The sequence below is a fragment of the Prunus avium genome, chromosome 8 (genome assembly GCF_965620075.1).
Source record: "Prunus avium chromosome 8, drPruAviu1.hap1.1, whole genome shotgun sequence".
In the NCBI taxonomy this organism is placed as follows: Eukaryota; Viridiplantae; Streptophyta; class Magnoliopsida; order Rosales; family Rosaceae; genus Prunus; species Prunus avium.
The window spans coordinates 14,692,339-14,836,517 of record NC_142291.1 but is presented as its reverse complement, the minus strand read 5'-3'; the positions used below and the strand labels follow the sequence as shown (position 1 = coordinate 14,836,517).

General features: G+C 40.8%; 1 long non-coding RNA gene across 1 annotated transcript; it reads right to left on the bottom strand.

Annotated features, from left to right (window-relative positions):
• Positions 1-31,346: 31,346 nt before the first annotated feature.
• LOC148292286 (uncharacterized) lies at positions 31,347-32,028 on the bottom strand. The gene is made up of 2 exons (XR_015826098.1): positions 31,979-32,028; positions 31,347-31,637 (listed from the first exon to the last, which is right to left on the bottom strand). It is a non-coding gene; the product is annotated as an uncharacterized LOC148292286 (long non-coding RNA).
• Between the last annotated feature and the right edge of the window lie 112,151 nt (positions 32,029-144,179).

The following is a 144,179-nucleotide window of genomic DNA, read 5'->3' as shown; positions in this document are numbered from 1 at the left end:
AAGTTCAACGGCAGTTCGTTCCTAATTGGAGTGGTTGGTGTATTGCATACTTCTAGCGATTGGATTTCACTCAAAACTCACCAAATGACTCCTCCCACCATATTATGATGTTGCCCAAGTTTTGGGCACGATCCGAAATCAATAGGTGTTCGAAATTGGACTATTCAAGTTCAACGGCAGTTCGTTCCTAATTGGAGTGGTTGGTGTATTCCATACTTCTAGCGATTGGATTTCACCCAAAACTCACCAAATGACTCCTCCCACCATATTATGTTGTTGCCCAAGTTTTGGGCTCGATCCGAAATCAGTAGGTGTTCGAAATTGTACAATTCAATTTCAACGGAAGTTTTTTCCTAATTGGAGTGGTTGGTGTATTCCATACTTCTAGCGATTGGATTTCACTCAAAACTCACCAAATGACTCCCCCCACCATATTATGATGTTGCCCAAGTTGTAAGTTCGATCCGAAATCAATAGGTGTGAGAAATTGAACAATTGTCCAGTTCCTTCCTACTTGGAGTGGTTGGTGTATTCCATACTTCTAGCGATTGGATTTCACTCAAAACTCACCAAATGACGCCTCCCACCATATTATGACGTTGCCCAAATTTTGGGCTCGATCCGAAATCAATAGGTGTTCCAAATTGGACAATTCAAGTTCAACGGCAGTTCGTTCCTAACTGGAGTGGTTGGTGTATTCCATACTTCTAGCGATTGGATTTCACTCAAAACTCACCAAATGACTCCTCCCACCATATTATGATGTTGCCCAAATTTTGGGCTCGATCCGAAATCAATAGGTGTTCCAAACTGGACAATTCAAGTTCAACGGCAGTTCGTTCCTAATTGGAGTGGTTGGTGTATTCCGTACTTCTAGCGATTGGATTTCACTCAAAACTCACCAAATGACTCCTCCCACTGTATTATGATGTTGCCCAAGTTTGGGGCTCGATCTGAAATCAATAGGTGTGAGAAATTGGACAATTTAAGTTCAACGGCAGTTTGTTCAGACTTGGTGTGGTTGGTGTATTCCATACTTCTAGCGATTGGATTTCACTCAAAACTCACCAAATGACTCCTCCCACCATATTATGATGTTGCCCAAGTTTTGGGGTCGATCCGAAATGAATAGGTGTGAGAAACTGGACAATTCAAGTTCAACGGCCGTTCGTTCCTAATTGGAGTGGTTGGTGTATTCCATACTTCTAGCGACTGGATTTCACTCAAAACTCACCAAATGACTCCTCCCACCATATTATGATATTGCCCAAGTTTTGGGCACGATCCGAAATCTATAGGTGTTCGAAATTGGACAATTCAAGTTCAACGGCAGTTCGTTCCTAATTGGAGTGGTTGGTGTATTCCATACTTCTAGCGATTGGATTTCACTCAAAACTCACCAAATGACTCCTCCCACCATATTATGATGTTGCCCAAGTTTTGGGCTCGATCCAAAATCAGTACGTGTGAGAAATTGGACAATTGAAGTTCAACGGAAGTTCGTTCCTAATTGGAGTGGTTGGTGTATTCCGTACTTCTAGCGATTGGATTTCACTCAAAACCCTCCAAATGACTCCTATCACGATATTATGATGTTGCCCAAGTTTTGGGCTCGATCCGAAATCATTAGGTGTTCGAAATTGGACAATTCAATTTCAGTGGCAGTTCGTTCCTAATTGGAGTGGTTGGTGTATTCCATACTTCTAGCGATTGGATTTCACTCAAAACTCACCAAATGACTCCTCCCACCATATTATGATGTTGCCCAAGTTGTAAGTTCGATCCGAAATCAATAGGTGTGAGAAATTGAACAATTCAAGTTCAAAGGCAGTTCCTTCCTACTTGGAGTGGTTGGTGTATTCCATACTTCTAGCGATTGGATTTCACTCAAAACTCACCAAATGACGCCTCCCACCATTTTATGACGTTGCCCAAATTTTGGGCTCGATCCGAAATCAATAGGTGTTCCAAATTGGACAATTCAAGTTCAACGGCAGTTCGTTCCTAACTGGAGTGGTTGGTGTATTCCATACTTCTAGCGATTGGATTTCACTCAAAACTCACCAAATGACTCCTCCCACCATATTATGATGTTGCCCAAATTTTGGGCTCGATCCGAAATCAATAGGTGTTCCAAATTGGACAATTCAAGTTCAACGGCAGTTCGTTCCTAACTGGAGTGGTTGGTGTATTCCATACTTCTAGCGATTGGATTTCACTCAAAACTCACCAAATGACTCCTCCCACCATATTATGATGTTGCCCAAATTTTGGGCTCGATCCGAAATCAATAGGTGTTCCAAACTGGACAATTCAAGTTCTACGGCAGTTCGTTCCTAATTGGAGTGGTTGGTGTATTCCGTACTTCTAGCTATTGGATTTCACTCAAAACTCACCAAATGACTCCTCCCACTGTATTATGATGTTGCCCAAGTTTGGGGCTCGATCTGAAATCAATAGGTGTGAGAAATTGGACAATTTAAGTTCAACGGCAGTTTGTTCAGACTTGGTGTGGTTGGTGTATTCCATACTTCTAGCGATTGGATTTCACTCAAAACTCACCAAATGACTCCTCCCACCATATTATGATGTTGCCCAAGTTTTGGGGTCGATCCGAAATGAATAGGTGTGAGAAACTGGACAATTCAAGTTCAACGGCCGTTCGTTCCTAATTGGAGTGGTTGGTGTATTCCATACTTCTAGAGATTGGATTTCACTCAAAACTCACCAAATGACTCCTCCCACCATATTATGATGTTGCCCAAGTTTTCGGCTCGATCCGAAGTCAATAGGTGTTCCAAATTGGACAATTCAAGTTCAACGGCAATTCGTTCCTAATTGGAGTGGTTGGTGTATTCCATACTTCTAGCGATTGGATTTCACTCAAAACTCACCAAATGACTCCTCCCACCATATTATGATGTTGCCCAAGTTTTGGGCTCGATACGAAATCAATAGGTGTGAGAAATTGGACAATTCAAGTTCAACGGCAGTTCGTTCCAAATTGGAGTGGTTGGTGTATTACATACTTCTAGCAATTGGATTTCACTCAAAACTCACCAAATGACTCCTCCCACCATATTATGATGTTGCCCAAGTTGTAAGTTCGATCCGAAATCAATAGGTGTGAGAAATTGAACAATTCAAGTTCAAAGGCAGTTCCTTCCTACTTGGAGTGGTTGGTGTATTCCATACTTCTAGCGAATTGATTTCACTCAAAACTCACCAAATGACTCCACCCACCATATTATGATGTTGCCCAAGTTTGGGGCTCGGTCCGAAATCAATAGGTGTGAGAAATTGGACAGTTGAAGTTCAAGGGAAGTTCGTCCCTAATTGGAGTGGTTGGTGTATTCTATACTTCTAGCGATTGGATTTCACGCAAAACTCACCAAATGACTCCTCCCACCATATTATGATGTTGCCCAAGTTTGGGCTCGATCCGAAATCAATAGGTGTGAGAAATTGGACAATTTAAGTTCAACGGCAGTTTGTTCAGACTTGGAGTGGTTGGTGTATTCCATACTTCTAGCGATTGGATTTCACTCAAAACTCACCAAATGACTCCTCCCACCATATTATGATGTTGCCCAAGTTTTGGGCTCGATCCGAAATCAATAGGTGTTCCAAATTGGACAATTCAAGTTCAACGGCAGTTCGTTCCTAATTGGAGTGGTTGGTGTATTCCATACTTCTAGCGATTGGATTTCACTCAAAACTCACCAAATGACTCCTCCCGCCATATTATGATGTTTCCCAAGTTTGGGGCTCGATCCGAAATCAATAGATGTGAGAAATTGGACAAGTCAAGTTCAACGGCAGTTCGTTCCTAGTTGGAGTGGTTGGTGTATTCCATACTTCTAGCGATTCGATTTCACTCAAAACTCACCAAATGACTCCTCCCATCATATTATGATGTTGCCCAAGTTTTGTGCTCGATCCGAAATCAATAGGTGTGAGAAATTGGACAATTCAAGTTCAACGGCAGTTCGTTCCTAATTGGAGTGGTTGGTGTATTCCATACTTCTAGCGATTGGATTTCACTCAAAACTCACCAAATGACTCCTCCCACCATATTAGGATGTTGCCGAAGTTTTGGGCTCGATCCGAACTCAATAGGTGTGAGAAATGATAAGTTCATAATTTCACACATTTGCATGCCTTCGTTACTTAGTAATTTTGTTTAGTTTCTCTTTATTTCAAGTCGCTTACCTATGTTTGTGTGTTCTATAGGTTGAAGGCAGCAAGAGATTGCTTTTGAAGCAAAATGGTGCAAAACGTGCAAAAACTGGATATTGAGTTAGAAGTTCATTTCGGACTTATCTTCTTCATCCGAGCTTGGATTGGGCCAATACTTGTGTGGTTGGATCAGAGACATTCTGAACTTCAAAATGGATATCTTAAAGTCATATTTGGATTCAGCCAAACCCAATCCGTGAGCCCATCAAAATACACATCATGCTGACATGAGGATGAGCTGATGGATGCTTGGTCATGGTGAGCTAGGCATGAGCTATTGGTTTCTGGATGGATGCTTGATCATGCTGACATGAAGATGACCTATGGCTGCTGGTGGGATTTATTAGTGCAGCAACCAATTCTGATTATCTAAATACAAGTGTTGTATGCATTAGTCATATTCAATTCAGAATTCCCCTTTCCTTCTCCCTATAAATACCACTTCCATTCCACATCCCAGACACAATTCACTTCATCCATTACTTCCATACACACATTCAGATTCACCACAAAGAGAGAGAGAGAGCTAGCTGCAAAGGAGGGAGAGCTGGGAGCTGTCCTGGAAACTACCTTGCTGCCACCAGCTAGTTCTTCTATTCTCTTTATTCTACCTATGTATTTCTTATCTTCTGTATTCATAATTATGTTTAACTAATCCATTTTGTTAGGGCTTAGGATGAAGCCCTAGTCATGAATATTCAATGTTATGGATGATTTCATAGTTAATTGATTTCCTTGCTTTCATTATCAAGTTGTTAATCTCCAGCTTATTATGTGCTTGATGTATGTTTTCTTGGAGTAGCTAACTAGGATTTTATGCATCTAGCACAGGTTGGGAAGGGGTTTAGATTCACCAATTCTACTCTCCTTTCACAAGCAACACATGAATGGCCTAAGAATCATTCAAGGGGTTAATAACCATAGGTTGACTAGGACAGATACCATGTTCTAGGACTTGTGTGATTATCATATTCTCAAGGAACTTAATGACTCTTATATGCTTTATTCTAAGTAGATACCATGCTTAGGTTGCATATTAGAGATCACGTGTTGTGTAGATACCATGCACAATTACATGCCTTAGGAGAATCATGCATCCTGCACCTAGATACCATAGGCTTGTATGCGATAATCTATTGTTAATGAAGCTTGAGTCAATTTCTATGCATTCATAACTTGGATAGGAAGACTAGTGGTAGATTCCAAGGCTCTAACACTTCTCAATCATTGTTTCACAACTTGTTCATTGCTGCCATTGTTTACTTCCAGCACTTCCATTTCATTCTCTTGTTTTCATTTAAACAACAAAAACCCCCCATTCGAGTGCGTGTGTGGTGCTAGGATTCTGTCCTAGACCTTGCCAATTGTTAGTTAGTTTGTTTCTTTGTTTTCAGTTTTTCCATCATTCTAAGTAGTTTAACTTGCAACCAAGTTACCATTCTCCGTGGGATCGACCTCGTATTTCATAAGCTATACTATAAATGGTTCGTGCACTTGCGAGAATTGAAGTTTCTATTTTTAATAACTCATTTTAGTTGTTAGGAATAGGCTCAACAGTGTATTACATACTTCTAGCGATTGGATTTCATTCAAAACTCACCAAATGACTCCTCCCACCATATTATGATGTTGCCCAAGTTTTGGGTTCGATCCGAAATCGATAGGTGTGAGAAATTGGACAATTCAAGTTCAACGGCAGTTCGTTCCTAATTGGAGTGGTTGGTGTATTCCATACTTCTAGCGATTGTATTTCACTCAAAACTCACCAAATGACTCCTCCCACCATATTACGATGTTGCCCAAGTTTTGGGCTCGATCCGAAATCAATAGGTGTTCCAAATTGGACAATTCAAGTTCAACGGCAGTTCGTTCCTAATTGGAGTGGTTGGTGTATTCCATACTTCTCGCGATTGGATTTCACTTAAAACTCACCAAATGACTCCTCCCACCATATTATGATGTTGCCCAAGTTTTGGGCTTGATCCGAAATCAATAGGTGTTCCAAATTGGACAATTCAAGTTCAACGGCAGTTCGTTCCTAGTTGGAGTGGTTGGTGTATTACATACTTCTAGCGATTGGATTTCACTCAAAACTCACCAAATGACTCCTCCCACCATATTATGATGTTGCCCATGTTTTGGGCTCGATCCGAAATCAATAGGTGTGAGAAATTGGACAATTCAAGTTCAACGGCAGTTCGTTCCTAATTGGAGTGGTTGGTGTATTCCATACTTCTAGCGATTGGATTTCACTCAAAACTCACCAAATGACTCCTCCCACCATATTATGATGTTGCCCAAGTTTTCGGCTCGATCCGAAATCAACAGGTGTGAGAAATTGGACAATTTAAGTTCAACGGCGGTTCGTTCCTAATTGTAGTGGTTGGTGTATTCCATACTTCTAGCGATTGGATTTCACTCAAAACTCACGAAATGACTCCTCCCATCATATTATGATGTTGCACAAGTTTGGGGTTCCATACGAAATCAATAGGTGTGAGGAATTGGACAATTCAGGTTCAACGGCAGTTCGTTCCTAATTGGAGTGGTTGGTGTATTCCATACTTCTAGCGATTGGATTTCACTCAAAACTCACCAAATGACTCCTCCCACCATATTATGATGTTGCCCAAGTTTTGGGCTCGATCCGAAATCAATAGGTGTTCCAAATTGGACAATTCAAGTTCAACGGCAGTTCGTTCCTAATTGGAGTGGTTGGTGTATTCCATACTTCTAGCAATTGGATTTCACTCAAAACTCACCAAATGACTCCTCCCACCATATTATGATGTTGCCCAAGTTTTGGGCTCGATCCGAAATCAATAGGTGTTCCAAATTGGACAATTCAAGTTCAACGGCAGTTCGTTCCTAATTGGAGTGGTTGGTGTATTCCATACTTCTAGCGATTGTATTTCACTCAAAACTCACCAAATGACTCCTCCCACCATATTACGATGTTCCCCAAGTTTTGGGCTCGATCCGAAATCAATAGGTGTTCCAAATTGGACAATTCAAGTTCAACGGCAGTTCGTTCCTAATTGGAGTGGTTGGTGTATTCCATACTTCTCGCGATTGGATTTCACTTAAAACTCACCAAATGACTCCTCCCACCATATTATGATGTTGCCCAAGTTTTGGGCTTGATCCGAAATCAATAGGTGTTCCAAATTGGACAATTCAAGTTCAACGGCAGTTCGTTCCTAGTTGGAGTGGTTGGTGTATTACATACTTCTAGCGATTGGATTTCACTCAAAACTCACCAAATGACTCCTCCCACCATATTATGATGTTGCCCATGTTTTGGGCTCGATCCGAAATCAATAGGTGTGAGAAATTGGACAATTCAAGTTCAACGGCAGTTCGTTCCTAATTGGAGTGGTTGGTGTATTCCATACTTCTAGCGATTGGATTTCACTCAAAACTCACCAAATGACTCCTCCCACCATATTATGATGTTGCCCAAGTTTTCGGCTCGATCCGAAATCAACAGGTGTGAGAAATTGGACAATTTAAGTTCAACGGCGGTTCGTTCCTAATTGTAGTGGTTGGTGTATTCCATACTTCTAGCGATTGGATTTCACTCAAAACTCACGAAATGACTCCTCCCATCATATTATGATGTTGCACAAGTTTGGGGTTCCATACGAAATCAATAGGTGTGAGGAATTGGACAATTCAGGTTCAACGGCAGTTCGTTCCTAATTGGAGTGGTTGGTGTATTCCATACTTCTAGCGATTGGATTTCACTCAAAACTCACCAAATGACTCCTCCCACCATATTATGATGTTGCCCAAGTTTTGGGCTCGATCCGAAATCAATAGGTGTTCCAAATTGGACAATTCAAGTTCAACGGCAGTTCGTTCCTAATTGGAGTGGTTGGTGTATTCCATACTTCTAGCAATTGGATTTCACTCAAAACTCACCAAATGACTCCTCCCACCATATTATGATGTTGCCCAAGTTTTGGGCTCGATCCGAAATCAATAGGTGTTCCAAATTGGACAATTCAAGTTCAACGGCAGTTCGTTCCTAATTGGAGTGGTTGGTGTATTCCATACTTCTAGCGATTGGATTTCACTCAAAACTCACCAAATGACTCCTCCCACCATATTATGATGTTGCCCAAGTTTTGGGCTCGATCCGAAATCAATAGGTGTGACAAATTGGACAATTCAAGTTCAACGGCAGTTCGTTCCTAATTGGAGTGGTTGGTGTATTCCATACTTCTAGCGATTGGATTTCACTCAAAACTCACCAAATGACTCCTCCCACCATATTATGATGTTGCCCAAGTTTTGGGCTCGATCCGAAATCAATAGGTGTGAGAAGTTGGACAATTCAAGTTCAACGGCAGTTCGTTCCTAATTGGAGTGGTTGGTGTATTCCATACTTCTAGCGATTGGATTTCACTCAAAACACACTGCATGACTCCTCCCACCATATTATGATGTTCCCCAAGTTTTGGTCTCGATCCGAAATCAATAGGTGTTCCAAATTAGACAATTCAAGTTCAACGGCAGTTCGTTCCTAATTGGAGTGGTTGGTGTATTCCATACTTCTAGCGATTGGATTTCACTCAAAACTCACTAAATGACTCCTCCCATCATATTATGATGTTGCCCAAGTTTTGGTCTCGATCCGAAATCAATAGATGTTCCAAATTGGACAATTCAAGTTCAACGGCAGTTTGTTCCTAATTGGAATGGTTGGTATATTCCATACTTCTACCGATTGGATTTCACTCAAAACTCACCGAATGACTCCTCCCACCATAATATGGTGTTGCAAAAGTTTGGGGTTCGATCCGAAATCAATAGGTGTGAGAAATTGGACAATTCAAGTTCAACGGCAGTTCGTTCCTAATTGGGATGGTCGATATAGTCCATACTTCTACCGATTGGGTTTCACTCAAACCTCACCAAATGACTACTCCCACAATATTATGATGTTGCCCAAGTTTGGGGCTCGATCCGAAATCAATAGGTGTTCCAAATTGGACAATTCAAGTTCAACGGCAGTTCATTCCTAATTGGAGTGGTTGGTGTATTCCATACTTCTAGCGATTGGATTTCACTCAAAACTCACTAAATGACTCCTCCCACCATATTATGATGTTGCCCAAGTTTTGGTCTCGATCCGAAATCAATAGGTGTTCCAAATTGGACAATTCAAGTTCAACGGCAGTTCGTTCCTAATTGGAGTGGTTGGTGTATTCCATACGTCTAGCGATTGGATTTCACTCAAAACTCACCAAATGACTCCGCCCACCATACTATGACGTTGCCCAAGTTTTGGGCTCGATCTGAAATCAATAGGTGTGAGAAATTGGACAATTCAAGTTCAACGGCAGTTCGTTCCTAATTGGGATGGTTGGTATAGTCCATACTTCTACCGATTGGGTTTCACTCAAACCTCACCAAATGACTACTCCCACAATATTATGATGTTGCCCAAGTTTTGGGCTCGATCTGAAATCAATAGGTGTGAGAAATTGGACAATTCAAGTTCAACGGCAGTTCGTTCCTAATTGGAGTGGTTGGTGTATTCCATACTTCTAGCGATTGGATTTCACTCAAAACTCACCAAATGACTCCTCCCACCATATTATGATGTTGCCCAAGTTTTCGGCTCGATCCGAAATCAACAGGTGTGAGAAATTGGACAATTTAAGTTCAACGGCGGTTCGTTCCTAATTGTAGTGGTTGGTGTATTCCATACTTCTAGCGATTGGATTTCACTCAAAACTCACGAAATGACTCCTCCCATCATATTATGATGTTGCACAAGTTTGGGGTTCCATACGAAATCAATAGGTGTGAGGAATTGGACAATTCAGGTTCAACGGCAGTTCGTTCCTAATTGGAGTGGTTGGTGTATTCCATACTTCTAGCGATTGGATTTCACTCAAAACTCACCAAATGACTCCTCCCACCATATTATGATGTTCCCCAAGTTTTGGGCTCGATCCGAAATCAATAGGTGTGAGAAATTGGACAATTCCAGTTCAACGGCAGTTCGTTCCTAATTGGAGTGGTTGGTGTATTCCATACTTCTAGCGATTGGATTTCACTCAAAACTCACCAAATGTCTCCTCCCACCATATTATGTTGTTGCCCAAGTTTTGGGCTCGATCCGAAATCAATAGGTGTGAGAAATTGGGCAATTCAATTTCAACGGCAGTTCGTTCCAAAATGGAGTGGTTGGTGTATTCCATTCTTCTAGTGATTGGATTTCACTCAAAACTCACCAAATGACTCCTCCCACCATATTATGATGTTGCCCAAGTTTTCGGCTCGATCCGAAATCAACAGGTGTGAGAAATTGGACAATTTAAGTTCAACGGCGGTTCGTTCCTAATTGTAGTGGTTGCTGTATTCCATACTTCTAGCGATTGGATTTCACTCAAAACTCACCAAATGACTCCTACCAACATATTATGATGTTGCCCAAGTTTTGGGCTCGATCTGAAATCAATAGGTGCGAGAAATTGGACAATTCAAGTTCAACGGCAGTTCGTTCCAAATTGGAGTGGTTGGTGTATTCCATACTTCTAGCAATTGGATTTCACTCAAAACTCACCAAATGACTCCTCCCACCATATTATGATGTTGCCCAAGTTTTGGGCTCGATCCGAAATCAATAGGTGTTCCAAATTGGACAATTCAAGTTCAACGGCAGTTCGTTCCTAATTGGAGTGGTTGGTGTATTCCATACTTCTAGCGATTGGATTTCACTCAAAACTCACCAAATGACTCCTCCCACCATATTATGATGTTGCCCAAGTTTTGGGCTCGATCCGAAATCAATAGGTGTGACAAATTGGACAATTCAAGTTCAACGGCAGTTCGTTCCTAATTGGAGTGGTTGGTGTATTCCATACTTCTAGCGATTGGATTTCACTCAAAACTCACCAAATGACTCCTCCCACCATATTATGATGTTGCCCAAGTTTTGGGCTCGATCCGAAATCAATAGGTGTGAGAAGTTGGACAATTCAAGTTCAACGGCAGTTCGTTCCTAATTGGAGTGGTTGGTGTATTCCATACTTCTAGCGATTGGATTTCACTCAAAACACACTGCATGACTCCTCCCACCATATTATGATGTTCCCCAAGTTTTGGTCTCGATCCGAAATCAATAGGTGTTCCAAATTAGACAATTCAAGTTCAACGGCAGTTCGTTCCTAATTGGAGTGGTTGGTGTATTCCATACTTCTAGCGATTGGATTTCACTCAAAACTCACTAAATGACTCCTCCCATCATATTATGATGTTGCCCAAGTTTTGGTCTCGATCCGAAATCAATAGATGTTCCAAATTGGACAATTCAAGTTCAACGGCAGTTTGTTCCTAATTGGAATGGTTGGTATATTCCATACTTCTACCGATTGGATTTCACTCAAAACTCACCGAATGACTCCTCCCACCATAATATGGTGTTGCAAAAGTTTGGGGTTCGATCCGAAATCAATAGGTGTGAGAAATTGGACAATTCAAGTTCAACGGCAGTTCGTTCCTAATTGGGATGGTCGATATAGTCCATACTTCTACCGATTGGGTTTCACTCAAACCTCACCAAATGACTACTCCCACAATATTATGATGTTGCCCAAGTTTGGGGCTCGATCCGAAATCAATAGGTGTTCCAAATTGGACAATTCAAGTTCAACGGCAGTTCATTCCTAATTGGAGTGGTTGGTGTATTCCATACTTCTAGCGATTGGATTTCACTCAAAACTCACTAAATGACTCCTCCCACCATATTATGATGTTGCCCAAGTTTTGGTCTCGATCCGAAATCAATAGGTGTTCGAAATTGGACAATTCAAGTTCAACGGCAGTTCGTTCCTAATTGGAGTGGTTGGTGTATTCCATACGTCTAGCGATTGGATTTCACTCAAAACTCACCAAATGACTCCGCCCACCATACTATGACGTTGCCCAAGTTTTGGGCTCGATCTGAAATCAATAGGTGTGAGAAATTGGACAATTCAAGTTCAACGGCAGTTCGTTCCTAATTGGGATGGTTGGTATAGTCCATACTTCTACCGATTGGGTTTCACTCAAACCTCACCAAATGACTACTCCCACAATATTATGATGTTGCCCAAGTTTTGGGCTCGATCTGAAATCAATAGGTGCGAGAAATTGGACAATTCAAGTTCAACGGCAGTTCGTTCCAAATTGGAGTGGTTGGTGTATTCCATACTTCTAGCGATTGGATTTCACTCAAAACTCACCAAATGACTCCTCCCACTATATTACGATGTTGCCCAAGTTTTGGGCTCGATCCGAAATCAATAGGTGTTCCAAATTGGACAATTCAAGTTCAACGGCAGTTCGTTCCTAATTGGAGTGGTTGGTGTATTCCATACTTCTAGCGATTGGATTTCACTCAAAACTCACCAAATGACTCCTCCCACCATATTATGATGTTGCCCAAGTTAGGGGCTCGATACGAAATCAATAGGTGTGAGAAATTGCACAATTCAAGTTCAACGGCAGTTCGTTCCTAATTGGAGTGGTTGGTGTATTCCATACTTCTAGCGATTGGATTTCACTCATAACTCACGAAATGACTCCTCCCATCATATTATGATGTTGCACAAGTTTGGGGTTCCATACGAAATCAATAGGTGTTCCAAATTGGACAATTCAGGTTCAACGGCAGTTCGTTCCTAATTGGAGTGGTTGATGTATTCCATACTTCTAGCGATTGGATTTCACTCAAAACTCACCAAATGACTCCTCCCACCATATTATGATGTTGCCCAAGTTAGGGGCTCGATCCGAAATCAATAGGTGTGAGAAATTGGACAATTCAAAATCAACGGCAGTTCGTTCCTATTTGGAGTGGTTGGTGTATTCCATACTTCTAGCGATTGGATTTCACTCAAAACTCACTAAATGACTCCTCCCACCATATTATGTTGTTGCCCAAGTTTTGGTCTCGATCCGAAATCAATAGGTGTTCCAAATTGGATAATTCAAGTTCAACGGCAGTTCGTTCCTAATTGGAGTGGTTGGTGTATTCCATACTTCTAGCGATTGGATTTCACTCAAAACTCACCAAATGACTCCTCCCACCATATTATGATGTTGCCCAAGTTAGGGGCTCGATCCGAAATCAATAGGTGTGAGAAATTGGACAATTCAAAATCAACGGCAGTTCGTTCCTAATTGGAGTGGTTGGTGTATTCCATACTTCTAGCGATTGGATTTCTCTCAAAACTCACTAAATGACTCCTCCCACCATATTATGATGTTGCCCAAGTTTTGGGCTCGATCCGAAATCAATAGGTGTTCCAAATTGGACAATTCAAGTTCAACGGCAGTTCGTTCCTAATTGGAGTGGTTGGTGTATTCCATACTTCTCGCGATTGGATTTCACTCAAAACCCACCAAATGACTCCTCCCAACATATTACGATGTTGCCCAAGTTTTGGGCTCGATCCGAAATCAATAGGTGTGAGAAATTGAACAATTCAAGTTCAACGGCAGTTCGTTCCCAATTGTAGTGGTTGGTGTATTCCATACTTCTAGCGATTTGATTTCACTCAAAACTCACCAAATGACTCCTCCCACCATATTACGATGTTGCCCAAGTTTTGGGCTCGATCCGAAATCAATAGGTGTTCCAAATTAGACAATTCAAGTTCAACGGCAGTTCGTTCCTAATTGGAGTGGTTGGTGTATTCCATACTTCTAGCGATTGGATTTCACTCAAAACTCACGAAATGACTCCTCCCATCATATTATGATGTTGCACAAGTTTGGGGTTCCATACGAAATCAATAGGTGTGAGAAATTGGACAATTCAGGTTCAACGGCAGTTCGTTCCTAATTGGAGTGGTTGGCGTATTCCATACTTCAAGCGATTGGATTTCACTCAAAACTCACCAAATGACTCCTCCCACCATATTATGATGTTGCCCAAGTTAGGGGCTCGATCCGAAATCAATAGGTGTGAGAAATTGGACAATTCAAAATCAACGGCAGTTCGTTCCTAATTGGAGTGGTTGGTGTATTCCATACTTCTAGCGATTGGATTTCACTCAAAACTCACTAAATGTCTCCTCCCACCATATTATGATGTTGCCCAAGTTTTGGTCTCGATCCGAAATCAATAGGTGTGAGAAATTGGACAATTCAAGTTCAACGGCAGTTTGTTCCTAATTGGAGTGGTTGGTGTATTCCATATTTCTAGCGATTGGATTTCACTCAAAACTCACCAAATGACTCCTCCCACCATATTACGATGTTGCCCAAGTTTTGGGCTCGATCCGAAACCAATAGGTGTTCCAAATTGGACAATTCAAGTTCAACGGCAGTTCGTTCCTAATTGGAGTGGTTGGTGTATTCCATACTTCTCGCGATTGGATTTCACTCAAAACTCACCAAATGACTCCTCCCCACATATTACGATGTTACCCAAGTTTTGGGCTCGATCCGAAATCAATAGGTGTGAGAAATTGAACAATTCAAGTTCAACGGCAGTTCGTTCCTAATTGTAGTGGTTGGTGTATTACATACTTCTAGCGATTGGATTTCACTCAAAACTCACCAAATGACTCCTCCCACCATATTACGATGTTGCCCAAGTTTTGGGCTCGATCCGAAATCAATAGTTGTTCCAAATTGTACAATTCAAGTTCAACGGCAGTTCGTTCCTAATTGGAGTGGTTGGTGTATTCCATACCTCTAGCGATTGGATTTCACTCAAAACTCACGAAATGACTCCTCCCACCATATTATGATGTTGCCCAAGTTAGGGGCTCGATCCGAAATCAATAGGTGTGAGAAATTGGACAATTCAAAATCAACGGCAGTTCGTTCCTAATTGGAGTGGTTGGTGTATTCCATACTTCTAGCGATTGGATTTCACTCAAAACTCACTAAATGTCTCCTCCCACCATATTATGATGTTGCCCAAGTTTTGGTCTCGATCCGAAATCAATAGGTGTGAGAAATTGGGCAATTCAATTTCAACGGCAGTTCGTTCCAAAATGGAGTGGTTGGTGTATTCCATTCTTCTAGCGATTGGATTTCACTCAAAACTAACCAAATGACTCCTCCCACCATATTATGATGTTGCCCAAGTTTTGGGCTCGATCCGAAATCAATAGGTGTTCCAAATTGCACAATTCAAGTTCAACGGCAGTTCGTTCCTAATTGGAGTGGTTGGTGTATTCCATACTTCTAGCGATTGGATTTCACTCAAAACTCACCAAATGACTCCTCCCACCATATTATGATATTGCCCAAGTTTGGGGCTCGATCCGAAATCAATAAGTGTGAGAAATTGGACAATTCAAGTTCAACGGCAGTTCGTTCCTAATTGGAGTGGTTGGTGTATTCCATACTTCTAGCGATTGGATTTCACTCAAAACTCACCAAATGTCTCCTCCCACCATATTATGTTGTTGCCCAAGTTTTGGGCTCGATCCGAAATCAATAGGTGTGAGAAATTGGACAATTCAAGTTCAACGGCAGTTTGTTCCTCATTGGAGTGGTTGGTGTATTTCATACTTCTAGCGATTGGATTTCACTCAAAACTCACCAAATGACTCCTCCCACCATATTACGATGTGGCCCAAGTTTTGGGCTCGATCCGAAATCAATAGGTGTGAGAAATTGGACAATTCAAGTTCAACGGCACTTCGTTCCTAATTGGAGTGGTTGGTGTATTCCGTACTTCTAGCGATTGGATTTCACTCAAAACTCACCAAATGACTCCTCCCACCATATTATGATGTTGCCCAAGTTTGGGGCTCGATCCAAAGTCAATAGGTGTGAGAAATTGGACAATTCAAGTTCAACGGCAGTTCGTTCCTAATTGGAGTGGTTGGTGTATTCCATACTTCTAGCGATTGGATTTCACTCAAAACTCACCAAATGACTCCTCCCACCATAATATGATGTTGCACAAGTTTGGGGTTCGATCCGAAATCAATAGGTGTGAGAAATTGGACAATTCAAGTTCAACGGCAGTTCGTTCCTAATGGGAGTGGTTGGTGTATTCCATACTTCTAGCGATTGGATTTCAGTCAAAACACACCAAATGACTCCTCCCACCATATTATGATGTTGCCCAAGTTTTGGGCTCGATCCGAAATCAATAGGTGTAAGACATTGGAAAATTCAAGTTCAACGGCAGTTCGTTCCTAAATGGAGTGGTTGGTGTATTCCATACTTCTGGCGATTGGATTTCACTCAAAACTCACCAAATGACTCCGCCCACCATATTATGGTGTTGCCCAAGTTTTGGGGTCGATCCGAAATCAATAGGTGTTCCAAATTCGACAATTCAAGTTCAACGGCAGTTCGTTCCTAATTGGAGTGGTTGGTGTATTCCATACTTCTAGCGATTGGATTTCACTCAAAACTCACCAAATGACTCCTCCCACCATATTATGATGTTGCCCAAGTTTGGGGCTCGGTCCGAAATCAATAGGCTTGAGAAATTGGACAATTCAAGTTCAACGGCAGTTCGTTCCTAATTGGAGTGGTTGGTGTATTCCATACTTCTAGCGATTGGATTTCACTCAAAACTCACCAAATGACTCCTCCCACCATATTATGATGTTGCCCAAGTTTTGGGCTCGGTCCGAAATCAATAGGTGTTCGAAATTGGACAATTCAAGTTCAACGGCAGTTCGTTCCTAATTGAAGTGGTTGGTGTATTCCATACTTCTAGCGATTGGATTCCACTCAAAACTCACCAAATGACTCCTCCCACCATATTATGATGTTGCCCAAGTTTTGGGCTCGATCCGAAATCAATAGGTGTTTCAAATTGGACAATTAAAGTTCAACGGCAGTTTGTTCCAAATTGGAGTGGTTGGTGTATTCCACACTTCTAGCGATTGGATTTCACTCAAAACTCACCAAATGACTCCTCCCACCATATTATGATGTCGCCCAAGTTTTGGGCTCGATCCGAAATCAATAGGTGTTCCAAATTGGACAATTCAAGTTCAACGGCAGTTCGTTCCTAATTGGAGTGGTTGGTGTATTCCATACTTCTAGAGGTTGGATTTCACTCAAAACTCACCAAATGACTCCTCCCACCATATTATGATGTTGCCCAAGTTTTGGGCTCGATCCGAACTCAGTAGGTGTGAGAAATTGGACAATTTAAGTTCAATGGCAGTTCGTTCCTAATTGGAGTTGTCGGTGTATTCCATACTTCTAGCGATTGGATTTCACTCAAAACTCACCAAATGACTCCACCCACCATATTATGATGTTGCACAACTTTGGGGTTCCATCCGAAATCAATAGGTGTGAGAAATTGGACAATTCAAGTTGAACGGCAGTTCGTTCCTAATTTGAGTGGTTGGTGTATTCCATACTTCTAGCGAATGGATTTCACTCAAAACGCACCAAATGACTCCTCCCACCATATTATGATGTTGCCCAAGTTTTGGGCTCGATCTGTAATCAATAGGTGTGAGTAATTGGACAATTCAAGTTCAACGACAGTTCGTTCCTAATTCGAGTGGTTGGTGTATTCCATACTTCTAGCGATTGGATTTCACTCAAAACTCACCAAATGACTCCTCCCACCATATTATGATGTTGCCCAAGTTTTGGGTTCGATCCGAAATCAATAAGTGTGAGAAATTGGACAATTCAAGTTCAACGGCAGTTCGTTCCTAATTGGAGTGGTTGTTGTATTCCGTACTTCTAGCGATTGGATTACACTCAAATCCCACCAAATGACTCCTCCCACCATATTATGATGTTGCCCAAGTTTTGGGCTCGATCCGAAATCAATAGGTGTTCCAAATTGGACAATTCAAGTTCAACGGCAGTTCGTTCCTAATTGGAGTCGTTGGTGTGTTCCATACTTCTAGCGATTGGATTTCACTCAAAACTCACCAAATGACTCCTCCCACCATATTATGGTGTTGCCCAAATTGTGGGCTCGATCCGAAATCTATAGGTGTCCGAAATTGGACAATTCAAGTTCAACGGCAGTTCGTTCCTAATTGGAGTGGTTGGTGTATTCCATACTTCTAGCGATTGGATTTCACTCAAAACTTACTAAATGACTCCACCCATCATATTATGATGTTGCCCAAGTTTTGGTCTCGAACCGAAATCAATAGGTGTTCCAAATTGGATAATTCAAGTTCAACGGCAGTTCGTTCCTAATTGGAGTGGTTGGTGTAGTCCATACTTCTAGCGATTGGATTTCACTCAAAGCTCACCAAATGACTCCTCCCACCATATTATGATGTTGCCCAAGTTCTGGGCTCGATCCGAAATCAATAGGTGTCAGAAATTGGACAATTCATGTTCAACGGCAGTTCTTTCCTAATTGGAGTGGTTGGTGTATTCCATGCTTCTAGGGATTGGATTTCACTCAAAACTCACTAAATGACTCCTCCCACCATATGATGTTGTTGCCCAAGTTTTGGTCTCGATCCGAAATCAATAGGTGTTCCAAATTGGACAATTCAAGTTCAACGGCAGTTCGTTCCTAATTGGAGTGGTTGGTGTATTCCATACTTCTAGCGATTGGATTTCAGTCAAAATTCACCAAGTGACTCCTCCGACCATATTATGATGTTGCCCAAGTTTGGGGATCGATCCGAAATCAATAGGGGTGAGAAATTGGACAATTCATGTTCAACGGCAGTTCGTTCCTAATTGGAGTGGTTGGTGTATTCCGTACTTCTAGCGATTGGATTTCACTCAAAACCCACCAAATGACTCCTCCCACCATATTATGATGTCGCCCAAGTTTTGGGCTCGATCCGAAATCAATAGGTGTTCCAAATTGGACAATTCAAGTTCAACGGCAGTTCGTTCCTAATTGGAGTGGTTGGTGTATTCCATACTTCTAGAGGTTGGATTTCACTCAAAACTCACCAAATGACTCCTCCCACCATATTATGATGTTGCCCAAGTTTGGGGCTCGATCTGAAATCAATAGGTGTGAGAAATTGGACAATTCAAGTTCAACGGCAGTTCGTTCCTAATTGGAGTGGTTGTTGTATTCCGTACTTCTAGCGATTGGATTACACTCAAAACTCACCAAATGACTCCTCCCACCATATTGTGTTGTTTCCCAAGTTTTGGGTTCGATCCGAAATCAATAGGTGTTCCAAATTGGACAATTCAAGTTCAACGGCGGTTCGTTCCAAATTGGAGTGGTTGGTGTATTCCATACTTCTAGCAATTGGATTTCACTCAAAACTCACCAAATGACTCCTCCCGCCATATTATGATGTTGCCCAAGTTTTGGGCTCGATCCGAAATCAATAGTTGTTCCAAACTGGACAATTCAATTTCAACTGCAGTTCGTTCCTAATTGGAGTGGTTGGTGTATTCCACACTTCTAGCAATTGGATTTCACTCAAAACTCACCAAATGACTCCTCCCACCATATTATGATGTTGCCCAAGTTTTGGGCTCGATCCGAAATCAATAGGTGTTCCAAATTGGACAATCCAAGTTCAACGGCAGTTTGTTCCAAATTGGAGTGGTTGGTGTATTCCACACTTCTAGCAATTGGATTTCACTCAAAACTCACCAAATGACTCCTCCACCATATTATGATGTCGCCCAAGTTTTGGGCTCGATCCGAAATCAATAGGTGTTCCAAATTGGACAATCCAAGTTCAACGGCAGTTTGTTCCAAATTGGAGTGGTTGGTGTATTCCACACTTCTAGCAATTGGATTTCACTCAAAACTCACCAAATGACTCCTCCACCAAATTATGATGTCGCCCAAGTTTTGAGCTCGATCCGAAATCAATAGGTGTTCCAAATTGGACAATTCAAGTTCAACGGCAGTTCGTTCCTAATTGGAGTGGTTGGTGTATTCCATACTTCTAGAGGTTGGATTTCACTCAAAACTCACCAAATGACTCCTCCCACCATATTATGATGTTGCCCAAGTTTTGGGCTCGATCCGAACTCAGTAGGTGTGAGAAATTGGACAATTTAAGTTCAATGGCAGTTCGTTCCTAATTGGAGTTGTCGGTGTATTCCAGACTTCTAGCGATTGGATTTCACTCAAAACTCACCAAATGACTCCTCCCACCATGTTGGGATGTTGCCCAAGTTTTGGGTTCGATCCGAAATCAATAGGTGTGAGAAATTGGACAATTCAAGTTCAACGGCAGTTCGTTCCTAATTGGAGTGGTTGGTGTATTCCATACTTCTAGCGATTGGATTTCACTCAAAACTCACCAAATGACTCCTCCCATCATATTATGATGTTGCCCAAGTTTGGGCTCGATCCGAAATCAAAAGGAGTTCCAAATTGGACAATTCAAGTTCAACGGCAGTTCGTTCCAAATTGGAGTGGTTGGTGTATTCCATATTTCTAGCGATTGGATTTCACTCAAAACTCACCAAATGACTCCTCCCACCATATTATGATGTTGCCCAAGTTCTGGGCTCGATCCGAAATCAATAGGTGTGAGAAATTGGACAATTCAAGTTCAACGGCAGTTCGTTCCTAATTGGAGTGGTTGGTGTATTCCATACTTCTAGCGATTGGATTTCACTCAAAACTCACCAAATGACTCCTCAAACCATGTTATGATGTTGCCCAAGTTTTGGGCTAGATCCGAAGTCAATAAGTGTTCCAAATTGGACAATTCAAGTTCAACGGCAGTTCGTTCGTAATTGGAGTGGTTGGTGTATTCCATACTTCTAGCGATTGGATTTCACTCAAAACTCACCAAATGACTCCTCCCACCATATTATGTTGTTGCCCAAGTTTTGGGCTCGATCCGAAGTCAATAGGTGTTCCAAATTGGACAATTCAAGTTCAACGGCAGTTAGTTCCTAATTGGAGTGGTTTGTGTATTCCATACTTCTAGCGTTTGGTGTTCACTCAAAACTCACCAAATGTCTCCTCCCACCATATTATCATGTTGCCCAAATTTTGGGCTCGATCCGAAGTCAATAGGTCCTCCAAATTGGACAATCCAAATTCAACGGCAGTTCATTCCTAATTGGAGTGGTTGGTGTATTCCATACTTCTAGCGATTGGATTTCACCCAAAACTCACCAAATGACTCCTCCCACCATATTATGATGTTGCCCAAGTTTTGGGCTCGATCCGAAGTCAATAGGTGTGAGAATTTGGACAATTCAAGTTCAACGGCAGTTCGTTCCTAATTGGAGGGGTTGGTTTATTCCATACTTCTAGCGATTGGATTTCACTCAAAACTCACCAAATGACTCCTCCCACCATATTATGATGTTGCACACGTTTGGGGTTCGATCCGAAATCAATAGGTGTGAGAAATTGCACAATTCAAGTTCAACGGCAGTTCGTTCCTAATTGGAGTGGTTGGTGTATTCCATATTTCTAGCGATTGGATTTCACTCAAAACTCACCAAATGACTCCTCCCACCATATAATGATGTTGCCCAAGTTTTGGGCTCGATCCGAAATCAATAGGTGAACCAAATTGGACAATTCAAGTTCAACGGCACTTCGTTCCTAATTGGAGAGGTTGGTGTATTCCATACCTCTAGCGATTGGATTTCCCTCAAAACTCACCAAATGAGTCCTCCCACCATATTATTATGTTGCCCAAGTTTTGGGCTCGATCCGAAATCAATAGGTGTGAGAAATTGGACAATTCAAGTTCAACGGCAGTTCGTTCCTAATTGGAGTGGTTGGTGTATTCCATACTTCTAGCGATTGGATTTCACTCAAAACTCACCAAATGACTCCTCACACCATATTATGATGTTTCCCAAGTCTTGGGCTCAATCCGAAATCAATAGGTGTGAGAAATTGGACAATTCAAGTTCAACGGCAGTTCGTTCCTAATGGGAGTGGTTGGTGTATTCCATACCTCTAGCGATTGGATTTCCCTCAAAACTCACCAAATGAGTCCTCCCACCATATTATGATGTTGCCCAAGTTTGGGCTCGATCCGAAATCAATAGGTGTTCCAAATTGGACAATTCAAGTTCAACGGCAGTTCGTTCCTAATTGGAGTGCTTGGTGTATTCCATACTTCTAGCGATTGGATTTCACTCAAAACTCACCAAATGACTCCTCCCACCATATTATGGTGTTGCACAAGTTTGGGGTTCGATCCGAAATCAATCGGTGTGAGAAATTGCACAATTCAAGTTCAACGGCAGTTGGTTCCTAATGGGAGTGGTTAGTGTATTCCATACTTCTAGCGATTGGATTTCACTCAAAACTCACCAAATGACTCCTCCCACCATATTATGATGTTGCCCAAGTTTTGGGCTCGATCCGAAATCAATAGGTGTTCCAAATTGGACAATTCCAGTTCAACGGCCGTTCGTTCCTAATTGGATTGGTTGGTGTATTCCATACCTCTAGCGTTTCGATTTCTCTCAAAACTCACCAAATGACTCCTCCCACCATATTATCATGTTGCCCAAGTTTTGGGCTCGATCCGAAATCAATAGGTCTTCCAAATTGGACAATTCAAGTTCAACGGCAGTTCGTTCCTAATTGGAGTGGTTTGTGTATTCCATACTTCTAGCGATTGGATTTTACTCAAAACTCACCAAATGACTCCTCCCACCATATTATGATGTTCCCCAAGTTTTGGGCTCGATCCGAAATCAATAGGCGTTCGAAATTGGACAATTCAAGTTCAACGGCAGTTCGTTCCTAATTGGAGTGGTTGGTGTATTCCATACTTCTAGCGATTGGATGTCACTCAAAACTCTCCAAACGACTTCTCCCACCATATTATGATGTTGCCCAAGTTTTGGGCTCGATCCGAAATCAATAGGTTTGAGAAATTGGACAATTCAATTTCAACGGCACTTCGTTCCTAATTGGAGTGGTTGGTGTATTCCATACTTCTAGCGATTGGATTTCACTCAAAACTCACCCAATGACTCCTCCCACCATATTATGCTGTTGCCCAAGTTTTGGGCTCGATCCGAAATCAATAGGTGTTCCAAATTGGACAATTCAAGTTCAACGGCAGTTCGTTCCTAATTGGAGTGGTTGGTGTATTCCACACTTCCAGCGATTGGATTTCACTCAAAGCTCACCAAATGACTCCTCCCACCATATTATGATGTTGCCCAAGTTTTGGGCTCGATCCGAAATCAATAGGTGTTCCAAATTGGACAATTCAAGTTCAACGGCAGTTCGTTCCTAACTGGAGTGGTTGGTGTATTCCATACTTCTAGCGATTGGATTTCACTCAAAACTGACACAATGACTCCTCCAACCGTATTATGATGTTGCCCAAGTTTTGGGCTCGATCCGAAATCAATAGGTGTGAGAAATTGGACAATTCAAGTTCGACGGCAGTTCGTTCCTAATTGGTGTGGTTGGTGTGGCGATTGGATTTCACTCAAAACTCACCAAATGACTCCTCCCACCATATTTTGATGTTGCCCATGTTTTGGGCTCGATCCGAAATCAATAGGTGTTCCAAATTGGACAATTCAAGTTCAACGACAGTTCGTTCCTAATTGGTGTGGTTGGTGTATTCCATACCTCTAGCGATTGGATTTCACTCAAAACTCACCAAATGACTCCTCCCACCATATTATGATGTTGCCCAAGTTTTGGGCTCGATCCGAAATCAATAGGTGTGAGAAATTGGACAATTCAAGTTCAACGGCAGTTCGTTCCTAATTGGAGTGGTTGGTGTATTCCATACTTCTAGCGATTGGATTTCACTAAAAACTCACCAAATGACTCCTCCCACCAGATTATGATGTTGCCCAAGTTTTGGGCTCGATCCGAAATTAATAGGTGTTCGAAATTGGACAATTCAAGTTCAACGACAGTTCGTTCCTAATTGGAGTGGTTGGTGTATTCCATACTTCCAGCGATTGGATTTCACTCAAAACTCACCAAAGGACTCCACCCACCATGTTATGATGTTGCCCAAGTTTTGGGCTCGATCCGAACTCAATAGGTGTTCGAAATTGGACAATACAAGTTCAACGGCGGTTCGTTCCTAATTGGAGTGGTTGGTGTATTCCATATTTCTAGCGATTGGATTTCACTCAAAACTCACCAATGACTCCTCCCACCATATTATGATGTTGCCCAAGTCTTGGGCTCGATCCGAAATCAATAGGTGAGAGAAATTGGACAATTCAAGTTCAACGGCAGTTCGTTCCTAATTGGAGTGGTTGGTGTATTCCATACTTCTAGCGATTGGATTTCACTCAAAACTCACCAAATGACTCCTCCCACCATATTATGATGTTACCCAAGTTTTGGGCTCGATCCGAAATCCATAGGTGTTCCAAATTGGACAATTCAAGTTCAACGGCAGTTCGTTCCTAATTGGAGTGGTTGGTGTATTCCATACTTCTAGCGATTGGATTTCACTCAAAACCCACCAAATGACTCCTCCCACCATATTATGATGTTGCACAAGTTTGGGGTTCGATCCGAAATCAATAGGTGTGAGAAATTGCACAATTCAAGTTCAACGGCAGTTGGTTCCTAATGGGAGTGGTTAGTGTATTCCATACTTCTAGCGATTGGATTTCACTCAAAACTTACCAAATGACTCCTCCCACCATATTATGATGTTTCCCAAGTTTTGGGCTCGATCCGAAATCAATAGGTGTTCCAAATTGGACAATTCAAGTTCAACGGCAGTTCGTTCCTAGTTGGAGTGGTTTGTGTATTCCATACTTCTAGCGATTGGATTACACTGAAAACTCACCAAATGACTCCTCCCAACGTATTATGATGTTGCCCAAGTTTTGGGCTCGATCCGAAATCAATAGGTGTGAGAAATTGAACAATTCAAGTTCTACGGCAGTTCGTTCCCAATTGGAGTGGTTGGTGTATTCCATACTCCTAGCAATTGGATTTCACTCAAAACTCACCAAATGACTCCTCCCACCATATTATGATGTTGCCCAAGTTTTGGGCTCGATCCGAACTCAATAGGTGTGAGAAATTGGACAATTTAAGTTCAACGGCAGTTCGTTCCTAATTGGAGTGGTTGGTGTATTCCATACTTCTAGCGATTGGATTTCACTGAAAACTCACCAAATGACTCCTCCCAACATATTATGATGTTGCCCAAGTTTTGGGCTCGATCCGAAATCAATAGGTGTGAGAAATTGAACAATTCAAGTTCTACGGCAGTTCGTTCCCAATTGGAGTGGTTGGTGTATTCCATACTCCTAGCAATTGGATTTCACTCAAAACTCACCAAATGACTCCTCCCACCATATTATGATGTTGCACAAGTGTGGGGTTCCATCCGAAATCAATAGGTGTGAGAAATTGGACAATTCAAGTTCAACGGCAGTTCGTTCCTAATTGGAGTGGTTGGTGTATTCCATACTTCTAGCGATTGGATTTCACTCAAAACTGACCAAGTGACACCTCCCACCATATTATGATGTTGCCCAAGTTTTGGGCCCGATCCGAACTCAATAGGTGTGAGAAATTGGACAATTTAAGTTCAACGGCAGTTCGTTCCTAATTGGAGGGTTTGGTGTATTCCATACTTCAAGCGATTGGATTTCACTCAAAACTCACCAAATGAATCCTCCCCCCATATTATGATGTTCCACATGTTTGGGGTTCGATTCGAAATCAATAGGTGTGAGAAATTGGACAATTCAAGTTCAACGGCAGTTCGTTCCTAATTGGAGTTGTTGGTGTATTCCATACTTCTAGCGATTGGATTTCACTCAAAACTCACCAAATGACTCCTCCCACCATATTATGATGTTGCCCAAGTTTGGGGCTCGATCCGAAATCAATTGGTGTGAGAAATTGGACAATTCAAGTTCAACGACAGTTCGTTCCTAATTGGAGTGGTTGGTGTATTCCATACTTCTAGCGATTGGATTTCACTCAAAACTCACCAAATGACTCCTTCCATCATATTATGATGTTGCCCAAGTTTTGGGCTCGATCCGATATCAATAGGTGTTCCAAATTGGACAATTCAAGTTCAACGGAAGTTCGTTCCTAATTGGAGTGGTTGGTGTATTCCATACTTCTAGCGATTGGATTTCACTCAAAACTCACCAAAAGACTCCTGCCACCATATTATGATGTTGCACAAGTTTGGGGATCCATCCGAAATCAATAGGTGTTCCAAATTGGACAATTCAAGTTCAACGGCAGTTCGTTCCTAATTGGAGTGGTTGGTGTATTCCATACTTCTAGCGATTGGATTTCACTCAAACCTCACTAAATGACTCCTCCCACCATATTATGATGTTGCAGAAGTTTGGGGTTCCATCCGAACTCAATAGGTGTGAGAAATTGGACAATTTAACTTCACCGGCAGTTCGTTCCTAATTGGTGTGGTTGGTGTATTCCATACTTCTAGATCTTGGATTTCACTCAAAACTCACCAAATGACTCCTCCCACCATATTATGATGTTGCACAAGTGTGGGGTACCATCCGAAATCAATAGGTGTGAGAAATTGAACAATTCAAGTTTAACGGCAGTTCGTTCCTAATTGGAGTGGTTGGTGTATTCCATACTTCTAGCGATTGGATTTCACTCAAAACTCACCAAATGACTCCTCCCACCATATTATGATGTTGCACAAGTTTGGGGTTCCATCCGAACTCAATAGGTGTGAGAAATTGGACAATTTAAGTTCACCGGCAGTTCGTTCCTAATTGGTGTGGTTGGTGTATTCCATACTTCTAGATCTTGGATTTCACTCAAAACTCATCAAATGACTCCTCCCACCATATTATGACGTTGCACAAGTTTGGGGTTCCATCCGAAATCAATAGGTGTGAGAAATTGGACAATTCAAGTTCAACGGCAGTTCGTTCCTAAATGGAGTGGTTGGTGTATTCCGTACTTCTATCGATTGCATTTCACTCAAAACTCACCAAATGACTCCTCCCGCCATATTATGATGTTGCCCAAATTTTGGGTTCGATCCGAACTCAGTAGGTGTGAGAAATTGGACAATTTAAGTTAAATGGCAGTTCGTTCCTAATTGGAGTGGTTGGTGTATTCCGTACTTCTATCGATTGCATTTCACTCAAAACTCACCAAATGACTCCTCCCACCATATTATGATGTTGTCCAAGTTTTGGGCTCGATCCGAAATCAATAGGTGTTCGAAATTGGACAATTCAAGTTCAACGGCAGTTCGTTTCTAATTGGAGTGGTTGGAGTATTCCATACTTCTAGCGATTGGATTTCACTCAAAACTCACCAAATGACCCTCCCACCATATTATGATGTTGCCCAAGTTTTGGGCTCGATCCGAAATCAATAGGTGTGAGAAATTGGACAATTCAAGTTCAACGGCAGTTCGTTCCTAATTGGAGTGGTCGTCGTATTCCATACTTCTAGCGATTGGATTTCACTCAAAACTCACCAAATGACCCTCCCACCATATTATGATGTTGCCCAAGATTTGGGCTCGATCCGAAATCAATAGCTGTGAGAAATTGGACAATTCAATTTCAACGGCAGTTCGTTCCTAATTGGAGTGGTTGGTGTATTCCATACTTCTAGCGATTGGATTTCACTCAAAACTCACCAAATGACTCCTCCCACCATATTATGATGTTGCCCAAGTTTTCGGCTCGATCCGAAATCAATCGGTGTTCCAAATTGGTCAATTCAAGTTCAACGGCAGTTCGTTCCTAATTGGAGTGGTTGGTGTATTCCATACTTCTAGAGATTGGATTTCACTCAAAACGTACCAAATGACTCCCCCCACCATATTACGATGTTGCCCAAGTTTGGGGCTCGATCCGAAATCAATAGGTGTGAGAAATTGGACAATTCAAGTTCAACAGCAGTTCGTTCCTAATTGGAGTGGTTGGTGTATTCCATACTTCTAGCGATTGTATTTCACTAAAAACTCACCAAATGACTCCTCCCACCATATTATGATGTTGCCCAAGTTTTGGGCTCGATCCGAAATCAATAGGTATTCAAAATTGGACATTTCAAGTTCAACGGCAGTTCGTTCCTAATTGGAGTGGTTGGTGTATTCCGTACTTCTAGCGATTGGATTTCACTCAAAACTAACCAAATGACTCCTCCCACCATATTATGATGTTGCTCAAGTTTTGGGCTCGATCCGAAATCAATAGGTGTGAGAAATTGGACAATTCAAGTTCAACGGCAGTTCGTTCCTAATTCGAGTGGTTGGTGTATTCCATACTTCGATCGATTGGATTTTACTGAAAACTCACCAAATGACTCCTCCCATGATATTATGATGTTGCCCAAGTTTTGGGCTCGATCCGAAATCAATAGGTGTTCCAAATTGCACAATTCAAGTTCAACGGCAGTTCGTTCCTAATTGGAGTGGTTGGTGTATTCCATACTTCTAGCGATTTGATTTCACTCAAAACTCACCAAATGACTCCTCCCACCATATTATGATGTTGCCCAAGTTTTGGGCTCGATCCAAAATCAATAGGTGTGAGAAATTGGACAATTCAAGATCAACGGCAGTTCGTTCCTAATTGGAGTGGTTGGTGTATTCCATACTTCTAGCGATTGTATTTCACTAAAAACTCACCAAATGACTCCTCCCACCATATTATGATGTTGCCCAAGTTTTGGGCTCGATCCGAAATCAATAGGTGTGAGAAATTGGACATTTCAAGTTCAACGGCAGTTCGTTCCTAATTGGAGTGGTTGGTGTATTCCATACTTCTAGCGATTGGATTTCACTCAAAACGCACCAAATGACTCCTCCCACCATATTATGTTGTTGCCCATTTTTGGGGCTCGATCCGAAATCAATAGGTGTGAGAAATTGGACAATTCAAGTTCAACGGCAGTTCGTTCCTAATTCGAGTGGTTGGTGTATTCCATACTTCGAGCGATTGGATTTTACTGAAAACTCACCAAATGACTCCTCCCATGATATTATGATGTTGCCCAAGTTTTGGGCTCGATCCAAAATCAATAGGTGTTCCAAATTGGACAATTCAAGTTCAACGACAGTTCGTTCCTAATTGGAGTGGTTGGTGTATTCCATACTTCTAGCGATTTGATTTCACTCAAAACTCACCAAATGACTCCTCCCACCATATTATGATGTTGCCCAAGTTTGGGGCTCGATCCGAAATCACTAGGTGTGAGAAATTGGACAATTCAAGTTCAACGGCAGTTCGTTCCTAATTGGAGTGGTTGGTGTATTCCATACTTCTAGCGATTGGATTTCACTCAAAACTCACCAAATGACTCCTCCCACCATATTATGATGTTGCCCAAAATTTGGGCTCGATCCGTAATCAATAGGTGTGAGAAATTGGACAATTCAATTTCAAAGGCAGTTCGTTCCTAATTGGAGTGGTTGGTGTATTCCATACTTCTAGCGATTGGATTTCACTCAAAACTCACCCAATGACTCCTCCCACCATATTATAATGTTGCCCATGTTTTGGGCTCGATCCGAAATCAATTGGTGTGAGAAATTGGACAATTCAAGTTCAACGGCAGTTCGTTAGTAATTGGAGTGGTTGGTGTATACTTCTTGCGATTGGATTTCACTCAAAACTCACCAAATGACTCCTCCCACCATATTATGATGTTGCCCAAGTTTTGGGCTCGATCCGAAATCAATAGGTGTTCCAAATTGGACAATTCAAGTTCAACGGCAGTTCGTTCCTAATTGGAGTGGTTGGTGTATTCCATACTTCTAGCGATTGGATTTCACTCAAAACTCACCAAATGACTCCTCCCACCATATTATGATGTTGCCCAAGTTTTGGGCGCTCGATCCGAAATTAATAGGTGTTCCAAATTGGACAATTGAAGTTCAACGGCAGTTCGTTCCTAATTGGAGTGGTTGGTGTATTCCATACTTCTAGCGATTGGATTTCAATCAAAACTTACCAAATGACTACTGCCACCATATTATGATGTTGCCCAAGTTTTGGGCTCGATCCAAAATCAATAGGTGTTCGAAATTGGACAATTCAAGTTCAACGGCAGTTCGTTCCTAATTGGAGTGGTTGGTGTATTCCATACTTCTAGCGATTGGATTTCACTCAAAACTCACCAAATGACTCCTCCCACCATATTATGATGTTGCACAAGTTTTGGGCTCGATCCGAAATCAATAGGTGTTCGAAATTGAACAATTCAAGTTCAACGGCAGTTCATTCCTAATTGGAGTGGTTGGTGTATTCCATACTTCTAACGATTGGATTTCACTCAAAACTCACCAAATGACTCCTCCCACCATATTATGATGTTGCCCAAGTTTTGGGCTCGATCCGAAATCAATAGGTGTGAGAAATTGGACAATTCAAGTTCAATGGCAGTTTGTTCCTAATTGGAGTGGTTGGTGTATTCCATACTTCTAGCGATTGGATTTCACTCAAAACTCACCAAATGACTCCTCCCACCATATTATGATGTTGCCCAAGTTTGGGGCTCGGTCCGAAATCAATAGGTGTGAGAAATTGGACAATTCAAGTTCAACCGCAGTTCGCTCGTAATTGGAGTGGTTGGTGTACTCCATACTTCTAGGGATTGGATTTCACTCAAAACACTACAAAACAGAACCCCTTTAGCGAGGGCTTTTTTTTGTCGTAAAAAGCCTTTTGCTGTCGGAAATACCCTTTTACGACGGCAAAAGTCCGTCGGAAGTCGTCGGTAAAACGCTGGTTGGAAATACTTCTTTTTCGACCATTCCGTCGAAAATAATGTATTTTCGACGCCCATGTTTCGTAGCTGCTGCTTAAATTTCTATCGGAAATGAATTTTTAAAACGACCATGCATATTTATTTCCGACCCGTACATGTAGTCGCAATTACTTAAAAGATTGTCGGAAACAATTTTTTTTATCAAGATTTCGCGAATTCATATTTTCGACCAATGAGTGTTGTCGAAAATACATTTTCCAACAATAATATATTATTTGCAAGGGCTAAATTTCATCGCAATTATCATTACTGACCAAAAGAGTTTGTGGAAAATATATAATATCTCATCGGAAATATATATTTTCAACCACATTTAGTCATCGCAAAGTTTGTTGCAAATAGATTAATCTTGTCGACAAATATTTTCGATGAACAAGTGGTCGAAAACATTATATTCAACCAACAAATTTATTTCTAACAATGTCAATTCATTGTAAAAAAATCTTGTTAAATGGTATATAAAAGCAAAACAATTGAAAACACTAAATATCATCATAAATAAATAAAAATTCATTGTGCAATACATAGCCGTGATAAAACAAGGCTCCCTAAATATAGTAGCGTCTCATTTATTCTCATATAACAATAATGTACATGCTTTATGGCAAACTAACACAACTAATCTTGTCGTTCAGTCATCTTCAACTAATAATGTTCAAGCTTTATGCCCTTTGTAACCCCAAGGTTTGTACTCATCATCTCTAACACCTGTGGAATAGCGATCCAAACAGCTTGACAATCTTATCGTAACTAGCTGAAGCAACCACACCTGTAACAGGTGACATAGCCAAAGAAGTAACACATCCTTTATGTACAAAGTTATCAATATTATATGTGTGAAAACAATTGGCTAGAAGATCAGACATAAATTATGAAAATTGAACACCTCCTCCAACTATCAAATTAAAAAGACCTATGCAAATCTGTAAAACCATATTACTGTCAAATTAAAAAGATCAACTATGTTGTGACCCAGAAATTAAATAAAACCTATACAACCCAGAAAATCCACAAAACTCAGATAATCAATATAACCCAGAAAATCCAGACAGATTCAACCCCAAACACCAAAAGAAAATAAAACTCAAATAAAAAATAAAATATTCTTACCAAAGTGTGGAGCAGTCAGTGGTCATGGGGTGGTGGCGTTGATCCTTAGTTGCAGAGGAAGAGGAATTTAAAAAAATCAAAAAGGGAAAAAATTCAGATTCATAATTAAAACCGAGAGATGGATTCGACCAACAAAAAACAGAGAGATTCATAACTACAACTAGCCGCTCCTCTTTCTTGACTTTGCTAGCCACAGAAAATAGCCGCACATGCCCACCGAATTGCACTCCAATTGCTTTAGGTGTAGATCACTCAAGTGTTGGCTCCCACTTCATCTCTTTGTCTCCAGCTTTGAAACAAAGATGGCATGTGCCATCATTTCCTCATTTCAAAACCCACGGCATGACAAGGAAGAAAGCTAGCAAACATCAATAAAGTGGCCCTTACACACTTAATTAATCAATACAATTTGGGCCAATTCCAACAGCAATACCAGAAAAGAAACATGATTAAATTTGAGGCAATCTTTAGTTAATCCATAAAAAGAAACAAGATTAAAAATATTTGGATTACCGACTGCAATAGCAAAGAGAAGCCAAAAGGGTCGTATGGGTGTCAAGTGTGTTCATCGACTGCAATGGCAGACAAGATTTCTTAACAGCAAAAAGAAACCAAGAGTTCATCCACATATAATTGAACTAACTAAGCATGTCTTCGATTAAAAGCAGAAATTTATAAATAAAAAATTAATTGAATACCTACAAATAATGCCCCAATCGCCCACAAAAGATTAAATTGAAAAAATATAAATAATAACAATACCTAATATCACCCATATTTAGCCCCAAATTACACTCGAATGAAAAATCTTAAAACCAATACCTAGAAGCTCTGTCATGGAGGAGAACACACAAGTTCAGCAACCAGATCTGCCATGGAGAGAGAGAGAGAGAGAGAGAGAGAGAGAGAGAGAGAGAGAGAGAGAGAGAGAGAGAGAGAGATGGCTGGGATGGAGCAAAAGAGGTAGGGATATTGGATTTTTCCCTAGGTTTAGCAGTGTGAGAGTGATGGGCAAAAGAAAGAGGGGCCGTGAAATGTTATTCAGAAAAGAGGGGTTTTAGAAAACTTTCAAATGTTTTAACATTTTGAGAGAGAGGGAGTTCTCCCGCATAAATTTTGGGTATATTTCCTTTTAAAAAAAGAGCGCCAGCGAAAAAAAAATGGGGAAGAGAAATCAATGTTTATGAGCGCATGACATGTTGTAGAAATCAACGTCCAAGACTCAGCCACGTGTCAATCTATTATATTTCATATTATTTCTCTATAATTTAGAAATTCATAATAAATAAATTAAAAATCAGAAAAATACACCAAAAATTCCTATGAACACCTTGTGATATTCTCTTCTCCTTAAAGCTAAAAAATTCTAATTCTAAATTATAAAAATACAAATCAATAATAAAAACTCAACTTTATTCATAGATAAATCAAAACATTCTATCACATACACTCTTGTTTATTTGATCCAATGATTCCCATTAATTTAAACAAATGAAATCATCATGATTTTAGATCTCCATAATCGAAGGCTATGTCGTAAGAAATTTTTATCATTTTTTGGTGTATATTTATGATTTTTATATAATTTTTAAGAATTGTTTAAGATAAAACACAATAAATTACAAAAAAAACATTACACATGTTACCATCTTATAAGGCCACACATGAGAAATGCTGACATGCGCAAATCAACTTTGTTCATAGACAAATCAAAACATTCTATCACATGTTACCATCTTACCATCTTAATGACGTTCTAATATATTAATGTTGTGTTTGAGTTTGAGTTTGACCAAACCACAAACAATAATGGAGCACGAAAACACAACTTTGTTCATATACAAATCAAAACATTCTATCTCATAACACTCTTGTTTATTAGATCCAATGATTCTCATGAACTCAAACATGTGGAATCATGATTTTAGATCTTCATAATCAAAGGCTAATTTATAAAGAGTTTGTAGCAATTTTCGGTGCATTTTTATGCTTTTTATTTAATTTTAATGAATTGTTTAAGATAAAAGCAATAAATAGTAAGAAAATGACATGTGTCGCCATATTATAGGCCTCCTGTCAGAAACGCTGACGGAGTGCCTTTAAGAGAATGACATGTGTCAATCCATTCTATTTCATATTATTTCTTTTAGATTTAACTTCTATAATTCATAATAAATAAATTTAAAATAAGAAAAATACACCGAAAATTCCTAGGAACTCCTTGTGACATTCTCTTCACCTTAAAGTTCAAAAAATCCAATTTTGAATTATAAAATACAAAGTAATAATAAAAACTCAATTTTGTTCATAGACAAATCCGATGGAAATGAGAAGCCCCTCAAAAATAGTCAAACAATTCCGACGGAATGAGAAGCTCCTCAGAAATAGTCAAACAATTCCGAGGGAAAGAGAAGCTCCTCGGAAATAGTCAAACAATTTCGACGGAATGAGTAGCCCCTCGGAAATAATCATCTTATTTCCGACTAAAATATTTTTTGTCGTTAATAAAGTTGGCGCAAAGTTTTCCCGCCAAATAAATTACATTTTCTACGAATTTAGAGACTTTTTCCGAGGGTAGTTCCTTTGTCGGAAATAAATTTCATCCTTGTGAAGTATTTCCAACGGACAACATTTTTTGGTCGGAAATATCACTTTTACCGATGAAATTTCGAGGTCCTCGGAAAAAGTTCGTCGGTAATGACCCTTTTTTTTGTAGTGAAACTCACTAAATGACTCCGCCCCCCATATTATGATGTTGCACAAGTTTGGGGTTCGATCCGAAATCAATAGGTGTGAAAAATTGGACAATTCAAGTTCAACGGCAGTTCGTTCCTAATGGGAGAGGTTGGTGTATTCCATACTTCTAGCGATTGGATTTCACTCAAAACTCACCAAATGACTCCTCCCACCATATTATGATGTTGCCCAAGTTTTGGGCTCCATCCGAAATCAATAGGTGTGAGAAATTGGACAATTCAAGTTCAACGGCAGTTCGATCCTAATTGGAGTGGTTGGTGTATTCCATACTTCTAGCAATTGGATTTCACTCAAAACTCACCAAATGACTCCTCCCACCATATTATGATGTTGCCCAAGTTTTGGGCGCTCGATCCGAAATTAATAGGTGTTCCAAATTGGACAATTCAAGTTCAACGGCAGTTCGTTCCTAATTGGAGTGGTTGGTGTATTCCATACTTCTAGCGATTGGATTTCAATCAAAACTCACCAAATGACTACTCCCACCATATTATGATGTTGCCCAAGTTTTGGGCTCGATCCGAAATCAATAGGTGTTCGAAATTGGACAATTCAAGTTCAACGGCAGTTCGTTCCTAATTGGAGTGGTTGGTGTATTCCATACTTCTAGCGATTAGATTTCACTCAAAACTCACCAAATGACTCCTCCCACCATATTATGATGTTGCACAAGTTGTGGGCTCGATCCGAAATCAATAGGTGTTCGAAATTGAACAATTCAAGTTCAACGGCCGTTCATTCCTAATTGGAGTGGTTGGTGTATTCCATACTTCTAATGATTGGATTTCACTCAAAACTCACCAAATGACTCCTCCCACCATATTATGATGTTGCCCAAGTTTTGGGCTCGATCCGAAATCAATAGGTGTGAGAAATTGGACAATTCAAGTTCAATGGCAGTTTGTTCCTAATTGGAGTGGTTGGTGTATTCCGTACTTCTAGCGATTGGATTTCACTCAAAACTCACCAAATGACTCCTCCCACCATATTATGATGTTGCCCAAGTTTGGGGCTCGATCCGAAATCAATAGGTGTGAGAAATTGGACAGTTCAAGTTCAACGGCAGTTCGTTCCTAATTGGAGTGGTCGGTGTATTCCATACTTCTAGCGATTGGATTTCACTCAAAACTCACCAAATGACTCCTCCCACCATATTATGATGTTGCCCAAGTTTTGGGCTCGATCCGAAATCAATAGGTGTGAGAAATTGGACAATTCACGTTCAATGGCAGTTTGTTCCTAATTGGTGTGGTTGGTGTATTCCATACTTCTAGCGATTGGATTTCACTCAAAACTCACCAAATGACTCCTCCGACCATATTATGATGTTGCCCAAGTTTTGGGCGCTCGATCCGAAATTAGTAGGTGTTCCAAATTGGACAATTCAAGTTCAACGGCAGTTCGTTCCTAATTGGAGTGGTTGGTGTATTCCATACTTCTAGCGATTGGATTTCAATCAAAACTCACCAAATGACTACTCCCACCATATTATGATGTTGCCCAAGTTTTGGGCTCGATCCGAAATCAATAGGTGTGTGAAATTGGACAATTCAAGTTCATTGCCAGTTCGTTCCTAATTGGAGTGGTTGGTGTATTCCATACTTCTAGCGATTGGATTTCACTCAAAACTCACCAAATGACTCCTCCCACCATATTATGATGTTGCCCAAGTTTGGGGCTCGGTCCGAAATCAATAGGTGTGAGAAATTGGACAATTCAAGTTCAACGGCAGTTCGTTCCAAATTGGAGTGGTTGGTGTATTCCGTACTTCTAGCGATTGGTTTTCACTCAAAACTCACCAAATAACTCCTCCCACAATATTATGATGTTCCCCAAATTTTGGGCTTGATCCGAAATCAATAGGTGCGCGAAATTGGACAATTCAAGTTCAACGGCAATTCGTTCCTAATTGGAGTGGTTGGTGTATTCCGTACTTCTAGCGATTGGTTTTCACTCGAAACTCACCAAATGACTCCTCCCACCATATTATGATGTTGCACAAGTTTTGGGCTCGATCCGAAATCAATAGGTGTTCGAAATTGAACAATTCAAGTTCAACGGCAGTTCATTCCTAATTGGAGTGGTTGGTGTATTTCATACTTCTAATGATTGGATTTCACTCAAAACTCACCAAATGACTCCTCCCACCATATTATGATGTTGGCCAAGTTTTGGGCTCGATCCGAAATCAATAGGTGAGAGAAATTGGACAATTCAAGTTCAATGGCAGTTTGTTCCTAATTGGAGTGGTTGGTGTATTCCATACTTCTAGCGACTGGATTTCACTCAAAACTCACCAAATGACTCCTCCCACCATATTATGATGTTGCCCAAGTTTTGGGCGCTCGATCCGGAATTAATAGGTGTTCCAAATTGGACAATTCAAGTTCAACGGCAGTTCGTTCCTAATTGGAGTGGTTGGTGTATTCCATACTTCTAATGATTGGATTTCACTCAAAACTCCCCAAATGACTCCTCCCACCAAATTATGATGTTGCCCAAGTTTTGGGCTCGATCCGAAATCAATAGGTGTGAGAAATTGGACAATTCAAGTTCAATGGCAGTTTGTTCCTAATTGGAGTGGTTGGTGTATTCCGTACTTCTAGCGATTGGATTTCACTCAAAACTCACCAAATGACTCCTCCTACCATATTATGATGTTGCCCAACTTTGGGGCTTGATCCGAAATCAAAAGGTGTAAAAAATTAGACAATTCAAGTTCAACGGTAGTTCGTTCCTAATTTGAGTGGTTGGTGTATTCCATACTTCTAGCGATTGGATTTCACTCAAAACCCACTGAATGACTCCTCCCACCATATTATGATGTTGCCCAAGTTTTGGGCTCGATTCGAAATCAATACGTGTCAGAAATTGGACAATTTAAGTTCAACGGCAGTTCGTTCCCAATTGGAGTGGTTGGTGTATTCCATACTTCTAGCGATTGGATTTCACTCAAAACTCACCAAATGACTCCCACCATATTATGATGTTGCCCAAGTTTTGGGCTCGATCCGAAATCAATACGTGTGAGAAATTGGACAATTCAAGTTCAACTGCAGTTCGTTCCTAATTGGAGTGGTTGGTGTATTCCATACTTCTAGCGATTGGATTTCACTCAAAACTCACAAATGACTACTCCCACCATATTATGATGTTGCCCAAGTTTTGGTCTCGATCCGAAATCAATAGGTGTTCCAAATTGGACAATTCAAGTTCAACGGCAGTTCGTTCCTCATTGGAGTGGTTTGTGTATTCCACACTTCTAGCTATTGGATTTCACTCAAAACTCACCAAATGACTCCTCCCACCATATTATGATGTTGCCCCAGGTTTGGGCTCGATCCGAAGTCAATAGGTGTGGGAAATTGGACAATTCAAGTTCAACGGCAGTTCGTTCCTAATTTGAGTGGTTGGTGTATTCCATACTTCTACTGATTGGATTTCACTCAAAACTCACCAAATGACTCCTCCCACCATATTATGATGTTGCCCAAGTTTTGGGTTCGATCCGAAATCAATAGGTGTGAGAAATTGGACAATTCAAGTTCAACGGCAGTTCGTTCCTAATCGGAGTGGTTGGTGTATTCCATACTTCTAGCAATTGGATTTCACTCAAAACTTACCAAATGACTCCTCCCAACATATTATGTTGTTGCCCAAGTTTTGGGCTCGATCCGAAATCAATAGGTGTGCGAAATAGGACAATTCAAGTTCAACGGCAGTTCGTTCCTAATTGGAGTGGTTGGTGTATTCCATACTTCTAGCGATTGGATTTCACTCAAAACTCACCAAATGACTCCTCCCACCATATTATGATGTTGCCCAAGTTTTGGGCTCGATCCGAAATGAATAGGTGTTCGAAATTGGAGAATTCAAGTTCAACGGCAGTTCGTTCCTAATTGGAGTGGTTGGTGTATTCCATACTTCTAGCAATTGGATTTCACTCAAAACTCACTAAATGACTCCTCCCACCATACTATGATGTTGCCCAAGTTTTGGTCTCGATCCGAAATCAATAGGTGTTCCAAATTGGACAATTCAAGTTCAACGGCAGTTCGTTCCTCATTGGAGTGGTTTGTGTATTCCACACTTCTAGCGATTGGATTTCACTCAAAACTCACCAAATGACTCCGCCCACCATATTATGATGTTGCCCCAGTTTTGGGCTCGATCCGAAATCAATAGGTGTGAGAAATTGGACAATTCAAGTTCAACGGCAGTTCGTTCCTAATTTGAGTGGTTGGTGTATTCCATACTTCTAGCGATTGGATTTCCCTCAAAACTCACCAAATGACTCCTCCCACCATATTTTGATGTTGCCCAAGTTTTGGGCTCGATCCGAAATCAATAGGTGTGAGAAATTGGACAATTCAAGTTCAACGGCAGTTCGTTCCTAATTGGGGTGGTTGGTGTATTCCATACTTCTAGCGATTGGATTTCACTCAAAACTCACCAAATGAGTCCTCCCACCATATTATGACGTTGCCCAAGTTTTGGGCACGATCCGAAATCAATAGGTGTGAGAAATTGGACAATTCAAGTTCAACGGCAGTTCGTTCCTAATTGGATTGGTTGGTGTATTCCATACTTCTATCGATTGGATTTCACTCAAAACTCACCAAATGACTCCTCCCACCATATTATGACGTTGCCCAAGTTTTGGGCTCGATCCGAAATCAATAGGTGTGAGAAGTTGGACAATTCAAGTTCAACGGCAGTTCGTTCCTAATTGGAGTGGTTGGTGTATTCCATACTTCTAGCGATTGGATTTCACTCAAAACTCACCAAATGACTCCTCCCACCATATTATGATGTTCCCCAGGTTTTGGGCTCGATCCGAAATCAATTGGTGTTCCAAATTGGACAATTCATGTTCAACGGCAGTTCGTTCCTAATTGGAGTGGTTGGTGTATTCCATACTTCTAGCGATTGGATTTCATTCAAAACTCACCAAATGACTCCACGAATCATATTATTATGTTGCCCAAGTTTTGGGCTTGATCTGAAATCAATAGGTGTTCCAAATTGGACAATTCAAGTTTAACGGCAGTTCGTTCCTAATTGGAGTGGTAAGTGTATTCCATACTTCTAGCGATTGGATTTCACTCAAAACTCACCAAATGACTGCTCCCACCATATTATGATGTTGCCCAAGTTTTGGGCCCGATCCGAAATCCATAGGTGTTCCAAATAGGACAATTCAAGTTCAACGGCAGTTCGTTCCTAATTGGACTGGTTCGTGTATTCCATACTTCTAGCGATTGGATTTCACTCAAAACCCACCAAATGACTCCTCCCACCATATTATGATGTTGCCCAAGTTTTGCGTCGATCCGAAATCAATAGGTGTTCCAAATTGGACAATTCAAGTTCAACGGTAGTTCGTCCCTAATTGCAGTGGTTCGTGTATTCCATACTTCTAGCGATTGGATTTCACTCAAAACTCACTAAATGACTCCTCCCACCATATTATGATGTTACCCAAGTTCTGGTCTCGATCCGAAATCAGTAGGTGTTTCAAATTGGACAATTCAAGTTCAACGGCAGTTCGTTCCTAATTGGAGTGGTTGGTGTATTCCGTACTTCTAGCGATTGGATTTCACTCAAAACTCACCAAATAACTCCACCCACCATATTATGATGTTGCCCAAGTTTTGGGCTCGATCCGAAATCAATAGGTATTCCAAATTGGACAATTCAAGTTCAAAGGCAGTTCGTTCCTAATTGGAGTGGTTGGTGTATTCCATACTTCTAGCGATTGGATTTCACTCAAAACTCACCAAATGACTCCTCCCACCATATTATGATGTTGCCCAAGTTTGGGGCTCGATCCGAAATCAATAGGTTTGAGAAATTGGACAATTCAAGTTCAACGGCAGTTCGTTCCTAATTGGAGTGGTTGGTGTATTCCATACTTCTAGCGATTGGATTTCACTCAAAACTCACCAAATGACTCCTCCCACCAGATTATGAAGTTGCCCAGGTTTTGGGCTCGATCCGAAATCAATAGGTGTGAGACATTGGACGATTCAAGTTCAGGGGCAGTTCGTTCCTAATTGGAGTGGTTGGTGTATTCCATACTTCACGCGATTGGATTTCACTCAAAACTCACCAAATGTCTCCTCCCACCATATTATGATGTTGCCCAAGTTTTGGGCTCGATCCTAAATCAATAGTTGTGAGAAATTGGACAATTCAAGTTTAATGGCAGTTCGTTCCTAATTGGAGTGGTTGGTGTATTCCATACTTCTAGCGATTGGCTTTCACTCAAAACTCACCAAATGACTCCTCCCACCATTTTATGATGTTGCCCAAGTTTTGGGCTCGATCCGAAATCAATAGGTGTGAGAAATTGAGCAATTCAAGTTCAACGGCAGTTCGTTTCTAATTGGAGTGGTTGGTGTATTCCATACTTCTAGCGATTGGATTTCACTCAAAACTCACCAAAGGACTCCTCCCACCATATTATGATGTTGCCCAAGTTTTGGGCTCGATCCGAAATCAATAGGTGTGAGAAATTGGACAATTCAAGTTCAGCGGCAGTTCGATCCTAATTGGAGTGGTTGGTGTATTCCGTACTTCTAGCGATTGGATTTCACTCAAAACTCACCAAATGACTCCTCCCACCATATTATGATGTTGCCCAAGTTTTGGGTTCGATCCGAAATCAATTTGTGTGAGAAATTGGACAATTCAAGTTCACCGGCAGTTCGTTCCTAGTTGGAGTGGTTGGTGTATTCCATACTTCTAGCGATTGAATTTCACTCAAAACTCACCAAATGACTCCTCCCACCATATTATGATGTTGCCCAAGTTTTGGGCTCGATCCGAAATCAATAGGTGTGAGAAATTGGACAATTCAAGTTCAACGGCAGTTCGTTCCTAATTGGAGTGGTTGGTGTATTCCATACTTCTAGCGATTGGATTTCACTCAAAACTCGCCAAATGACTCCTCCCACCATATTATGATGTTGCCCAAGTTTTGGGCTCGATCCGAAATCAATAGGTGTTCCAAATTGGACAATTCAAGTTCAACGGCAGTTCGTTCCTAATTGGAGTGGTTGGTGTATTCCATACTTCTAGCGATTGGATTTCACTCAAAACTCACCAAATGACTCCTCCCACCATATTATGATGTTGCCCAAGTTTTGGGCTCGATCCGAAATCAATAGGTGTTCCAAATTGGACAATTTAAGTTCAAGGGCAGTTCATTCCTAATTGGAGTGGTTGGTGTATTCCATACTTCTAGCGATTGGATTTCACTCAAAACTCACCAAATGACTCCTCCCACCATATTATGATGTTGCCCAAGTTTTGGGCTCGATCCGAAATCAATAGGTGTGAGAAATTGGACAATTCAAGTTCAACGGCAGTTCGTTCCTAATTGGAGTGGTTGGTGTATTCCATACTTCTAGCGATTGGATTTCACTCAAAACTCACCAAATGACTACTCCCACCATATTATGATGTTGCCCAAGTTCTGGTCTCGAACCGAAATCAATAGGTGTGATAAATTGGACAATTCAAGTTCAACGGCAGTTCATTCCTAATTGGAGTGGTTGGTGTATTCCATACTTCTAGCGATTGGATTTTACTCAAAACTCACTAATTGACTCGTCCCACCATATTATGATGTTGCCCAAGTTTTGGTCTCGATCCGAAATCAATAGGTGTTCCAAATTGGACAATTCAAGTTCAACGGCAGTTCGTTCCTAATTGGAGTGGTTGGTGTATTCCATACTTCTAGCGATTGGATTTCACTCAAAACTCACCAAATGACTCCTCCCACCAAATTATGATGTTGCCCAAGTTTTGGTCTCGATCCGAAATCAATAGGTGTTCCAAAGTGGACAATTCAAGTTCAACGGCAGTTCGTTCCTAATTGGAGTGGTTGCTGTATTCCATACTTCTAGCGATTGGATTTCACTCAAAACTCTCCAAATGGCTCCTCCCACCATATTATGATGTTGCCCAAGTTTGGGGCTCGATCCGAAATCACTAGGTGTGAGAAATTGGACAATTCAAGTTCAACGGCAGTTCGTTCCTAATTGGAGTGGTTGGTGTATTCCGTACTTCTAGCAATTGGATTTCACTCAAAACTCCCCAATTGACTCCTCCCACCGTATTATGATGTTGCCCAAGTTTGGGGTTCCATCCGAAATCAATAGGTGTGAGAAATTGGACAATTCAAGTTCAACGGCAGTTCGTTCCTAATTGGAGTGGTTGGTGTATTCCATACTTCTAACGATTGGATTTCACTCAAAACTCACCAAATGACTCCTCCCACCATATTATGATGTTGCCCAAGTTTTGGGCTCGATCTGAAATCAATAGGTGTGAGAAATTGGACAATTCAAGTTCAACGGCAGTTCGTTCCTAATTGGAGTGGTTGGTGTATTCCGTACTTCTAGCAATTGGATTTCACTCAAAACTCCCCAATTGACTCCTCCCACCGTATTATGATGTTGCCCAAGTTTGGGGTTCCATCCGAAATCAATAGGTGTGAGAAATTGGACAATTCAAGTTCAACGGCAGTTCGTTCCTAAATGGAGTGGTTGGTGTATTCCATACTTCTAGCGATTGGATTCCACTCAAAATTCTCCAAATGACTCCTCCCACCATATTATGATGTTGCCCAAGTTTTGGGCTCGATCCGAAATCAATAGGTGTTCCAAATTGGACAATTCAAGTTCAACGGCAGTTCGTTCCTAATTGGAGTGGTTGGTGTATTCCATACTTCTAGCGATTGGATTTCACTCAAAACTCACCAAATGACTCCTCCCACCATATTATGATGTTGCCCAAGTTTTGGGCTCGATCCGAAATCAATAGGTGTTCCAAAGTGGACAATTCAAGTTCAACGGCAGTTCGTTCCTAATTGGAGTGGTTGCTGTATTCCATACTTCTAGCGATTGGATTTCACTCAAAACTCTCCAAATGGCTCCTCCCATCATATTATGATGTTGCCCAAGTTTGGGGCTCGATCCGAAATCACTAGGTGTGAGAAATTGGACAATTCAAGTTCAACGGCAGTTCGTTCCTAATTGGAGTGGTTGGTGTATTCCATACTTCTAGCGATTGGATTTCACTCAAAACTCACCAAATGACTCCTCCCACCAAATTATGATGTTGCCCAAGTTTTGGGCTCGATAGGAAATCAATAGGTGTTCCAAATTGGACAATTCAAGTTCAACGGCAGTTCGTTCCTAATTGGAGTGGTTGGTGTATTCCATACTTCTATCGATTGGATTTCACTCAAAACTCACCAAATGACTCCTCCCACCATATTATGACGTTGCCCAAGTTTTGGGCTCGATCCGAAATCAATAGTTGTTCGAAATTGGACAATTCAAGTTCAACGGCAGTTCGTTCCTAATTGGAGTGGTTGGTGTATTCCACACTTCTAGCAATTGGATTTCACTCAAAACTCACCAAATGACTCCTCCCACCGTATTATGATGTTGCCAAAGTTTGGGTTTCCATCCGAAATCAATAGGTGTGAGAAATTGGACAATTCAAGTTCAACGGCAGTTCGTTCCTAAGTGGAGTGGTTGGTGTATTCCATACTTCTAGCGACTGGATTTCACTTAAAACTCACCAAATGACTCCTCCCACCATATTATGATGTTGCCCAAGTTTTGGGCTCGATCCCAACTCAATAGGTGTCAGAAATTGGACAATTTAAGTTCAACGGCAGTTCGTTCCTAATTGGAGTGGTTGGTGTATTCCACACTTCTAGCAATTGGAGTTCACTCAAAACTCACCAAATGACTCCACCCACAGTATTATGATGTTGCACAAGTTTGGGGCTTGATCCGAAATCAATAGGTGTGAGAAATTGGACAATTCAAGTTCAATGGCAGTTCGTTCCTAATTGGAGTGGTTGGTGTATTCCACACTTCTAGCAATTGGATTTCACTCAAAAGTCACCAAATGACTCCTCCCACAGTATTATGATGTTGCACAGGTTTGGGGTTTGATCCGAAATCAGTAGGTGTGGGAAATTGGACAATTCAAGTTCAACTGCAGTTCGTTCCTAATTGGAGTGGTTGGTGTATTCCATACTTCTAGCGATCGGATTTCACTCAAAACTCACCAAATGACTCCTCCCACCGTATTATGATGTTGCACAAATTTGGGGCTCCATCCGAAATCAATAGGTGTGAGAAATTGGACAATTCAAGTTCAACGGCAGTTCGTTCCTAATTGGAGTGGTTGGTGTATTCCATACTTCTAGCGATTGGATTTCACTCAAAACTCACCACATGACTCCTGTTGTTAATAATATGTTAACTCGCAATTGTACGGGGCAATTAGTAGTATTGCAAGACAAGTACGAGGTCGTACCCACGAAGACTGAGAAGTTCAAATTAGTTATGTACTTTAGATTACCAAATTCAAGAAGTTAGGAAGTTAAATCTAAAACAGAATTTAAAGCAAGAGTGAGTTTGAAAACAAATGCAGCAAGATTAAAATGAACTTTGAAGTGAGAATGCTTGTGATTATAGAAAGAAATGAACAAACTGAAATTGCAACGGAAAGCAAGTAAACAAAAGTAACAAAGGGTGGTTTTGAAAGTTAAAACACAGGTTTGGAGACTAGGGCATTCGATTCACCATAACACTTCAATTCTGGGTTATAAAGATTCAAGTAACAAGTCTAATTCAGATTCAAAGATTGATTCTAGCTAAAGTATGATTAGGCCATGGTGTTTGGTCCTAACCTTGTGTTCCTAATTCCCTAATTTGATCATTTGTTGTCTAACCTAAAATTAAGCATTAGGAACCCATTAAGCATAGAAGAACATTTTAAACAACCAAGTATGTATCTAATCCCTGTTGTCGAATGTCCATACATACTCTTCCTATTCATAGTTCAATTCGAATTAAAGCATGGTGTATACTCTTAATTCAAACCAAGATAGTTAACAAACAAGTTCTAATGGTGATCAATCATTCAAACAGGCATGTTAACTTATAAGCATAATGAATAAGAACATGAATCATGAATCAAACTTGAAACTCCAAACTTATAAACCCAGAATATTCATGTTAGGTTACATCGAAGCCCTAGTTATGGATTTAGCTACTCATAATGGAAAAGAGACTTGAACAGAAATGAGAAAACATAATGAATGCAATAAGAGTAGAAAAACCCTTTTTCTGAAGTTCTTGTGGTGTCCAAGGCTTCTCCAAGTGCTTCTCCACTTCTAATGCTTCTCCAAGAGCTTCCCCACTTCTAGAAAGATGTATGAAGGATATGGAGGTGATTTGGGATGAGTTTGAGTGAGTGGTGATGGCTAAGGAAGATGAAATTCGTAGGGAAATGGAAGAGAAGTTTGCTGGAGTTGTTTTGGTGATTGTTGGAGTGTTTGGGATTGTGAGAGTGTTTGAGGATGGTTGGAGTGAATTGTGGGGGTTGTGAATCTCAGGATTTTTGTGTCTTGAATGTGGAATGGATGTGGTATTTATAGGGAGAGGGGAGTGATAAATCTGAATTCAATATGGCTAATGCATACAACACTTGCATTATAAAAGATGAATTGGTTGATGCACTTCACTAATGCATACAACACTTGCATTATAAAATCTGAATTGGTTGATACACTTCAGCAATAAATCCCACCAGCAGCCCTAGCTCATCTTCATGTCACCATGACCAAGCTTCCAACCAGCTACAATAGCTCATGCCTAGCTCACCATGACCAAGCTTCCAACCAGCTCATCCTGAGGTCAGCATGACCAGCAACTTCAAGGGCTTACAACTTGGGCTAGGCTGAATCAAATGAAGACTTTAAGATGTCCATTGTGAAGTTCAGAATGTGTATGATCCAACCACACAAGTATTGGCCCAATCCAAGCTCGGAGGAGGAAGTTAAGGCCGAAACAAATTGCTAACTCAGTTTGCTCGCTGACAAAATCCATCCTGAGCATGGTTCTGTGTTTGCTAGGTGACGGACTCCAGATTTATCCAATGGGGCTGAATTTTGGATATGTTATAGTACACACCCATTGGAACAACTTTCATGAAGAATGTTGCCTCATCCGAGCTATGTAGGTTGCTGAAACAAAGCTTGCAATATGACCTACGGAACTGGACTGGCAGGGGGCTGTAGCCGAAATGAGTTTGTCTTTAAGCTCTTCTTCTCTTCATCCAAATTAGGCCTTAACATGCATGAATTGCATGAATTATGCTCTCTTGCTCTTTTGGCCTACAAAACACATAAAGGGAGGCAAATAACTCAAAATTATAAGAAACTAAGCAAAAGAAGTAAGTAAATTGGGCATGTATATGTATGAAATTATGAGCTTAACACACCCCCAAACTTAGATTTTGCTAGTCCTCGAGCAAAACAAAAGAGAAACAAAGATAAAAACAAAACAAGAAGTTAACTAGACCACTTTCGTAGGTAACTCGATTGCATTGAGCGTATGCAACAAGCCTTTAAACCTCTAGGCATCCCTAGTAGGAGGAGTTGTGTCTCCTGAGGGTTTAACAGATACGATACCCACAAACGTTTTTCTAACTCTACAAAACAAAATGGTTAGAAAAACAACTTTGAAATCAACTAATGAAAATGAAAGAAAGTTTTAGTCATACCTTCAACACCATAGAGTTGCCAAGATAGGTCATCAATCAGTGTGTACAAGTGGAAGCTATAGCTCAAAGGCACACAGTTTCAAAGCAAGCACACTCAAACCTTGAATAGAGAACATGCTTCGACTCTAATTCTCACAGATAACACTCAATCACTCAGAACCTATGTTTTAATTCTCTCAAGAAAGCATAAGTGAGTGTATGAAATAGAAGCACAAATTTGGTTAGATCTCATGAAAGGAATTAAATACTAAGAATAGAGATACACACATACTTACCAGCACCCATGAATACATCCTCAAAGATCAGCTAGGTCTTTCACAATGTTGTAATGAAAGGCTAAGGTTTAGGGGAAATGGAAGAATTGGAAGGAAAAACAAATAACTTAAGAACATACCAAGGTTGCATGCTTCATTAATCTGCAAGGCATCATTGATTTAGATTGGCATGGCAGCAAACTTCATGGTATCACCTGGCATGGACTTTATTTTTCACACTTAGATCAAATCGAAACACTTTCATCTTCGTTGATTTGATCTGCATCTTCATTAACTTCATTGCACAGATTCACACCAAATTTCATTTAGGTACACGGCAGCAACTTCCTTGCATCAAACTTTATCTTGGCACACCTTGGTATATTTCTAAGTTATAGGGTATGGCTACAAGAGGTTAAGTATCTCAGATTGAGATACAAAGGTAGGGAAAATGATGAGGGTGATAAAAGAAAAGGCTTTGAGTGTTTGGCTTCAAGAGGGCTAATGGAACACACATATGGGTAGGGTGAAAAGAAAGCATATAGAATGGTTATACACACATAGCCTAGCATCACTTCAATGAGTTCATTCATGAATGAGAGCAAGCATATGATATCTGCAAAAGAGAATCATCCTTAGTATTCGATCAAAATGAAATGATGAGATCAATTAGAGTGAATTGAAGAAAATAAGTATGGATGAGAAATAGAACACTTTAAACCCTCTCAAGAAAGCAATTAGGCTCGATATAGCTCACTAGGGTAGTCTCCACTATTTTCCTTCAAGAATTTGAGCATGGTACTTTAGCCACCAGAATTCTAAGAGCCAAAGCTTTGTGAAGTGCAAAATTCTGATATGAAAACCTCAATGGCAGCTCCATAGCATCGATTGTATGACATTTAGAAAAAAAAAATTAGTGACAAATGAACGAAAATTGAAACACAAATGAATGAAATTTGAAAACCTTCCCCCCAGACCTGAATTAAACATTGTCCTCAATGTGAAAGCATACAAAAGATGATTGAGAACAAACAAATGATAAGGGAAAAGTTAGAAGAAGGTTTAGGAAAAATAAAAAAAATAAAAAAATGAATATATAAGAAACTCATGGATGACCAGTTAAGGGCCTCAGAAAACACAGCCAGGGGATCCGGGAAGGTTGGAGGGGTCACAATGGTCCCGCTTAAAACCCAAACTTCTTAGACACCGAAGGTGTCGCCTAAAGAACTCCTAGACACTGTATTGACGGAGGTGCTCACTGGGGTTACCAAAAGTTAGCTTATATGAATTTTTTTTTTTTAATTTTTTTTTAATTTTTATATTTATTTATTTATAAAAAGGAACAGAAACTTAAAAATAAAAACAAAACAAGTAAAGAGAAAGGATTGAAATGCTTCCCCTTGATGCGATTAGGTCGATTGCTACCAAGCACCTTCTTCTTGAACACATAGGTTGCCTCCCAAGAAGCGCCTTAGTTACTGTCTTGGCAAGACATTGTGCAATCAGCTAAGTTGATGGTACGAAGGGAAGTTGATCTACCACATGGCCAGTTTGGATGCCAGCTGAAACTCCCTCATAGAATGGCTTTAAACGTTGTCCATTTACTTTGAAAGTCGAGCCATCTTTAGGGTTTTGAATCTCCACAGCTCCATAGGGAGAAACATTGACCACGGTGAATGGGCCTTGCCATCTAGACTTCAATTTTCCTGGAAAGAGACGCAAACGTGAGTTAAACAAAAGAACTGACATACCTTTGGAGAACTCTTTCCGTTGAATGTTTCTGTCATGGTAACTCTTGGTTCGTTCTTTGTAAAGCTTTGCATTCTCATAAGACTCATGTCTAATTTCTTCCAATTCATTGAGCTGAAACTTTCTTGCATGGCCTGCCTTGTCTAGATCAAAATTTAACTTCTTGATGGCCCAAAAAGCATTGTGTTCAAGCTCCATTGGCAGGTGACAAGCTTTCCCAAACACAAGACGATAAGGGCTCATTCCAATGGGAGTCTTATATGCAGTCCTATAAGCCCATAATGAATCATTGAGCTTAGCTGCCCAATCTTTCCTTGTATTGTTCACCACCTTCTCCAGGATGTGCTTAATTTCTCTATTGCTTATTTCCACTTGACCAGAAGTTTGCGGATGATATGGTGTAGAGACTCGATGGGTGATGTTGTACTTCTTCATGAGTGCTTCGAATGGCTTGTTACAGAAGTGGCTGCCTCCATCACTAATGACAGCCCTTGGAGTACCAAACCTTGTGAAAATATTATCCTTCAAGAACTTCAGCACCACCTTATAATCATTGGTTTTGGTGGCTATGGCTTCCACCCATTTAGACACATAATCAACAGCAACAAGTATGTAAGTATAACCAAAGGAAGATGGGAATGGTCCCATGAAATCAATACCCCACACATCGAAGAGCTCCACAACAAGTATGTTATTCAATGGCATTTCATTCCTGCGACTTATGTTCCCCATCCTTTGGCACCTATCACACTTAACACAAAAATTAAATGCATCTTTAAATAGAGTGGGCCAAAAGAAACCAGATTGCAGAATTTTAAGTGCTGTTTTCTTAGCTCCAAAGTGACCTCCACAGGCCAATTCGTGGCTATGCCTAAGTATGCTTTCTTGCTCTTCTTCTGGAACACATCTTCTGATGAGTTGATCCGGGCAATGCTTGAATAAGAAAGGTTTATCCCATACATAATGTTTCACCATGGAAAAGAACTTCTTCTTATCCTGAGAAGTTAAATCATTTCTAAGAACACCACAAGCAAGATAATTAACAAAATCAGCATACCATGGCTCTTTGACTTGGGCAGCATATAGTTGTTCATCAGGGAAAGTCTCATTCAAGGGTAGCACAGCTCCTCCTTTTTCTTCAACCACAATTCTGCTCAAATGATCAGCTACCACATTCTCACATCCCTTCTTATCTCGAATCTCCAAATCGAATTCTTGCAGCAAGAGAATCCATCTAATCAAGCGTGGTTTGGCATCCTTCTTAGTGAGCAAGTATCTAAGGGCTGCATGGTCAGAATAAACAATTACTTTAGAACCAACAAGGTAAGAACGAAATTTTTCTAAAGCAAAAACCACAGCAAGCAACTCCTTCTCTGTTGTGGAGTAGTTGATTTGAGCATCATTCAAGGTCCGGCTAGCATAATGAATCACATGGGGCAGCTTGTTCTTCTTTTGACCTAAAACTGCACCAATAGCAAAGTCAGAGGCATCACACATTATTTCAAATGGTAAAGACCAATCCGGAGCTATGATAATAGGGGCTGAAGTTAGCTCCCTCTGTAGGATTTTCAAAACAATTTTCCAAAGTTCATTTGAATATTAAACATGCATTTAATCAAATTAATCGCAGCGGAAGTCTAAGGTGGTTGTTTAAATTCAAAAACAAAACTTCTTCCAAGTATCTTAAGCCATGAACATTGATATGTTTTTCATAAATGAAAATTCAAGAGAAAGGATAAGATCTAATTACCCTTGAAGCAATTATATGAACCAATTTGTGTTTGGTCTTCTCTTGATGATTTCCTCTTTGTTGATCTCCTCTTTGATCTTTGATCTTTGCTCCTTGATCTTTCTCCTCCATGTGAGCCACAAAAGTATATGGCCTCTAAGTCTCCACACCAATGGAACCTTGAGATGAGAATAAGTATCTTGAGAATACTTGGATGCTAGTGCAAGATTCTCAAGATTGGTTTCAATCTAAACCACTTTGAAAGATGAAAGTGTTTCACTCTTGAAAACTCTCTTTTATCTCTCTTTGATCTCCCAAACCCATTTGGTTGATGTTGGATTGTGTTTTTTGTGTTAATGAGCTTATGGAAACAATTCCCATACACATTCACTTAAGCATTTTCGGCCAAACCCCATTGGGCTTCCAAAATTGGGCCTTATGACACTTAAACCATAATTTAGGTGTCTTAAGCCCTTGGGCTTGATACCCAACCATTTGGGCTTTCCGTTAACTATTACTTAGCCCAAATACGTTTTTACACGTAGTAAATCATCCACATCAAATCAATCAAATTGATTTCCTCATTCTCATTTGTATTACTCAAAGTTAACCATTTAAGGTGTGCGATCCATTAGGTTCTAATTAGCAAGGCAGTGGGAAAATATTAGAACTCTTTCTAACCAACTGGAATTAAAACCCCTTTTTAATTCTTCCTTTATTTGGATCGATCACAATCAATCCTAGGACTTCCACAAGCCAAGAGTGACATCTAGCAATATATCAAGGCTACCCAAGCTAACCAGAATAGATGAAGAACCTATTCAGTTGGAATTGCAATGCAATACGGTCCTTCTCTTATACAATGTTTCAAATCATATTATTAGGGTACGGATTGATTATGTCAAACCCCTAATATGATTTATAACCTCATGTGATTCAAAAGAACGTGATTAAGAACAACTTTCTAAATCAAGCTCAAAATACTTTGGCCAAAGATTTACTGAATCACATCTTGAAACATTCTCCTTCTTTATCGAAAGTAGAGATTCCTTATTGTACATTCACATGCCCCTATGATGAATTAAGAGATCCCAACAACACTTAAGACAAATCTTTTACGGCTTGCCTTTAAGAGCTATCAAAGATCAATAACGCATCACAAGACAACCATGATGCATCAGGTCTAAGGACTAATTTGCATTATTGCAACTATGAGTTCTCGTTTGACATATAGATAAATACTCCATACGAGAACTACGGTTGATCGCGTTCAGTGTACTCATTCACTAATGAGCACCCACATACTTGTATTAGTGTCAACTACACAAATGGTTTGAGACTAACCATCCTCCCAATTGAGCATACATAATATGTGCTAATCTTGACGGTTTATCAATGTCCATTTGATAACCTATGATTAGGAACATTTTGGGATACTACCGTTAGAGATTAAAGGTCTCATGAATCTAATCTTCTTTAGATTACTTTATCTCTTATTTAGCATACCCTGGACATTTGTTTCTTTACACGATGTAAAAGATAACAAAATAAGTTTGCCCTTTATATATCATATACGAAATGTATTCTAAGGAGATTACATCAAATGTATTGGCTCTTAGGGCACATTTCTAACAATCTCCCACTTGCACTAGAGCCACATAGCCATGTATCTCATACCCATTATCTCTGTATGTCTATCCAGTTGTGACTGTGACATAGGCATAGTGCGTGGATCTGTTACGTTGTTTGCAGATGCCCCATCTAATGGTAACATTTTTCTATGTGTTTGGATCTCTGATGAGACCTGGGTTCCTTGGCTTGAGCTATCGCCCCATTGTCATCACACAGTAAAGGTACTTGTGAAATTATGGTTAGAACCACATTTAGTTCGGTAATGAACCTTTTATCCAAATAGATTTTATTGTAGCTTCGAAAGCGACAATGTAATTAACTTCAGTTGTTCTCCAACTAACTACATGTCCATTCAAAATGAAAACGTACCCTTAGGTGGATTTTCAATCATAAAACAATAAATGCTTCCACTTGCTACTCTGATGTTCCTCCCAGATGAGGAACATGTCCTTAGTCCTTCTTAAGTATTTAAGAACATACTTGACTGCTCCCAATTGATCCAATCATGGGCTTGATTTATATCTTCTAGTTATACTCGTATAACCGATATCATGTCTTGTACATGCTATGACATATATGAGAATCCCAATTGCATATGCATAAGAGATTTTTACTCATCTACTGTATCTCATAATGAGTTTTTGGACACATGCTCTTAGAAAAGTGAAGTCCATGTCATACTGGAAGTAAACTTTTCTTAGACTGTTCCATATGAAATCTCCTTAGCATCTTATCAACATACAAGGATTGAGATAATCCAATTATTCTCTTAGATCTATCAGGATAAATCTTTATCTCAAGTATGTAAGATGCTTCTTTAAAATCTTTCATTAAGAATGATTTTAATGAGTCACAGCTTCACTGAAGATATCATTCCTATATCGTTTCCGATAAGTAGTATGTCATCTACATACATCACTAGGAATGCTACCAAACTCCCACTGACCTTTTGTACACTCATTAGTCATCCATGTTTTGTATGAAGTCAAATGTTTTGACAACTTCATCAAATAGGATGTTTCAACTCCAAGAACCTTGCATCAACCCATAAATGGATCTATGTAGCTTGCATACCTTATGCTTATCAACTTTAGAAATGAAGCCTTCAGGTCAATCTATATATAGTTCTTCCTGAAGGTGGCCATTCAGAAAAGCCTCATTCACATCCATTTTGACAAATCCCATAATCATGGTATGCAGCTATTGCAAGCCAAATCCGAATAGACTTTGTCGTAGTGACAGGAGAGAAGGTTTCTTCATAGTCAATCCCTTCTCTTTGCTTGTAGCACTTTGCTACTAGCCTTGCTTTGTAGGTTTCTACTATCCCATCTGAGCCTATCTTCCTCTTAAAGATCCATTTATTCCCTATTGGTACAATACCAGGAGGAGGATCACTAAAGTCCAGACTTTGTTGGTATACGTAGAATCCATTTCGGATTTCATGGCTCCAAGCCATTTCTATGAGTCAATGTCTGACATTGCCTCATTGTAGTTCGTAAGGTCCTTTGATATCCTTACAATCACTTAGGAGATTTAACTCTCCTTAGTTGTCGTGAAGGAAACCACAATACCTTTTAGGCATTCAGTTAACCCTTCTTGAACTACGTGGAGTCTGTGTTACAACAGGTTTGTGAATCTGGGATTGCACTTAGTTCAGTGTTGATTTCTAGCTCATTGGACAATTCCTTGAGTTCTATCTCATGTCCCCCTTTTCCCATCAAGAGTGTATTCTCCTTTTAGGAAGGTAGCTGACCTTGCGACAAACAACTTTTGCTTGTTGATGTGATAGAAGTAATATCCCATAGTTTCCTTGAGATACCCTATAAATCTACACTTCACTAACCTTGCATTTAGTTTATCCACATCTTGCCTTTACATATGCTGGACAACCCCAAATCTTGATCTAATCAAGACTTGGTTTCTTCCCAAATCACATTTCAAATGGAGTTTGTGGAATGGATTTGGAAGGCACTCTATTTAGCAAATGAATTGCAGTTTCAAGTGCATATCCCTAAAAGGATATAGGTAAATTAGTACAGCTCATAGAACTCATTTTAGAAACTCCATTATGTTTTGGAATTCCTGGTGGAGTCCATCGTGATAAGATGCCACGTTCCTTAAGGTAATCAAGAAACTCTATGCTTAAGTATTCACATCCTCGATCGAATCTAAGGATTTTAATACTCTTGCCTATTTGGTTTTCAACTTCATTTCTGAATTCCTGAAACTTTTTCAAAATTCAGATTTATGCTTCATTAAGTATAAATACCCGAACCGTGAATAATCATCGATAAAGGTAATGAAGTACGAATAACCGCCCTCTGTGTTTGTAGACAAAGGTCCACAAACATCTAAGTAGATAAATTCCAACAGTTTTGTAACTCTTTCTCCTTTACCAGTGAAAGGAGACTTGGTCATTTTGCCATGTAGACAAGATTCACAAGTAGGCATAGGAACATGATCAAATGATCCAAAAGGTTCCATCTTTTGCCATCCGGTGAATTCGATCTTGGCTAATGCCTCCAAGTTTAAGGTGTCACAATTTAGTTGCAGTATCCACATCTCTAGGCCTCTCAGGTCTAGTTGCATCTTTATCCATATACAGTTAATGCTACCATTCATTTCTAAAATGAAAAGAGACCATCAATCAAAATTGCATAAGCAACGATTTGATTGATATGTGAAATAGAACAAAGCATTTTGTCAAACAAAACATCAAATCCATCTCTTAAAATATAGAGACGGATATTAAGTTCTTTACACATCCAGAAATGAAATACCAATTATTTCAAATTCAGGTCCTCTTCGGATGGTAGTTTGAGATGTTAGGTGCCTATTGCATTGGCAACTACATTAGTGCTATTTCCCACGGTTAGCACCATTTCTCATTTTCCAAGTCTTCTACTCCCACTAGTCCATGCACACAATTGCATATATGTTGACTAGCTCCTGAATCAACTATTCAGTTTAGAAGCTTTAACTGTAATTACTAATTTTAGAACAAGAGAATGACCTTCTGAAGGTTTTTCTCTTGAGGCTTGCAAGACATCTCTTGCAATTCCTCTTCCAATGTCCATCCTTGCCACAGTGAAAACAAGCACCTTTCAGTTACTTGTCTTTTTTTTTTTTGTATTCTTTCTTCCTTGGGTTTTTAGAAAATCTTTCTTCTTATTTCCTTTATCCTTACCTTTTGTTTGGATTTGGAAAAAGAAGAACCCTTCTAAAATTTGCAACTATCCTCTTTAACCCTTTATCTTTCGAGATATTCATTTAAGCTACTATAGCTATATTGAGTAGCTCATATAGGGTATCATTCATCTTTCCCATATTATAGTTCATAACATATTGGGATTAACTAATGATAGAGATGAAAGAAAGAATCTTGTTGAACTTCAACATCAAAGAAAAATCCATATTTTCCAATATCTTATGTAACGATATTACATTGAGATCATGTTGATTAACCGGGAACCCACTTACCATTCTTGTCATAACAAGTTCACATATGGTAATATAAGCTAGGAGTAGCTTCACCTTTTCATGGATGCCAACATGCAACTTTTACCTCGGTTGTCATCTGACACATGCTTCTTATAAGCCTTTGTCTCCTCCTCAATGGCATATGGACCAAGAGGGGTATGTGGTGGGGTTTTTCTTATACACAACTAATCTCATCCAATTATAGGACAAGTTGGTGTTTGTGCATCAAACCGGATAGTTCGTGTCATCTTGGACGTTTGAGTCAAGTATCTTCGAGATTGGGTTTGTGATGGTTAATTTGAAATTCTGCAAAAACGTAAATAGATTTTAATTTAGATTAATCTTCTACCAAGGACTTAGGGTCTTTAAGTCATGATGGTAGCTCCCACTATTTTTGGCAAATTTCATATCCCTCCTGAAATCCGAGAGTTTCCGTTGAAACTCTTAGTGGGGATGGGAGTCTCACTTTCACATAGTTTTCCTCAACCTAACAGTTTGTTGGATTGCTATGATACTAATGAGAGGATACTCTTATCCAATCACATCATTAATGTGAATACCCATCACTATGGCCTCTAGAGAACTAGACCTCAACCTAACAGTTTGTTGGTTTCGTTCGTCTTAGTTAAGTTATTCCCACCATGCTTGTGGGTATAGGGTTTCAAGTATGACCTCAACCTAACAGTTTGTTGGCCACACTCGTTATCTATCCGCACTACATCAAGTATGTGTAATAGGCTTCCCTTGGATGGTTACAAGTACTGGATGTTGCCTCACTGAGGTACAACAAGGTGTAAATGTGCCACCCAATAAGAGACTACCACGGTGGAAGGCCACAAAATAGCATTCAAAGTGCCATTTCGCTTATCAACTTAATATTGCTTTGAGGGTAGTTAAATTGGTCTCATTTTAATCCAATTTTAATCCTGTTAAAATTACCTATCTAATCTCATTAAATGGTTCCCAGTGCAATATATTAGTAGCACATAATACTCCCACTAAATGTTTTAGAAACCATTTGCTTGAAATAGTGGAAATACATGATACTACTAATTGATTAATTATCATCATTACCGAACATTCCAATTGCATTGGGCTTGTAGGATGATTATGGACTTTCTTGTTGATCCAACACGAGCCACCATGTTGGATCATGGTCTTGGATGGTAATTCATTTTAATTACGCGCGCATAAAAATAAATTAGGCATGAAAGCCATTTCATTATTACATAGCCAATCAAAATCGAATACATATCCAATAAGCGGCCAATCACATAGCTCAATTGTTTGGTCTAAGTCCATAACCATCCTTTAATTATTTAAACGCTTTAAACAATTAAACTAGCAATGTAAAAACATGCTCTTGGGTTGCATACATATATATGGGTTTAATTCAAGTGGTAACCATATTCAAATAAAATAAATTTACCATGGAGTGAAAACATTTTACTACAATAGTAAATGTAATTGTGGAAACCTTTTAGGCATAATTACATTTATCATATATTGCAACTAGGTCTAAAACTATTCAACAATTAATAATGGATCCAAAGTTGATCCACTAGGGTGTGGGGTTAAAGCATGCATTTGTAAAATACAAAGTGGTGATCATGATTTTTCCAACAAGTGAATAATCATGAATGTGACTAGGTAGGCCAACCACACTCACCAAAGTAATCAAAATTAATTTTAGTGTGGTAGATAAATAATTAGTGATAGGAATAATTTGATCAACTTTTGCATTTTATATCAAATCACCAACATTTACATCTAGATAGTCCCCACACACTCACCAAAGTAATCTTATTAATTTTAGTGTGGTGGGTAAATGTTTATTGAGTGGAAACATTTTGAAAAACTTTTAATTTAATAATAAAACACCATCATCATCTTTTGACCTATTTTGGTGGAAAATTCCACTAAACACAATCATCAAAATTAGCCACCTAACTTATGGATCAAAAGGATCCCATAACAAGAACATCAAGAACACCAAGAACATGCATATGAACTAATATGAATGTTCATGCTATTTCCGGAAAAAATCATATTCCATTTTAACTATCTCATGCTCTTAATATCATATATTTCATGAAGTTAAAATCATGTGAGTTTTAATGCAACTATGCTCTAATATTCATATACATATATGAACACAAAGAGAGCATCAATCATCAAAACACAAATCCGGAAATTCAAAATCCCAAACAACCCCTTTCACTCCATTTGATTTTTATTCAATCATATCAAAATAAATCAAGTATAACTATTATACTTTTAAATGAATTCACAACCCATATATGCATCTCTAAACCCAAAAACATATCAAGTTCATGACCTATGGCTCTGATACCAATTGTAGGATTTTCAAAACAATTTTCCAAAGTTCATTTGAATATTAAACATGCATTTAATCAAATTAATCGCAGCGGAAGTCTAAGGTGGTTGTTTAAATTCAAAAACAAAACTTCTTCCAAGTATCTTAAGCCATGAACATTGATATGTTTTTCATAAATGAAAATTCAAGAGAAAGGATAAGATCTAATTACCCTTGAAGCAATTATATGAACCAATTTGTGTTTGGTCTTCTCTTGATGATTTCCTCTTTGTTGATCTCCTCTTTGATCTTTGATCTTTGCTCCTTGATCTTTCTCCTCCATGTGAGCCACAAAAGTATATGGCCTCTAAGTCTCCACACCAATGGAACCTTGAGATGAGAATAAGTATCTTGAGAATACTTGGATGCTAGTGCAAGATTCTCAAGATTGGTTTCAATCTAAACCACTTTGAAAGATGAAAGTGTTTCACTCTTGAAAACTCTCTTTTATCTCTCTTTGATCTCCCAAACCCATTTGGTTGATGTTGGATTGTGTTTTTTGTGTTAATGAGCTTATGGAAACAATTCCCATACACATTCACTTAAGCATTTTCGGCCAAACCCCATTGGGCTTCCAAAATTGGGCCTTATGACACTTAAACCATAATTTAGGTGTCTTAAGCCCTTGGGCTTGATACCCAACCATTTGGGCTTTCCGTTAACTATTACTTAGCCCAAATACGTTTTTACACGTAGTAAATCATCCACATCAAATCAATCAAATTGATTTCCTCATTCTCATTTGTATTACTCAAAGTTAACCATTTAAGGTGTGCGATCCATTAGGTTCTAATTAGCAAGGCAGTGGGAAAATATTAGAACTCTTTCTAACCAACTGGAATTAAAACCCCTTTTTAATTCTTCCTTTATTTGGATCGATCACAATCAATCCTAGGACTTCCACAAGCCAAGAGTGACATCTAGCAATATATCAAGGCTACCCAAGCTAACCAGAATAGATGAAGAACCTATTCAGTTGGAATTGCAATGCAATACGGTCCTTCTCTTATACAATGTTTCAAATCATATTATTAGGGTACGGATTGATTATGTCAAACCCCTAATATGATTTATAACCTCATGTGATTCAAAAGAACGTGATTAAGAACAACTTTCTAAATCAAGCTCAAAATACTTTGGCCAAAGATTTACTGAATCACATCTTGAAACATTCTCCTTCTTTATCGAAAGTAGAGATTCCTTATTGTACATTCACATGCCCCTATGATGAATTAAGAGATCCCAACAACACTTAAGACAAATCTTTTACGGCTTGCCTTTAAGAGCTATCAAAGATCAATAACGCATCACAAGACAACCATGATGCATCAGGTCTAAGGACTAATTTGCATTATTGCAACTATGAGTTCTCGTTTGACATATAGATAAATACTCCATACGAGAACTACGGTTGATCGCGTTCAGTGTACTCATTCACTAATGAGCACCCACATACTTGTATTAGTGTCAACTACACAAATGGTTTGAGACTAACCATCCTCCCAATTGAGCATACATAATATGTGCTAATCTTGACGGTTTATCAATGTCCATTTGATAACCTATGATTAGGAACATTTTGGGATACTACCGTTAGAGATTAAAGGTCTCATGAATCTAATCTTCTTTAGATTACTTTATCTCTTATTTAGCATACCCTGGACATTTGTTTCTTTACACGATGTAAAAGATAACAAAATAAGTTTGCCCTTTATATATCATATACGAAATGTATTCTAAGGAGATTACATCAAATGTATTGGCTCTTAGGGCACATTTCTAACACCCTCTTCAAGGTAGAAAAAGCTTCCATGCAAGCTTCATTAAACTCAAAAACAGCATCCTTAGCAAGGAGATTACACAATGGCCTTGTAATGCTTGAGAAATTTTTTATGAACCTTCTATAGAATCCAGCATGACCTAGAAAGCTTCTAATTCCTTTAACAGAGGTAGGGGGTGGAAGATTTGAGATGAGATCGATCTTGGCTTTATCCACTTCGATTCCCTTGCTTGAAATCACATGGCCTAGCACAATGCCTTGTCTCACCATGAAGTGACACTTCTCCCAATTCAAAATCAGATTTGTTTCCTGGCATCTTTTAAGCACTAGAGACAAGTGGTGAAGACAATTATCAAAAGAGGAACCAAAAACTGAAAAATCATCCATAAATAACTCAATGAATCGTTCCACCATATCTGAAAAGATTGACATTATGCATCTTTGGAAAGTTGCTGGGGCATTGCACAAACCGAATGGCATCCTTCTATAAGCAAACGTACCAAATGGGCATGTGAATGTGGTTTTCTCTTGGTCTCCCCGGCAATGGCGCCAAAATTTGTTGTTAATAATATGTTAACTCGCAATTGTACGGGGCAATTAGTAGTATAGCAAGACAAGTACGAGGTCGTACCCACGAAGACTGAGAAGTTCAAATTAGTTATGTACTTTAGATTACCAAATTCAAGAAGTTAGGAAGTTAAATCTAAAACAGAATTTAAAGCAAGAGTGAGTTTGAAAACAAATGCAGCAAGATTAAAATGAACTTTGAAGTGAGAATGCTTGTGATTATAGAAAGAAATGAACAAACTGAAATTGCAACGGAAAGCAAGTAAACAAAAGTAACAAAGGGTGGTTTTGAAAGTTAAAACACAGGTTTGGAGACTAGGGCATTCGATTCACCATAACACTTCAATTCTGGGTTATAAAGATTCAAGTAACAAGTCTAATTCAGATTCAAAGATTGATTCTAGCTAAAGTATGATTAGGCCATGGTGTTTGGTCCTAACCTTGTGTTCCTAATTCCCTAATTTGATCATTTGTTGTCTAACCTAAAATTAAGCATTAGGAACCCATTAAGCATAGAAGAACATTTTAATTAACCAAGTATGTATCTAATCCCTGTTGTCGAATGTCCATACATACTCTTCCTATTCATAGTTCAATTCGAATTAAAGCATGGTGTATACTCTTAATTCAAACCAAGATAGTTAACAAACAAGTTCTAATGGTGATCAATCATTCAAACAAGCATGTTAACTTATAAGCATAATGAATAAGAACATGAATCATGAATCAAACTTGAAACTCCAAACTTATAAACCCAGAATATTCATGTTAGGTTACATCGAAGCCCTAGTTATGGATTTAGCTACTCATAATGGAAAAGAGACTTGAACAGAAATGAGAAAACATAATGAATGCAATAAGAGTAGAAAAACCCTTTTTCTGAAGTTCTTGTGGTGTCCAAGGCTTCTCCAAGTGCTTCTCCACTTCTAATGCTTCTCCAAGAGCTTCCCCACTTCTAGAAAGATGTATGAAGGATATGGAGGTGATTTGGGATGAGTTTGAGTGAGTGGTGATGGCTAAGGAAGATGAAATTCGTAGGGAAATGGAAGAGAAGTTTGTGGAGTTGTTTTGGTGATTGTTGGAGTGTTTGGGATTGTGAGAGTGTTTGAGGATGGTTGGAGTGAATTGTGGGGGTTGTGAATCTCAGGATTTTTTGTGTCTTGAATGTGGAATGGATGTGGTATTTATAGGGAGAGGGGAGTGATAAATCTGAATTCAATATGGCTAATGCATACAACACTTGCATTATAAAAGATGAATTGGTTGATGCACTTCACTAATGCATACAACACTTGCATTATAAAATCTGAATTGGTTGATGCACTTCAGCAATAAATCCCACCAGCAGCCCTAGCTCATCTTCATGTCACCATGACCAAGCTTCCAACCAGCTACAATAGCTCATGCCTAGCTCACCATGACCAAGCTTCCAACCAGCTCATCCTGAGGTCAGCATGACCAGCAACTTCAAGGGCTTACAACTTGGGCTAGGCTGAATCAAATGAAGACTTTAAGATATCCATTGTGAAGTTCAGAATGTGTATGATCCAACCACACAAGTATTGGCCCAATCCAAGCTCGGAGGAGGAAGTTAAGGCCGAAACAAATTGCTAACTCAGTTTGCTCGCTGACAAAATCCATCCTGAGCATGGTTCTGTGTTTGCTAGGTGACGGACTCCAGATTTATCCAATGGGGCTGAATTTTGGATATGTTATAGTACACACCCATTGGAACAACTTTCATGAAGAATGTTGCCTCATCCGAGCTATGTAGGTTGCTGAAACAAAGCTTGCAATATGACCTACGGAACTGGACTGGCAGGGGGCTGTAGCCAAAATGAGTTTGTCTTTAAGCTCTTCTTCTCTTCATCCAAATTAGGCCTTAACATGCATGAATTGCATGAATTATGCTCTCTTGCTCTTTTGGCCTACAAAACACATAAAGGGAGGCAAATAACTCAAAATTATAAGAAACTAAGCAAAAGAAGTAAGTAAATTGGGCATGTATATGTATGAAATTATGAGCTTAACAACTCCTCCCACCATATTATGATGTTGCCCAAATTTTGGGCTCGATCCGAACTCAATAGGTGTGACAAATTGGACAATTTAAGTTCAACGGCAGTTCATTCCTAATTGGAGTGGTTGGTGTATTCCATACTTCTAGCGATTGGATTGCACTCAAAACTCACCAAATGACTCCTCCCACCACATTATGATGTTGCCCATGTTTGGGGCTCGATCCGAAATCAATAAGTGTGAGAAATTGGACAATTCAAGTTCAACGGCAGTTCGTTCCTAACTGGAGTGGTTCGTGTATTCCATACTTCTAGCTATTGGATTTCACTCAAAACTCTCCAAATGACTCCTCCCACCATATTATGATGTTGCCCAAGTTTTGGTTTCGATTCGAACTCAATAGGTGTGAGAAATTGGACAATTCAAGTTCAACGGCAGTTCGTTCCTAATTGGAGTGGTTGGTGTATTCCATACTTCTAGCGATTGGATTTCACTCAACACTCACCAAATGACTCCTCCCACCATATTATGATGTTGCCCAAGTTTTGGGCTCGATCTGAAATGAATAGGTGTTCCAAGTTGGACAATTCAAGTTCAACGGCAGGTCTTTCCCAATTGGAGTGGTTGGTGTATTCCATATTTCTAGCGATTGGATTTCACTCAAAACTCACCAAATGACTTCTCCCACCATATTATGATGTTGCCCAAGTTTGGGGCTCGATCCGAAATCAATAGGTGTGAGAAATTGGACAATTCAAGTTCAACGGCAGTTCGTTCCTAATTGGAGTGGTTTGTGTATTCTATACTTCTAGCGATTGGATTTCACTCAAAACCCACCAAATGACTCCTCCCACCATATTATGATGTTTCCCAAGTTTTGGGCTCGATCCGAAATCAATAGGTGTGAGAAATGGGACAATTCAAGTTCAACGGCAGTTCGTTCCTAATTGGAGTGGTTGGAGTATTCCACACTTCTGGCAATTGGATTTCACTCAAGACTCACCAAATGACTCCTCCCACCATATTATGATGTTGCACAAGTTTGGGGTTCCATCCGGAATCAATAGGTGTGAGAAATTGGACAATTCAAGTTCAACTGCAGTTCGTTCCTAATTGGAGTGGTTGGTGTATTCCATACTTCTAGCGATTGGATTTGACTCAAAACACACCAAATGACTCCTCCCACCATATTATGATGTTGCCCAAGTTTGGGGCTCGATCCGAAATCAATAGGTGTGAGAAATTGGACAATTCAAGTTCAACGGCAGTTCGTTCCTAATTGGAGTGGTTGGTGTATTCCATACTTCTAGCGATTGGATTTCACTCAAAACTCACTGCATGACTCCTCCCAACATATTTTGATGTTGCCCAAGTTTTGGTCTCGATCTGAAATCAATAGGTGTTCCAAATTAGACAATTCAAGTTCAACGGCAGTTCGTTCCTAATTGGAGGGGTTGGTGTATTCCATGCTTCTAGCTATTGGATTTCACTCAAAACTCTCCAAATGACTCCTCCCACCATATTATGATGTTGCCCAAGTTTTGGGTTCGATCCGAACTCAATAGGTGTGAGAAATTGGACAATTCAAGTTCAACGGCAGTTCGTTCCTAATTGGAGTGGTTGGAGTATTCCGTACGTCTAGCGATTGGATTTCAGTCAAAACTCACCAAACGACTCCTCCCACCATATTAAGATGTTGCCCAAGTTTTGGGCTCGATCCGAACTCAATAGGTGTGAGAAATTGGACAATTCAAGTTCAACGGCAGTTCGTTCCTAATTGGAGTGGTTGGTGTATTCCATACTTCTACCGATTGGATTTCAATCAAAACTCACCAAATGACTCCTCCCACCATATTATGATGTTGCCCAAGTTTTGGGCTCGATCCGAACTCAATAGGTGTGAGAAATTGGACAATTTAAGTTCAATGGCAGTTCGTTCCTAATTGGAGTTGTTGGTGTATTCCGTACTTCTAGCGATTGGATTTCACTCAAAACTCCCCAAATGACTCCTCCCACCATATTATGATGTTGCCCAAGTTTGGGGCTCGATCCGAAATCAATAGGTGTGAGAAATTGGACAATTCAAGTTCAACGGCAGTTCGTTCCTAATTGGAGTGGTTGGAGTATTCCATACTTCTAGCGATTGGGTTTCACTCAAAACTCACCAAATGACTCCTCCCACCATATTATGATTTTGCCCAAGTTTTGGGCTCGATCCGAAATGAATACGTGTTCCAAATTGGACAATTCAAGTTCAACGGCAGTTCGTTCCTAATTGGAGTGGTTGGTGTATTCCATGCTTCTAGCTATTGGATTTCACTCAAAACTCTCCAAATGACTCCTCCCACCATATTATGATGTTGCCCAAGTTTTGGGTTCGATCCGAACTCAATAGGTGTGAGAAATTGGACAATTCAAGTTCAACGGCAGTTCGTTCCTAATTGGAGTGGTTGGTGTATTCCGTACGTCTAGCGATTGGATTTCACTCAAAACTCACCAAATGACTCCTCCCACCATATTATGATGTTGCCCAAGTTTTGGGCTCGATCCGAAATCAATAGGTGTGAGAAATTGGACAATTCAAGTTCAACGGCAGTTCGTTCCTAATTGGAGTGGTTGGTGTATTCCACACTTCTAGCGATTGGATTTCACTCAAAACTCACCAAATGACTCCTCCCACCATATTATGATGTTGCCCAAGTTTGGGGCTCGATCCGAAATCAATAGGTGTGAGAAATTGGACAATTCAAGTTCAACGGCAGTTCGTTCCTAATTGGAGTGGTTGGAGTATTCCATACTTCTAGCAATTGGATTTCACTCAAAACTCACCAAATGACTCCTCCCACCATATTATGATGTTGCACAAGTTTGGGGTTCCATCCGGAATAAATAGGTGTGAGAAATTGGACAGTTCGGGTTCAACGGCAGTTCGTTCCTAATTGGAGTGGTTGGTGTATTCCACACTTCTAGCAATTGGATTTCACTCAAAACTCACCAAATGACTCCTCCCACCATATTATGATGTTGCCCAAGTTTGGGGCTCGATCCGAAATCAATAGGTGTGAGAAATTGGACAATTCATGTTCAACGGCAGTTCTTTCCTAATTGGAGTGGTTGGTGTATTCCATACTTCTAGCGATTGGATTTCACTCAAAACTCACTAAATGACTCCTCCCACCATATTATGTTGTTGCCCAAGTTTGGGGCTCGATCCGAAATCAATAGGTGTTCCAAATTAGACAATTCAAGTTCAACGGCAGTTCGTTCCTAATTGGAGTGGTTGGTGTATTCCATACTTCTAGCGATTGGATTTCACTCAAAACTCACCAAATGACTCCTCCCACCATATTACGATGTTGCCCAAGTTTTGGGCTCGATCCGAACTCAATAGGTGTTCCAAATTGGACAATTTAAGTTCTACGGCAGTTCGTACCTAATTGGAGTTGTTGGTGTATTCCATACTTCTAGCGATTGGATTTCACTCAAAACTCACCAAATGACTCCTCCCACCATATTGTGATGTTGCCCAAGTTTTGGGTTCGATCCGAAATCAATAGGTGTTCCAAATTGGACAATTCAAGTTCAACGGCAGTTCGTTCCTAATTGGAGTGGTTGGTGTATTCCATACTTCTACCGATTGGATTTCAATCAAAACTCACCAAATGACCCCTCCCACCATATTATGATGTTGCCCAAGTTTTGGGCTCGATCCGAACTCAATAGGTGTGAGAAATTGGACAATTCAAGTTCAACGGCAGTTCGTTCCTACTTGGAGTGGTTGGTGTATTACGTACTTCTAGCGATTGGATTTCACTCAAAACTCCCCAAATGACTCCTCCCACCATATTATGATGTTGCCCAAGTTTTGGGCTCGATCCGAAATCAATAGGTGTGAGAAATTGGACAATTTAAGTTCAACGGCAGTTCGTTCCTAATTGGAGTTGTTGGTGTATTCCATACTTCTAGCGATTGGATTTCACTCAAAACTCACCAAATGACTCCTCCCACCATATTACGATGTTGCCCAAGTTTTGGGCTCGATCCGAACTCAATAGGTGTTCCAAATTGGACAATTTAAGTTCTACGGCAGTTCGTACCTAATTGGAGTTGTTGGTGTATTCCATACTTCTGGCGATTGGATTTCACTCAAAACTCACCAAATGACTCCTCCCACCATATTGTGATGTTGCCCAAGTTTTGGGTTCGATCCGAAATCAATAGGTGTTCCAAATTGGACAATTCAAGTTCAACGGCAGTTCGTTCCTAATTGGAGTGGTTGGTGTATTCCATACTTCTACCGATTGGATTTCAATCAAAACTCACCAAATGACTCCTCCCACCATATTATGATGTTGCCCAAGTTTTGGGCTCGATCCGAACTCAATAGGTGTGAGAAATTGGACAATTCAAGTTCAACGGCAGTTCGTTCCTACTTGGAGTGGTTGGTGTATTACGTACTTCTAGCGATTGGATTTCACTCAAAACTCCCCAAATGACTCCTCCCACCATATTATGATGTTGCCCAAGTTTTGGGCTCGATCCGAAATCAATAGGTGTGAGAAATTGGACAATTTAAGTTCAACGGCAGTTCGTTCCTAATTGGAGTTGTTGGTGTATTCCATACTTCTAGCGATTGGATTTCACTCAAAACTCACCAAATGACTCCTCCCACCATATTATGATGTTGCACAAGTTTGGGGTTCCATCCGAAATCAATAGGTGTGAGAAATTGGACAATTCAAGTTCAACGGCAGTTCGTTCCTAATTGGAGTGGTTGGTGTATTCCATACTTCTCGCGATTGGATTTCACTCAAAACTCACCAAATGACTACTCCCAACATATTACGATGTTGCCCAAGTTTTGGGCTCGATCCGAACTCAATAGGTGTGAGAAATTGAACAATTCAAGTTCAACGGCAGTTCGTTCCTAATTGTAGTGGTTGGTGTATTCCATACTTCTAGCGACTGTATTTCACTCAAAACTCACCAAATGACTCCTCCCACCATATTACGTTGTTGCCCAAGTTTTGGGCTCGATCCGAAATCAATAGGTGTTCCAAATTGGACAATTCAAGTTCAATGGCAGTTCGTTCCTAATTGGAGTGGTTGGTGTATTCCATACTTCTAGCGATTGGATTTCACTCAAAACTCACGAAATGACTCCTCCCATCATATTATGATGTTGCACAAGTTTGGGGTTCCATACGAAATCAATAGGTGTGAGAAATTGGACAATTCAGGTTCAACGGCAGTTCGTTCCTAATTGGAGTCGTTGGTGTATTCCATACTTCTAGCGATTGGATTTCACTCAAAACTCACGAAATGACTCCTCCCATCATATTATGATGTTGCACAAGTTTGGGGTTCCATACGAAATCAATAGGTGTTCCAAATTGGACAATTCAAGTTCAACGGCAGTTCGTTCCTAATTGGAGTGGTTGGTGTATTCCATACTTCTAGCGATTGGATTTCACTCAAAACTCACGAAATGACTCCTCCCATCATATTATGATGTTGCCCAAGTTTGGGGTTCCATACGAAATCAATAGGTGTGAGAAATTGGACAATTCAGGTTCAACGGCAGTTCGTTCCTAATTGGAGTGGTTGGTGTATTCCATACTTCAAGCGATTGGATTTCACTCAAAACACACCAAATGACTCCTCCCACCATTTTATGATGTTGCCCAAGTTGTGGGCTCGATCCGAAATCAATAGGTGTTCCAAATTGGACAATTCAAGTTCAACGACAGTTCGTTCCTAATTGGAGTGGTTGGTGTATTCCATACTTCTAGCGATTGGATTTCACTCAAAACTCACTAAATGACTCCTCCCACCATATTATGATGTTGCCCAAGTTTTGGGCTTGATCCGAAATCAATAGGTGTTCCAAATTGGGCAATTCAAGTTCAACGGCAGTTCGTTCCTAATTGGAGTGGTTGGTGTATTCCATACTTCTAGCGATTGGATTTCACTCAAAACTCACGAAATGACTCCTCCCATCATATTATGATGTTGCCCAAGTTTGGGGTTCCATACGAAATCAATAGGTGTGAGAAATTGGACAATTCAGGTTCAACGGCAGTTCGTTCCTAATTGGAGTGGTTGGTGTATTCCATACTTCAAGCGATTGGATTTCACTAAAAACTCACCAAATGACTCCTCCCACCATTTTATGATGTTGCCCAAGTTTTGGGCTCGATCCGAAATCAATATTTGTTCCAAATTGGACAATTCAAGTTCAACGACAGTTTGTTCCTAATTGGAGTGGTTGGTGTATTCCATACTTCTAGCGATTGGATTTCACTCAAAACTCACTAAATGACTCCTCCCACCATATTATGATGTTGCCCAAGTTTTGGGCTTGATACGAAATCAATAGTTGTTCCAAATTGGGCAATTCAAGTTCAACGGCAGTTCGTTCCTAATTGGAGTGGTTGGTGTATTCCATACTTCTAGCGATTGGATTTCACTCAAAACTCACCAAATGACTCCTCCCACCATATTATGATGTTGCCCAAGTTAGGGGCTCGATACGAAATCAATAGGTGTGAGAAATTGGACAATTCAAGTTCAACGGCAGTTCATTCCTAATTGGAGTGGTTGGTGTATTCCATACTTCTAGCGATTGGATTTCACTCAAAACTCACGAAATGACTCCTCCCATCATATTATGATGTTGCACAAGTTTGGGGTTCCATACGAAATCAATAGGTGTGAGAAATAGGACAATTCAGGTTCAACGGCAGTTCGTTCCTAATTGGAGTGGTTGGTGTATTCCATACTTCAAGCGATTGGATTTCACTAAAAACTCACCAAATGACTCCTCCCACCATTTTATGATGTTGCCCAAGTTTTGGGCTCGATCCGAAATCAATAGGTGTTCCAAATTGGACAATTCAAGTTCAACGACAGTTTGTTCCTAATTGGAGTGGTTGGTGTATTCCATACTTCTAGCGATTGGATTTCACTCAAAACTCACTAAATGACTCCTCCCACCATATTATGATGTTGCCCAAGTTTTGGGCTTGATACGAAATCAATAGTTGTTCCAAATTGGGCAATTCAAGTTCAACGGCAGTTCGTTCCTAATTGGAGTGGTTGGTGTATTCCATACTTCTAGCGATTGGATTTCACTCAAAACTCACCAAATGACTCCTCCCACCATATTATGATGTTGCCCAAGTTAGGGGCTCGATACGAAATCAATAGGTGTGAGAAATTGGACAATTCAAGTTCAACGGCAGTTCATTCCTAATTGGAGTGGTTGGTGTATTCCATACTTCTAGCGATTGGATTTCACTCAAAACTCACGAAATGACTCCTCCCATCATATTATGATGTTGCACAAGTTTGGGGTTCCATACGAAATCAATAGGTGTGAGAAATTGGACAATTCAGGTTCAACGGCAGTTCGTTCCTAATTGGAGTGGTTGGTGTATTCCATACTTCAAGCGATTGGATTTCACTCAAAACTCACCAAATGACTCCTCCCACCATTTTATGATGTTGCCCAAGTTGTGGGCTCGATCCGAAATCAATAGGTGTTCCAAATTGGACAATTCAAGTTCAACGACAGTTCGTTCCTAATTGGAGTGGTTGGTGTATTCCATACTTCTAGCGATTGGATTTCACTCAAAACTCACTAAATGACTCCTCCCACCATATTATGATGTTGCCCAAGTTTTGGGCTTGATCCGAAATCAATAGGTGTTCCAAATTGGGCAATTCAAGTTCAACGGCAGTTCGTTCCTAATTGGAGTGGTTGGTGTATTCCATACTTCTAGCGATTGGATTTCACTCAAAACTCACGAAATGACTCCTCCCATCATATTATGATGTTGCCCAAGTTTGGGGTTCCATACGAAATCAATAGGTGTGAGAAATTGGACAATTCAGGTTCAACGGCAGTTCGTTCCTAATTGGAGTGGTTGGTGTATTCCATACTTCAAGCGATTGGATTTCACTCAAAACTCACCAAATGACTCCTCCCACCATTTTATGATGTTGCCCAAGTTTTGGGCTCGATCCGAAATCAATAGGTGTTCCAAATTGGACAATTGAAGTTCAACGACAGTTCGTTCCTAATTGGAGTGGTTGGTGTATTCCATACTTCTAGCGATTGGATTTCACTCAAAACTCACTAAATGACTCCTCCCACCATATTATGATGTTGCCCAAGTTTTGGGCTTGATCCGAAATCAATAGTTGTTCCAAATTGGGCAATTCAAGTTCAACGGCAGTTCGTTCCTAATTGGAGTGGTTGGTGTATTCCATACTTCTAGCGATTGGATTTCACTCAAAACTCACCAAATGACTCCTCCCACCATATTATGATGTTGCCCAAGTTAGGGGCTCGATACGAAATCAATAGGTGTGAGAAATTGGACAATTCAAGTTCAACGGCAGTTGTTGCATTCCTAAAAGGACACAAATTAATGTGCAAACAACCAATTAAAAATACCCGCAAGTGCACGAATCTAATGAAGTATAGATTATGTAAGTACGGGGTCGATCCCACGAAGAACTTGTCGGTTTCCTATAAGTTCTAATTTGAGTACGTAAAGAACACTAATTTTACACAACACACAAACACAATACAAATTGGAAACTAAAAATGAAGTAAGGAAGATAAAAGAAATGAAACAACACAAGAAAATAAAGAAAAACACAAACAGCACTTTCTATCACCCGTTTATCACCATTTGGACAGATTCGTTTCTCTGTTTTTCAGTTTCGACCTCTGTCCAGTTTTTGACCTATAACTTTCCAACCGTTTATCCAAAATTCACGTTCTTTATACGGTTGGAATCAGCACAGAAAATTCAAGAACACAACGCGGACCAAAAGTCCAAAACAATTACGAAACAAACAAAATTCAGTGACAAAGACACAAAACGTGTCAAACACGCAACTCACACACACATTGGGGGGGTTTTTTGATTTGGTTCAAGTGACCTATTTCTATTGCATGAAAGTAAATGGACTTTGAATTTAAATGTGAATGGCAGAGATGAATTATCAAAATGTGAAATTAAAATGTAACAAACACTAGGGTTTCGGAATCCACCCTAAACAATTCTACCCATGTTCATGGATACTCAAGTGATGAACTCTAAATGTATTGATGAAGATGTTCGCAATCAAGACCATGGGTCGTGGCTCAAGACGCATTGATTCTCTCTAATATACGTAAAGTGCATGGTTCGTGCTACAATACTTGTGCCCTCCTCATAACCGAACCTAGGTATGGTTCGTACTTCGATTCGATTGCAAGGAAAACCCATTAAGTTCAAAGAGAATATGAACATCACAAGAACCCTAATAGCATGGTGTTTACATTAGGTATTCAAGAAACCAATTCACATGGATGGTTCTTACTCCATCCATCTATTGCTTAGGAAAACATGAAGATACACATAATCCCAACAACCTCAAGAAGCATGCTTTCAAAGGTAATCAATCAAGGAAAACACACATCAAGGATAGATTAATTTGGTGAATTGGAATTCATCAATTGTTGTCAAGAAACCAATTCACATGATGCTCACTTAAACAAGTTCAATCATTTGTTGCTAATTAGAAATTGTGTTCTTGGTTATCTTACACAACTTCTCAACTTTAGCTACATGCATACAACCTAAGGTGATTAAGCAAAGGAAGCAAACACATATCATAAAATTCAATTAGTGAATGGGGTTCATCAACAACATCTAGAAATTCATACACTCAAGCATCAAAACAATAAGGTAATCATGTTTAGGGCTTCAACCTAAGCCCTAGCTATGGAGTTTAGTTCCTCATAATCATTTCAAACACAAATTCAAAATGAAATTAGAAAGAGTTTACAGATTTTCAGAAAATGATGAAAGCTTCAAGATCATCAATGGTGGAAGTCTTCTTCTCCACTTTTCTTGACTGCACCTTGTCTTTCTCCTAGCTCCAAGCTCCAAAATCTGCTCTCAATTGTGTAGAATGGTGGAATACCCTCTCTCCCGTTGCAAAAAACTCCCCCAAATCTGATTGCAATCCCTTTTGACTTCTCTCTCTCCTCCTTTCCAGCTTTTCTTTTAGTATAAAACTTATTCTTTCTCTAAAGCTATTGCCCATTGTCCCCTTGCAAATGATGAAACCTTGTTTTAAGGTATAATCCAAGGCTCCAATTGACTCAGGAAATGCCACTCAAATGCAATCCATTGTTACCAAAAGGTGTGGTAACAAGTAGAAATAAAATGCTATTAAGTGGGGGTGAAAACTGGGCCAAAACAAACATCCAGAGCCAGCGTCAATTGTCCGATCAGCTGGATAGGCTACACTTGCCCAATGGAGCTCAAATTTGGATATGTTGTAGTTAACATCCATTGGAACAAGTCTTATGAAGATCATCACCTCATCCAAGGACCGGAACATGCTGATCCAAGGCCACGAAGTTGACCTACGAAAATGAACAAAAACAGAATTTATATCAAATAATGCACTTTTAGCTCATTTTCATACAAACCAAGGTAAAACCTATTAAAACACAAAAAAGAAGTAAAAAGCTATAAAATGTCAAGAACTAACTCAAAATAGTGGGTGAATAACATGAAAAATCATGTGTAAAAATGAACCGAACAGCAGTTCATTCCTAATTGGAGTGGTTGGTGTATTCCATACTTCTAGCGATTGGATTTCACTCAAAACTCACGAAATGACTCCTCCCATCATATTATGATGTTGCACAAGTTTGGGGTTCCATACGAAATCAATAGGTGTGAGAAATTGGACAATTCAGGTTCAACGGTAGTTCGTTCCTAATTGGAGTGGTTGGTGTATTCCATACTTCAAGCGATTGGATTTCACTCAAAACTCACCAAATGACTCCTCCCACCATATTATGATGTTGCCCAAGTTTTGGGCTCGATCCGAAATCAATAGGTGTGAGAAATTGGACAATTCAAGTTCAACGGCAGTTCGTTCCTAATTGGAGTGGTTGGTGTATTCCATACTTCTAGCGATTGGATTTCACTCAAAACTCCCGAAATGACTCCTCCCATCATATTATGATGTTGCACAAGTTTGGGGTTCCACACGAAATCAATAGGTGTGAGAAATTGGACAATTCAGGTTCAACGGCAGTTCGTTCCTAATTGGAGTGGTTGGTGTATTCCATACTTCTAGCGATTGGATTTCACTTAAAACTCACCAAATGACTCCTCCCACCATATTATGATGTTGCCCAAGTTTTGGGCTCGATCCGAAATCAATAGGTGTTCCAAATTGGACAATTCAAGTTCAACGGCAGTTCGTTCCTAATTGGAGTGGTTGGTGTATTCCATACTTCTCGCGATTGGATTTCACTCAAAACTCACCAAATGACTCCTCCCAACATATTACGATGTTGCCCAAGTTTTGGGCTCGATCCGAACTCAATAGGTGTGAGAAATTGAACAATTCAAGTTCAACGGCAGTTCGTTCCTAATTGTAGTGGTTGGTGTATTCCATACTTCTAGCGACTGGATTTCACTCAAAACTCACCAAATGACTCCTCCCACCATATTACGATGTTGCCCAAGTTTTGGGCTCGATCCGAAATCAATAGGTGTTCCAAATTGGACAATTCAAGTTCAACGGCAGTTCGTTCCTAATTGGAGTGGTTGGTGTATTCCATACTTCTAGCGATTGGATTTCACTCAAAACTCACGAAATGACTCCTCCCATCATATTATGATGTTGCCCAAGATTGGGGTTCCATACGAAATCAATAGGTGTGAGAAATTGGATAATTCAGGTTCAACGGCAGTTCGTTCCTAATTGGAGTGGTTGGTGTATTCCATACTTCAAGCGATTGGATTTCACTCAAAACTCACCAAATGACTCCTCACACCATATTATGATGTTGCCCAAGTTTTGGGCTCGATCCGAAATCAATAGGTGTTCCAAATTGGACAATTCAAGTTCAACGGCGGTTCGTTCCTAATTGGAGTGGTTGGTGTATTCCAAACTTCTAGCGATTGAATTTCACTCAAAACTCACTAAATGACTCCTCCCACCATATTATGATGTTGCCCAAGTTTTGGGCTTGATCCGAAATCAATAGGTGTTCCAAATTGGACAATTCAAGTTCAACGGCAGTTCGTTCCTAATTGGTGTGCTTGGTGTATTCCATACTTCTAGCGATTGGATTTCACTCAAAACTCACCAAATGACTCCTCCCACCATATTATGATGTTGCCCAAGTTAGGGGCTCGATACGAAATCAATAGGTGTGAGAAATTGGACAATTCAAGTTCAACGGCAGTTCATTCCTAATTGGAGTGGTTGGTGTATTCCATACTTCTAGCGATTGGATTTCACTCAAAACTCACGAAATGACTCCTCCCATCATATTATGATGTTGCCCAAGTTTTGGGCTCGATCCGAACTCAATAGGTGTGAGAAATTGAACAATTCAAGTTCAACGGCAGTTCGTTCCTAATTGTAGTGGTTGGTGTATTCCATACTTCTAGCGACTGGATTTCACTCAAAACTCACCAAATGACTCCTCCCACCATATTACGATGTTGCCCAAGTTTTGGGCTCGATCCGAAATCAATAGGTGTTCCAAATTGGACAATTCAAGTTCAACGGCAATTCGTTCCTAATTGGAGTGGTTGGTGTATTCCATACTTCTAGCGATTGGATTTCACTCAAAACTCACTAAATGACTCCTCCCACCATATTATGATGTTGCCCAAGTTTTGGTCTCGATCCGAAATCAATAGGTGTTCCAAATTGGACAATTGAAGTTCAACGGCAGTTCGTTCCTAATTGGAGTGGTTGGTGTATTCCATACTTCTAGCTATTGGATTTCACTCAAAAGTCACCAAATGACTGTTCCCACCATATTATGATGTTGCCCAAGTTTTGGGCTCGATCCGAAATCAACAGGTGTGAGAAATTGGACAATTCAAGTTCAACGGCAGTTCGTTCCTAATTTGAGTGGTTGGTCTATTCCATACTTCTAGCGATTGGATTTCACTCAAAACTCACCAAATGACTCCTCCCAACATATTATGTTGTTGCCCAAGTTTTGGGCTCGATCCGAAATCAATAGGTGTGAGAAATTGAACAATTCAAGTTCAACGGCAGTTCGTTCCTAATTGTAGTGGTTGGTGTATTCCATACTTCTAGCGATTGGATTTCACTCAAAACTCACCAAATGACTCCTCCCACCATATTATCATGTTGCCCAAGTTTTGGGCTCGATCCGAAATCAATAGCTCTTCCAAATTGGACAATTCAAGTTCAACGGCAATTCGTTCCTAATTGGAGTGGTTGGTGTATTCCATACTTCTAGCGATTGGATTTCACTCAAAACTCACCAAATGACTCTTCCCATCATATTATGATGTTGCACAAGTTTGGGGTTCGATCCGAAATCAACAGGTGTGAGAAATTGGACAATTGAAGTTCAACGGCAGTTCGTTCCTAATTGGAGTGGTTGGTGTATTCCATACTTCTAGCGATTGGATTTCACTCAAAACTCACTAAATGACTCCTCCCACCATATTATGATGTTGCCCAAGTTTTGGTCTAGATCCGAAATCAATAGGTGTTCCAAATTGGACAATTCAAGTTCAACGGCAGTTCGTTCTTAATTGGGGTGGTTGGTGTATTCCTTACTTCTAGCGATTGGATTTCACTCAAAACTCACCAAATGACTCCTCCCACCATATTATGATGTTGCACTAGTTTGGGGTTCGATCCGAAATCAATAGGTGTGAGAAATTGCATAATTCAAGTTCAACGGCAGTTCGTTCCTAATGTGAGTGGTTAGTGTATTCCATACGTCTAGCGATTGGATTTCACTCAAAACTCACCAAATGACTCCTCCCACCATATTATGATGTTGCCCAAGTTTTGGGCGCGATCCGAAATCAATAGGTGTTCCAAATTGGACAATTCAAGTTCAACGGCAGTTCGTTCCTAATTGGAGTGGTTGGTGTATTCCATACTTCTAGCGATTGGATTTCACTCAAAACTCACCAAATGACTCCTCCCACCATATTATCATGTTGCCCAAGTTTTGGGCTCGATCCGAAATCAATAGGTCTTCCAAATTGGACAATTCAAGTTCAACGGCAGTTCGTTCCTAATTGGAGTGGTTGGTGTATTCCATACTTCTAGCGATTGGATTTCACTCAAAACTCACCAAATGACTCTTCCCATCATATTATGATGTTGCACAAGTTTGGGGTTCGATCCGAAATCAACAGGTGTGAGAAATTGGACAATACCTCTAGCGATTGGATTTCCCTCAAAACTCACCAAATGAGTCCTCCCACCATATTATGAAGTTGCCCAAGTTTGGGCTCGATCCGAAATCAATAGGTGTGAGAAATTGGACAATTCAAGTTCAACGGCAGTTCGTTCATAGTTGGAGTGGTTGGTGTATTCCATACTTCTAGCGATTGGATTTCACTCAAAACTCACCCAATGACTCCTCCCACCATATTATGATGTTACCCAAGTTTTGGGCTCGATCCGAAATCAATAGGTGTTCCAAATTGGACAATTCAAGTTCAACGGCAGTTCGTTCCTAATTGGAGTGGTTGGTGTATTCCATACTTCTAGCGATTGGATTTCACTCAAAACTCACCAAATGACTCCTGTCACCATATTATGATGTTGCCCAAGTTTTGGGCTCGATCCGAAATCAATAGGTGTTCGAAATTGGACGATTCAAGTTCAACGACAGTTCGTCCCTAATTGGAGTGGTTGGAGTATTCCACACTTCTAGCGATTGGATTTCACTCAAAACTCACCAAATGACTCCTCCCACCATATTATGATGTTGCCCAAGTTTTGGGCTCGATCCGAAATCAATAGGTTTGAGAAATTGGACAATTCAATTTCAACGGCAGTTCGTTCCTAATTGGAGTGGTTGGTGTATTCCACACTTCTAGCGATTGGATTTCACTCAAAACTCACCAAATGACTCCTCCCACCATATTATGATGTTGCACAAGTTTGGAGTTCGATCCGAAATCAATAGGTGTGAGAAATTGCACAATTCAAGTTCAACGGCAGTTCGTTCCTAATGGGAGTGGTTAGTGTATTCCATACTTCAAGAGATTGGATTTCACTCAAAACTCACCAAATGACTCCTCCCACTATATTATGATGTTGCCCAAGTTTTGGGCTTGATCCGAAATCAATAGGTGTTCCAAATTGGACAATTCAAGTTCAACGGCAGTTCGTTCCTTATTGGAGTGGTTGGTGTATTCCATACTTCTAGCGATTGGATTTCACTCAAAACTCATCAAATGACTCCTCCCACCATATTATGAAGTTGCACAAGTTTGGGGTTCGATCCGAAATCAATAGTTGTGAGAAATTGGACAATTCAAGTTCAACGACAATTCGTTCCTAATGGGAGTGGTTGGTGTATTCCATACGTCTAGCGATTGGATTTCACTCAAAACTCAGCAAATGACTCCTCCCACCATATTATGATGTTACCCAAGTTTTGGGCTCGATCCGAAATCAATAGGTGTTCCAAATTGGACAATTCAAGTTCAACGGCAGTTCGTTCCTAATTGGAGTGGTTGGTGTATTCCATACCTCTAGCGATTGGATTTCCCTCAAAACTCACCAAATGAGTCCTCCGACCATATTTTGATGTTGCCTATGTTTTGGGCTCGATCCGAAATCAATAGGTGTGAGAAATTGGACAATTCAAGTTCAACGGCAGTTCGTTCCTAATTGGAGTGGTTGGTGTATTCCATACTTCTAGCGATTGGATTTCACTCAAAACTCACCAAATGACTCCTCCCACCATATCATGATGTTGCCCAAGTTTGGGGCCCGATCCGAAATCAATAGGTGTGAGAAATTGGACAATTCAATTTCAACGGCAGTTCGTTCCTAATTGGAGTGGTTGGTGTATTCCATACTTCTAGCGATTGGATTTCACTCAAACCTCACCCAATGACTCCTCCCACCATATTATGATGTTACCCAAGTTTTGGGCTCGATCCGAAATCCATAGGTGTTCCAAATTGGACAATTCAAGTTCAACAGCAGTTCGTTCCTAATTGGAGTGGTTGGTGTATTCCATACTTCTAGCGTTTGGATTTCACTCAAAACTCACCAAATGCCTCCTCCCACCATATTATGATGTTGCACAAGTTTGGGGTTCGATCCGAAATCAATAGGTGTGAGAAATTGCACAATTCAAGTTCAACGGCAGTTCGTTCCTAATTTGAGTGGTTAGTGTATTCCATACTTCTAGCGATTGGATTTCACTCAAAACTCACCAAATGACTCCTCCCACCATATTATGATGTTGCCCAAGTTTGGGGCCCGATCCGAAATCAATAGGTGTGAGAAAATGGACAATTCAAGTTCAACGGCAGTTCGTTCCTAATTGGAGTGCTTGGTGTATTCCATACTTCTAGCGATTGGATTTCACTCAAAACTCACCAAATTCCTCCTCCCACCATATTATGATGTTGCCCAAGTTTTGGGCTCAATCCGAATTCAATAGGTGTGAGAAATTGGACAATTCAAGTTCAACGGCAGTTCGTTCCTAATTGGAGTGGTTGGTGTATTCCACACTTCTAGCGATTGGATTTCACTCAAAACTAACCAAATGACTCCTCCCACCATATTATGATGTTGCCCAAGTTTTGGGCTAGATGCGAAATCAATAGGTGTGAGAAATTGGACAATTCAAGTTCAACAGCAGTTCGTTCCTAATTGGAGTGGTTGGTGTATTCCATACTTCTAGCGATTGGATTTCACTCAAAACTCACCAAATGACTCCTCCCACCATATTATGATGTTGCCCAAGTTTTGGGCTCGACCCGAAATCAATAGATGTGAGAAATTGGACAATTGAAGTTCAGCGGAAGTTCGTTCCTAATTGGAGTGGTCGGTGTATTCCATACTTCTACCGATTGGATTTCACTCAAAACTAACCAAATGACTCCTCCCACCATATTATTATGTTGCCCAAGTTTTGGGCTCGATCCGAATTCAATAGGTGTTCGAAATTGGACAATTCAAGTTCAACGACAGTTCGTTCCTAATTGGAGTGGTTGGTGTATTCCAAACCTCTAGCGATTGGATTTCACTCAAAACTCATCGAATGACTCCTCCCACCATATTATGAAGTTGCCCAAGTTTTGGGCTCGATCGGAAATCAATACGTGTGAGGAATTGGACAATTCAAGTTCAACGACAGTTCGTTCCCAATTGGAGTGTTTGGTGTATTCCATACTTCTAGCGATTGGATTTCACTCAAAACTCACCAAATGACTCCCCCCACCATATTATGATGTTGCCCAAGTTTTGGGCTCGATCCGAAATCAATAGGTGTTCGAAATTGGACAATTCAGGTTCAACGGCAGTTCGTTCGTAATTGGAGTGGTTGGTGTATTCCATACTTCTAGCGATTGGATTTCACTCAAATCTCACCAAAAGACTCCTCCCACCATATTATGATGTTGCCCAAGTTTTGGGCTCGATCCAAAATCAATAGGTGTGAGAAATTGGACAATTCAAGTTCAACGGCAGTTCGTTCCTAATTGGAGTGGTTGGTGTATTCCATACTTCTAGCGATTGGATTTCACTCAAAACTCACCAAATGACTCCTCCCACCATATTATGATGTTGCCCAAGTTTTGGGCTCGATCCAAAATCAAAAGGTGTTCGAAATTGGACAATTCAAGTTCAACGGCAGTTCGTTCCTAATTGGAGTGGTTGGTGTATTCCATACTTCTAGCGATTGGATTTCACTCAAAACTCACCAAATGACTCCTCCCCCCATGTTATGATGTTGCCCAAGTTTTGGGCTCGATCCGAAATCAATAGGTGTTCCAAATTGGACAATTCAAGTGTAACGGCAGGTCGTTCCTAATTGGAGTGGTTGGTGTATTCCAAACTTCCAGCGATTGGATTTCACTCAAAACTCACCAAATGACTCCTCCCACCATATTACGATGTTGCCCAAGTTTTGGGCTCGATCCGAAATCAATAGGTGTGAGAAATTGGACAATTCAAGTTCAACGGCAGTTCGTTCCTAATTGGAGTGGTTGGTGTATTCCATACTTCTAGCGATTGGATTTCACTCAAAACTCACCAAATGACTCCTCCCACCATATTACGATGTTGCCCAAGTTTTGGGCTCGATCCTAAATCAATAGGTGTGAGAAATTGGACAAGTCAAGTTCAACGGCAGTTCGTTCCTAATTCGAGTGGTTGGTGTATTCCATACTTCTAGCGATTGGATTTCACTCAAAACTCACCAAATGACTCCTCCCACCATATTATGATGACGCCCAAGTGTTGGGCACGATCCGAAATCAATAGGTGTTCCAAATTGGACAATTCAAGTTCAACGGCAGTTCGTTCCTAATTGGAGTGGTTGGTGTATTCCATACTTCTAGCGATTGGATTTCACTCAACACTCACCAAATTACTCCTATCACGATATTATGATGTTGCCCAAGTTTTGGGCTCGATCCGAAATCATTAGGTGTTCGAAATTGGACAATTCAATTTCAACGGCAGTTCGTTCCTAATTGGAGTGGTTGGTGTATTCCATACTTCTAGCGATTGGATTTCACTCAAAACTCACCAAATGACTCCTGCCACCATATTATGGTGTTGCCCAAGTTTTGGGTTCGATCCGAAATCAATAGGTGTGAGAAATTAGACAATTGAAGTTCAACGGAAGTTCGTTCCTAATTGGAGTGGTTGGTGTATTCCATACTTCTAGCGATTGGATTTCACTCAAAACTCACCAAGGGACTCCTCCAACCATATTATGGTGTTGCCCAAGTTTTGGTCTCGAACCGAAATCAATAGGTGTTCCAAATTAGACAATTCAAGTTCAACGGCAGTTCGTTTCTAATTGGAGTTGTTGGTGTATTCCATACTTCTAGCGATTGGATTTCACTCAAACCACACCAAATGACTCCTGCCACCATATTATGATGTTGCCCAAGTTTGGGGCTCGATCCGAACTCAATAGGTGTTCCAAATTGGACAATTTAAGTTCAACGGCAATTCTTTCCTAATTGGAGTGGTTGGTGTATTCCATACTTCTAGCGATTGGATTTCACTCAAAACTCACCAAATGACTCCTCCCACCATATTGTGATGTTGCCCAAGTTTTGGGTTCGATCCGAAATCAATAGGTGTTCCAAATTGGACAATTCAAGTTCAACGGCAGTTCGTTCCCAATTGGTGTGGTTGGTGTATTCCATACTTGTAGCGATTGGATTTCACTCAAAACTCACCAAATGACTCCTCCCACCATATTATGATGTTGCCCAAGTTTGGGGCTCGATCCGAAATCAACAGGTGTGAGAAATTGGACAATTCAAGTTCAACGGCAGTTCGTTCCTAATTGGAGTGGTTGGTGTATTCCATACTTGTAGCGATTGGATTTCACTCAAAACTCACCAAATGACTCCTCCCACCGTATTATGATGTTGCCCAAGTTTTGGGCTCGATCCGAACTCAATAGGTGTGAGAAATTGGACAATTCAAGTTCAATGGCAGTTCGTTCCTAATTGGAGTTGTTGGTGTATTCCGTACTTCTGGGGATTGGATTTCACTCAAATCTCACCAAATGACTCCTCCCACCATATTATGATGTTGCCCAAGTTTTGGGCTCGATCTGAAATCAATAGTTGTGAGAAATTGGACAATTCAAGTTCAACGGCAGTTCGTTCCTAATTGGAGTGGTTGGTGTACTCCGTACTTCTAGCGATTGGATTTCACTCAAAACTCACCAAATGACTCCTCCCACCATATTATGATGTTGCCCAAGTTTTGGGCTCGATCTGAAATCAATAGGTGTGAGAAATTGGACAATTCAAGTTCAACGGCAGTTCGTTCCTAATTGGAGTGGTTGGTGTATTCCATACTTCTAGCGATTGGATTTCACTCAAAACTCCCCAAATGACTCGTCCCACCATATTATGATGTTGCCCAAGTTTTGGTCTCGATCCCAAATCAATAGGTGTGAGAAATTGGACAATTCAAGTTCAACGGCAGTTCATTCCTAATTGGAGTGGTTGGTGTATTCCATACTTCTAGCGATTGGATTTCACTTAAAACTCACCAAACGACTCCTCCCACCATAATATGATGTTGCACAAGTTTTGGGCTCGATCCAAAATCAATAGGTGTTCGAAATTGGACAATTCAAGTTCAACAGCAGTTCGTTCCTAATTGGAGTGGTTGGTGGATTCCACACTTCTAGCGATTGGGTTTCACTCAAAACTAACCAAATGACTCCTCCCACCATATTATGATGTTGCCCAAGTTTTGGGCTCGATCCGAAATCAATAGGTGTGAAAAATTGGACAATTCAAATTCAACGGCAGTTCGTTCCTAATTGGAGTGGTTGGTGTATTCCATACTTCTAGCGATTGGATTTCACTCAAAACTCACCAAATGACTCCTCCCACCATATTATGATGTTGTACAAGTTTGGGGTTCAATCCGAAATCAATAGGTGTGAGAAATTGGACAATTCAAGTTCAACGGCAGTTCGTTCCTAATTGGAGTGGTTGGTGTATTCCATTCATCTACCGATTGGATTTCACTCAAAACTCACCAAATGACTCCTCCCACCATATTATGATGTTGCCCAAGTTTTGGGCTCGATCCGAAATCAATAGGTGTTCCAAATTGGACAATTCAAGTTCAACGGCAGTTCGTTCCTAATTGGAGTGGTTGGTGTATTCCATACTTCTAGCAATTGGATTTCACTCAAAACTCACCAAATGACTCCTCCCACCATATTATGATGTTGCCCAAGTTTTGGTCTCGATCCGAAATCAATAGGTGTTCCAAATTAGACAATTCAAGTTCAACGGCAGTTCGTTCCTAATTGGAGTGGTTGGTGTATTCCGTACTTCTAGCGATTTGATTTCACTCAAAACTCACCAAATAACTCCTCCCACCATATTATGATGTTGCCAAAGTTTTGGGCTCGATCCAAAATCAATAGGTGTTCCAAATTGGACAATTCAAGTTCAACGGCAGTTCGTTCCTAATTGGAGTGGTTGGTGTATTCCATACTTCTAGCGATTGGATTTCACTCAAAACTCACCAAATAACTCCTCCCACCATAATATGATGTTGCCCAAGTTTTGGGCTCGATCCAAAATCAAAAGGTGTTTGAAATTGGACAATTCAAGTTCAACGGCAGTTCGTTCCTAATTGGAGTGGTTGGTGTGTTCCATACTTCTAGCGATTGGATTTCACTCAAAACTCACCAAATAACTCCTCCCACCATATTATGATGTTGCCCAAGTTTTGGGCTCGATACGAAATCGATAGGTGTTCCAAATTGGACAATTCAAGTTCAACGGCAGTTCGTTCCTAATTGGAGTGGTTGGTGTATTCCAAACCTCTAGCGATTGGATTTCACTCAAAACTCCCCAAATGACTCCTCCCACCATATTATGAAGTTGCCCAAGTTTTGGGCTCAATCGGAAATCAATAGGTGTGAGCAATTCGACAATTCAAGTTCAACGGAAGTTCGTTCCTAATTAGAGTGGTTGGTCTATTCCATACTTCTAGCGATTGGATTTCACTCAAAACTCACCAAATGACTCCTCCCACCATATTACGATGTTGCCCAAGTTTTGGGCTCGATCCGAAATCAATAGGTGTGAGCAATTCGACAATTCAAGTGTAACGGCAGTTCGTTCCTAATTGGAGTGGTTGGTGTATTCCAAACTTCCAGCGATTGGATTTCACTCAAAACTCACCAAATGACTCCTCCCACCATATTACGATGTTGCCCAAGTTTTGGGCTCGATCCGAAATCAATAGGTGTGAGAAATTGGACAATTCAAGTTCAACGGCAGTTCGTTCCTAATTGGAGTGGTTGGTGTATTCCATACTTCTAGCGATTGGATTTCACTCAAAACTCACCAAATGACTCCTCCCACCATATTACGATGTTGCCCAAGTTTTGGGCTCGATCCTAAATCAATAGGTGTGAGAAATTGGACAAGTCAAGTTCAACGGCAGTTCGTTCCTAATTCGAGTGGTTGGTGTATTCCATACTTCTAGCGATTGGATTTCACTCAAAACTCACCAAATGACTCCTCCCACCATATTATGATGTTGCCCAAATTTTGGGCTCGATCGGAAGTCAAAAGGTGTGAGCAATTGGACAATTCAAGTTCAACGGCAGTACGTTCCTAATTGGAGTGGTTGGTGTATTCCATACTTCTAGCGATTGGATTTCACTCAAAACTCCCCAAATGACTCCCCCCACCATATTGGATTTCACTCAAAACTCCCCGAATGACTCCCCCCACCATATTATGATGTTGCCCAAGTTTTGGGATCGATCCGAAATCAATAGGTGTTCGAAATTGGACAATTCAAGTTCAACAGCAGTTCGTTCCTAATTGGAGTGGTTGGTGTATTCCATACTTCTAGCGTTTGGATTTCACTCAAAACTCACCAAATGACTCCTCCCACCATATTTTGTTGTTGCCCAAGTTTTCGGCTCGATCCGAAATCAATAGGTGTTCCAAATTGGACAATTCAAGTTCAACGGCAGTTCGTTCCTAATTGGAGTGGTTGGTGTATTCCGTACTTCTAGCGATTGGATTTCAGTCAAAACTAACCAAATGAGTCCTCCCACCATATTATGATGTTGCCCATGTTTTGGGCTCGATCCGAAATCAATAGGTGTGAGAAATTGGACAATTCAAGTTCAACGGCAGTTCGTTCCTAATTGGAGTGGTTGGTGTATTCCATACTTCTAGCGATTGGATTTCACTCAAAACTCACCAAATGACTTCCCCCACCATATTATGATGTTGCCCAAGTTTTGGGCTCGATCCGAAATCAATAGGTGTTCGGAATTGGACAATTCAAGTTCAACGGCAGTTCGTTCCTAATTGGAGTGGTTGGTGTATTCCATACTTCTAGCGATAGGATTTCACTCAAAACTCACCAAATGACTCCTCCCACCATATTAGGATGTTGCCCAAGTTTTGGGCTCGATCCGAAATCAATAGGTGTTCCAAATTGGACAATTCAAGTTCAACGGAAGTTCGTTCCTAATTGGAGTGGTTGGTGTATTCCATACTTCTAGCGATTGGATTTCACTCAAAACTCACCAAATGACTCCTCCCACCATATTATGATGTTGCCCAAGTTTTGGGCTCGATCCGAAATCAATAGGTGTGAGAAATTGGACAATTCGAATTTAACGGCAGTTCGTTCCTAATTGGAGTGGTTGGTGTATTCCATACTTCTAGCGATTGGATTTCACTCAAAACTAACCAAATGACTCCTCCCACCATATTATGATGTTGCCCAAGTTTTGGGCTCGATCCGAAATCAATAGGTGAGAGAAATTGGACAATTTAAGTTCAACAGCAGTTCGTTCCTAATTGGAGTGGTTGGTGTATTCCAAACCTCTAGCGATTTGATTTCACTCAAAACTCCCCAAATGACTCCTCCCACCATATTATCAAGTTGCCCAAGTTTTGGGCTCGATCGGAAGTCAATAGGTGTGAGCAATTGGACAATTCAAGTTCAACGGCAGTACGTTCCTAATTGGAGTGGTTGGTGTATTCCATACTTCTAGCGATTGGATTTCACTCAAAACTCCCCAAATGACTCCCCCCACCATATTATGATGTTGCCCAAGTTTTGGGATCGATCCGAAATCAATAGGTGTTCGAAATTGGACAATTCAAGTTCAACAGCAGTTCGTTCCTAATTGGAGTGGTTGGTGTATTCCAAACCTTCTGGCGTTTGGATTTCACTCAAAACTCACCAAATGACTCCTCCCACCATATTATGTTGTTGTCCAAGTTTTCGGCTCGATCCGAAATCAATAGGTGTGAGAAATTGGACAATTTAAGTTCAACGGCAGTTCGTTCCTAATTGGAGTGGTTGGTGTATTCCATACTTCTAGCGATTGGATTTCAGTCAAAACTAACCAAATGAGTCCTCCCACCATATTATGATGTTGCCCAAGTTTTGGGCTCGATCCGAAATCAATTGGTGTGAGAAATTGGACAATTCAAGTTCAACGGCAGTTCGTTCCTAATTGGAGTGGTTGGTGTATTCCACACTTCTAGCGAATGGATTTCCCTCAAAACTCACCAAATGACTTCCCCCACCATATTATGATGTTGCCCAAGTTTTGGGCTCGATCCGAAATCAATAGGTGTTCGAAATTGGACAATTCAAGTTCAACGGCAGTTCGTTCCTAATTGGAGTGGTTGGTGTATTCGATACTTCTAGCGATTGGATTTCACTCAAAACTAACCAAATGCCTCCTCCCACCATATTATGAAGTTGCCCAAGTTTTGGGCTCGATCGGAAGTCAATAGGTGTGAGCAATTGGACAATTCAAGTTCAACGGCAGTACGTTCCTAATTGGAGTGGTTGGTGTATTCCAAACCTCTAGCGATTTGATTTCACTCAAAACTCCCCAAATGACTCCTCCCACCATATTATCAAGTTGCCCAAGTTTTGGGCTCGATCGGAAGTCAATAGGTGTGAGCAATTGGACAATTCAAGTTCAACGGCAGTACGTTCCTAATTGGAGTGGTTGGTGTATTCCATACTTCTAGCGATTGGATTTCACTCAAAACTCCCCAAATGACTCCCCCCACCATATTATGATGTTGCCCAAGTTTTGGGATCGATCCGAAATCAATAGGTGTTCGAAATTGGACAATTCAAGTTCAACAGCAGTTCGTTCCTAATTGGAGTGGTTGGTGTATTCCATACTTCTAGCGTTTGGATTTCACTCAAAACTCACCAAATGACTCCTCCCACCATATTATGTTGTTGTCCAAGTTTTCGGCTCGATCCGAAATCAATAGGTGTGAGAAATTGGACAATTTAAGTTCAACGGCAGTTCGTTCCTAATTGGAGTGGTTGGTGTATTCCATACTTCTAGCGATTGGATTTCAGTCAAAACTAACCAAATGAGTCCTCCCACCATATTATGATGTTGCCCAAGTTTTGGGCTCGATCCGAAATCAATTGGTGTGAGAAATTGGACAATTCAAGTTCAACGGCAGTTCGTTCCTAATTGGAGTGGTTGGTGTATTCCACACTTCTAGCGAATGGATTTCCCTCAAAACTCACCAAATGACTTCCCCCACCATATTATGATGTTGCCCAAGTTTTGGGCTCGATCCGAAATCAATAGGTGTTCGAAATTGGACAATTCAAGTTCAACGGCAGTTCGTTCCTAATTGGAGTGGTTGGTGTATTCGATACTTCTAGCGATTGGATTTCACTCAAAACTAACCAAATGACTCCTCCCACCATATTATGAAGTTGCCCAAGTTTTGGGCTCGATCGGAAGTCAATAGGTGTGAGCAATTGGACAATTCAAGTTCAACGGCAGTACGTTCCTAATTGGAGTGGTTGGTGTATTCCATACTTCTAGCGATTGGATTTCACTCAAAACTCCCCAAATGACTCCCCCCACCATATTGGATTTCACTCAAAACTCCCCAAATGACTCCCCCCACCATATTATGTTGTTGCCCAAGTTTTGGGCTCGATCCGAAATCAATAGGTGTTCGAAATTGGACAATTCAAGTTCAACGGCAGTTCGTTCCCAATTGGAGTGGTTGGTGTATTCCATACTTCTAGCGATTGGATTTCACTCAAAACTCACCAAATGACTCCTCCCACCATATTATGATGTTGCCCAAGTTTTGGGCTCGATCCGAATTCAATAGGTGTGAGAAATTGGACAATTCAAGTTCAACGGCAGTTCGTTCCTCATTGGAGTGGTTGGTGTATGTTAAGCTCATAATATCATACATATACATGCCCTATTTACTTACTTCTTTTGCTTAGTTTCCTATAATTCTGAGTTATTTGCCTCCCTTTGTGTGTTTTGTAGGCAAATAGAGCAAGAGAGCATAATTCATGCAATTCAAGCATGTTAAGGCCTAATTTGGATGAATGGATGAAGAGCTTAAAGACAAACTCATTTTGGCTACAGCCCCTTGCCAGTCCATTTCCGTAGGTCACATTGCAATATTTGTTTCAGCAACCTGCACAGCTCGGATGAGGCCGCATTTTGCATGAAAATTGTTCCAATGGGTGTGTACTATAACATATCCAAAATTCAGCCCCATTGGATAAATATGGAGTCTGTTACCTAGCAAACACAGAGCCATGCTCAGGATGGATTTTATCAGCGCGCAAAATGAGTTAGCAATTTGTTTTGGCCTTAACTTCCTCCTCCGACCTTGGATTGGCCCAACCGATATATGGCTGGAAAGAAGACATTCTGAACTTCAAGTTTGAGTGCTTAAAGTCTTAATTTGCTTAAGGGAAGCCCAATTCGTAAGCCCTTGAAGTTGCTGGTCATGCTGACCTCAGGATGAGCTATTGTTTCTGGTTGGAAGCTTGGTCATGGTGAGCTAGGCATGAGCTATTGAGCTGGTTGGAAGCTTGGTCATGGTGACATGAAGATGAGCTAGGGCTGCTGGTGGGATTTATTGGTGAAGTGCATCAACCAATTCAAATTTTCTAATACAAGTGCATCAACCATTTCAGATTTTATAAAACAAGTGTTGTAGCCATATTGAATTCAAATTTTCATCTTCCTTAGGCCTATAAATAGTGAGGTTTCCCAAGCTTGTAAACACACCCCAAGGGGGGGAGCTCTCAAACACTTCTCTAGAGCTCCCTTCCCTTCTCTCCCTCAAATTCTCTTAGTTTTGCTTTCTAGTTCTCAATTCTAGCTTTCTTTAATGTTTTCTTAGTTGTAATTTATTTTTCTTGTAATGTACATTCTTTCTTAAGTATTCAAGTTTAATTAGTTTCCAAGTTCCAATTATGGTTTTTATTCTTATTCATTATGCTTATAAGTTAATATGCTAGTTTGAATGATTGATCACCATTTAGGCTTGCATGTTAGCTATCTTGGTTTGAATTAAGAGTATACACCATGCTTTAATTCGAATTGAACTATGAGTAGGAAGAGTATGTATGGACATTCGACAACAGGGATTAGATACATGCTTGGTTGTTTAAAATGTTCTTCTATGCTTAATGGGTTCCTAATGCTTAATTTTAGGTTAGACAACAAATGATCAAATTAGGGAATTAGGAACACAAGGTTATGACCACACACCATGGCTTAATCATACTTTAGCTAGAATCAATCCATTAATCTAAATTGAACTTGGGAACTTACTTGCTTGAGTTACTTTCTTATTTTCTTCCTTCTTTCATGTTCTTTGTTTTTGTTTCTGTTTTGTGTAGGAAAACTGAATTGGATCATTCAATCACCAATCCCTGTGGAATCGACCTCGCACTTACATACGCTAAACTACCAACGGTTCGTGCACTTGCGAGTATCACAAGTTGAGGATGCAGCTGAATCCATTTCGGTACAGCTGAAATCTACACAACAGTGTATTCCACACTTCTAGCGATTGGATTTCACTCAAAACTAACCAAATGACTCCTCCCACCATATTATGATGTTGCCCAAGTTTTGGGCTCGACGCGAAATCAATAGGTGTGAGAAATTGGACAATTCAAGTTCAACGGCAGTTCGTTCCTACTTGGAGTGGTTGGTGTATTCCGTACTTCTAGCGATTGGATTTCACTCAAAACTCACCAAATGACTCCTCCCACCATATTATGATGTTGCCCAATTTTTGGGCTCGATCCGAAATCAATAGGTGTGAGAAATTGGACTATTGAAGTTCAGCGGAAGTTCATTCCTAATTGGAGTGGTTGGTGTATTCCATACTTCCAGCGATTGGATTTCACTCAAAACTCACCAAATGACTCCTCCCACCATATTATGATGTTGCCCAAGTTTTGGGCTCGATCCGAAATCAATAGGTGTTCCAAATTGGACAATTCCAGTTCAACGGCAGTTCGTTCCTAATTGGAGTGGTTGGTGTATTCCATACTTCTAGCGATTGGATTTCACTCAAAACTCACCAAATGACGCCTCCCACCATATTATGATGTTGCCCAAGTTTTGGGCTCGATCCGAAATCAATAGGTGTGAGAAATTGGACAATTGAAGTTCAGCGGAAGTTCGTTCCAAATTGGAGTGGCTGGTGTATTCCATTCTTCTAGCGATTGGATTTCACTCAAAACTCACCAAATGACTCCTCCCACCATATTATGATGTTCCCCAAGTTTTGGGCTCGATCCGAATTCAATAGGTGTGAGAAATTGGACAATTCAAGTTCAACGGCAGTTCGTTCCTAATTGGAGTGGTTGGTGTATTCCACACTTCTAGCGATTGGATTTCACTCAAAACTAACCAAATGACTCCTCCCACCATATTATGATGTTGCCCAAGTTTTGGGCTAGATGCGAAATCAATAGGTGTGAGAAATTGGACAATTCAAGTTCAACAGCAGTTCGTTCCTAATTGGAGTGGTTGGTGTATTCCATACTTCTAGCGATTGGATTTCACTCAAAACTCACCAAATGACTCCTCCCACCATATTATGATGTTGCCCAAGTTTTGGGCTCGACCCGAAATCAATAGGTGTGAGAAATTGGACAATTGAAGTTCAGCGGAAGTTCGTTCCTAATTGGAGTGGTCGGTGTATTCCATACTTCTACCGATTGGATTTCACTCAAAACTCACCAAATGACTCCTCCCACCATATTATTATGTTGCCCAAGTTTTGGGCTCGATCCGAATTCAATAGGTGTTCGAAATTGGACAATTCAAGTTCAACGGCAGTTCGTTCCTAATTGGAGTGGTTGGTGTATTCCAAACCTCTAGCGATTGGATTTCACTCAAAACTCATCAAATGACTCCTCCCACCATATTATGAAGTTGCCCAAGTTTTGGGCTCGATCGGAAATCAATACATGTGAGGAATTGGACAATTCAAGTTCAACGACAGTTCGTTCCTAATTGGAGTGTTTGGTGTATTCCATACCTCTAGCGATTGGATTTCACTCAAAACTCACCAAATGACTCCTCCCACCATATTATGATGTTGCCCAAGTTTTGGGCTCGATCCGAATTCAATAGGTGTGAGAAATTGGACAATTCAAGTTCAACGGCAGTTCGTTCCTAATTGGAGTGGTTGGTGTATTCCACACTTCTAGCGATTGGATTTCACTCAAAACTAACCAAATGACTCCTCCCACCATATTATGATGTTGCCCAAGTTTTGGGCTAGATGCGAAATCAATAGGTGTGAGAAATTGGACAATTCAAGTTCAACAGCAGTTCGTTCCTAATTGGAGTGGTTGGTGTATTCCATACTTCTAGCGATTGGATTTCACTCAAAACTCACCAAATGACTCCTCCCACCATATTATGATGTTGCCCAAGTTTTGGGCTCGACCCGAAATCAATAGGTGTGAGAAATTGGACAATTGAAGTTCAGCGGAAGTTCGTTCCTAATTGGAGTGGTCGGTGTATTCCATACTTCTACCGATTGGATTTCACTCAAAACTCACCAAATGACTCCTCCCACCATATTATTATGTTGCCCAAGTTTTGGGCTCGATCCGAATTCAATAGGTGTTCGAAATTGGACAATTCAAGTTCAACGACAGTTCGTTCCTAATTGGAGTGGTTGGTGTATTCCAAACCTCTAGCGATTGGATTTCACTCAAAACTCATCGAATGACTCCTCCCACCATATTATGAAGTTGCCCAAGTTTTGGGCTCGATCGGAAATCAATACGTGTGAGGAATTGGACAATTCAAGTTCAACGACAGTTCGTTCCCAATTGGAGTGTTTGGTGTATTCCATACTTCTAGCGATTGGATTTCACTCAAAACTCACCAAATGACTCCCCCCACCATATTATGATGTTGCCCAAGTTTTGGGCTCGATCCGAAATCAACAGGTGTTCGAAATTGGACAATTCAGGTTCAACGGCAGTTCGTTCGTAATTGGAGTGGTTGGTGTATTCCATACTTCTAGCGATTGGATTTCACTCAAATCTCACCAAAAGACTCCTCCCACCATATTATGATGTTGCCCAAGTTTTGGGCTCGATCCAAAATCAATAGGTGTGAGAAATTGGACAATTCAAGTTCAACGGCAGTTCATTCCTAATTGGAGTGGTTGGTGTATTCCATACTTCTAGCGATTGGATTTCACTCAAAACTCACCAAATGACTCCTCCCACCATATTATGATGTTGCCCAAGTTTTGGGCTCGACCCAAAATCAAAAGGTGTTCGAAATTGGACAATTCAAGTTCAACGGCAGTTCGTTCCTAATTGGAGTGGTTGGTGTATTCCATACTTCTAGCGATTGGATTTCACTCAAAACTCACCAAATGACTCCTCCCACCATGTTATGATGTTGCCCAAGTTTTGGGCTCGATCCGAAATCAATAGGTATTCCAAATTGGACAATTCAAGTTCAACGGCAGTTCGTTCCTAATTGGAGTGGTTGGTGTATTCCAAACTTCCAGCGATTGGATTTCACTCAAAACTCACCAAATGACTCCTCCCACCATATTATGATGTTGCCCAAGTTTTGGGCTCGATCCGAAATCAATAGGTGTGAGAAATTGGACAATTCAAGTTCAACGGCAGTTCGTTCCTAATTGGAGTGGTTGGTGTATTCCATACTTGTAGCGATTGGATTTCACTCAAAACTCACCAAATGACTCCTCCCACCGTATTATGATGTTGCCCAAGTTTTGGGCTCGATCCGAACACAATAGGTGTGAGAAATTGGACAATTCAAGTTCAGTGGCAGTTCGTTCCTAATTGGAGTTGTTGGTGTATTCCGTACTTCTAGCGATTGGATTTCACTCAAAACTCACCAAATGACTCCTCCCACCATATTATGATGTTGCCCAAGTTTTGGGCTCGACCCAAAATCAAAAGGTGTTCGAAATTGGACAATTCAAGTTCAACGGCAGTTCGTTCCTAATTGGAGTGGTTGGTGTATTCCATACTTCTAGCGATTGGATTTCACTCAAAACTCACCAAATGACTCCTCCCACCATGTTATGATGTTGCCCAAGTTTTGGGCTCGATCCGAAATCAATAGGTATTCCAAATTGGACAATTCAAGTTCAACGGCAGTTCGTTCCTAATTGGAGTGGTTGGTGTATTCCAAACTTCCAGCGATTGGATTTCACTCAAAACTCACCAAATGACTCCTCCCACCATATTATGATGTTGCCCAAGTTTTGGGCTCGATCCGAAATCAATAGGTGTGAGAAATTGGACAATTCAAGTTCAACGGCAGTTCGTTCCTAATTGGAGTGGTTGGTGTATTCCATACTTCTAGCGATTGGATTTCACTCAAAACTAACCAAATGACTCCTCCCACCATATTATGATGTGTTTGGGCTTGATCCGAAATCAATAGGTGTGAGAAATTGAACAATTCAAGTTCAACGGCAGTTCTTTCCTAATTGGAGTGGTTGGTGTATTCCATACTTCTAGCGATTGGATTTCACTCAAAACTCACTGCATGACTCCTCCCACCATATTATGATGTTGCCCAAGTTTTGGGCTCGATCATAACTCAATAGGTGTGAGAAATTGGACAATTCCAGTTCAACGGCAGTTCGTTCCTAATTGGAGTTGGTTGGTGTATTCCATACTTCTAGCGATTGGATTTCACTCAAAACTTGCCAAATGACTCCTCCCAACATATTATGATGTTGCCCAAGTTTTGGGCTCGATCTGAAATCAATAGGTGCTAGAAATTGGACAATTCAAGTTCAACGGCAGTTCGTTCCTAATTGGAGTGGTTGGTGTATTCCACACTTCTAGCAATTGGATTTCACTCAAAACTAACCAAATGACTCCTCCCACCATATTACGATATTGCCCAAGTTTTGGGCTCGATCCGAAATCAATAGGTGTTCCAAATTGGACAATTCAAGTTCAACGGCAGTTCGTTCCTAATTGGAGTGGTTGGTGTATTCCATACTTCTCGCGATTAAATTTCAATCAAAACTCACCAAATGAATCCTCCCACCATATTATGATGTTGCCCAAGTTTTGGGCTCGATCCGAAATCAATAGGTGTTCCAAATTGGACAATTCAAGTTCAACGGCAGTTCGTTCCTAATTGGAGTGGTTGGTGTATTCCATACTTCTCGCGATTGGATTCCACTCAAAACTCACAAAATGACTCCTCCCACCATATTATGATGTTGCCCAAGTTTTGGTCTCGATCCGAAATCAATAGGTGTGAGAAATTGGACAATTCAAGTTCAACGGCAGTTCGTTCCTAATTGGAGTGGTTGGTGTATTCCATACTTCTAGCGATTGGATTTCAGTCAAAACTCACCAAATGACTCCTCCCACCATATTATGATGTTGCCCAAGTTTTGGGCTCGATCTGAAATCAATAGGTTTGGGAAATTGGACAATTCAAGTTCAACGGCAGTTCGTTCCTAATTGAAATGGTTGGTGTATTCCACACTTCTAGCGATTGGATTTCACTCAAAACTCCCCAAATGACTCCTCCCACCATATTACGATGTTGCCCAAGTTTTGGGCTTGATCCGAAATCAATAGATGTTCCAAATTGGACAATTCAAGTTCAACGGCAGTTCGTTCCTTATTGGAGTGGTTGGTGTATTCCATACTTCTAGCGATTGGATTTCACTCAAAACTCATCAAATGACTCCTCCCACCATATTATGATGTTGCACAAGTTTGGGGTTCGATCCGAAATCAATAGTTGTGAGAAATTGGACAATTCAAGTTCAACGACAATTCGTTCCTAATGGGAGTGGTTGGTGTATTCCATACGTCTAGCGATTGGATTTCACTCAAAACTCACCAAATGACTCCTCCCACCATATTATGATGTTGCCCAAGTTTTGGGCTCGATCCGAAATCAATAGGTGTGAGAAATTGGACAATTCAAGTTCAACGGCAGTTCGTTCCTAATTGGAGAGGTTGGTGTATTCCATACTTCTAGCGATTGGATTTCACTCAAAACTCACCAAATGACTCCTCCCACCATATTATGATGTTGCCCAAGTTTTGGGCTCGATCCGAAATCAATAGGTGTTCCAAATTGGACAATTCAAGTTCAACGGCAGTTAGTTCCTAATTGGAGTGGTTGGTGTATTACATACTTCTAGCGATTGGATTTCACTCAAAACTCACCAAATGACTCCTCCCACCATATTATGTTGTTGCCCAAGTTTTTTGTTCGATCCGAAATCAATAGGTGTTCCAAATTGGACAATTCAAGTTCAACGGCAGTTCGTTCCTAATTGGAGTGGTTGGTGTATTCCATACTTCTAGCGATTGGATTTCACTCAAAACTCACAAAATGACTCCTCCCACCATATTATGATGTTGCCCAAGTTTTGGGCTCGATCCGAAATCAATAGGTGTGAGAAATTGAACAATTCTAGTTCAACGGCAGTTCGTTCCTAATTGGAGTGGTTGGTGTATTCCATACTTCTAGCGATTGGATTTCACTCAAAACTCACCAAATGACTCCTCCCACCATATTACGATGTTGCCCAAGTTTTGGGCTCGATCCGAAATCAATAGGTGTTCCAAATTGGACAATTCAAGTTCAACGGCAGTTCGTTCCTAATTGAAGTGGTTGGTGTATCCCATACTTCTCGCGACTGGATTTCACTTAAAACTCACCAAATGACTCCTCCCACCATATTACGATGTTGCCCAAGTTTTGGGCTCGATCCGAAATCAATAGGTGTTCCAAATTGGACAATTCAAGTTCAACGGCAGTTCGTTCCTAATTGGAGTGGTTGGTGTATTCCATACTTCTCGCGATTGGATTTTACTTAAAACTCACCAAATGACTCCTCCCACCACATTATGATGTTGCCCAAGTTTTGGGCTCGATCCGAAATCAATAGGTGTTCCAAATTGGACAATTCAAGTTCAACGGCAGTTCGTTCCTAATTGGAGTGGTTGGTGTATTACATACTTCTAGCGATTGGATTTCACTCAAAACTCACCAAATGACTCCTCCCACCATATTATGATGTTGTCCAAGTTTTGGGCTCGATCCGAAATCAATAGGTGTGAGAAATTGGACAATTCAAGTTCAACGGCAGTTCGTTCCTAATTGGAGTGGGTGGTGTATTCCATACTTCTAGCGATTGGATTTCACGCAAAACTCACCAAATGACTCATCCCACCATATTATAATGTTGCCCAAGTTTTGGGCTCGATTCGAAATCAATAGGTGTTCCAAATTGGACAATTCAAGTTCAACGGCAGTTCGTTCCTAATTGTAGTGGTTGGTGTATTCCATACTTCTAGCGATTGGATTTCACTCAAAACTCACGAAATGACTTCTCCCATCATATTATGATGTTGCACAAGTTTGGGGTTCCATACGAAATCAATAGGCGTGAGAAATTGGACAATTCAGGTTCAACGGCAGTTCGTTCCTAATTGGAGTGGTTGGTGTATTCCATACTTCTAGCGATTGGATTTCACTCAAAACTCACCAAATGACTCCTCCCACCATATCATGATGTTGCCCAAGTTTTTTGTTCGATCCGAAATCAATAGGTGTGAGAAATTGGACAATTCAAGTTCAACGGCAGTTCGCTCCTAATTGGTGTGGTTGGTGTATTCCACACTTCTAGCGATTGGATTTCTCTCAAAACTCACCAAATGACTCCTCCCACCATATTATGATGTTGCCCAAGTTTTGGGCTCGATCCGAAATCAATAGGTTTGAGAAATTGAACAATTCAAGTTCAACGGCAGTTCGTTCCTAATTGGAGTGGTTGGTGTATTCCATACTTCTAGCGATTGGATTTCACTCAAAACTCACCAAATGACTCCTCCCACCATATTACGATGTTGCCCAAGTTTTGGGCTCGATCCGAAATCAATAGGTGTTCCAAATTGGACAAGTCAAGTTCAACGGCAGTTCGTTCCTAATTGGAGTGGTTGGTGTATTCCATACTTCTCGCGACTGGATTTCACTTAAAACTCACCAAATGACTCCTCCCACCATATTACGATGTTGCCCAAGTTTTGGGCTCGATCCGAAATCAATAGGTGTTCCAAATTGGACAATTCAAGTTCAACGGCAGTTCGTTCCTAATTGGAGGGGTTGGTGTATTCCATACTTCTCGCGATTGGATTTTACTTAAAACTCACCAAATGACTCCTCCCACCACATTATGATGTTGCCCAAGTTTTGGGCTCGATCCGAAATCAATAGGTGTTCCAAATTGGACAATTCAAGTTCAACGGCAGTTCGTTCCTAATTGGAGTGGTTGGTGTATTACATACTTCTAGCGATTGGATTTCACTCAAAACTCACCAAATGACTCCTCCCACGATATTATGATGTTGCACAAGTTTGGGGTTTGATCCGAAATCAATAGGTGTGAGAAATTGCACAATTCAAGTTCAACGGCGGTTCGTTCCTAATGGGAGTGGTTAGTGTATTCCATACTTCTAGCGATTGGATTTCACTCAAAACTCACCAAATGACTCCTCCCACCATATTATGATGTTGCCCAAGTTTGGGGCCCGATCCGAAATCAATAGGTGTGAGAAAATGGACAATTCAAGTTCAACGGCAGTTCGTTCCTAATTGGAGTGCTTGGTGTATTCCATACTTCTAGCGATTGGATTTCACTCAAAACTCACCAAATGACTCCTCCCACCATATTATGATGTTGCCCACGTTTTTTGTTCGATCCGAAATCAATAGGTGTGAGAAATTGGACAATTCAAGTTCAACGGCAGTTCGCTCCTAATTGGAGTGGTTGGTGTATTCCACACTTCTAGCGATTGGATTTCACTCAAAACTCACCAAATGACTCCTCCCACCATATTATGATGTTGCCCAAGTTTTGGGCTCGATCCGAAATCAATAGGTGTGAGAAATTGAACAATTCAAGTTCAACGGCAGTTCGTTCCTAATTGGAGTGGTTGGTGTATTCCATACTTCTAGCGATTGGATTTCACTCAAAACTCCCCAAATGACTCCTCCCACCATATTACGATGTTGCCCAAGTTTTGGGCTTGATCCGAAATCAATAGATGTTCCAAATTGGACAATTCAAGTTCAACGGCAGTTCGTTCCTTATTGGAGTGGTTGGTGTATTCCATACTTCTAGCGATTGGATTTCACTCAAAACTCATCAAATGACTCCTCCCACCATATTATGATGTTGCACAAGTTTGGGGTTCGATCCGAAATCAATAGTTGTGAGAAATTGGACAATTCAAGTTCAACGACAATTCGTTCCTAATGGGAGTGGTTGGTGTATTCCATACGTCTAGCGATTGGATTTCACTCAAAACTCACCAAATGACTCCTCCCACCATATTATGATGTTGCCCAAGTTTTGGGCTCGATCCGAAATCAATAGGTGTGAGAAATTGGACAATTCAATTTCAACGGCAGTTCGTTCCTAATTGGAGTGGTTGGTGTATTCCATACTACTAGCGATTGGATTTCACTCAAAACTCACCCAATGACTCCTCCCACCATATTATGATGTTGCCCAAGTTTTGGGCTCGATCCGACATCAATAGGTGTGAGAAATTGGACAATTCAAGTTCGACGGCAGTTCGTTTCTAATTGGAGTGGTTGGTGTATTCCATACTTCTAGCGATTGGATTTCACTCAAAACTCACCCAATGACTCCTCCCACCATATTATGATGTTACCCAAGTTTTGGGCTCGATCCGAAATCAATAGGTGTTCCAAATTGGACAATTCAAGTTCAACGGCAGTTCGTTCCTAATTGGAGTGGTTGGTGTATTCCATACCTCTAGCGATTGGATTTCCCTCAAAACTCACCAAATGAGTCCTCCCACCATATTTTGATGTTGCCTATGTTTTGGGCTCGATCCGAAATCAATAGGTGTGAGAAATTGGACAATTCAAGTTCAACGGCAGTTCGTTCCTAATTGGAGTGGTTGGTGTATTCCATACTTCTAGCGATTGGATTTCACTCAAAACTCACCAAATGACTCCTCCCACTATATTATGATGTTGCCCAAGTTTGGGGCCTGATCCGAAATCAATAGGTGTGAGAAATTGGACAATTCAATTTCAACGGCAGTTCGTTCCTAATTGGAGTGGTTGGTGTATTCCATACTTCTAGCGATTGGATTTCACTCAAACCTCACCCAATGACTCCTCCCACCATATTATGATGTTACCCAAGTTTTGGGCTCGATCCGAAATCCATAGGTGTTCCAAATTGGACAATTCAAGTTCAACGGCAGTTCGTTCCTAATTGGAGTGGTTGGTGTATTCCATACTTCTAGCGTTTGGATTTCACTCAAAACTCACCAAATGCCTCCTCCCACCATATTATGATGTTGCACAAGTTTGGGGTTCGATCCGAAATCAATAGGTGTGAATAATTGCACAATTCAAGTTCAACGGCAGTTCGTTCCTAATGGGAGTGGTTAGTGTATTCCATACTTCTAGCGATTGGATTTCACTCAAAACTCACCAAATGGCTCCTCCCACCATATTATGATGTTGCCCAAGTTTGGGGCCCAATCCGAAATCAATAGGTGTGAGAAATTGGACAATTCAAGTTCGACGGCAGTTCGTTTCTAATTGGAGTGGTTGGTGTATTCCATACTTCTAGCGATTGGATTTCACTCAAAACTCACCAAATGCCTCCACCCACCATATTATGACGTTGCACAAGTTTGGGGTTCGATCCGAAATCAATAGGTGTGAGAAATTGCACAATTCAAGTTCAACGGCAGTTCGTTCCTAATGGGAGTGGTTAGTGTATTCCATACTTCTAGCGATTGGATTTCACTCAAAACTCACCAAATGGCTCCTCCCACGATATTATGATGTTGCCCAAGTTTGGGGCCCGATCCGAAATCAATAGGTGTGAGAAATTGGACAATTCAAGTTCAACGGCAGATCGTTCCTAATTGGAATGGTTGGTGTATTCCATACTTCTAGCGATTGGATTTCACTCAAAACTCACCAAATGACTCCTCCCACCATATTATGATGTTGCCCAAGTTTAGGGCCCGTTCTGAAATCAATAGGTGTGAGAAATTGGACAATTCAAGTTCAACGGCAGTTCGTTCCTAATTGGAGTGGTTGGTGTATTCCATACTTCTAGCGATTGGATTTCACTCAAAACTCACCAAATGACTCCTCCCACCATATTATGATGTTGCCCAAGTTTTGGGCTCGATCCGAAATCAGTAGGTGTGAGAAATTGGACAATTCAAGTTCAACGGCAGTTCGTTCCTAATTGGAGTGGTTGGTGTATTCCACACTTCTAGCGATTGCATTTCACTCAAAACTCACCCCCACCATATTATTATGTTGCCCAAGTTTTGGGCTCGATCCGAACTCAATAGGTGTGAGAAATTGGACAATTTAAGTTCAACGGCAGTTCATTCCTAATTGGAGTCGTTGGTGTATTCCATACTTCGAGCGATTGGATTTCACTCAAAACTCACCAAATGCCTCCTCCCACCATGTTATGATGTTGCACAAGTTTGGGGTTCGATCCGAAATCAATAGGTGTGAGAAATTGCACAATTCAAGTTCAACGGCAGTTCGTTCCTAATGGGAGTGGTTAGTGTATTCCATACTTCTAGCGATTGGATTTCACTCAAAACTCACCAAATGACTCCTCCCACCATATTATGATGTTGCACAAGTGTGGGGTTCCATCCGAAATCAATAGGTGTGAGAAATTGGACAATTCAAGTTCAACGGCAGTTCGTTCCTAATTGGAGTGGTTGGTGTATTCCACACTTCTAGCGATTGGATTTCACTCAAAACTCACCAAATGACTCCTCCCACCATATTATGATGTTGCACAAGTTTGGGGTTCTATCCGAACTCAATAGGTGTGAGAAATTGGACAATTCAGGTTCACCGGCAGTTCGTTCCTAATTGGTGTGGTTGGTGTATTCCATACTTCTAGAGCTTGGATTTCACTCAAAACTCACCAAATGACTCCTCCCACCATATTATGATGTTTCCCAAGTTTTGGGCTCGATCCGAAATCAATAGGTGTGAGAAATTGAACAATTCAAGTTCAACGGCAGTTCGTTCCTAATTGGAGTGCTTGGTGTATTCCATACTTCTAGCGATTGGATTTCACTCAAAACTCACCCAATGACTCCTCCCACCATATTATGATGTTGTCCAAGTTTGGGGCTCGGTCCGAAATCAATAGGTGTGAGAAATTGGACAATTCAAGTTCAACGGCAGTTCGTTCCTAATTGGAGTGGTTGGTGTATTCCATACTTCTAGCGATTGGATTTCACTCAAAACTCACCCAATGACTCCTCCCACCATATTATGATGTTACCCAAGTTTTGGGCTCGATCCGAAATCAATAGGTGTTCCAAATTGGACAATTCAAGTTCAACGGCAGTTCGTTCCTAATTGGAGTGGTTGGTGTATTCCATACCTCTAGCGATTGGATTTCCCTCAAAACTCACCAAATGAGTCCTCCCACCATATTTTGATGTTGCCTATGTTTTGGGCTCGATCCGAAATCAATAGGTGTGAGAAATTGGACAATTCAAGTTCAACGGCAGTTCGTTCCTAATTGGAGTGGTTGGTGTATTCCATACTTCTAGCGATTGGATTTCACTCAAAACTCACCAAATGACTCCTCCCACTATATTATGATGTTGCCCAAGTTTGGGGCCTGATCCGAAATCAATAGGTGTGAGAAATTGGACAATTCAATTTCAACGGCAGTTCGTTCCTAATTGGAGTGGTTGGTGTATTCCATACTTCTAGCGATTGGATTTCACTCAAACCTCACCCAATGACTCCTCCCACCATATTATGATGTTACCCAAGTTTTGGGCTCGATCCGAAATCCATAGGTGTTCCAAATTGGACAATTCAAGTTCAACGGCAGTTCGTTCCTAATTGGAGTGGTTCGTGTATTCCATACTTCTAGCGTTTGGATTTCACTCAAAACTCACCAAATGCCTCCTCCCACCATATTATGATGTTGCACAAGTTTGGGGTTCGATCCGAAATCAATAGGTGTGAGAAATTGCACAACTCAAGTTCAACGGCAGTTCGTTCCTAATGGGAGTGGTTAGTGTATTCCATACTTCTAGCGATTGGATTTCACTCAAAACTCACCAAATGACTCCTCCCACCATATTATGATGTTGCCCAAGTTTGGGGCCCGATCCGAAATCAGTAGGTGTGAGAAAATGGACAATTCAAGTTCAACGGCAGTTCGTTCCTAATTGGAGTGCTTGGTGTATTCCATACTTCTAGCGATTGGATTTCACTCAAAACTCACCAAACGCCTCGTCCCACCATATTATGACGTTGCACAAGTTTGGGGTTCGATCCGAAATCAATAGGTATGAGAAATTGCACAATTCAAGTTCAACGGCAGTTCGTTCCTAATGGGAGTGGTTAGTGTATTCCATACTTCTAGCGATTGGATTTCACTCAAAACTCACCAAATGACTCCTCCCACCATATTATGATGTTGCCCAGGTTTGGGGCCCGATCCGAACTCAATAGGTGACAGAAAATGGACAATTCAAGTTCAACGGCAGTTCGTTCCTAATTGGAGTGGTTGGTGTATTCCATACTTCTAGCGATTGGATTTCACTCAAAACTCGCCAAATGCCTCCACCCACCATATTATGACGTTGCACAAGTTTGGGGTTCGATCCGAAATCAATAGGTATGAGAAATTGCACAATTCAAGTTCAACGGCAGTTCGTTCCTAATGGGAGTGGTTAGTGTATTCCATACTTCTAGCGATTGGATTTCACTCAAAACTCACCAAATGACTCCTCCCACCATATTATGATGTTGCCCAAGTTTTGGGCTCGATCCGAAATCAGTAGGTGTGAGAAATTGGACAATTCAAGTTCAACGGCAGTTCGTTCCTAATGGGAGTGGTTGGTGTATTCCATACTTCTAGCGATTGGATTTCACTCAAAACTCACCAAATGACGCCTTCCACCATATTATGATGTTGCCCAAGTTTTTGGCTCGATCCGAAATCAATAGGTGTAATTGGAGAATTCAAGTTCAACGGCAGTTCGTTCCTAATGGGAGTGGTCGGTGTATTCCATACTTCTAGCGATTGGATTTCACTCAAAACTCACCAAATGACTCCTCCCACCATATTATGATGTTGCCCAAGTTTTGGGCTCGATCCGAAATCAATAGGTGCGAGAAATTGGGCAATTCAATTTCAACGATAGTTCGTTCCAAAATGGAGTGGTCGGTGTATTCCATACTTCTAGCGATTGGATTTCACTCAAAACTCACCAAATGACTCCTCCCACCATATTATGATGTTGCCCAAGTTTTGGGCTCGATCCGAAATCAATAGGTGTTCCAAATTGCACAATTCAAGTTCAACGGCAGTGCGTTCCTAATTGGAGTGGTTGGTGTATTCCATACTTCTAGCGATTGGATTTCACTCAAAACTCACCAAATGACTCCTCCCACCATATTATGATGTTGCCCAAGTTTGGGGCTCAATCCGAAATCAATAGGTGTGAGAAATTGGACAATTCAAGTTCAACGGCTGTTCGTTCCTAATTGGAGTGGTTGGTGTATTCCATACTTCTAGCGATTGGATTTCACTCAAAACTCACCAAATGACTCCTCCCACCATATTACGATGTTGCCCATGTTTTGGGCTCGATCCGAAATCAATAGGTGTGAGAAATTGGACAATTCAAGTTCAACGGCAGTTCGTTCCTAATTGGAGTGGTTGGTGTATTCCATACTTCTAGCGATTGGATTTCACTCAAAACTCACCAAATGACTCCTCCCACCATATTATGATGTTGCCCAAGTTTTGGGCTCGATCCGAAATCAATAGGTGTGAGAAATTGGACAATTCAAGTTCAACGGCAGTTCGTTCCTAATTGGAGTGGTTGGTGTATTCCATTCATCTACCGATTGGATTTCACTCAAAACTCACCAAATGACTCCTCCCACCATATTATGATGTTGCCCAAGTTTTGGGCTCGATCCGAAATCAATAGGTGTTCCAAATTGGACAATTCAAGTTCAACGGCAGTTCGTTCCTAATTGGAGTGGTTGGTGTATTCCATACTTCTAGCAATTGGATTTCACTCAAAACTCACCAAATGACTCCTCCCACCATATTATGATGTTGCGCAAGTTTTGGGCTCGATCCGAAATCAATAGGTGTGAGAAATTGGACAATTCAAGTTCAACGGCAGTTCGTTCCTAATTGGAGTGGTTGGTGTATTCCATTCATCTACCGATTGGATTTCACTCAAAACTCACCAAATGACTCCTCCCACCATATTATGATGTTGCCCAAGTTTTGGGCTCGATCCGAAATCAATAGGTGTTCCAAATTGGACAATTCAAGTTCAACGGCAGTTCGTTCCTAATTGGAGTGGTTGGTGTATTCCATACTTCTAGCAATTGGATTTCACTCAAAACTCACCAAATGACTCCTCCCACCATATTATGATGTTGCCCAAGTTTTGGGCTCGATCCGAAATCAATAGGTGTTCCAAATTAGACAATTCAAGTTCAACGGCAGTTCGTTCCTAATTGGAGTGGTTGGTGTATTCCATACTTCTAGCGATTGGATTTCACTCAAAACTCACCAAATAACTCCTCCCACCATAATATGATGTTGCCCAAGTTTTGGGCTCGATCCAAAATCAAAAGGTGTTTGAAATTGGACAATTCAAGTTCAACGGAAGTTCGTTCCTAATTGGAGTGGTTGGTGTATTCCATACTTCTAGCGATTGGATTTCACTCAAAACTCACCAAATAACTCCTCCCACCATATTATGATGTTGCCCAAGTTTTGGGCTCGATACGAAATCGATAGGTGTTCCAAATTGGACAATTCAAGTTCAACGACAGTTCGTTCCTAATTGGAGTGGTTGGTGTATTCCAAACCTCTAGCGATTGGATTTCACTCAAAACTCCCCAAATGACTCCTCCCACCATATTATGAAGTTGCCCAAGTTTTGGGCTCAATCGGAAATCAATAGGTGTGAGCAATTCGACAATTCAAGTTGATCGGTTCATAATTGTATATCATTTTGTACCCCTCTTGCTTATGATTTGGTTATGTTATTGAGTTAAACTTGTGCTTTTAATTCATTTTCTATTTTGATAAGTCCATAATTTCATACACTTGCATGCCTTCTTTATTTAGTGATTTTGCTTAGTTTCTCTTTATTTTGAGTCACTTACCTATGTTTGTGTGTTTTGTAGGTTAAGATAGCAAGAGATAACATTTGATGCAATCCATGCATGTTAAGGGCTGATTGGCATATGAGGAATATGTGCTTAAAGACAAACACATTTTGGCTACAACCCCTTTCCAGCCCAATTTCGTAGGTCAACTTCTTGGCCTTGGATCAGCATGCTATGGGGCTCGAATGAGGTGAAGATCTTCATGAAACTTGTTCCAATGGGTGTCTACTACAACATATCCAAATTTCAGCCCAATTGGACATTTGTGGAGTGCTCAGCCCGTCCAACACCCAACCTTGCTCAGCAGGATTTGCAGCTGCCAGCTTTGAGCCTTATCTCCTCCTTTAAGCCATGTGCCTCACCCATGCTGCAACTGACTTTGGATCCAACATAATGAGTGAAGTGGAGAGGCATTCCAGCTATTAAATTCTAAAGGAGCAAGTTGGTACATGCTGGAGTTATTATAGAGAAAGCATGTGCATGCATGTAAAGCAAAGAAATAAAATGAAGTCAATTCCAGTCTCTGTTCGGCTGCCAACTTGCAAGGCCCAAAACGCACACGTCTACTGCTCCGATGGGAATACTTTCTTCATAGAGGTTGTTCCAATGGGTGTCTAGTATAACATATCCAAATTTGAGCACCATTGGATACGTTTTGAAACCTCTGGCCTTCCTACACCAAGACTGGTTCAGAAAACTCGTTTTTCAGCAACCAAAAGGCAACCACATGGGTTGGCAACCAAAAGGCAACCACATGGGTTGGCAGCAAAGGCAGCCACAACTGATCACCTTTGAACCCATGTGAGGATGCTTGAGGTGCAGCAAAAGAAGTATGGGATGAGATTGATTCCAACCACATTAACATAGACAAGATGAAGTGTGAGTTATGGGTTGTATTAAAAGAGGAATGGTGGTGTTGGATTTCATCATGTTGTTCCTCCCTCTTAGCCCTATAAATAGAGAAGCCTTCAAGCTTCAAAACACACCCCAAGGGGGGGAGCTCTCAAACACTTCTCTAGAGCTCCCTTCCCTTCTCTCCCTCAAATTCTCTTAGTTTCCTTTCTAGTTTTCAATTGTTGTAATGAAATATTTGTGCTGAAATTCTCCTTAAGTTTTTCAAGTTCTACTTTACTTTTATTTGTAATGTACATTCTTTCTTAAGTATTCAAGTTTAATTAGTTTCCAAGTTTCAATTATGATTTTTGTTCTTATTCATTATGCTTATAAGTTAATATGCTAGTTTGAATGATTGATCACCATTTAGGCTTGCATGTTAGCTATCTTGGTTTGAATTAAGAGTAGACACCATACTTTAATTCGAATTGAACTATGGATAGGAAGAGTATGTATGGACATTCGACAACAGGGATTAGATACATACTTGGTTGTTTAAAATGTTCTTCTATGCTTAATGGGTTCCTAATGCTTAGTTTTAGGTTAGACAACAAATGATCAAATTAGGGAATTAGGAACACAAGGTTTTGACCAAACACCATGGCATAATCATACTTTAGCTAGAATCAATCCATTAATCTAATTGAACTTGGGAACTTATTTGCTTGAGTTATTTCTTTTTTTTCTTGTTTTATTTATTTCCTTTTTCATTTCTATTTTGTGTAGGGAAAACAAATTGGATCATTCAATCACCAATCCTCGTGGGATCGACCTCGCACTTACATATGCTATACTACCAAACGGCTCGTGCACTTGCGAGTATCACAAGTTGAGGATGCAGCTGAATCTATTTTGGTGCAGCTGAATCGAAGCAACACAAGTTCAACGGCAGTTCATTCCTAATTGGAGTGGTTGGTGTATTCCATACTTCTAGCGATTGGATTTCACTCAAAACTAACCAAATGACTCCACCCACCATATTATGATGTCGCCCAACTATTGGGCTCGATCCGAAATCAATAGGTGTGAGAAATTGGACAATTCAAGTTCAACGGCAGTTCGTTCCTAATTGGAGTGGTTGGTGTATTCCGTACTTCTAGCGATTGGATTTCACTCAAAACTAACCAAATGACTCCTCCCACCATATTATGATGTTGCCCAAGTTTTGGGCTCGATCCGAAATCAATAAGTGTGAGAAATTGGACAATTCAAGTTCAACGGCAGTTCGTTCCTAATTGGAGTGGTTGGTGTATTCCACACTTCTAGCAATTGGATTTCACTCAAAACTAACCAAATGACTCCTCCCACCATATTATGATGTTGCCCAAGTTTTGGGCTCGATCCGAAATCAATAGGTGTTTCAAATTGGACAATTCAAGTTCAACGGCAGTTCGTTCCTAATTGGAGTGGTTGGTGTATTCCATACTTCTAGCTATTGGATTTCACTCAAAACTGACCAAATGACTCCTCCCACCATATTATGATGTTGCCCAAGTTTTGGGCCCGATCCGAAATCAATAGGTGTGAGAAATTGGACAATTCAAGTTCAACGGCAGTTCGTTCCTAATTGGAGTGGTTGGTGTATTCCATACTTCTAGCGATTGGATTTCACTCAAAACTCACTGCATGACCCCTCCCACCATATTATGATGTTGCCCAAGTTTTGGGCTCGATAATAACTCAATAGGTATGAGAAATTGGACAATTTAAGTTCAACGGCAGTTCGTTCCTAATTGGAGTGGTTGGTGTATAACATACTTCTAGCGATTGGATTTCACTCAAAACTCACTATATGACTCCTCCCACCATGTTATGTTGTTGCCCAAGTTTTGGTCTCGATCCGAAATCAATTGGTGTTTCGAATTGGACAATTCAAGTTCAACGGCAGTTCGTTCCTAATTGGAGTGGTTGGTGTATTCCATACTTCTAGCGATTGGATTTCACTCAAAACTCACCAAATGACTCCTCCCACCATATTATGATGTTGCCCAAGTTTTGGGCTCGATCAGAAAATCAATAGGTGTGAGAAATTGGACAATTCCAGTTCAACGGCAGTTCGTTCCTAATTAGAGTGGTTGGTGTATTCCATACTTCTAGCGATTGGATTTCACTCAAAACTCACCAAATGACTCCTCCCAACATATTATGATGTTGCCCAAGTTTTGGGCTCGATCTGAAATCAATAGGTGCTAGAAATTGGACAATTCAAGTTCAACGGCAGTTCGTTCCTAATTGGAGTGGTTGGTGTATTCCACACTTCTAGCAATTGGATTTCACTCAAAACTAACCAAATGACTCCTCCCACCATATTATGATGTTGCCCAAGTTTTGGGCTCGATCCGAAATCAATAGGTGTTTCAAATTGGACAATTCAAGTTCAACGGCAGTTCGTTCCTAATTGGAGTGGTTGGTGTATTCCATACTTCTAGCTATTGGATTTCACTCAAAACTGACCAAATGACTCCTCCCACCATATTATGATGTTGCCCAAGTTTTGGGCCCGATCCGAAATCAATAGGTGTGAGAAATTGGACAATTCAAGTTCAACGGCAGTTCGTTCCTAATTGGAGTGGTTGGTGTATTCCATACTTCTAGCGATTGGATTTCACTCAAAACTCACTGCATGACCCCTCCCACCATATTATGATGTTGCCCAAGTTTTGGGCTCGATAATAACTCAATAGGTATGAGAAATTGGACAATTTAAGTTCAACGGCAGTTCGTTCCTAATTGGAGTGGTTGGTGTATAACATACTTCTAGCGATTGGATTTCACTCAAAACTCACTATATGACTCCTCCCACCATGTTATGATGTTGCCCAAGTTTTGGTCTCGATCCGAAATCAATTGGTGTTTCGAATTGGACAATTCAAGTTCAACGGCAGTTCGTTCCTAATTGGAGTGGTTGGTGTATTCCATACTTCTAGCGATTGGATTTCACTCAAAACTCACCAAATGACTCCTCCCACCATATTATGATGTTGCCCAAGTTTTGGGCTCGATCAGAAAATCAATAGGTGTGAGAAATTGGACAATTCCAGTTCAACGGCAGTTCGTTCCTAATTAGAGTGGTTGGTGTATTCCATACTTCTAGCGATTGGATTTCACTCAAAACTCACCAAATGACTCCTCCCAACATATTATGATGTTGCCCAAGTTTTGGGCTCGATCTGAAATCAATAGGTGCTAGAAATTGGACAATTCAAGTTCAACGGCAGTTCGTTCCTAATTGGAGTGGTTGGTGTATTCCACACTTCTAGCAATTGGATTTCACTCAAAACTAACCAAATGACTCCTCCCACCATATTATGATGTTGCCCAAGTTTTGGGCTCGATCCGAAATCAATAGGTGTTTCAAATTGGACAATTCAAGTTCAACGGCAGTTCGTTCCTAATTGGAGTGGTTGGTGTATTCCATACTTCTAGCTATTGGATTTCACTCAAAACTGACCAAATGACTCCTCCCACCATATTATGATGTTGCCCAAGTTTTGGGCCCGATCCGAAATCAATAGGTGTGAGAAATTGGACAATTCAAGTTCAACGGCAGTTCGTTCCTAATTGGAGTGGTTGGTGTATTCCATACTTCTAGCGATTGGATTTCACTCAAAACTCACTGCATGACCCCTCCCACCATATTATGATGTTGCCCAAGTTTTGGGCTCGATAATAACTCAATAGGTATGAGAAATTGGACAATTTAAGTTCAACGGCAGTTCGTTCCTAATTGGAGTGGTTGGTGTATAACATACTTCTAGCGATTGGATTTCACTCAAAACTCACTATATGACTCCTCCCACCATGTTATGATGTTGCCCAAGTTTTGGTCTCGATCCGAAATCAATTGGTGTTTCGAATTGGACAATTCAAGTTCAACGGCAGTTCGTTCCTAATTGGAGTGGTTGGTGTATTCCATACTTCTAGCGATTGGATTTCACTCAAAACTCACCAAATGACTCCTCCCACCATATTATGATGTTGCCCAAGTTTTGGGCTCGATCAGAAAATCAATAGGTGTGAGAAATTGGACAATTCCAGTTCAACGGCAGTTCGTTCCTAATTAGAGTGGTTGGTGTATTCCATACTTCTAGCGATTGGATTTCACTCAAAACTCACCAAATGACTCCTCCCAACATATTATGATGTTGCCCAAGTTTTGGGCTCGATCTGAAATCAATAGGTGCTCCAAATTGGACAATTCAAGTTCAACGGCAGTTCGTTCCTAATTGGAGTGGTTGGTGTATTCCATACTTCTAGCAATTGGATTTCACTCAAAACTCACCAAATGACTCCTCCCACCATATTATGATGTTGCCCAAGTTTTGGTCTCGATCCAAAATCAATAGGTGTTCCAAATTAGACAATTCAAGTTCAACGGCAGTTCGTTCCTAATTGGAGTGGTTGGTGTATTCCATACTTCTCGCGATTAAATTTCACTTAAAACTCGCCAAATGACTCCTACCACCATATTATGGTGTTGCCCAAGTTTTGGGCTCGATCCGAAATCAATAGGTGTTCCAAATTGGAGAATTCAAGTTCAACGGCAGTTCGTTCCTAATTGGAGTGGTTGGTGTATTCCATACTTCTAGCGATTGGATTCCACTCAAAACTCACGAAATGACTCCTCCCACCATATTATGATGTTGCCAAAGTTTTGGTCTCGATCCGAAATCAATAGGTGTTCCAAATTGGACAATTCAAGTTCAACGGCAGTTCGTTCCTAATTGGAGTGGTTGGTGTATTCCATACTTCTAGCGATTGGATTTCACTCAAAACTCACCAAATGACTCCTCCCACCATATTATGATGTTGCCCAAGTTTTGGGCTCGATCTGAAATCAATAGGTTTGGGAAATTGGACAATTCAAGTTCAACGGCAGTTCGTTCCTAATTGAAATGGTTGGTGTATTCCACACTTCTAGCGATTGGGTTTCACTCAAAACTCACCAAATGACTCCTCCCAAAATATTATGATGTTGCCCAAGTTTTGGGCTCGATCCGAAATCAATAGGTGTGAGAAATTGAACAATTCAAGTTCAACGGCAGTTCGTTCCTAATTGGAGTGGCTGGTGTATTCCATACTTCTCGCGATTGGATTCCACTTAAAACTCGCCAAATGACTCCTACCACCATATTATGGTGTTGCCCAAGTTTTGGGCTTGATCCGAAATGAATAGGTGTTCCAAATTGGACAATTCAAGTTCAACGGCAGTTCGTTCCTAATTGGAGTGGTTGGTGTATTCCATACTTCTAGCGATTGGATTTCACTCAAAACTCACCAAATGACTCCTCCCACCATATTATGATGTTGCCCAAGTTTTGGGCTCGATCCGAAATCAATAGGTGTGAGAAATTGAACAATTCAAGTTCAACGACAGTTCGTTCCTAATTGGAGTGGTTGGTGTATTCCATACTTCAAGCGATTGGATTTCACTCAAAACTCACCAAATGACTCCTCCCACCATATTACGATGTTGCCCAAGTTTTGGGCTCGATCCGAAATCAATAGGTGTTCCAAATTGGACAATTCAAGTTCAACGGCAGTTCGTTCCTAATTGGAGTGGTTGGTGTATTCCATACTTCTCGCGATTGGATTCCACTCAAAACTCACGAAATGACTCCTCCCACCATATTATGATGTTGCCCAAGTTTTGGTCTCGATCCGAAATCAATAGGTGTGAGAAATTGGACAATTCAAGTTCAACGGCAGTTCGTTCCTAATTGGAGTGGTTGGTGTATTCCATACTTCTAGCGATTGGATTTCAGTCAAAACTCACCAAATGACTCCTCCCACCATATTATGATGTTGCCCAAGTTTTGGGCTCGATCTGAAATCAATAGGTTTGGGAAATTGGACAATTCAAGTTCAACGGCAGTTCGTTCCTAATTGAAATGGTTGGTGTACTCCACACTTCTAGCGATTGGGTTTCACTCAAAACTCACCAAATGACTCCTCCCAAAATATTATGATGTTGCCCAAGTTTTGGGCTCGATCCGAAATCAATAGGTGTGAGAAATTGAACAATTCAAGTTCAACGGCAGTTCGTTCCTAATTGGAGTGGCTGGTGTATTCCATACTTCTCGCGATTGGATTTCACTTAAAACTCGCCAAATGACTCCTACCACCATATTATGGTGTTGCCCAAGTTTTGGGCTTGATCCGAAATGAATAGGTGTTCCAAATTGGACAATTCAAGTTCAACAGCAGTTCGTTCCTAATTGGAGTGGTTGGTGTATTCCATACTTCTAGCGATTGGATTTCACTCAAAACTCACCAAATGACTCCTCCCACCATATTATGATGTTGCCCAAGTTAGGGGCTCGATCCGAAATCATAGGTGTGAGAAATTGGACAATTGAAGTTCAACGGCAGTTCGTTCCTAATTGGAGTGGTTGGTGTATTCCATACTTCTAGCGATTGGATTTCACTCAAAACTCACTAAATAACTCCTGCCACCATATTATGATATTGCACAAGTTTTTGTCTCGATCCGAAATCAATAGGTGTTCCAAATTGGACAATTCAAGTTCAACGGCAGTTCGTTCCTAATTGGAGTGGTTGGTGTATTACATACTTCTAGCGATTGGATTTCACTCAAAACTCACCAAATGACTCCTCCCACCATATTACGATGTTGCCCAAGTTTTTTGTTCGATCCGAAATCAATAGGTGTGAGAAATTGGACAATTCAAGTTCAACGGCAGTTCGTTCCTAATTGGAGTGGTTGGTGTATTCCATACTTCTAGCGATTGGATTTCACTCAAAACTCACCAGATGACTCCTCCCACCATATTATGATGTTGCCCAAGTTTTGGGCTCGATCCGAAATCAATAGGTGTGAGAAATTGAACAATTCAAGTTCAACGGCAGTTCGTTCCTAATTGGAGTGGTTGGTGTATTCCATACTTCTAGCGATTGGATTTCACTCAAAACTCACCAAATGACTCCTCCCACCATATTACGATGTTGCCCAAGTTTTGGGCTCGATCCGAAATCAATAGGTGTTCCAAATTGGACAATTCAAGTTCAACGGCAGTTCGTTCCTAATTGGAGTGGTTGGTGTATTCCATACTTCTCGCGACTGGATTTCACTTAAAACTCACCAAATGACTCCTCCCACCATATTACGATGTTGCCCAAGTTTTGGGCTCGATCCGAAATCAATAGGTGTTCCAAATTGGACAATTCAAGTTCAACGGCAGTTCGTTCCTAATTGGAGTGGTTGGTGTATTCCATACTTCTCGCGATTGGATTTTACTTAAAACTCACCAAATGACTCCTCCCACCACATTATGATGTTGCCCAAGTTTTGGGCTCGATCCGAAATCAATAGGTGTTCCAAATTGGACAATTCAAGTTCAACGGCAGTTCGTTCCTAATTGGAGTGGTTGGTGTATTACATACTTCTAGCGATTGGATTTCACTCAAAACTCACCAAATGACTCCTCCCACCATATTATGATGTTGTCCAAGTTTTGGGCTCGATCCGAAATCAATAGGTGTGAGAAATTGGACAATTCAAGTTCAACGGCAGTTCGTTCCTAATTGGAGTGGGTGGTGTATTCCATACTTCTAGCGATTGGATTTCACTCAAAACTCACCAAATGAGTCCTCCCACCATATTATGATGTTGCCCAAGTTTTGGGCTCGATCTGAAATCAATAGGTGTGAGAAATTGGACAATTGAAGTTCAACGGCAGTTCGTTCATAATTGGAGTGGTTGGTGTATTCCATACTTCTAGCGATTGGATTTCACTCAAAACTCCCCAAATGACTCCTCCCACCATATTATGATGTTGCCCAAGTTTTGGGCTCGATCCGAAATCAATAGGTGTGAGAAATTGGACAATTCTAGTTCAACGGCAGTTCGTTCCTAATTGGAGTGGTTGGTGTATTCCATACTTCTAGCGATTGGATTTCACTCAAAACTCACCAAATGACTCCTCCCACCATATTATGATGTTGCCCAAGTTTTTTGTTCGATCCGAAATCAATAGGTGTGAGAAATTGGACAATTCAAGTTCAACGGCAGTTCGCTCCAAATTGGAGTGGTTGGTGTATTCCACACTTCTAGCGATTGGATTTCACTCAAAACTCACCAAATGACTCCTCCCACCATATTATGATGTTGCCCAAGTTTTGGGCTCGATCCGAAATCAATAGGTTTGAGAAATTGAACAATTCAAGTTCAACGGCAGTTCGTTCCTAATTGGAGTGGTTGGTGTATTCCATACTTCTCGCGATTGGATTTTACTTAAAACTCACCAAATGACTCCTCCCACCACATTATGATGTTGCCCAAGTTTTGGGCTCGATCCGAAATCAATAGGTGTTCCAAATTGGACAATTCAAGTTCAACGGCAGTTCGTTCCTAATTGGAGTGGTTGGTGTATTACATACTTCTAGCGATTGGATTTCACTCAAAACTCACCAAATGACTCCTCGCACGATATTATGATGTTGCACAAGTTTGGGGTTCGATCCGAAATCAATAGGTGTGAGAAAATGGACAATTCAAGTTCAACGGCAGTTCGTTCCTAATTGGAGTGCTTGGTGTATTCCATACTTCTAGCGATTGGATTTCACTCAAAACTCACCAAATGACTCCTCCCACCATATTATGATGTTGCCCAAGTTTTTTGTTCGATCCGAAATCAATAGGTGTGAGAAATTGGACAATTCAAGTTCAACGGCAGTTCGCTCCTAATTGGAGTGGTTGGTGTATTCCACACTTCTAGCGATTGGATTTCACTCAAAACTCACCAAATGACTCCTCCCACCATATTATGATGTTGCCCAAGTTTTGGGCTCGATCCGAAATCAATAGGTGTGAGAAATTGAACAATTCAAGTTCAACGGCAGTTCGTTCCTAATTGGAGTGGTTGGTGTATTCCATACTTCTAGCGATTGGATTTCACTCAAAACTCCCCAAATGACTCCTCCCACCATATTACGATGTTGCCCAAGTTTTGGGCTTGATCCGAAATCAATAGATGTTCCAAATTGGACAATTCAAGTTCAACGGCAGTTCGTTCCTTATTGGAGTGGTTGGTGTATTCCATACTTCTAGCGATTGGATTTCACTCAAAACTCATCAAATGACTCCTCCCACCATATTACGATGTTGCACAAGTTTGGGGTTCGATCCGAAATCAATAGTTGTGAGATATTGGACAATTCAAGTTCAACGACAATTCGTTCCTAATGGGAGTGGTTGGTGTATTCCATACGTCTAGCGATTGGATTTCACTCAAAACTCACCAAATGACTCCTCCCACCATATTATGATGTTGCCCAAGTTTTGGGCTCGATCCGAAATCAATAGGTGTGAGAAATTGGACAATTCAATTTCAACGGCAGTTCGTTCCTAATTGGAGTGGTTGGTGTATTCCATACTACTAGCGATTGGATTTCACTCAAAACTCACCCAATGACTCCTCCCACCATATTATGATGTTGCCCAAGTTTTGGGCTCGATCCGACATCAATAGGTGTGAGAAATTGAACAGTTCAAGTTCAACGGCAGTTCGTTCCTAATGGGAGTGGTTAGTGTATTCCATACTTCTAGCGATTGGATTTCACTCAAAACTCACCAAATGACTCCTCCCACCATATTATGATGTTGTCCAAGTTTGGGGCTCGATCCGAAATCAATAGGTGTGAGGAATTGGACAATTCAATTTCAACGGCAGTTCGTTCCTAATTGGAGTGGTTGGTGTATTCCATACTTCTAGCGATTGGATTTCACTCAAAACTCACCCAATGACTCCTCCCACCATATTATGATGTTGCCCAAGTTTTGGGCTCGATCCGACATCAATAGGTGTGAGAAATTGAACAGTTCAAGTTCAACGGCAGTTCGTTCCTAATGGGAGTGGTTAGTGTATTCCATACTTCTAGCGATTGGATTTCACTCAAAACTCACCAAATGACTCCTCCCACCATATTATGATGTTGTCCAAGTTTGGGGCTCGATCCGAAATCAATAGGTGTGAGGAATTGGACAATTCAATTTCAACGGCAGTTCGTTCCTAATTGGAGTGGTTGGTGTATTCCATACTTCTAGCGATTGGATTTCACTCAAAACTCACCCAATGACTCCTCCCACCATATTATGATGTTACCCAAGTTTTGGGCTCGATCCGAAATCAATATGTGTTCCAAATTGGACAATTCAAGTTCAACGGCAGTTCGTTCCTAATTGGAGTGGTTGGTGTATTCCATACCTCTAGCGATTGGATTTCCCTCAAAACTCACCAAATGAGTCCTCCCACCATATTTTGATGTTGCCTATGTTTTGGGCTCGATCCGAAATCAATAGGTGTGAGAAATTGGACAATTCAAGTTCAACGGCAGTTCGTTCCTAATTGGAGTGGTTGGTGTATTCCATACTTCGAGCGATTGGATTTCACTCAAAACTCACCAAATGACTCCTCCCACTATATTATGATGTTGCCCAAGTTTGGGGCCTAATCCGAAATCAATAGGTGTGAGAAATTGGACAATTCAATTTCAACGGCAATTCGTTCCTAATTGGAGTGGTTGGTGTATTCCATACTTCTAGCGATTGGATTTCACTCAAACCTCACCCAATGACTCCTCCCACCATATTATGATGTTACCCAAGTTTGGGGCCCGATCCGAAATCAATAGGTGTGAGAAAATGGACAATTCAAGTTCAACGGCAGTTCGTTCCTAATTGGAGTGCTTGGTGTATTCCATACTTCTAGCGATTGGATTTCACTCAAAACTCACCAAACGCCTCCTCCCACCATATTATGACGTTGCACAAGTTTGGGGTTCGATCCGAAATCAATAGGTCTGAGAAATTGCACAATTCAAGTTCAGCGGCAGTTCGTTCCTAATGGGAGTGGTTAGTGTATTCCATACTTCTAGCGATTGGAATTCACTCAAAACTCACCAAATGACTCCTCCCACCATATTATGATGTTGCCCAAGTTTGGGGCCCAATCCGAAATCAATAGGTGAGAGAAAATGGACAATTCAAGTTCAACGGCAGTTCGTTCCTAATTGGAGTGGTTGGTGTATTCCATACTTCTAGCGATTGGATTTCACTCAAAACTCACCAAATGCCTCCACCCACCATATTATGACGTTGCACAAGTTTGGGGTTCGATCCGAAATCAATAGGTGTGAGAAATTGCACAATTCAAGTTCAACGGCAGTTCGTTCCTAATGGGAGTGGTTAGTGTATTCCATACTTCTAGCGATTGGATTTCACTCAAAACTCACCAAATGACTCCTCCCACGATATTATGATGTTGCCCAAGTTTGGGGCCCGATCCGAAATCAATAGGTGTGAGAAATTGGACAATTCAAGTTCAACGGCAGTTCGTTCCTAATTGGAATGGTTGGTGTATTCCATACTTCTAGCGATTGGATTTCACTCAAAACTCACCAAATGACTCCTCCCACCATATTATGATGTTGCCCAAGTTTTGGGCTCGATCCGAAATCAATAGGTGTGAGGAATTGGACAATTCAATTTCAACGGCAGTTCGTTCCTAATTGGAGTGGTTGGTGTATTCCATACTTCGAGCGATTGGATTTCACTCAAAACTCACCAAATGCCTCCTCCCACCATGTTATGATGTTGCACAAGTTTGGGGTTCGATCCGAAATCAATAGGTGTGAGAAATTGCACAATTCAAGTTCAACGGCAGTTCGTTCCTAATGGGAGTGGTTAGTGTATTCCATACTTCTAGCGATTGGATTTCACTCAAAACTCACCAAATGACTCCTCCCACCATATTATGATGTTGCACAAGTGTGGTGTTCCATCCGAAATCAATAGGTGTGAGAAATTGGACAATACAAGTTCAACGGCAGTTCGTTCCTAATTGGAGTGGTTGGTGTATTCCACACTTCTAGCGATTGGATTTCACTCAAAACTCACCAAATGACTCCTCCCACCATATTATGATGTTGCACAAGTTTGGGGTTCTATCCGAACTCAATAGGTGTGAGAAATTGGACAATTCAAGTTCACCGGCAGTTCGTTCCTAATTGGTGTGGTTGGTGTATTCCATACTTCTAGATCTTGGATTTCACTCAAAACTCACCAAATGACTCCTCCCACCATATTATGATGTTGCCCAAGTTTTGGGCTCGATCCGAAATCAATAGGTGTGAGAAATTGAACAATTCAAGTTCAACGGCAGTTCGTTCCTAATTGGAGTGGTTGGTGTATTCCATACTTCTAGCGATTGGATTTCACTCAAAACTCACCCAATGACTCCTCCCACCATATTATGATGTTGTCCAAGTTTGGGGCTCGGTCCGAAATCAATAGGTGTGAGAAATTGGACAATTCAAGTTCAACGGCAGTTCGTTCCTAATTGGAGTGGTTGGTGTATTCCATACTTCTAGCGATTGGATTTCACTCAAAACTCACCAAATGACTCCTCCCACCATATTATGATGTTGCCCAAGTTTCGGGCTCGATCCGAAATCAATAGGTGTGAGGAATTGGACAATTCAATTTCAACGGCAGTTCGTTCCTAATTGGAGTGGTTGGTGTATTCCATACTTCTAGCGATTGGATTTCACTCAAAACTCACCCAATGACTCCTCCCACCATATTATGATGTTACACAAGTTTTGGGCTCGATCCGAAATCAATAGGTGTTCCAAATTGGACAATTCAAGTTCAACGGCAGTTCGTTCCTAATTGGAGTGGTTGGTGTATTCCATACCTCTAGCGATTGGATTTCCCTCAAAACTCACCAAATGAGTCCTCCCACCATATTTTGATGTTGCCTATGTTTTGGGCTCGATCCGAAATCAATAGGTGTGAGAAATTGGACAATTCAAGTTCAACGGCAGTTCGTTCCTAATTGGAGTGGTTCGTGTATTCCATACTTCTAGCGTTTGGATTTCACTCAAAACTCACCAAATGCCTCCTCCCACCATATTATGATGTTGCACAAGTTTGGGGTTCGATCCGAAATCAATAGGTGTGAGAAATTGCACAATTCAAGTTCAACGGCAGTTCGTTCCTAATGGGAGTGGTTAGTGTATTCCATACTTCTAGCGATTGGATTTCACTCAAAACTCACCAAATGACTCCTCCCACCATATTATGATGTTGCCCAAGTTTGGGGCCCGATCCGAAATCAGTAGCTGTGAGAAAATGGACAATTCAAGTTCAACGGCAGTTCGTTCCTAATTGGAGTGCTTGGTGTATTCCATACTTCTAGCGATTGGATTTCACTCAAAACTCACCAAATGCCTCGTCCCACCATATTATGACGTTGCACAAGTTTGGGGTTCGATCCGAAATCAATAGGTCTGAGAAATTGCACAATTCAAGTTCAACGGCAGTTCGTTCCTAATGGGAGTGGTTAGTGTATTCCATACTTCTAGCGATTGGATTTCACTCAAAACTCACCAAATGACTCCTCCCACCATATTATGATGTTGCCCAAGTTTGGGGCCCGATCCGAACTCAATAGGTGAGAGAAAATGAACAATTCAAGTTCAACGGCAGTTCGTTCCTAATTGGAGTGGTTGGTGTATTCCATACTTCTAGCGATTGGATTTCACTCAAAACTCGCCAAATGCCTCCACCCACCATATTATGACGTTGCACAAGTTTGGGGTTCGATCCGAAATCAATAGGTGTTAGAAATTGCACAATTCAAGTTCAACGGCAGTTCGTTCCTAATTGGAGTGGTTGGTGTATTCCATACTTCTAGCGATTGGATTTCACTCAAAACTCACCAACTGACTCCTCCCACTATATTATGATGTTGCCCAAGTTTGGGGCCTGATCCGAAATCAATAGGTGTGAGAAATTGGACAATTCAAGTTCAACGGCAGTTCGTTCCTAATTGGAATGGTTGGTGTATTCCATACTTCTAGCGATTGGATTTCACTCAAAACTCACCAAATGACTCCTCCCACCATATTATGATGTTGCCCAAGTTTGGGGCCCGTTCTGAAATCAATAGGTGTGAGAAATTGGACAATTCAAGTTCAACGGCAGTTCGTTCCTAATTGGAGTGGTTGGTGTATGCCATACTTCTAGCGATTGGATTTCACTCAAAACTCACCAAATGACTCCTCCCACCATATTATGATGTTGCCCAAGTTTTGGGCTCGATCCGAAATCAGTAGGTGTGAGAAATTGGACAATTCAAGTTCAACGGCAGTTCGTTCCTAATTGGAGTGGTTGGTGTATTCCACACTTCTAGCGATTGCATTTCACTCAAAACTCACCAAATGACTTCTCCCACCATATTATGATGTTGCACAAGTTTTGGGCTCGATCCGAAATCAATAGGTGTTCCAAATTGGACAATTCAAGTTCAACGGCAGTTCGTTCCTAATTGGAGTGGTTGGTGTATTCCGTACTTCTAGCGATTGGATTTCACTCAAAACTCGCCAAATGACTCATCCCACCGTATTATGATGTTGCACAAGTTTTGGGCTCGATCTGAAATCAATAGGTGTGAGAAATTGGTCAATTCAATTTCAACGATAGTTTGTTCCTAATTGGAGTGGTTGGTGTATTCCATACTTCTAGCGTTCGGATTTCACTCAAAACGCACCAAATGACTCCTCCCACCATATTATGATGTTGCCAAAGTTTTGGGGTCGCTCCGAAATCAATAGGTGCTCCAAATTGGACAATTCAAGTTCAACGGCAGTTCGTTCCTAATTGGAGTGGTTGGTGTATTCCATACTTCTAGCGATTGGATTTCAGTCAAAACTCACCAAACGACTCCTCCCACCATAATATGACGTTGCTCAAGTTTGGGGTTTGATCCGAAATCAATAGGTGTGAGAAATTGGACAATTCAAGTTCAACGGCAGTTCGTTCCTAATGGCAGTGGTTGGTGTATTCCATACTTCTAGCGATTGGATTTCACTCAAAACTCACCAAATGACTCCTTCCACCAAATTATGTTGTTGCCCAAGTTTTGGGCTCGATCCGAAATCAATAGGTGTGAGATATTGGGCAATTCAATTTCAACGGCAGTTCGTTCCTAATGGCAGTGGTTGGTGTATTCCATACTTCTAGCGATTGGATTTCACTCAAAACTCACCAAATGACTCCTCCCACCATATTATGATGTTGCCCAAGTTTTGGGCTCGATCCGAAATCAATAGGTGTGAGAAATTGCAGAATTCAAGTTCAACGGCAGTTCGTTCCTAATTGGAGTGGTTGGGGTATTCCATACTTCTAGCGATTGGATTTCACTCAAAACTCACCAAATGACTCCTCCCACCATATTATGATGTTGCCCAAGTTTTGGGCTCGATCCGAAATCAATAGGTGTGAGAAATTGGATAATTCAAGTTCAACGGCAGTTCGTTCCTAATTGGAGTGGTTGGTGTATTCCACACTTCTAGCGATTGGATTTCACTCAAAACTCACCAAATGACTCCTCCCACCATATTATGATGTTGCACAAGTTTGGGGTTCTATCCGAACTTAATAGGTGTGAGAAATTGGACAATTCAAGTTCACCGGCAGTTCGTTCCTAATTGGTGTGGTTGGTGTATTCCATACTTCTAGATCTTGGATTTCACTCAAAACTCACCAAATGACTCCTCCCACCATATTATGATGTTGCCCAAGTTTTGGGCTCGATCCGAAATCAATAGGTGTGAGAAATTGAACAATTCAAGTTCAACGGCAGTTCGTTCCTAATTGGAGTGGTTGGTGTATTCCACACTTCTAGCGATTGGATTTCACTCAAAACTCACCAAATGACTCCTCCCACGATATTATGATGTTGCACAAGTTTGGGGTTCCATCCGAACTCAATAAGTGTGAGAAATTGGAGAATTTAAGTTCACCGGCAGTTCGTTCCTAATTGGTGTGGTTGGTGTATTCCATACTTCTAGATCTTGGATTTCACTCAAAACTCACCAAATGACTCCTCCCACCATATTATGATGTTGCCCAAGTTTTGGGCTCGATCCGAACTCAATAGGTGTGAGAAATTGGACAATTCAAGTTCAACGGCAGTTCGTTCCTAATTGGAGTGGTTGGTGTTTTCCATACTTCTAGCGATTGGATTTCACTCAAAACTGTCCAAATGACTCCTCCCAACATATTAGGATGTTGCCCAAGTTTTGGGCTCGATCCGAAATCAATAGGTGTGAGAAATTGGACAATTCAAGTTCAACGGCAGTTCGTTCCTAATTGGAGTGGTTGGTGTATTCCATACTTCTAGCGATTGGATTTCACTCAAAACTCACCAAATGACTCCTCCCACCATATTATGATGTTGCCAAAGTTTTGGGCTCGATCCGAAATCAATAGGTGTGAGAAATTGGACAATTCAAGTTCAACGGCAGTTCGTTCCTAATTGGAGTGGTTGGTGTATTCCATACTTCTAGCGATTGGATTTCACTCAAAACTCATAAAATGACTCCTCCCACCATATTATGATGTTGCCCAAGTTTTCGCTCGATCCGAAATCAATAGGTGTGAGAAATTGGTCAATTCAATTTCAACGGCAGTTCGTTCCTAATTGAAGTGGTTGGTGTATTCCATACTTGTAGCAATTGGATTTCTCTCAAAACCCACCAAATGACTCCTCCCACCATATTATGATGTTGCCCAAGTTTTGGGCTCGATCCGAAATCAATAGGTGTGAGAAATTAGACAATTCAAGTTCAACGGCAGTTCGTTCCTCATTGGAGTGGTTGGTGTATTTCATACTTCTAGCGATTGGATTTCTCTCAAAACTCACCAAATGACTCCTCCCACCATAATATGATGTTGCACAAGTTTGGGGTTCGATCCGAAATCAATAGGTGTGAGAAATTGGACAATTCAAGTTCAACGGCAGTTCGTTCCTAATGGCAGTGGTTGGTGTATTCCATACTTCTAGCGATTGGATTTCACTCAAAACTCACCAAATGACGCCTTCCACCATATTATGATGTTGCCCAAGTTTTGGGCTCGATCCGAAATCAACAGGTGCGAGAAATTGGGCAATTCAATTTCAACGATAGTTCGTTCCAAAATGGAGTGGTCGGTGTATTCCATACTTCTAGCGATTGGATTTCACTCAAAACTCACCAAATGACTCCTCCCACCATATTATGATGTTGCCCAAGTTTTGGGCTCGATCCGAAATCAATAGGTGTTCCAAATTGCACAATTCAAGTTCAACGGCAGTTCGTTCCTAATTGGAGTGGTTGGTGTATTCCATACTTCTAGCGATTGGATTTCACTCAAAACTCACCAAATGACTCCTCCCACCATATTATGATGTTGCCCAAGTTTGGGGCTCAATCCGAAATCAATAGGTGTGAGAAATTGGACAATTCAAGTTCAACGGCAGTTCGTTCCTAATTGGAGTGGTTGGTGTATTCCATACTTCTAGCGATTGGATTTCACTCAAAACTCACCAAATGACTCCTCCCACCATATTACGATGTTGCCCATGTTTTGGGCTCGATCCGAAATCAATAGGTGTGAGAAATTGGACAATTCAAGTTCAACGGCAGTTCGTTCCTCATTGGAGTGGTTGGTGTATTTCATACTTCTAGCGTTCGGATTTCACTCAAAAATCACCAAATGACTTCTCCCACCATATTATGATGTTGCCCAAGTTTTGGGCTCGATCCGAAATCAATAGGTGTTCCAAATTGGACAATTCAAGTTCAACGGCAGTTCGTTCCTAATTGGAGTGGTTGGTGTATTCCGTACTTCTAGCGATTGGATTTCACTCAAAACTCGCCAAATGACTCATCCCACCGTATTATGATGTTGCACAAGTTTTGGGCTCGATCTGAAATCAATAGGTGTGAGAAATTGGTCAATTCAATTTCAACGATAGTTTGTTCCTAATTGGAGTGGTTGGTGTATTCCATACTTCTAGCGTTCGGATTTCACTCAAAACGCACCAAATGACTCCTCCCACCATATTATGATGTTGCCAAAGTTTTGGGGTCGCTCCGAAATCAATAGGTGTTCCAAATTGGACAATTCAAGTTCAACGGCAGTTCGTTCCTAATTGGAGTGGTTGGTGTATTCCATACTTCTAGCGATTGGATTTCAGTCAAAACTCACCAAACGACTCCTCCCACCATAATATGATGTTGCTCAAGTTTGGGGTTTGATCCGAAATCAATAGGTGTGAGAAATTGGACAATTCAAGTTCAACGGCAGTTCGTTCCTAATGGCAGTGGTTGGTGTATTCCATACTTCTAGCGATTGGATTTCACTCAAAACTCACCAAATGACTCCTTCCACCAAATTATGTTGTTGCCCAAGTTTTGGGCTCGATCCGAAATCAATAGGTGTGAGATATTGGGCAATTCAATTTCAACGGCAGTTCGTTCCTAATGGCAGTGGTTGGTGTATTCCATACTTCTAGCGATTGGATTTCACTCAAAACTCACCAAATGACTCCTCCCACCATATTATGATGTTGCCCAAGTTTTGGGCTCGATCCGAAATCAATAGGTGTGAGAAATTGCAGAATTCAAGTTCAACGGCAGTTCGTTCCTAATTGGAGTGGTTGGGGTATTCCATACTTCTAGCGATTGGATTTCACTCAAAACTCACCAAATGACTCCTCCCACCATATTATGATGTTGCCCAAGTTTTGGGCTCGATCCGAAATCAATAGGTGTGAGAAATTGGACAATTCAAGTTCAACGGCAGTTCGTTCCTAATTGGAGTGGTTGGTGTATTCCATTCATCTACCGATTGGATTTCACTCAAAACTCACCAAATGACTCCTCCCACCATATTATGATGTTGCCCAAGTTTTGGGCTCGATCCGAAATCAATAGGTGTTCCAAATTGGACAATTCAAGTTCAACGGCAGTTCGTTCCTAATTGGAGTGGTTGGTGTATTCCATACTTCTAGCAATTGGATTTCACTCAAAACTCACCAAATGACTCCTCCCACCATATTATGATGTTGCCCAAGTTTTGGTCTCGATCCGAAATCAATAGGTGTTCCAAATTAGACAATTCAAGTTCAACGGCAGTTCGTTCCTAATTGGAGTGGTTGGTGTATTCCATACTTCTAGCGATTTGATTTCACTCAAAACTCACCAAATAACTCCTCCCACCATATTATGATGTTGCCCAAGTTTTGGGCTCGATCCAAAATCAATAGGTGTTCGAAATTGGACAATTCAAGTTCAACGGCAGTTCGTTCCTAATTGGAGTGGTTGGTGTATTCCATACTTCTAGCGATTGGATTTCACTCAAAACTCACCAAATAACTCCTCCCACCATAATATGATGTTGCCCAAGTTTTGGGCTCGATCCAAAATCAAAAGGTGTTTGAAATTGGACAATTCAAGTTCAACGGAAGTTCGTTCCTAATTGGAGTGGTTGGTGTATTCCATACTTCTAGCGATTGGATTTCACTCAAAACTCACCAAATAACTCCTCCCACCATATTATGATGTTGCCCAAGTTTTGGGCTCGATACGAAATCGATAGGTGTTCCAAATTGGACAATTCAAGTTCAACGGCAGTTCGTTCCTAATTGGAGTGGTTGGTGTATTCCAAACCTCTAGCGATTGGATTTCACTCAAAACTCCCCAAATGACTCCTCCCACCATATTATGAAGTTGCCCAAGTTTTGGGCTCAATCGGAAATCAATAGGTGTGAGCAATTCGACAATTCAAGTTGATCGGTTCATAATTGTATATCATTTTGTACCCCTCTTGCTTATGATTTGGTTATGTTATTGAGTTAAACTTGTGCTTTTAATTCATTTTCTATTTTGATAAGTCCATAATTTCATACACTTGCATGCCTTCTTTATTTAGTGATTTTGCTTAGTTTCTCTTTATTTTGAGTCACTTACCTATGTTTGTGTGTTTTGTAGGTTAAGATAGCAAGAGATAACATTTGATGCAATCCATGCATATTAAGGGCTGATTGGCATATGAGGAATATGAGCTTAAAGACAAACACATTTTGGCTACAACCCCTTTCCAGCCCAATTTCGTAGGTCAACTTCTTGGCCTTGGATCAGCATGCTATGGGGCTCGAATGAGGTGAAGATCTTCATGAAACTTGTTCCAATGGGTGTCTACTACAACATATCCAAAATTCAGCCCAATTGGACATTTGTGGAGTGCTCAGCCCGTCCAACACCCAACCTTGCTCAGCAGGATTTGCAGCTGCCAGCTTTGAGCCTTATCTCCTCCTTTAAGCCATGTGCCTCACCCATGCTGCAACTGACTTTGGATCCAACATAATGAGTGAAGTGGGGAGGCATTCCAGCTATTAAATTCTAAAGGAGCAAGTTGGTACATGCGGGAGTTATTATAGAGAAAGCATGTGCATGCATGTAAAGCAAAGAAATAAAATGAAGTCAATTCCAGTCTCTGTTCGGCTGCCAACTTGCAAGGCCCAAAACGCACACTTCTACTGCTCCGATGGGAATACTTTCTTCATAGAGGTTGTTCCAATGGGTGTCTAGTATAACATATCCAAATTTGAGCACCATTGGATACGTTTTGAAACCTCTGGCCTTCCTACACCAAGACTGGTTCAGAAAACTCGTTTTTCAGCAACCAAAAGGCAACCACATGGGTTGGCAACCAAAAGGCAACCACATGGGTTGGCAGCAAAGGCAGCCACAACTGATCACCTTTGAACCCATGTGAGGATGCTTGAGGTGCAGCAAAAGAAGTATGGGATGAGATTGATTCCAACCACATTAACATAGACAAGATGAAGTGTGAGTTATGGGTTGTATTAAAAGAGGAATGGTGGTGTTGGATTTCATCATGTTGTTCCTCCCTCTTAGCCCTATAAATAGAGAAGCCTTCAAGCTTCAAAACACACCCCAAGGGGGGGAGCTCTCAAACACTTCTCTAGAGCTCCCTTCCCTTCTCTCCCTCAAATTCTCTTAGTTTCCTTTCTAGTTTTCAATTGTTGTAATGAAATATTTGTGCTGAAATTCTCCTTAAGTTTTTCAAGTTCTACTTTACTTTTATTTGTAATGTACATTCTTTCTTAAGTATTCAAGTTTAATTAGTTTCCAAGTTTCAATTATGATTTTTGTTCTTATTCATTATGCTTATAAGTTAATATGCTAGTTTGAATGATTGATCACCATTTAGGCTTGCATGTTAGCTATCTTGGTTTGAATTAAGAGTAGACACCATACTTTAATTCGAATTGAACTATGGATAGGAAGAGTATGTATGGACATTCGACAACAGGGATTAGATACATACTTGGTTGTTTAAAATGTTCTTCTATGCTTAATGGGTTCCTAATGCTTAGTTTTAGGTTAGACAACAAATGATCAAATTAGGGAATTAGGAACACAAGGTTTTGACCAAACACCATGGCATAATCATACTTTAGCTAGAATCAATCCATTAATCTAATTGAACTTGGGAACTTATTTGCTTGAGTTATTTCTTTTTTTTCTTGTTTTATTTATTTCCTTTTTCATTTCTATTTTGTGTAGGGAAAACAAATTGGATCATTCAATCACCAATCCTCGTGGGATCGACCTCGCACTTACATATGCTATACTACCAAACGGCTCGTGCACTTGCGAGTATCACAAGTTGAGGATGCAGCTGAATCTATTTTGGTGCAGCTGAATCGAAGCAACACAAGTTCAACGGCAGTTCGTTCCTAATTGGAGTGGTTGGTGTAATCCATACTTCTAGCGATTGGATTTCACTCAAAACTCATCAAATGACTCCACCCACCATATTATGATGTCGCCCAACTATTGGGCTCGATCCGAAATCAATAGGTGTGAGAAATTGGACAATTCAAGTTCAACGGCAGTTCGTTCCTAATTGGAGTGGTTGGTGTATTCCGTACTTCTAGCGATTGGATTTCACTCAAAACTAACCAAATGACTCCTCCCACCATATTATGATGTTGCCCAAGTTTTGGGCTCGATCCGAAATCAATAGGTGTGAGAAATTGGACAATTCAAGTTCAACGACAGTTCGTTCCTAATTGGAGTGGTTGTTGTATTCCATACTTCTAGCGATTGGATTTCACTCAAAACTCACCAAATGACTCCTCCCACCATATTATGATGTTGCCCAAGTTTTGGGCTCGATCCGAAATCAATAGGTGTGAGAAATGGGACAATTCAAGTTCAACGGTAGTACGTTCCTAATTGGAGTGGTTGGTGTACTCCATACTTCTAGCGATTGGATTTCACTCAAAACTCACCAAATGACTCGTCCCACCATATTATGATGTTACCCAAGTTTTGGGCTCGATACGAAATCAGTAGGTGTGACAAATTGGACAATTCAAGTTCCACGGCAGTTCATTCCTAATTGGAGTGGTTGGTGTATTCCCTCCTTCTAGGCATTGGATTTCACTCAAAACTCACCTAATGACTCCGCCCACCATATTATGATGTTGCCCAAGTTTTGGGCTCGATCCGAAATCAATAGGTGTTCCAAATTGGACAATTCAAGTTCAACGGCAGTTCGTTCCTAGTTGGAGTGGTTGGTGTATTCCATACTTCTAGCGATTGGATTTCACTCAAAACTCACCAAATGACTCCTCCCACCATATTATGATGTTGCCCAAGTTTTGGGCTCGATCCGAAATCAATAGGTGTGAGAAATTGGACAATTCAAGTTCAACGGAAGTTCGTTCATAATTGGAGTGGTTGGTGTATTCCATACTTCTAGCGATAGGATTTCACTCAAAACTCACCAAATGACTCCTCCCACCATATTAGGATGTTGCCCAAGTTTTGGGCTCGATCCGAAATCAATAGGTGTTCCAAATTGGACAATTCAAGTTCAACGGAAGTTCGTTCCTAATTAGAGTGGTTGGTCTATTCCATACTTCTAGCGATTGGATTTCACTCAAAACTCACCAAATGACTCCTCCCACCATATTATGATGTTGTCCAAGTTTTGGGCTCGATCCGAAATCAATAGGTGTGAGAAATTGGACAATTCAAGTTCAACGGCAGTTCGTTCCTAATTGGAGTGGTTGGGGTATTCCATACTTCTAGCGACTGGATTTCACTCAAAACTCACCAAACGACTCCTCCCACCATAATATGATGTTGCCCAAGTTTTGGGCTCGATCCGAAATCAATAGGTGTTCGAAATTGGACAATTCAAGTTCAACGGCAGTTCGTTCCTAATTGGAGTGGTTGGTGTATTCCATACTTCTAGCGATTGGATTTCACTCAAAACTCACCAAACAACTCCTCCCACCATATTATGGTGTTGCCCAAGTTTTGGGCTCGATCCGAAATCAATAGGTGTTCCAAATTGGACAATTCAAGTTCAACGGCAGTTCGTTCCAAATTGGGGTGGTTGGTGTATTCCAAACCTGTAGCGATTGGATTTCACTCAAAACTCCCCAAATGACTCCTCCCACCATATTATGAAGTTGCCCAAGTTTTGGGCTCGATCAGAAATCAATAGGTGTGAGAAATTCGACAATTCAAGTTCAACGGCAGTTCGTTCCTAATTGGAGTGGTTGGTGTATTCCATACTTCTAGCGATTGGATTTCACTCAAAACTAACCAAATGACTCCTCCCACCATATTATGATGGTGCCCAAGTTTTGGGCTATATCCGAAATCAATAGGTGTGAGAAATTGGACAACTGAAGTTCAACGGAAGTTCGTTCCTAATTGGAGTGGTTGGTGTATTCCAAACCTCTAGCGATTGGATTTCACTCAAAACTCCCCAAATGACTCCTCCCACCATATTATGAAGTTGCCCAAGTTTTGGGCTCGATCGTAAGTCAATAGGTGTGAGCAATTGGACAATTCAAGTTCAGCGGCAGTACGTTCCTAATTGGAGTGGTTGGTGTATTCCATACTTCTAGCGATTGGATTTCACTAAAAACTCCCCAAATGACTCCCCCCACCATATTGGATTTCACTCAAAACTCCCCAAACGACTCCCCCCACCATATTATGATGTTGCCCAAGTTTTGGGATCGATCCGAAATCAATAGGTGTTCGAAATTGGACAATTCAAGTTCAACAGCAGTTCGTTCCTAATTGGAGTGGTTGGTGTATTCCATACTTCTAGCGTTTGGATTTCACTCAAAACTCACCAAATGACTCCTCCCACCATATTATGTTGTTGCCCAAGTTTTGGGCTCGATCCGAAATCAATAGGTGTTCGAAATTGGACAATTCAAGTTCAACGGCAATTCGTTCCTAATTGGAGTGGTTGGTGTATTCCATACTTCTAGCGATTGGATTTCACTCAAAACTAACCAAATGACTCCTCCCACCATATTATGAAGTTGCCCAAGTTTTGGGCTCGATCGGAAGTCAATAGGTGTGAGCAATTGGACAATTCAAGTTCAACGGCAGTACGTTCCTAATTGGAGTGGTTGGTGTATTCCATACTTCTAGCGATTGGATTTCACTCAAAACTCCCCAAATGACTCCCCCCACCATATTGGATTTCACTCAAAACTCCCCAAATGACTCCCCCCACCATGTTATGATGTTGCCCAAGTTTTGGGCTCGATCCGAAATCAATAGGTGTTCGAAATTGGACAATTCAAGTTCAACGGCAGTTCGTTCCCAATTGGAGTGGTTGGTGTATTCCATAGTTCTAGCGATTGGATTTCACTCAAAACTCACCAAATGACTCCTCCCACCATATTATGATGTTGCCCAAGTTTTGGGCTCGATCCGAATTCAATAGGTGTGAGAAATTGGACAATTCAAGTTCAACGGCAGTTCGTTCCTCATTGGAGTGGTTGGTGTATGTTAAGCTCATAATATCATACATATACATGCCCTATTTACTTACTTCTTTTGCTTAGTTTCCTATAATTCTGAGTTATTTGCCTCCCTTTGTGTGTTTTGTAGGCAAATAGAGCAAGAGAGCATAATTCATGCAATTCAAGCATGTTAAGGCCTAATTTGGATGAATGGATGAAGAGCTTAAAGACAAACTCATTTTGGCTACAGCCCCTTGCCAGTCCATTTCCGTAGGTCACATTGCAATATTTGTTTCAGCAACCTGCACAGCTCGGATGAGGCCGCATTTTGCATAAAAATTGTTCCAATGGGTGTGTACTATAACATATCCAAAATTCAGCCCCATTGGATAAATATGGAGTCTGTTACCTAGCAAACACAGAGCCATGCTCAGGATGGATTTTATCAGCGCGCAAAATGAGTTAGCAATTTGTTTTGGCCTTAACTTCCTCCTCCGACCTTGGATTGGCCCAACCGATATATGGCTGGAAAGAAGACATTCTGAACTTCAAGTTTGAGTGCTTAAAGTCTTAATTTGCTTAAGGGAAGCCCAATTCGTAAGCCCTTGAAGTTCCTGGTCATGCTGACCTCAGGATGAGCTATTGTTTCTGGTTGGAAGCTTGGTCATGGTGAGCTAGGCATGAGCTATTGAGCTGGTTGGAAGCTTGGTCATGGTGACATGAAGATGAGCTAGGGCTGCTGGTGGGATTTATTGGTGAAGTGCATCAACCAATTCAAATTTTCTAATACAAGTGCATCAACCATTTCAGATTTTATAAAACAAGTGTTGTAGCCATATTGAATTCAAATTTTCATCTTCCTTAGGCCTATAAATAGTGAGGTTTCCCAAGCTTGTAAACACACCCCAAGGGGGGGAGCTCTCAAACACTTCTCTAGAGCTCCCTTCCCTTCTCTCCCTCAAATTCTCTTAGTTTTGCTTTCTAGTTCTCAATTCTAGCTTTCTTTAATGTTTTCTTAGTTGTAATTTATTTTTCTTGTAATGTACATTCTTTCTTAAGTATTCAAGTTTAATTAGTTTCCAAGTTCCAATTATGGTTTTTATTCTTATTCATTATGCTTATAAGTTAATATGCTAGTTTGAATGATTGATCACCATTTAGGCTTGCATGTTAGCTATCTTGGTTTGAATTAAGAGTATACACCATGCTTTAATTCGAATTGAACTATGAGTAGGAAGAGTATGTATGGACATTCGACAACAGGGATTAGATACATGCTTGGTTGTTTAAAATGTTCTTCTATGCTTAATGGGTTCCTAATGCTTAATTTTAGGTTAGACAACAAATGATCAAATTAGGGAATTAGGAACACAAGGTTATGACCACACACCATGGCTTAATCATACTTTAGCTAGAATCAATCCATTAATCTAAATTGAACTTGGGAACTTACTTGCTTGAGTTACTTTCTTATTTTCTTCCTTCTTTCATGTTCTTTGTTTTTGTTTCTGTTTTGTGTAGGAAAACTGAATTGGATCATTCAATCACCAATCCCTGTGGAATCGACCTCGCACTTACATACGCTAAACTACCAACGGTTCGTGCACTTGCGAGTATCACAAGTTGAGGATGCAGCTGAATCCATTTCGGTACAGCTGAAATCTACACAACAGTGTATTCCACACTTCTAGCGATTGGATTTCACTCAAAACTAACCAAATGACTCCTCCCACCATATTATGATCTTGCCCAAGTTTTGGGCTCGACGCGAAATCAATAGGTGTGAGAAATTGGACAATTCAAGTTCAACGGCAGTTCGTTCCTACTTGGAGTGGTTGGTGTATTCCGTACTTCTAGCGATTGGATTTCACTCAAAACTCACCAAATGACTCCTCCCACCATATTATGATGTTGCCCAAGTTTTGGGCTCGATCCGAAATCAATAGGTGTGAGAAATTGGACTATTGAAGTTCAGCGGAAGTTCATTCCTAATTGGAGTGGTTGGTGTATTCCATACTTCCAGCGATTGGATTTCACTCAAAACTCACCAAATGACTCCTCCCACCATATTATGATGTTGCCCAAGTTTTGGGCTCGATCCGAAATCAATAGGTGTTCCAAATTGGACAATTCCAGTTCAACGGCAGTTCGTTCCTAATTGGAGTGGTTGGTGTATTCCATACTTCTAGCGATTGGATTTCACTCAAAACTCACCAAATGACGCCTCCCACCATATTATGATGTTGCCCAAGTTTTGGGCTCGATCCGAAATCAATAGGTGTGAGAAATTGGACAATTGAAGTTCAGCGGAAGTTCGTTCCTAATTTGAGTGGTCGGTGTATTCCATACTTCTAGCGATTGGATTTCACTCAAAACTCAACAAATGACTCCTCCCACCATATTATGACGTTGCCCAAGTTTGGGGCTCGATCCGAAATCAAAAGGTGTTCCAAATTGGACAATTCAAGTTCAACGGCAGTTCATTCCTTATTGGAGTGGTTGGTGTATTCCATACTTCTAGCGATTGGATTTCACTCAAAACTCACCAAATGACTCCTTCCACCATATTACGATGTTGCCCACGTTTTGGGCACGATCCGAAATCAATAGGTTTGAGAAATTGGACAATTCAAGTTCAACGGCAGTTCGTTCCTAATGGGAGTGGTTGGTGTATTCCATACTTCTAGCGATTGGATTTCACTCAAAACTCACCAAATGACTCCTCCCACCATATTATGATGTTGCCCAAGTTTTGGGCTCGATCCGAAATCAATAGGTGTGAGAAATTGGACATTTCAAGTAAAATGGCAGTTCATTCCTAGTTGGAGTGGTTGGTGTATTCCATACTTCTAGCGATTGGATTTCTCTCAAAACTCACCAAGAGACTACTCCAACAATACTATGATGTTGCCCAAGTTTTGGGCTCGATCCGAAATCAATAGGTGTTCTAAATTGGACAATTCAAGTTCAACGGCAGTTCGTTCCTAATTGGAGTGGTTGGTGTATTCCATACTTCTAGCGGTTGGATTTCACTCAAAACTCACCAAATGACACCTCCCACCATATTACGATGTTGCCCAAGTTTGGGGCTCGATCCGAAATCAATAGGTGTGAGAAATTGGACAATTCAAGTTCAACGGCAGTTCGTTCCTAATTGGAGTGGTTGGTGTATTCCGTACTTCTAGTGATTGGATTTCACTCAAAACTCACCAAATGACTCCTCCCACCATATTAAGATGTTGCCCAGGTTTGGGGCTCGATCCGAAATCAATAGGTGTGAGAAATTGGACAATCCAAGTTCAACGGCAGTTCGTTCCTAATTGGAGTGGTTGGTGTATTCCATACTTCTAACGATTGGATTTCACTCAAAACTCACCAAATGACTCCACCCACCATATTATGATGTTGGCCAAGTTTGGGGCTCGGTCTGAAGTCAATAGGTGTTCGAAATTGGACAATTCAAGTTCAACGGCAGTAAGTTCCTAATGGGAGTGGTTGGTGTATTCCATACCTCTAGCGATTGGATTTCACTTAAAACTAACCAAATGACTCCTCCCACCATATTATGATCTTGCCCAAGTTTTGGGCTCGATCCGAAATCAATAGGTGTGAGAAATTGGACAATTCAAGTTCAACGGCAGTTCGTTCCTAATTGGAGTGGTTGGTGTATTCCATACTTCTAGCGATTGGATTTCACTCAAAACTCACCAAATGACTCCTTCCACCATATTACGATGTTGCCCACGTTTTGGGCACGATCCGAAATCAATAGGTTTGAGAAATTGGACAATTCAAGTTCAACGGCAGTTCGTTCCTAATGGGAGTGGTTGGTGTATTCCATACTTCTAGCGATTGGATTTCACTCAAAACTCACCAAATGACTCCTCCCACCATATTATGATGTTGCCCAAGTTTTGGGCTCCATCCGAAATCAATAGGTGTGAGAAATTGGGCAATTCAATTTCAACGGCAGTTCGTTCCAAAATGGAGTGGTTGGTGTATTCCATACTTCTAGCGATTGGATTTCACTCAAAACTCACTAAATGACTCCTCCCACCATATTATGATGTTGCCCAAGTTTTGGTCTCGATCCGAAATCAATAGGTGTTCCAAATTGGACATTTCAAGTTCAACGGCAGTTCGTTCCTAATTGGAGTGGTTGGTGTATTCCATACTTCTAGCGATTGGATTTCACTCCAAACTCACCAAATGACTCCTCCCACCATATTATGATGTTGCCCAAGTTTTTGGCTCGATCCGAAATGAATAGGTGTGCGAAATTGGACAATTCAAGTTCACCGGCAGTTCGTTCCTAATTGGAGTGGTTGGTGTATTCCATACTTCTAGCGAATGGATGTCACTCAAAACTCACTAAATGACTCCTCCCACCATACTATGACGTTGCCCAAGTTTTGGTCTCGATCCGAAATCAATAGGTGTTCCAAATTGGACAATTCAAGTTCAACGGCAGTTCAATCCTAATTGGAGTGGTTGGTGTATTCCATACTTCTAGCGATTGGATTTCACTCAAAACTCACCAAATGACTCCTCCAACCATATTATGATGTTGCCCAAGTTTGGGGCTCGATCCGAAATCAATAGGTGTGAGAAATTAGACAATTTAAGTTCAACGGCAGTTCGTTCCTAATTGGAGTGGTTGGTGTATTCCATACTTCTAGCGATTGGATTTCACTCAAAACTGACCAAATGACTCCTCCCACCATATTATGATGTTGCCAAAGTTTTGGGCTCGATCCGAACTCAAGAGGTGTGTGAAATTGGACAATTTAAGTTCAACGGCAGTTCGTTCCTAATTGGAGTGGTTGGTGTATTCCATACTTCTAGCGATTGGATTTCTCTCAAAACTCACTAAATGACTCCTCCCACCATATTATGATGTTGCCCAAGTTTTGGTCTCGATCCGAAATCAATAGGTGTTCCAAATTGGACATTTCAAGTTCAACGGCAGTTCGTTCCTAATTGGAGTGGTTGGTGTATTCCATACTTCTAGCGATTGGATTTCTCTCAAAACTCACTAAATGACTCCTCCCACCATATTATGATGTTGCCCAGGTATTGGTCTCGATCCGAAATCAATTGGTGTTCCAAATTGGACAATTCAAGTTCAACGGCAGTTCGTTCCTAATTGGAGTGGTTGGTGTATTCCATACTTCTAGCGATTGGATTTCACTCCAAACTCACCAAATGACTCCTCCCACCATATTATGATGTTGCCCAAGTTTTTGGCTCGATCCGAAATGAATAGGTGTGCGAAATTCGACAATTCAAGTTCACCGGCAGTTCGTTCCTAATTGGAGTGGTTGGTGTATTCCATACTTCTAGCGAATGGATGTCACTCAAAACTCACTAAATGACTCCTCCCACCATACTATGACGTTGCCCAAGTTTTGGTCTCGATCCGAAATCAATAGGTGTTCCAAATTGGACAATTCAAGTTCAACGGCAGTTCAATCCTAATTGGAGTGGTTGGTGTATTCCATACTTCTAGCGATTGGATTTCACTCAAAACTCACCAAATGACTCCTCCAACCATATTATGATGTTGCCCAAGTTTGGGGCTCGATCCGAAATCAATAGGTGTGAGAAATTAGACAATTTAAGTTCAACGGCAGTTCGTTCCTAATTGGAGTGGTTGGTGTATTCCATACTTCTAGCGATTGGATTTCACTCAAAACTGACCAAATGACTCCTCCCACCATATTATGTTGTTGCCAAAGTTTTGGGCTCGATCCGAACTCAAGAGGTGTGTGAAATTGGACAATTTAAGTTCAACGGCAGTTCGTTCCAAATTGGAGTGGTTGGTGTATTCCATACTTCTAGCGATTGGATTTCACTCAAAACTCACCAAATGACTCCGCCCACCATATTATGATGTTGCCCAAGTTTTGGGCTCGACCCGAAGTCAATAGGTGTGAGAAATTGGACAATTTAAGTTCAATGGCAGTTCGTTCCAAATTGGAGTACTTGGTGTATTCCATACTTCTAGCGATTGGATTTCTCTCAAAACTCACCAAATGACTCCTCCCACCATATTATGAGGTTGCCCAAGTTTTGGGCTCGATCCGAAATCAATAGGTGTTCCAAATTGGACAATTCAAGTTCAACGGCAGTTCGTCCCTAATTGGAGTGGTTGGTGTATTCCATACTTCTAGCGATTGGATTTCACTCAAAACCCACCAAATGACTCCTCCCACCATATTATGATTTTGCCCAAGTTTTGGGCTCGATCCGAACTCAATAGGTGTGAGAAATTGGACAATTTAAGTTCAATGGCAGTTCGTTTCTAATTGGAGTTGTTGGTGTATTCCATACTTCTAGCGATTGGATTTCACTCAAAACTCACCAAATGACACCTCCCACCATATTATGTTGTTGCCCAAGTTTTGGGCTCGATCCGAAATCAATAGGTGTGAGAAATTGGACAATTCAAGTTCAACGGCAGTTCGTTCCTAATTGGAGTGGTTGGTGTATTCCATACTTCTAGCGATTGGATTTCACTCAAAACTCACCAAATGACTCCTCCCACCATATTATGATGTTGCCCAAGTTTGGGGCTCGATCCGAAATCAATAGGTGTGAGAAATTAGACAATTCAAGTTCAACGGCAGTTCGTTCCTAATTGGAGTGGTTGGTGTATTCCATACTTCTAGAGATTGGATTTCACTCAAAACTCACCAAATGACTCCTCCAACCATATTATGATGTTGCCCAAGTTTGGGGCTCGATCCGAAATCAATAGGTGTGAGAAATTAGACAATTTAAGTTCAACGGCAGTTCGTTCCTAATTGGAGTGGTTGGTGTATTCCATACTTCTAGCGATTGGATTTCTCTCAAAACTCACTAAATGACTCCTCCCACCATATTATGATGTTGCCCAGGTATTGGTCTCGATCCGAAATCAATTGGTGTTCCAAATTGGACAATTCAAGTTCAACGGCAGTTCGTTCCTAATTGGAGTGGTTGGTGTATTCCATACTTCTAGCAATTGGATTTCACTCAAAATTCACCAAATGACTCCTCCCACCATATTATGACGTTGCCCAAGTTTTTGGCTCGATCCGAAATCAATAGGTGTGAAAAATTGGACAATTCAAGTTCAACGGCAGTTCGTTCCTAATTGGAGTGGTTGGTGTATTCCATACTTCTAGCAATTGGATTTCACTCAAAACTCACCAAATGACTCCTCCCACCATATTATGATGTTGCCCAAGTTTTGGGCTCGATCCGAAATCAATAGGTGTTCCAAATTGGACAATTCAAGTTCAACGACAGTTGGTTCCTAATTGGAGTGGTTGGTGTATTCCATACTTCTAGCGATTGGATTTCACTCAAAACTCACCAAATGACTCCTCCCACCATATTATGATTTTGCCCAAGTTTTGGGCTCGATCCGAACTCAATAGGTGTGAGAAATTGGACAATTTAAGTTCAGTGGCAGTTCGTTCCTAATTGGAGTTGTTGGTGTATTCCATACTTCTAGCGATTGGATTTCAATCAAAACTCACCAAATGACTCCTCCCACCATATTATGATGTTGCCCATGTTTTGGGCTCGATCCGAAATCAATAGGTGTGAGAAATTGGACAATTCAAGTTCAACGGCAGTTCGTTCCTAATTGGAGTGGTTGATGTATTCCATACTTCTAGCGATTGGATTTCACTCAAAAGTCTCCAAATGACTCCTCCCACCATATTATGAGGTTGCCCAAGTTTTGGGCTCTATCCGAAATCAATAGGTGTGAGAAATTGGACAATTCAAGTTCAACGGCAGTTCGTTCCTAATTGGAGTGGTTGGTGTATTCCATACTTCTAGCGATTGGATTTCACTCAACACTCACCAAATGACTCCTCCCACCATATTATGATGTTGCCCAAGTTTGGGGCTCGATCCGAAATCAATAGGTGTGAGAAATTGGACAATTCAAGCTCAACGGCAGTTCGTTCCTAATTGGAGTGGTTGGGGTATTCCATACTTCTATCGATTGCATTTCACTCAAAACTCACCAAAGGACTCCTCCCACCATATTATGATGTTGCCCAAGTTTTGGGCTCGATCTGAAATCAATAGGTGTGAGAAATTGGACAATTCAAGTTCAATGGCAGTTCGTTCCAAATTGGAGTGGTTGGTGTATTCCACACTTCTAGCGATTGGATTTCACCCGAAACTCACTAAATGACTCCTCCCACCATATTACGATGTTGCCCAAGTTTTGGTCTCGATCCGAAATCAATAGGTGTTCCAAATTGGACAATTCAAGTTCAACGGCAGTTCGTTCCTAATTAGAGTGGTTCGTGTATTCCATACTTCTAGCGATTGGATTTCACTAAAAACTCACCAAATGACTCCTCCCACCACATTATGATGTTGCCCAAGTTTTGGGCTCGATCCGAAATCAATAGGTGTTCCAAATTGGACAATTCAAGTTCAACGGCAGTTCGTTCCCAATTGGAGTGGTTGGTGTATTCCGTACTTCTGTCGATTGGATTTCACTCAAAACTCACCAAATCACTCCTCCCACCATATTATGATGTTGCCCAAGTTTTGGGCTCGATCCGAAATCAATAGGTGTGAGAAATTGGACAATTCAAGTTCAACGGCAGTTCGTTCCTAATGGGAGTGGTTGGTGTATTCCATACTTCTAGCGATTGGATTTCACTCAAAACTCACCAAATGACTCCTCCCACCATATTATGATGTTGCCCAAGTTTTGGGCTCGATCCGAAATCAATAGGTGTTGCAAATTGGACAATTCTATTTCAGCGGCAGTTCGTTCCTAATTGGAGTGGTTGGTGTATTCCATACTTCTAGCGATTGGATTTCACTCAAAACTTACCAAATGACTCCTCCCACCATATTATGATGTTGCCCAAGTTTTGGGCTCGATCCGAAATCAATAGGTGTTCCAAATTGGACAATTCAAGTTCAACGGCAGTTCGTTCCAAATTGGAGTGGTTGGTGTATTCCATACTTCTAGCGATTGGATTTCACTCAAAACTCACCAAATGACTCCTCCCACCATATTATGATGTTGCCCAAGTTTTGGGCTCGATCCTAAATCAATAGGTGTTCCAAATTGGACAATTCAAGTTCAACGGCAGTTCGTTCCCAACTGGAGTGGTTGGTGTATTCCGTACTTCTGTCGATTGGATTTCACTCAAAACTCACCAAATCACTCCTCCCACCATATTATGATGTTGCCCAAGTTTTGGGCTCGATCCGAAATCAATAGGTGTGAGAAATTGGACAATTCAAGTTCAACGGCAGTTCGTTCCTAATGGGAGTGGTTGGTGTATTCCATACTTCTAGCGATTGGATTTCACTCAAAACTCACCAAATGACTCCTCCCACCATATTATGATGTTGCCCAAGTTTTGGGCTCGATCCGAAATCAATAGGTGTTCCAAATTGGACAATTCAAGTTCAACGGCAGTTCGTTCCCAACTGGAGTGGTTGGTGTATTCCGTACTTCTGTCGATTGGATTTCACTCAAAACTCACCAAATCACTCCTCCCACCATATTATGATGTTGCCCAAGTTTTGGGCTCGATCCGAAATCAATAGGTGTGAGAAATTGGACAATTCAAGTTCAACGGCAGTTCGTTCCTAATGGGAGTGGTTGGTGTATTCCATACTTCTAGCGATTGGATTTCACTCAAAACTCACCAAATGACTCCTCCCACCATATTATGATGTTGCCCTAGTTTTGGGCTCGATCCGAAATCAATAGGTGTTGCAAATTGGACAATTCAAGTTCAACGGCAGTTCGTTCCAAATTGGAGTGGTTGGTGTATTCCATACTTCTATCGATTGGATTTCACTCAAAACTTACCAAATGACTCCTCCCACCATATTATGATGTTGCCCAAGTTTTGGGCTCGCTCCGAAATCAATAGGTGTTCCAAATTGGACAATTCAAGTTCAACGGCAGTTCGTTCCAAATTGGAGTGTTTGGTGTATTCCATACTTCTAGTGATTGGATTTCACTCAAAACTCACCAAATGACTCCTCCCACCATATTATGATGTTGCCCAAGTTTTGGGCTCGATCCGAAATCAATAGGTGTTGCAAATTGGACAATTCTATTTCAGCGGCAGTTCGTTCCTAATTGGAGTGGTTGGTGTATTCCATACTTCTAGCGATTGGATTTCACTCAAAACTCACCAAATGACACCTCCCACCATATTATGTTGTTGCCCAAGTTTTGGGCTCGATCCGAAATCAATAGGTGTGAGAAATTGGACAATTCAAGTTCAACGGCAGTTCGTTCCCAACTGGAGTGGTTGGTGTATTCCGTACTTCTGTCGATTGGATTTCACTCAAAACTCACCAAATGACTCCTCCCACCATATTATGATGTTGCCCAAGTTTGGGGCTCGATCCGAAATCAATAGGTGTGAGAAATTAGACAATTCAAGTTCAACGGCAGTTCGTTCCTAATTGGAGTGGTTGGTGTATTCCATACTTCTAGCGATTGGATTTCACTCAAAACTCACCAAATGACTCCTCCAACCATATTATGATGTTGCCCAAGTTTGGGGCTCGATCCGAAATCAATAGGTGTGAGAAATTAGACAATTTAAGTTCAACGGCAGTTCGTTCCTAATTGGAGTGGTTGGTGTATTCCATACTTCTAGCGATTGGATTTCTCTCAAAACTCACTAAATGACTCCTCCCACCATATTATGATGTTGCCCAGGTATTGGTCTCGATCCGAAATCAATTGGTGTTCCAAATTGGACAATTCAAGTTCAACGGCAGTTCGTTCCTAATTGGAGTGGTTGGTGTATTCCATACTTCTAGCAATTGGATTTCACTCAAAATTCACCAAATGACTCCTCCCACCATATTATGACGTTGCCCAAGTTTTTGGCTCGATCCGAAATCAATAGGTGTGAAAAATTGGACAATTCAAGTTCAACGGCAGTTCGTTCCTAATTGGAGTGGTTGGTGTATTCCATACTTCTAGCAATTGGATTTCACTCAAAACTCACCAAATGACTCCTCCCACCATATTATGATGTTGCCCAAGTTTTGGGCTCGATCCGAAATCAATAGGTGTTCCAAATTGGACAATTCAAGTTCAACGACAGTTGGTTCCTAATTGGAGTGGTTGGTGTATTCCATACTTCTAGCGATTGGATTTCACTCAAAACTCACCAAATGACTCCTCCCACCATATTATGATTTTGCCCAAGTTTTGGGCTCGATCCGAACTCAATAGGTGTGAGAAATTGGACAATTTAAGTTCAGTGGCAGTTCGTTCCTAATTGGAGTTGTTGGTGTATTCCATACTTCTAGCGATTGGATTTCAATCAAAACTCACCAAATGACTCCTCCCACCATATTATGATGTTGCCCATGTTTTGGGCTCGATCCGAAATCAATAGGTGTGAGAAATTGGACAATTCAAGTTCAACGGCAGTTCGTTCCTAATTGGAGTGGTTGATGTATTCCATACTTCTAGCGATTGGATTTCACTCAAAAGTCTCCAAATGACTCCTCCCACCATATTATGAGGTTGCCCAAGTTTTGGGCTCTATCCGAAATCAATAGGTGTGAGAAATTGGACAATTCAAGTTCAACGGCAGTTCGTTCCTAATTGGAGTGGTTGGTGTATTCCATACTTCTAGCGATTGGATTTCACTCAACACTCACCAAATGACTCCTCCCACCATATTATGATGTTGCCCAAGTTTGGGGCTCGATCCGAAATCAATAGGTGTGAGAAATTGGACAATTCAAGCTCAACGGCAGTTCGTTCCTAATTGGAGTGGTTGGGGTATTCCATACTTCTATCGATTGCATTTCACTCAAAACTCACCAAAGGACTCCTCCCACCATATTATGATGTTGCCCAAGTTTTGGGCTCGATCTGAAATCAATAGGTGTGAGAAATTGGACAATTCAAGTTCAATGGCAGTTCGTTCCAAATTGGAGTGGTTGGTGTATTCCACACTTCTAGCGATTGGATTTCACCCGAAACTCACTAAATGACTCCTCCCACCATATTACGATGTTGCCCAAGTTTTGGTCTCGATCCGAAATCAATAGGTGTTCCAAATTGGACAATTCAAGTTCAACGGCAGTTCGTTCCTAATTAGAGTGGTTCGTGTATTCCATACTTCTAGCGATTGGATTTCACTAAAAACTCACCAAATGACTCCTCCCACCACATTATGATGTTGCCCAAGTTTTGGGCTCGATCCGAAATCAATAGGTGTTCCAAATTGGACAATTCAAGTTCAACGGCAGTTCGTTCCCAATTGGAGTGGTTGGTGTATTCCGTACTTCTGTCGATTGGATTTCACTCAAAACTCACCAAATCACTCCTCCCACCATATTATGATGTTGCCCAAGTTTTGGGCTCGATCCGAAATCAATAGGTGTGAGAAATTGGACAATTCAAGTTCAACGGCAGTTCGTTCCTAATGGGAGTGGTTGGTGTATTCCATACTTCTAGCGATTGGATTTCACTCAAAACTTACCAAATGACTCCTCCCACCATATTATGATGTTGCCCAAGTTTT